At 39.7% G+C, this 113,310-nt stretch overlaps 6 protein-coding genes and 1 pseudogene across 7 annotated transcripts; 4 read left to right on the forward strand and 3 right to left on the reverse strand.

Annotated features, from left to right (window-relative positions):
* Positions 1-2,338: 2,338 nt before the first annotated feature.
* Positions 2,339-19,456, forward strand: LOC139465007 (co-chaperone protein daf-41-like). Of its 2 annotated transcripts, none has more exons than XM_071246675.1 (8): positions 2,339-2,409; positions 10,417-10,536; positions 12,813-12,882; positions 13,783-13,884; positions 14,712-14,798; positions 16,573-16,626; positions 17,357-17,387; positions 18,450-19,456. In XM_071246675.1, exons 1-8 carry the CDS (start codon positions 2,402-2,404, stop codon positions 18,467-18,469), a joined length of 492 nt encoding a protein of 163 aa, XP_071102776.1. In that variant the 5' UTR covers positions 2,339-2,401; the 3' UTR covers positions 18,470-19,456. The 2 variants fall into 2 exon arrangements, with proteins under 2 accessions (XP_071102776.1, XP_071102775.1); XM_071246674.1 differs by lacking the exon at positions 2,339-2,409 and adding an exon at positions 6,161-6,237.
* Positions 4,013-5,155, reverse strand: LOC139465080 (uncharacterized). The gene has a single exon (XM_071246776.1). It carries the CDS (start codon positions 5,153-5,155, stop codon positions 4,013-4,015), a length of 1,143 nt encoding a protein of 380 aa, XP_071102877.1.
* A 3,632-nt stretch (positions 19,457-23,088) lies between the features above and the next one.
* On the forward strand, positions 23,089-23,882 carry LOC139464563 (uncharacterized; annotated as a pseudogene).
* A 1,831-nt stretch (positions 23,883-25,713) lies between these two features.
* Positions 25,714-48,852, reverse strand: LOC139465008 (ATP-binding cassette sub-family F member 2-like). Its single transcript, XM_071246676.1, has 15 exons — positions 48,777-48,852; positions 47,485-47,621; positions 42,453-42,680; positions 40,019-40,207; positions 39,309-39,433; positions 36,874-37,016; positions 36,005-36,107; positions 34,444-34,539; positions 33,206-33,325; positions 32,409-32,498; positions 32,064-32,174; positions 31,127-31,189; positions 30,118-30,246; positions 29,456-29,659; positions 25,714-28,167 (listed from the first exon to the last, which is right to left on the reverse strand). The coding sequence occupies exons 2-15, from the start codon at positions 47,597-47,599 to the stop codon at positions 28,027-28,029; spliced, it is 1,857 nt and encodes a 618-aa protein (XP_071102777.1). The 5' UTR covers positions 47,600-47,621; positions 48,777-48,852; the 3' UTR covers positions 25,714-28,026.
* Positions 48,853-52,559: 3,707 nt separating this feature from the next.
* LOC139464564 (uncharacterized) lies at positions 52,560-59,200 on the forward strand. Its single transcript, XM_071246085.1, has 5 exons — positions 52,560-52,723; positions 54,035-54,143; positions 55,649-55,762; positions 57,677-57,755; positions 59,086-59,200. Exons 1-5 carry the CDS (start codon positions 52,620-52,622, stop codon positions 59,175-59,177), a joined length of 498 nt encoding a protein of 165 aa, XP_071102186.1. The 5' UTR covers positions 52,560-52,619; the 3' UTR covers positions 59,178-59,200.
* A 13,958-nt stretch (positions 59,201-73,158) lies between these two features.
* LOC139465010 (uncharacterized) lies at positions 73,159-81,361 on the forward strand. The gene is made up of 5 exons (XM_071246677.1): positions 73,159-73,325; positions 75,483-75,591; positions 75,883-75,996; positions 77,142-77,220; positions 79,335-81,361. The coding sequence occupies exons 1-5, from the start codon at positions 73,234-73,236 to the stop codon at positions 79,424-79,426; spliced, it is 486 nt and encodes a 161-aa protein (XP_071102778.1). The 5' UTR covers positions 73,159-73,233; the 3' UTR covers positions 79,427-81,361.
* A 9,679-nt stretch (positions 81,362-91,040) lies between these two features.
* LOC139464565 (uncharacterized) lies at positions 91,041-105,719 on the reverse strand. The gene is made up of 5 exons (XM_071246086.1): positions 105,660-105,719; positions 99,622-99,650; positions 97,110-97,187; positions 95,231-95,363; positions 91,041-93,869 (listed from the first exon to the last, which is right to left on the reverse strand). Exons 1-5 carry the CDS (start codon positions 105,711-105,713, stop codon positions 93,720-93,722), a joined length of 444 nt encoding a protein of 147 aa, XP_071102187.1. The 5' UTR covers positions 105,714-105,719; the 3' UTR covers positions 91,041-93,719.
* Positions 105,720-113,310: the final 7,591 nt, after the last annotated feature.

The raw sequence follows: 113,310 nt of genomic DNA on the forward strand, positions 1-113,310 counted from the left end.
AGGAAGTGAAAAGCCTTATTCACTCACAAATCAACATGGCCAATATTTATCGGACACTGAAAAAGCACATTGTACCATTTGTTTACATGCAAGAAAATTATTTTCTCCTGGAATTTAATTAGGTGCTTTTGACTGACAAAGACACCCAGTCGATGTTAAGTTTTGAAAACTTATATTGTGAGAAATAAAGATATATGAAAATTATGGTTTGTTTTTCTTTGTTAAATATGAGAAATCCAGATTGTTCCATCAGCATAATTTGTACCGATACATATATTTTATCTTGGCTTGATTACCAATTGAAGTTGATTCCTTTTTATCTTTTGTTATTCTATCTGTACTCATATCTGATCAAGACATTTTCAAACTATTCAGGATAAATGTATTAGTAGCTTCCTTTTGATATACAATTACCTATCATCATACAGGATTAGGTGAGGGTGTTCAAGAAGTTGGTAGTTGTATCAATTCTTATATTTCTTCAATTTCATACATTATTTATATTTATCAATTTTTAGTTTCCCTTTAACTTATTTTAAACAGTTCACACATTATTACTTTTGTTGTGCACGGTGCAATCTGAATCGGCAATAATCAGTTAAGTAAGTGATGTTTGAAAGTGTCATCTGTCATTGTACACACTGAATAGAGATATCGCCCCTTCTGAATATTTATTTTGACACACGAATTATTTTCATAATTAACATTGTAATATGTTAAAATGAAAATCTTAGCAGAAAAAGTGTCTTTCGTCAACTGGACTCATGGCAAAATGATGGTGCGATGTGCAGCAAACACCACTATGAAACGTGAAATAGATATATCTCAATCTTGATCTAGAGTTCGCCAAGCCACGCATTGACTGTGCAATTTTGCAAAAGGAAACAGACGTGTTTCATGTTATTTACCGTTTCATGCAGTTTATTTACGATACAAAACTTCTGTCATTGAATGTACTGTCACATTGTCTCTATATGCCGACGAAGTTATGATAAAACAATCTATTTCTGAAATACGTATCTCGAAATACACCTTTCGATTCACTTCCGGGATCCTGACAGCAAAATGCTAATTCCAGTGTATTACAGGCATATTTTAGTTGGACCTCAGGATTAAATGTGAAATATCTTCTGTATTAGATACTATTTTTTGTTTGTTTAAAATGTCCATCAGTGAAATGCACAACATGCTGTCCGTTCCCTATGAGCTGATGCGACTCTCACTGCATGGAGCTTTGCTCTCCAAGCCTCGTTTTCGATCCAAGATGGCGAAAGTGTGAAAAAGGTCAATAGCGGCTCCTAATATTCTTCACACAAAAACGTCGAGTAAAAAGTATGAAATGGTTTTGTGTCGAATACTTTGTCTACTGGAAACTGTCCTGGAACATTCACACAAGCCACTTTCACCGGCTACATTTTTTCAGTACTGATTCAAAAGCGATCTCACCGTTGTGTCGTCACTAGTCATGCTTATTCCTCCCTCGTTCCTTATTATTATCCACATCATCCTTACAGTGTTCCCTACCACACTTTTCTGTCACAGAAATCACCATATCATTCATGCATACTCGTGAGTTCGACGTCTGACGTCTGACGCCTGAAGCCGTTTTCAGTTCGCGGCATATCGGCTCATTCCTCACCACTCGGTATCTTGTAGATAACGGAATGGGACGAGTGTGCCAAATGGCATCGGGATCATTCGTAAGTGTCCGTTGACTAAAGTCACCATTCGTGACCAACTCGTGTTATTCCGGGACAAGCCGAATAGCGACTCGTGCCCCTATCATGGCCATTTTTGCGACCGGGTTCCGTCTTTGCGCAAACGGGCATACCTAAAACAATTGTCAACTCGTTGCGTAATGGTTCATATTTATTTCCCCATATATTATATATATTTCACATGCAATATAAATCACATCGGGACATGCGAATTTATACAGTATGATTGAACACATTTAACTGTGTCTTGGGTATATTTTTAGATGCAAAACATATGTAAAATCAAAAATTATTTCTGAGGGATTCTTTGACGAAGAACTTGAAATCATACACACATTCTGATTGGTTTGTCGTATTTTCGCACATAACATTCATCGATAGGGGGACGAGTCTTCTTGCAGGTTACGGAAAGGGGCGAGTGGTGACGAATGTAAAGTCACGAGACACCATGCCTACCCGTAACCTTCGTAAGTGTCCGTCAACTATTCGGCCCTTTTCGTTCAGTTCCGTGACGTCATAGGCATGACTAGGTAAATTTGCACTGTTACAGTGTGGACGTAGCTCAGTCGGTTAGCTGTCAGGCTAACAATCCGAAGGTCGCGGGTTCGCGTCCGACGGATTCTCCCCAAAACTGGTAGCTTGTCTTGCGACGTGTGACCTACGGCAGAGATCGTCCTCACGAGATGATGTGGTACTGTATTCTAAAGGTGCTCCGAACAATGTACTAAAAAGTATGGTAACTTTGTGTCTACTGTAGCACTTTGTGTGGAACTGCGGTCATAACATCTGCTGTCATACTTCTCTACCGGTTGTGATGTGTTCCCAGTTCGATCTTTACACAGGAGTTCGTATCTAAAAATAGACGCCCTCATGCATATTCATGCCAATCTCCACACGAAGGGCTCGCGTGTGGAGATGGTCATGAATATGCATGAGGGCGTCTATTTTTAGATACAGACTCCTGTGATCTTTAAAATCATATGCAACTATTACTTGAAACTAAAAACTCTTGCAATTTTGGCAATTTTAGGATATTTCCGAGTATCCCCTGAAGAGCATATTTTGTTCCCGCTTTTAACCATTATAACAATCTTGCTTCTGGGCCCGAGAATACTCCGTATATTCGAGACAAGCACATTGACAATATCAGACATGGACAAGTTTAGAAGAAAATTATCGTTAGGCAATATTTAATAGAATATTTAAACATGAAATAAAATTAGAAAGTTATTTCTTATCGCTTCCCACAAATCTTCCACTAACCACAGATTACTAATACATAGGGGCGGTCGGGTAGCCTAGTGGTTAAAGCGTTCGCTCGTCACGCCGAAGACCCGAGTTCGATTCCCGACTTGGGTACAATGTGTGAAGCCCATTTCTGGTGTCCCTCGCCGTGATACTGCTGGAATATTGCTAAAAGTGGCGTAAAACCATACTCACTCACTTACTAATACATAAGGGACCATGAGGAAATATAGCGCGTGACATAATTTGTAATCATTGTAATCAATGACTTACGATTTGTTTATCATATATGTCCATTTTTTATACTCTTCTTTAAAAAATGTATCCTCCACATATACTTTACAAGGTCGAATGTAATCGAAGTTGATCAATTATTGTTAAATACTGCTAATCTGTCAGAATTTAGAAGACCGACACAGTTTGATAAAGAAATGTAAAAAGCTTTATTAACACGAATAGCCGTACTACAGGTTTGAATTATCGTAAAATATCTAGTGCTTCGTGTGCCACCACGCCCAATTTTAAATGTTCTCGCTCGATATGTCCTTGATATGTCCTTGAAGCGAAATAAATATTGTTGTTGTTGCTGATATTATCGTCCAAAGTGTCTCGAATGCTCTCGAAAATGGGCTGACTAATATCAAGTATACATAAATCCCGTACGGCTGTCATAAGTTTCTGGCAAACTTAAGGGCCCAACACCCCCATCCCCCAATTATCAGTTAAGGTAACATGAAACAAACACATACATTTTAAAATAAATATATTTTATTCAAATTCGTTTTCGTATTCCGAATGATGTACATATAGTAAACTTGGTCAGGTTCTATGACAAGACGTCATTTTGGTTAAACAGTGACAGTGACAATGATTTGAATAAGGTAAAGCTATTGAAAGCAAATGTAGGATAAACAGATTCATCATAACATCAAACAAATGGTAATGAACACACCGATGTAGCTCTACACTGTTATGCTACTACTGAGTGTTGTGGGGTATAGTGATCTCAGCACTGAACCACAGCCATCCACACGAGCAGTGTGGAGTTCCTACACGCTCTGGAAGGTGAGACCGCCCATGTTCCCAGTACCTGCGTTGTTGAGACCGTTGTTCATACCCTGAGATCCGGCGTTGCCCTGTCCCATGCCCTGGCCGCCAGCCGGAAATCCCTGGTTTCTACCTTGAGGTCCGGCCAAGCCGCCGCCATTAAGACCACCACCCATTCCAAGGTTCATCCCACCACCGAGTCCTCCATTGAAACCACCTCCCATCCCTCCGGGCATCCTCTGGCCGAAACCGCCTCCCAAACCGTTGTTGCTACCTGGGTTCTGCATGCCGAGGAGTCCCTGGCCGAAGAGCTGGTTCTGGGCTGTGAATGGTGTGGTGGCAGGCTGACTGTCGAAGCCGATCTTGCAGCACAGAGGGATGACGTCCATGCAGGTGGAGCCAGAGATCTGGTGAGAGGGACACAGAGCCAGTCCACGGCCGGTCAGCTCCTCGAAGGCCAGGTTCTCCACGGTCTCAGAGGAGGTGGCGGTCTGTCCCTGGTTGATGGTGACGGGGGTGCCCACGATGCCGCGGGGGGTACGGGACTGGCTCCACCAGGTACGGTCGGTCAGGATGTCGCCGAGAGCACGGCTGGAACACACCTCCTCAGTGCGGGAGAATTCAGTGACGACCAACTGGAACTGACCTTGGAGAGTTGCAGCTTGGTTGGAGGAGATGCGAGCAGTGAGACGCAAGGCGTTGCCAAATCGGTTTCCAAACATAGGGTTGTTGTTGCTGCTGCTGAAGGTGACTCTCATCTCGTCCCCATTTGAGTTCTTGGCGATGCAGGTCTGATACTGGTTAGGTTTCTGTTGGAACAAGCCTCCCATTCCTAAACCAGCAGGTGACACTTGTCCCCATCCTCCTCCTTGTCCCATGCCTCCCATTCCTAAACCAGCAGGTGACGCTTGTCCCCATCCTCCTCCTTGTCCCATGCCCAAAGCACCGCCCCATCCTCCAAACTGACTTTGGCCTTGACCCAGACCTTGACCAAATCCTTGACCTTGACCCTGGCCCATGTTCCATCCTCCTAACTGACCTTGTCCTTGACCCTGACCTTGGCCCATACCCGACCACTGAGCACACACCTGGTGAGAGGCGAGCCCCAACACCACACACACAGCGACGACGAGTTGATGAACCATGGTTATTCTGGACTGGCTGACCAAGTGATTGTGACTGGACACTGGTCCGACTGGGGTTATATCCACATTTGACGGGGAGTGGAGGGAGCTATTAATTCTGCAGGTGCCCCAAGTCATTTAACCTCTGGCGAATTCACCGGTGATTCGTAACGACTTCCTCCATGCTTGCAAAGCGTTAACACACATTTCGGATACGGTTAGCTTAATTATTGGTCGTTACCCAATATTAGCCGATAATTGGTCATATTTCACCCGATCACATTACCACATGAAACTGTCAATGTGGAATGTGCTCGTTACTTACGCATTTAGTGATCGAAGAAATCCGTATTGAGGTGTGTCAATACTAATGTATGTTTTGAAAAATTTGTGATTTTCAATAATTCATTTGAAGGATCATAAAGAAAGTTAAAAAAATTAGTTTTAATGACAATTTCGGTTTTAATCATATACTATACAGTATACTCAAATTTGCAGCCTAAATAATATTGAAGGACAAGTACCATTTTCTTCTTGTGTGCCTAACATATACATCATTAAGACAGAAGTATTTATCGGATTACTGTTTTCTCTATTTATTTACACAAGTTCTCTGTATAAGTTAAACGTATGATTGTACAGTGTGATTGGAGTTTTATATTCGTCCATGTATATGTCAAGCTGACAAGCATTGATACGATTGAAATATCGTTCAATAAATATATTTTAACCTGGATCTGTCCTCAATTTAAAATGAAAGCGTAATCGCAAAAAATGTGCCAAGTTACACCTCAGGGTTGATAGCTGCGTGTGTAAAATCCTGGAGGTCGTGGAGATTTTTCGTCATTGAAACAAGCGGTCGTAAACAGCTTCGTCACTGTCCGTGTATCATCGCATTTTTCCGTCACAATGGTGTCGACGAAAACGGTATATTATAATTAATATCATACATTATTGGATATTTGTAATTGTTACATGTATTGGTCTCTGCGTTAGTTGTGTGAAAACATTTCCAAATTAATGATCTTCCGCCGTGCCATGTGATCGAGGAGCATGCTTGAACACAAAATGGCGTCACAGACAACAGGCGAAAAAGCCGGCAGGTATGGAATATAAAAACGCTCGCCTATATTTGAATTGTTGCATGTTTGTAGTATCTGTTTGAGTTCTGTTTGCACTGATGATGATATACATTATTGACTTTCACACGATCCTTTTAAATGCGACTCATACATAAAAGCATAACACGATCCTCCCAGAATTTTCTCGAACCGAAAATTCACGCATTCAAAATTACTTGTGTTTGGTACAGTAATATAGTTACTGGCAAGCTTTGCTTACTCGTATGCTCACGTTTAAAGTTCATCTTGTGTAATCTTCTATCACAAATCTGTCAAAGCACTGAGTGAATTGTTAAATATATGTAGGGCAGACATTACGATGTCCCCTTTCAACGCTTCGAAATTTAGATTACGGATTTTCTTCCTTATCCATCATGTAGTAGACAGTTGGCTTCAACGAATTGATTTCAACTTGGTATCCAGTTCACATGTATATTCAAATGAAGTTAGGCCGAAGTTATTTGACTGCGTGATTATTAACCGAGCATTGTTACTGTCTCAAGATTATCTCCCCTTGATTTTCAGTGCGTTAGCATTTTGATATCCGAAACAATGCACTGAGAACTAAAACTAACGATAACAGTGTTACATTGATTATTTGGTTGAATAAATGTACATAGAAACATTCGTCAGGGATATGTATCATGTGTGATACATGTCAAAACTTGTATGAATATGGTCATAATGTTGAACTGAAATGGCATTGTCTTCATTTTTTTAAAGACTGTTTTTCTTTTCGCACTCACCCAAATATTGGGTATTGATAGTTTTATTTTGGAATTGATTACTATTCTATTTATTTTTACTCTGGTCAAATAACTCAGCTTGTGAGTATCATGTCACATGACCTCATAACAGTAATACATGTCTAAGTTACAGCATGTACAGTAAGCAAGATGTTGCACATCTGTGCAGTATTCACTTCTGTAAAGTTCATGAATATGTGATCCTTGCCTGTTCAGCAAATGTTCAGTCAGTAAGAAAAGATCAGTAAAGACGTATATACGAGTGCACAAGCTGAGACAGTTTTCTTGGGTAATTACACACAATGTTGTTACACTAATTTGGTTATCAAATTATTTCGTACGTATTTGGATGCAAGCCACTCATCAATTAATTGTGGTTATCATGGTTATGGTGATTTAGTTTGCGTATTTTATGCAAATATAAAAGTTATCTCCAGCTCTTTACAAGATATTGGATAGATAAGGAAACTATCAATTCAGATATATATCTTAAAAACTGGTCATAATCATTCTTTCGCTTACCTGTGTCACTTCAAAATGCCATTCATATTCTTGGTCATATGTATTTTGCCATAGTTAATCATATTCATTGGTTTTAACATTAATAAGATATATCCAATCAAATTAAAATCAGATCTTAGTTCTAGCTTCTGCTTTTAAACAAAAGTACCTTTTGATTATCTTTATTATACATACATATATATATATACGTGTACGGACAGTTAGAAAATTGAAAGATGCAGCGCCTGTTAAAACCCATCTTTCCTAGGCAAGAGAATTAACAAACTATTGATAAAAGTCTAGTTTCCACCTTTGCCGAACTGGGCTGGTATTATAGAGTCAAATTTTGCCTGGACTAACGAGTCTGCATAGTCCAATCAAAATCGTGAAATGAAATCGAAATCAGTTTCTTAAACTGTCATGCAGATTTCGGTCGATTGCAGGATTTGCCAAGCATATGCACCACCAACTCGACAGATATTTTTCAAATCTTTTCATGTTTTTTAATCAAGGTGCTCATGCGATTTAATGCACTACGCGATGTAAGAACCATTTTTATCACAATAGAGATCTTGATAATCGATCAGATCGTCTTGTCTTGACACTGCCATTTTGTTTGAAGCAAATGCAAGTGATATGAGGGGTGGAATCTGATTAATCCATAGGAGAGGCATAGAAGGGACATAACTCATAATAGCCACTGGTGGTGCTACGATCGAGCCCAGGAATTCCAGCTTAGTTTGGCATGGGTGAAAACTGTACATTTAAAGTCAGTTAACTCTCTTGCCTCAGGAAGATGGTTAGAACCATACACAACTTTTGAATCGGGAGATTGAGCGGCAGTGAACAAACTTAAGTCAAACGTGGATGAAACTAAAATGTTTTGGATTATACACCTTCTGTGTAGTCTTAGTAAGGGGATGATAGAAAGATCAGTTACAGGTTAGTGTAGAAGTTGGTTGGGAGGTGGGTATTGGAGCAGGGTGTTACTTAATATGGCAAATACAGTATATATGATTAATGAACATGATAAAGCAAGTGGTAAATGTACTTTCTGACAAGAAAACTGGATGAAAATATGGAACATGGGGACTATATGAACACATATTTCACAGTATGATTCACAAAATCAGCCTGGAGATTCAGATTTTGGAAGGGTTTTATGCTAAATGAAAAGAAAAGGTGCAAATTATATGTTGTTATTAATGCCTGAAATAACCAAGAACATTCACTGGCCCAAATTGTGATATTACTGATAAAATATAAGCCACTTCCTACCAGCCTGAAATTCTATCAACTCCAAAGACAACCTTTCTGTTTTGTGGGCTTGTTCCAATTTCTATCCCTGGGTTAACACTATGACTCCACTGTAGTACCTCATTATCACATGCTTGGTCTATAAGCTTCCTAATGGGGATTGTTTTGTTTGTTGTTGAAAGTCAGCATAATCCTGGCTATATCATGTCAACCTGTAATTATTGGAACCCAGACAGACAGACCAGTGTTTAGAAGTGATTCATTTTGAATGCACTTGTTAAGATAGCATGGACCTCGAGGGGTCATTACTGTAACCATGGTAACCATAATATTAAAAATTTAATAATTAGGAATGTATGGACATGCTAGATTTAGATAATATAGCAGCATGCCCCAAGGATGACCTTAATTTCTAACAAAAGTGAGACTTATCACGTCCCGGGCAATTAGAGGTCGAAAAGAGGTGTACATACGTCATTAGAATCAATTTAGTTTGAAAGATTAGTAACCTACTCATGACGTAAAACATGGAAATAAAACCCTCATGTACCCAGTCTGTGCCAGAACCTTTGATGTCTACTAGTCCGACCTGTTCCTTGGCTTTATTTTCAGTAGATCTTTGTGTTAATGGACATGAGGGAAGGACTATTATTAGCAAAGCTTATTAGACCAAAACATTTTTTATTAGACTTAGGCTTCAGACTAGTGGCTAAAGTCGCAGACAGAGTCAGTTTTAAATATTGTCAAGAGAAACAAGTCTAATTCTTTATATCAGGCCTTATGATCAATTTAGAATCAGCACTGCTGTCGGGCAGTGCATAATGAAGGACTGTAGAGAATCACCAATATCTACGATATCATCGATTGTAGGTACACACAATACTTATGATATCGCAATACGCTATCAAAGTATGAATAGAACAGGTACTAATTGTGTTACCTCCTATAATGGCAGAAGCAGCATAACGCCCCCTGTAAGCATGGTTGAACACAAGGACATGGTAGCTGAAGACGCAACGACTATCTGTTACCATGGGTAACATGGTTACATTTCATAACCATCCCTTCAATAAAGACTGTTGTTTTTCTTTTTCTTTTTTTAAATTTTTGGAGATAACAATTTAATTATTGTTATCTCCAAAAATTTAAAAAAAACAATGAAGAAAAGGGTTTTAGAGCTGTATTTCAGTGATTTCATCATTTCTTACTATTTGATGTATATCGTGATACAAGTAGTATCGCCTGTCCGTAACATGATACGAATCATATCGCAAGACATCAAGCGATACTCATCTGTAGCATAATGCATGCTATTAAATATATCATTGGTTATGAATCATTATTATTATTATTATTATTATTATTGGGGGCACGGGTGGCCCAGTCATCTAAGGCACCGCGATTCGCTGTGCAGAGTTGCGTCCCTTGGCCACGCCAGAAACTTATGATTGTGGGTTCGAATCCCGGTTCACCTCGATTATGTTTCTAGGTCTGTCAGCACCACACCTTACCGAAGTGGTAAATGTCTGAGACCTGCATCACTTCGGCCTTTCCTCCCACATTAAGCTGACATGGCGTGATATAACTGGAATACAGTTAAAAGCGGCGTTAAACCCAACTCACTCACTCACTCAACTATTGTTGTCATTTGTTTCAGCATCTTACCCCATCCTGCTGTGGTATGGGCCCAAAGGAAGGACAAGTTATGGGTTACAGTGAGACTAGATAATTGTGGAAAACCAGACATCCAGCTTAAAGAAAATAGTTTGTACTTCAAGTAAGTTTGAAACTGCACTTCCCTGTACAATGTAGTGTTACGTCACCATTGTTTGCTTTGAAATGTTACCTTGAATGACAATGTTCAGTGTTTCTTTTCATTTTTTATATTACCTGTCCAACAGACTGTCAGTTATTTAAAATACAGGTCCTGACTATTTTTTACTGGTCGCATAATCATGATAATAAATGTATTCAATAAGATTAAAAACCTTAATGGTAAACACCATTGAATGTACTTATCATTAGAGCTTTCGCCTTTTAGCATGTTAAGTCTTCCTGGATAACAACAAGGTTAGGTAGCCATTATTTACATTCAATATTAGTACATTTATTTCAGCAAAATCGAGTTTGAGCTAATTGGCAGATCGCACCAACTCAGCGTTATTTGCAGCAACCACGATCAGATTACTGATAATGATGCCTTGAAATAAAACCTTAGTTGGCAGACAAGGGATGCATGTCATAAATGCCATACCTTGACTTGTTAAACGTCATATTTGTTGTAGTTTGACTAGTATATATCAACATATTGTTTTTGCAATCAAAACAGCAAGACCGAAGGTAGTGTCAATCACACATCAAACTGTTACATACATGTTCTGGAAATGTACCCGGACACAGAGCACTACGTTTATGTTATTTTTATTTTAAATATATGTACAGAGCTCCAGAGCATAAAAAATGCAGAAATACACAGTAAAATATAATCCAAGCGTATCAAATAGCAACGAACATTACAGATACGCTACAAAAATAAAACTTGTGCGTATCATCAAAATATTGTGAAGTAACCCTGCATATTCGATAAGCAAATGAGCAACTTATTTTTAAATTATAAACGGGCATTTCGTCAACCTTGCCAAACTCCACGATGACAGTTACATCATGATCATTTGCCATCACACTTTCTTGTGGAAGTATCGTGGTATTTTTGAGTCCTATAAAGCTCTCGAACCCACACGACACCAGTTTGCAGGGACTAGATGAATAGTGTTTTTAAATATTTAACTTAAATACCCACATGTGTAAAAACTAGTGGGTAACAGAAATTTGAATACCCAGATAGAATTACTGATACCCAATGATTTTAAAATGCATGGGTAAAATACCCACAACACCAAAAGCTTATCTGGAGCTCTGTATGTAGTAATACTAATAGCTGTAAATAAATAAGATATTATATTACAATATTTTATTGCAGGTGAAAGTATAGTTTCAGATACAATTTATTCTGAACATTGCATCATAATTCTTTAAGTTACATTATATATATTAGGTAATTTTTGACTGGATCACCAGTAGACTGGTGTTCGTTCAGCATTTTGTTCACCTGAAGCTGTACAATATAGTTGTTTACCCTGGATAATGCATGATTCCCCAAATAGCAATTTCATAAGTTTTTGTTGGCGACTATATTTCTGTTTTTATGTATAACTGCTGTACCCTTTTCACAAGTTTAACTGGTTCTATGGACCAACATAATCTTGAGCGGAAGGTCCAGGGTTCAATCCCCAGTCGCGTCATACCAAAGGGGGGGCACGGGTGGCCAAGTCGTCTAAGGCGCCGCGATACGCTGTGCAGAGTTGCGTCCCTTGGGCACGGCAGAAACCTATGATTGTGGGTTCGAATCCCGGTTCGCCGCAATTATGTTTCTAGGTTTGTCAGCACCATACCCGTGCTCGTGGGTTTCACCGAAGTGGTAAACGTCTTAGACCTGCATCACTTCGGGCTTTCCTCCCACATTAAGCTGACACGCCGTGATATAACTGGAGTACTGTTAAAAGCGGCGTTAAACCCAACTCACTCACTCACTCACTCATACCAAAGGATGTCAGAAAATGGTCAGAAAATGGTTCAATCCCCAGTCGCGTCATACCAAAGGACGTCAGAAAATGGTTCTTGTTGTCACCTTACCTTACGCTTGGCATTAAGGGGCTAAAACAAGAACTGGTCGCTCGGAGTCAGTATATTGTGTCTGAGTGGGGTATTAATGTTCAAACTGTGGCATGGTATCTCAGTGGGCTAGCACTATAAAATTGGCATTAGTCTTGCCTAGTACAAGCAGCCACACACGCACACATGCATGCATTCTGCTATATAAGTGCAATCATGTTTAAACCCCATTTTGCCTCACCTCACTTAGTTGATTATGTTCATACACATATGATCATGATTAATGCATGAAGTACTAATTATAACTATCATTTGCCAGAAATTTTCCCTTCACTAAGTGTGACAAGCCAACAAGATTGTTACTATTTAATTTGTTTTCAGGGGTGCTGGTGGGCCTGAAAAGGTTGTGCATGAAGCCACACTGGAGTTTTATCATGATATCATTCCAGAGGTAAGCATGTCTTGTAACCATGGTTTCACACTGCTGTGTATACTGTAGGCTTTTTAACTTAAAAGATAACATACTATACACGATTCACCATGAAATATTGTAGTATGAGGGTAATCATTGTTGTCATCGGAAGCATGGCTGGCTCAGTTGACTCAATGTGCAGCAATTCCTTGTTGAGAGTTGCTTCCCTTAGTCAGAAAATTGTGATCCAAGATTTGTCCTGACTAGGATTCTCGGTTTCTCAGCCCAATTCATATCAGTGATCTGGAACCCCTTGGGGTACTGAATAAGTCCACACCAAACTATGGTCAGGACTGACTTGGTTGATGCATGTCATCGTATCGCAATTGTGTAGGTCGATGCTCATAGTGTCAATCACTGGATTGTCTGGTCCAGACACTATTATTTACCGACAGCTTGATAGCTGAAATATTGCTGAGTGCGTTGTAAGCAGCAAACAAACACACACTTCAATAGTTGAGAATCCTAGCAAAGTCCCTGTGCAATGGACCCGTGAAGATCCGGGGTAGAATAGGTCTTCAGCAACCCATGCTTGCCGTAAAAGGCGACTGCTTGTTGTAAAAGGCGACAGACGGGATTGGGTGGTCAGGCTCGCTGACTTGGTTGATGCATGTCATCGGTCCCAAATGCCTGGATCGATGCTCATATTAATCACTGGATTGTCTGGTCCAGACTCGATTATTTACAGACCACCGTCATATAGCTGGAATATTGCTGAGTGCGGCCTAAAACAACAAACAAACCAACACCAACCAACCCTGTGCAATGAACATGGTGACATGGCTGTGTGTACAGACAAAATCATGACTATTGTTTGTTTGGTATGGATTGATCATTTTGTGTTCTATGACTGATGTTGTGTTCCATGCTGTTCCTCAGGAATCAAAGTACACAATAGGAGGCAGGGAAATCATCTTTATGTTGAGGAAGAAGGAACTGGAAAAAGGATTTTGGCCAAGGTTACTCAAAGATAACAAAAAGGTGAGATATTTGGATGCCAGTGCAGGCACTGATGAGCTTTGTACATCTTCATCAGACCTTCTTGTCATGGATTTTAAACTTTAAGTGATCATGTGGATAGTATAATGGTAACACTATTTTTCAGGGCATTATCATTTGCAGAAGCCAAAGGTCTTCCATTAACTGCCCGACGAAGGAGGACAGTTAAAAAGACCGAGGGCTTCTGCAAATGATAATGCCCTGAAAAATAGCGTTACCATTATTATAGCTTAAATGGATGGAATTTGTTATCAAATAAAAAGAAACAACAATATCGGTTTTGAATCATTAACTGCAATCAACACGAATGTCTCAGACTGACTTTTACAAATATGGAACGTCATAGAACAAACTAGGTGACGTCACCTATCCCTATCCTATGACGTCACCTAACAACGGGCGTGATATTGACCCGTCATCAAGCAGCATGAGGGCATTATCAAGTAACAGTGGCCCGCTCATTTCTGATAACATTTGGGCGGTTTAATGATAATTCTATCCATTTTAGCTATTTTCCATTACTGTAAGCTTTTAACTATGTCACTTGGTGGCTGATGCTTTGCAAAGGCCAACCCAACTCTCAGGCACAACATTCCCGTCAACATCCAAAGTGCCAAGGATATGAACCAATTTAAGGGACTGTTAAAAACCTATTTGTTCCAATTGCCTACAACCCTCACTGAAGTTTCTCTTTGACCACCAGACTGATGCAATAGCGACTTAGAGCAGATCCAATCTGGAAATTGTTGCTAAATAAATTTATATATGTTATTATTTTTAAACTGAAACGGAAACTACTTATGTTTCAGGTTCATTTCTTGAAGACAGATTTTGACAAATGGCGGGACGAGGATGATTCGGATGCTGATGACAACGAGGATATGAACTTAGAACAGGTATAAACTTGCAGAATATGTTCAGCTGCTGCTGCTAGCTAGGACTCGAGGCTTGTACCAATGTGTAACTGGTCATTTTCTGAACTGTAGTGAATGTATGAATGATATATCAGAAATGAGGAGTTTGTCAATAATAAGTTTGTAATGAATTATTGGTTAGAAGTGAATAAATTGTCAGTTATGAATGTTTTGTCAGTTGTGAAGTATCTTCATGTGAGTAAGGGAGTAGATGCATTGACTTTTTGTGGTATGTTTTTCAACTCTAAAGTGAAATGTTAAATTTGCAGTACAAGGATTGTATTTTCTTCAATGTAATGAAAATAGTGTGATACTCTACATGCTTTGTGATGAGGTGATTTGGGTTCTGGTACAGTTCATATTTCTGACAATTAAAGCTTCATATATTTTTTGTACTGCATCCAGTGTATTAAATCTCCATTCTGTTATGATCAATAAGAGGGGCAGTCGGGTAGCCTAGTGGTTAAAGCGTTAGCTCGTCACGCCGAAGACCCGGGTTCGATTCCTGACATGGGTACAATGTGTGAAGCCCATTTCTGGTGACCCCCGCTGTGATATTGCTGGAATGTTGCTAAAAACGGCGTAATACCATACTCACCACCTATGATTAATAAGCTGGACCCATTCGCTTAGTCCACTTCCAATGAGACGTGACAAATAGACATCCAATCAAGTTACTCTGTTGTTGCAAGTAACAAGCGCACTGTCACCAGTACTTGATTCTACATTTGCATGTCATCTCTAACAGTCTGCAAACTAAGTACTCAGGAAACTTCCCAGCTTAGAAAATATTTGGTAAAATTGTCCAGATTCAATTAAATTTGTCGAAGTTTGGCCCGGATTGGGCCATGATTTTGAGTTAAGATCTACGCGGAACTTGAAGAAGCATTTCATTGGTTGTTTGGTTTCAAACTCAAACGTGCTTTCAAAATGAGAGAAATTCTATGCTAAATATTAAGAGAGATGGAGATGGTCATGTCGCATGAAACAGAATCTTATGCTGGCAAATTATAGAATGGAGATATAATACACTGGATGTCGGTACTGTTGAAATTTCTCATGTAGTCAGGTAACCATCTTGAAGATCCATTTTGTCAGTGGTAGAACATTTAATAATAAGCCCCGATTATGTTTCTAGGTTTGGCACCGAGCTCCAGATAACTTTTTTTTAGCAATTGAGTTTTAATTGGGTTATTACATTTTTCATTGGGTAACCAATATTTTTTCACTCATCTATTCGGCTTTTCCCTAAATTAGTGAACATCTTAAGATTTAAAAAACTGAAATAATGTTTTAGATGTATATAACTGTTCTAAATATATAGGCTTGACTCGGAAAGTAAATTAGCTTGAAATTGTGTTTTGGAAATTAGCTCCCTTGTACGCATGCTGGAAAAGCTTCACTGGGTGTTTACGTGTGCTGTTCTTATACATTTGAGTTTTTCATTTAATGCATGCGTTTCTGTACGCAAGTTAATTGAAAGTAATTGGGTTTTGAATTTATTGGGGGGGGGGGGGTATTTGACGCAAATATGCAGCTTATCTGTGGCTCTGTTTGGCAGCACCATACCCATGCTTGTGGGTTTTACCAAAGTGGTAAACGTCTGAGAACCGCATCACTTTTCCTCCATGATGAAACAGGAATTATGTTAAAGAGGTGTTAAAACCCAACTCACTCACTGATAATGAGCACTCATCATTCTTCTCTATGATGTGATAGATATGTATATCTGTACATGCTGATTTGATGTTTACAGATGATGAATTCCATGGGTGGACTAGGAGGAGGAGCTGGTGGCTTGGAGCAAGAGGTCAGTAGCCGGAGTATTTCCTTTGTGAACTCCTCCTGGTGTCGATACAGTCACTGTGCCTGTCACACCTGTCACTGAGGTTGACAAAACCCTAGTGTCGCTTTCAAAGTAGATACAACTTATGGATAACAACTTCTTTTTTTACTGTAAAAGCGACGTATCAGTACAGATCCCTTAACCGTTCTCTGTTTGACAAAGGATCTCTACCGAAACGACGCCATTAAGTAAATAAGGAAGTTCTCATCCATAAATTGTGTCTATTTTCTCGTCTGTCACGGACCGTCTAAGAAATGCCTATCAAACAATTTAGTGTAGCTTTGTTAGATGCCACAAAAAAGTATATGTGTTTCCTGTTGTAGTCTTTCCAAAAATTGGCGGTGGGTTTTTGTTTGTGTAATTAGCAGTATGTCAGAACCAAAGATGACAGGGTTGTCTAAAAGTTATGTGCAGCAAGTTACTGTGCGAGGCATGAAATATGGACAGTAACAAGATGGAGATACTCAAGAAAACCGAGAATGAGGTTTCCAGATACGGGTCAGTCGGGAAAACCGCAACAGTGTTTTTGTGTTGTTTTTGGCCCTGATTATTGTTGGAAATTTTTACCATACTGACTTAAACATTGTTGAACCAAGGTGTGGTGATTTTTGTGTATAACCAGAGTGTATATCTAGGTTTTAGTCCTACACATTCATCCTGTTTCATGACATTGTTGACATTATTTTGTTTACAGGAGGAACCTGATGAAGATAGTGATGATGAAGGTTAGTATCCTTTTCTTATCATACATTGGGGAGGTCGGGTAGCCTGGTGGTTAAAGCGTTTGCTCATCACGTCGAAGGCCCGGGTTTGATTGTGTGAAGCCCATTTCTGGTGTCCCCCGCCGTGATATTGCTGGAATAATGCTAACAGCAGCCTTAAACCATACTCACTCACTTATCATACATAGGGGCGGTCAGGTAGTCTTGTGGTTACAGCCTTCGCTCGGCACGTCGAAGGGCCGGGTTCGATTCCCCACAATGTGTGAAGCCCATTTCTGGTGTCCCCCGCCGTGATACAGCTGGAATATGGCTAAAAGAGGCGTAAAAACACACTCACTCACTCACTCATACACTGAGTCAGGACTTATAGGATAGATTCTTTATAATAGCATTGAAAACAATATAGTAAACACTATATAATTTGACTTCTCTTTGAACTATCTTTATATTTGTGTCATGGTATCCAACTGTGTAAATCTTGTAGGATTTGAAAATGCTGATACGTGTGGCTGGTTATAATAACTGTTAAAATTTCGTCTTTTTCAAGACTAGTCCAGACGACTAGTGGAAGCGTTATTTCACTAGTCCACAGATTTTTTTGCTAATCCAGCTTTGACGAGACAATAATGTTTTCCTATTTCTGACAGACTGCCTCCGCTCTAGTGGTAGAGCGGAAGGTCCGGGGTTCGATCCCCGGATGCCTCATATCAAAAGACGTTAAAAAATGGCACTTTTTGTTGCCCTGGCGCTCGACATTAAGGGACTTAAACAAGGACTGGTCGGTTCGGAGTCAGTATACTGTGGCTGAGTAGGGTATTCATGTTAAACTGCGGCATGCTATCTCAGTGAGCTAGCACTATAAATCGGCATCAGTCCGGACTAGTACAAGCAGCCACATGCACGCATGTTGCTATGTAAGTGCAATAGTCTTAAACACAACGTTAAACCCCATTTCACCACACCTATTTCTGACAGTTTTATTCCTTCCCAATGCGTAGTAAAACCTTTCCATAGCCTGTGTTTTGTAGTGATAATGGTCTTGATGTGTCCTTGTTTGTGTTTCAGATTTACCTGACTTGCAATGATAATACCACTGGGATGGAGGAAAGACCTGTGAATCATGCCGAGCTATGTCCAAGTGTTGGTTGAAGACCCACGATCGCATATTCCCCCTATTTCAGGCTCTTGTTCTGTCACCACAAACTGTGATGGCATATACTGTGGCACCTTGGATAGCTTTAAACCGGTAGAAATGTTCTGTTATTAATCCATGGCTTTGTAGAGACATGGAACAACAATACGTAGCTCCACGATTTGGCTGCATAAAGGAAACTTACAAAAATACATATTAACTGGACCAGTAACATATTTGAGAATGTACTTCAGACGTTAATTGCTGGCCCAACATGAGATTTATGTCTGTAGAATTTAACTTTTTTTGGCTATGCAAGGTTTCATTGTACTCAACATATCGCTAAAGTTGCGCCTGAGAAAATATCGAGTGCCATGCTTGTTTTGTGAGGATTGATTGATTACATAATGAGGCCTGAAGTTCGAGGAAAGTATTATCATGTTCAATGACATTACAAGTTCACCGTGATTAACCAACATCCTGCGAGTGTGGCATAATGCTCCCAGGGTCCATCGATGAAGAGACACTGTATAAAAGACTGAACTTTCCTTAACCACAGGGATGTATTTGGAGAAGTTCTCTCATCTTCAGCAGCATCCTCTGCAACCAGAGTTTTCTATAACGTTTCTGACTCACTTTGGGTTTTTTCAGTCCTTGCTTTAGCAGTTTGTTATTGCAACTCTTGTGAAAGCATGAGGTGTGAGCTGCTCCTTCTGTTCACATTTGCAGCTCTCAGTGGTGCTTTTTAAGTTTACTGATACATCAAAAGGATCAATTTATCTAATTTCTGTTCCTTGTTTAATCTTTCAGTCTCATTAACAATTGCAGTCTACATTACTTGTATTTTATTGTATTTTTAAGATTCAAATTGTTACTAGAACGCTTTTCCTAACAGTAAAAAAAAATTATGATATAAAAAGTGATTGTGTGAAATTGAAAATGTTGTTGTTTATTTTATCAATGAGTAAGGTGCATGAGGGGTCTACTCATTGAGGATCAATCTGTTTCCTGACACACAACAGATACTTATTAAAATCACCGCAAAAAAAACGTGAACCATATACACATATAGAGAAGTATGTATGTTAAGATATGTTTCATGCTTCTTTTTGTGGTGAGTATATATTCATTGCAGATGGTTTAAAAATTGAAATCATTAGATATAAGAATTTTTGAGAAAATATGTATGAGTTAAATGACTGCCTAACTGGGTTAAAATTGTGTGTGTGTGCATGCGTGCTTGTGCATAATGCCACACAGCAGTATTTGAGCTAAATGACCATGGCCTGTAAAAAATGAAGTTTGGGTCTGAGAACAACGCAATCAACCAACTCACTTAGCCTGACCAACCACCCAATCCATCAGGTCACCTCATCAGGTCATCAGGACAAGCTAAGGTTGCCACTTCAAATCCAGTTCAAGAAGGCAACATGTTTACAAAAAGGTTTATCTTGCCTCCATGTCAGAATGTTGAAATATGTTTAGTTCAAGTGATCATGATTATAAAATACTGTGTATCCCGCTTTTGAGGGAAGTAAATTGCTGAGTGGGAAAAAAATCCCTATACTCACCAGGAAGAAAACTGGCTGCTCATGGATTTCTGAGCTGGAGAATAAATCCCTTATTCCCTGTATGAAGCTAGAATCTGCACGTTGTTTACAGTTGTGTCATAACAAGTTATCCACAGCTCATTTGAACAGCTGTTGTTTCCTCATCTCGTGTCACCACTGCCTAATTTAATCAAATTAACATTGCATTGGCAATATCTCAACCATGGCACTACCTAATTCATCTTACACCTGTTCAGATGCCAAAATATATACACTGGAGTATCTTAACATGTGAAATAAATTTGCACAAATAAGCAAAAGTAAAAATACTTTGCACTGTGTGCAAAATATATTTGCTGGTTTAAGTTTCAGAGTAGTTCACTCACAAAACCAAGCTGAACACGTTACTCATTGTGAAGAGAAGACAAGATATTCCTGTATTTCTCTGCACAGGGTTAGCACTGGGTATCACTCGGGTGAGAAAACTGGGCAAAACAGAGGTCCAGAGCCTGGTGGAATGACATCGTAATAACATTTTACTTCCTTTGTCAGGAACTGCAGGAATCCCTGTCCAATAAGCCTGTGCCAGTAAGGGAACGTTTGGACACTGACCAAAAAGTAGCTGTAGTAGTCTACAGGCTTGCATCCTCTGCAGAGTCCAGGACAGTTGCAAATCTCTTTGGAGTTGGGACATCAACTGTCTAGAAGTGCCCGAGAGATATCTGTATAGCATTTAATGACACAATGATGTTAAATAATGTCCTATTTCCAAAGGAGGAGGATCTGAAAGCAGTGCTGGATGGCTTTGATTCGGTCATTCCCATCATAGGCCCAGTCCATGCCTACAGAGATTTCAACAACTTTCATGATAAAAACAAAATGTAACCTTTATGAAATCAGTTACAAGCTATAGAAGGAATCCCCTGAGTTATATATAATACGTTGCTGTTGGGGCTTGTGGAGGCCTGACAGGGGTAAAACACATCCGTGACGTCATTCTATTGTTTAAGTGTTCCATTACTTTTCATAAATGGAGAGGTTTGTTTTGTCAATTATTCATTATCTTGAACCAACATTTCAATTAATTTACACTTGGAAAAGACGGAACTATTTTTAAACATATTTTGACGAGTGTATAATTTCACATTTTCCGATAAATGTGTGTCTCGGGCGGATTCGAACCCGCATTCTGTGATTTGCGGACGTTACAGTGGGAAATGAACCATTAAATATTTTTAAATATTTGCATAAACCTCAGCTAAAAAAAATTACACATCAGGCTACCTATAACAATGTTCATATTGTAAGCAATTACATAAAATATGACGAGAAACAAATCAGGTAAACACATATACACGTATCCTTTTTCAGGGCTCTTTATTTCCTCTAATCCACATCATCATGTATTTTCAACGTGCAAGCGATTGACAAAATAAACTGTTTTGGACACCTCGAAATTATGAAGAGCCGTGTACCATGCATTGTAAATATACAGAAACGCAAAAGTAGTAAATTCGTAAATATCTGACTGTTGACGACCTCCATATTTATACCGAAATTAATACCAAGATGAATTGGTTATTTTTTCTGCATGGATTGTGGTGGATTTTTGTGGAAAGAGTGAGTTACGGGAGAAATTTTTGTGAAAAGATGTAAAAATCACAAAAACACAGCTACGTTAGAGCCTGGCGCCAAAATACACCAACATGCACGTGTAACATCACTTGGGCTATAAAAACGTTGGGTTTTCATTTGAAAGTCCTCACAATCTTACAGCACTCACAATCTTTCAGCAAGCGAACATCGAAGACATGCCAGGACTGACGGAAGCCAAACGCAACAACGCCATCGGCCGTCTGCAAACAGGAGGATCTTCTTCAGCCGTAGCCACTTTTTTCCACGTAGCATCAAGCACCATTGCAGAAACACGGGACAACACGTGACCTTTCCAGATCAGATCGTTCACTACTGGAGCACGGGACACAGATTCATACGGCTACGTCACTTATGAGAAAGAACAACCACGGCCAGCTCTACAACGACAATACCTGGATTGCGTAGAATATCAGCACAGACAACGAGGAACCGTTTACCCCATAAAGGTATTCGCGCTAGACGACCAGTTCGAGGTGTCATTTTGACGGACCTGCGTCGACGTCAACGTTGTCAAGGTCACAGAGCATGGCCACAACTGCAATGTACACAAGTTTGGCCACAATTCATGATCTGACTGCTTCTATGGGACGATGATGCCAGTCAGTTATGAACTCAAATGAGGGCAATACAAGATATTGAGAACAGATGACCTTCACCTATCTACTGTTCCGTTTGTGCCATTTGGAACATGGGTCAATGACGGTGTGTGCCAATTTTGAAAATCGATTACCATCTGTTGATTATTTATATGATATATAAAATATACCTAAAATCCCATTTTCTAATTCTCCTTTGTGTGTGCAGATTTTTTAAACTCGCGACGGAGCAGGTGCAGCGGCAGAGAACATATTCCAGAGGGAGACTAACACAGCATAAATAGTCTACAAAGAGTTCTGGTTTTTTCCAAATATTTTCCACAAGAGAATGTTTTGTCAAAGTCTAAAAAGTAGGGATGTGTTTTAAGTAGAGGAATATCCTCGTAACTCCCCATTCCTTACAAATAATGGACCTCGGCATCATTATATTTAAGGATGTGGTTGGTTTGTTGTTTAACGCCGCACTCAGCAATATTCAAGCTATATGACTGCGGTCTGTAAATAATCGAGTCTGGACCAGACAATCCAGTGATGGATACCATGAGCATCGATCCACGCAATTGGGATACGATGACATGCATCAACCAAGTCAGCGAGCCTGACCACCCGATCCCGTTAGTCGCCTCTTACGACAAGCATAGTCGCCTTTTACGGCAAGCATGGGTTGCTGAAGATTTATTCTACACCGGCCATCTGAACGCATTATTTACATATGCAACATTGCTCCTGGCGTATATCTACATGACCTTAAGAGTTTCTCTCTCTTTATAATGGAGTCACCACAGCAGGAAAATCTTGACTCCATTGAAGATCTACACATTACTGTCAACCCAACCAAGCACAGGATTCTGTTGAAGGGTACGAGATGTTTCAACGTTTTAAACAATATATGGATTGTAAGTTGAAAGCTTTCAAAAGTGAAATTAAATGAAACTGAGCAGGGGTCGTTTTCTGTTATTAAGAGAGCTAGAAAAGACGTTGACGCTCCACAGTTCAGAATCAAAGGGAATCAGTTACATCACAAGTTCAACATAGGTATTTTGGATCAGGTTGACTCTGCTATTTGATTTCTTAATCGAGAAAACAGATGATTGTACATGTCTTGAAAGAAATTAGCTCTAACATAAGAAAAAGAAACAAGCACATTAGACATGCAGACAGATCTCCAGTCCGTTGGGCAGTAGTCTCGGAGTTGGAAGGGGATGAGTTGGCTTCAAACTCGGATGAAGAGAGACGTTTCGAGAGAGCAGAAAGTAAGGCACAGCGCAGAAAACTCCCTACTTATTTCAAATCTCATGGTAGAGGCTATAGTCCTCATCCTTCTGCAAATTTCCCTAATCCTAACAGCGAATTACCTTAACAGACCCCTCAGGTTCAGCAGAACCAGCCCTTTTCTTTTCAACCTTGGGAAACACTACTTCCAAACCAACAATGCTACTTTTGCGGAGACTTTGGGCACTGGAGAGCCACATGTCCCCTTGCAGCCGCCCAGAGGTCATCACAGTCAAGTAATGTCAACCCACCACAAGGACTTCAGCCTGCAGAGGCATGCAAGGAGCAGTGACTACTCAGGGGATCAGACCTCAAGCAGAAGTTTTCAAAGAAAAACTAGCATGGATTTGCCACAGGTCTCCCGTTCAATCTCAAAACAGCCTAGTAGTAGGTCACAGCTTGATGTTTCACAGCTTGAAGGTTACAGCATCCCCTTTGTGGCATCGCCTCCCTTGTCTTGTAGTACGAACAAGGCTTCTGCTGTAAAACATAGCGACTTTGTCTCCAGGATCTCATGTTAAACAACTGTATTATTGAAGTCATAGACTCACCTCAGGTTGTGAACCCCCTATCAGTTTCAGTTCAAAGCTCTGGTAAGGAAAGGTTGATTTTAGACTTAAGAATTGTAAATAAATATGTTTGGAAAGAAAAGATAGTCTTTGGGGATTACAAGGTTGCTTTGGATTTCGTTAAGACCTTGTGGATATATGTACACGTTTGATCTTAAGTCTGGTTATCACCACATAGATATTCACCCTAGTCAACACACGTTTTAGGCTTTTCTTGGTCAGTTGAAAGTGTACAACGTTTTTATTGTTTCACGGGGCGGTCGGGTAGCCTGATGGTTGAAGCGTTCTTGTCACTCGGAAAACCCGAGTTCGATTCCCGACATGGGTACAATGTGTGAAGCCCATTTCTGGTGTCCCCCGCAGTGATATTGCTGGAATATTGCTAAAAGCGGCGTAAAACCATACCCATGTTGAGACAGAAAGCAAAGTCCAGATGACCCGCTGTGTGTTTTGGAACTTATATTCTGGAGAGATATTGTTTACTCTTTTGATAGCAGAAAGATGTTGTCCCAGTTTTGACCGTTTTCTCAGATGCTAGTTCCAAGGGCTGTGCTGCTCATATACAGAATTCTGACCGGGTATTTCGGTGTTTAAGGGACGAGGATCAAGTGGGCAAGAGTTACTTCTTTTGGTAGTTTCATTTCATCTTTACAGGAGCTTCCTATGTCTCTGTTCACTGTGGTTAGGATTCATAACAGACTCTTCGTTTCGAAAAGAGCAATTTTTGTTACTTGACCAGTGTGTATTCTTTCGCTTCCAACAGCGGTCTTCTAGTTTTCAAGAATATTTTTTGTTAAAGTTGATTTTGTATCTGAAATTTATTATGATTTGTTGTTTAACGCCACACTCAGCAATATTCCAGCTATATGATGGCAGTCTGTAAATAATAGAGTCTGGACCAGACAATCCAGTAATTGACATCAAGAGCATCGATCCACACGATTGGGATCGATGACTTGCATCAGCCAAGTCACCGAGGCTGACCACCCGATCCTTTTAGTCGCCTCTGAGAAGCATAGTAGCCTTTTACGGCAAGCATGGGTTCCTGAAGACCTATTCTATGCCCGATTGGGTCAAATGTATTATGAAGAACTTTGGTGAGCCTAAATATTTTTTTCTACTTTTGTTTATATTTAAGATTTTGCAAAACACAAAACTATTTTAAGTCACAATTAGAAGGGGTGGTGAAAGTTCATATGTGTCAGGTACGGAGAATTTACAACACATAAAGTATGTAAAAAATAGGACATACTGTATTTCTCATGAAATATCATGTTTCTCTCATCTTGTGACGGGGAAAAGTAGATATTTGAAATATCCTCTATATGTCACAGCATGTCAGCTCAATGGGGGGTGGGGGGTGGGGTGAGGGGGAGCCCAAAGTGAAGCATGTCTCAGATGTTTACCTCTTTGGTGAAAACCAACGAGGACGGGTATGAGGCTGACAAACCAAGAATCACAATCAGGAAGAGTGATAGGGCCTTTGCCTTCATGGGTGACCCAATCATACAAGACCTTAACCAGAAAACGTCACAAAAGTAACACAATCAGCAGTAACTTTATAACCAAATTTAATTTAATTTCACCTTACATTTGATAGATTTCACTTTAAACAAGAATTAGTATATCTTTAGTAATATCAGATTTACAGGAATTGGAATAAAACAAAGAAACATGTAAATTGTATATAGGCCTAAAATATCACATTTGTGTTTGGGAACACAAGCACTGAACTGCCCTAAAGAGTATTGACAAACTCCAACATTCAAATAGCCATATTTACAAATACGTGTTCTGAAATCTTACAATTCGATAAAGGTCGTAATAAACCCCAGCCCAAACTTCAATTAAGTGAAAAAAAAAGGATGACACTTGTAAGGTTTGAAAACATGATTAAAACATCATATCCTTATATAAACATTACATTTACCATTTTATTGACCAAATCAGCAAAACAACCTTTAAAAGTATTATACACTTGGAATAATTTCAAATGTGGATTTTGGGGGGAATTCCAAGTAAAATGTGACATTTTCAATCAAAAACTGCCTTAAAAATTTGATATATGATACCTTAACTGAAAACCTATGTCGATATCATTAAGATATCGATGTTACATTAATGCGATAAAAATAAGAATTTTTTAGAAACACATTTTCACATTCAACCTTTGCTGGCACCAAAATGATATGTGTGTGGAGATAGGCAATGATGAAATAAAAACCATAAGCAATGATAAGGTGACTAGGTCTCACAAGTTCACGTCTTGATTCATGACAACATAACTAAAAACTATTGGCAATAGATTATTTCGCAACTGTGTATACTATGTACAATCCAAATTGCACACTGAGATGGACTGAGACACAGGAGCTTGCGAGACCTAAAACAATATATTACACTAGAGGTTTTGTTCTTTTGAGGCAGTCCAGGGTAGTGACAAGGGATGCAAGGTCACAGGTCATCTAGATAGAATACATGCTGTGAAGGATCGGCACCAACTTTAATAAAACCCCACTTGGACAGCATCTGCTAATCCGTGTAACTATGCCAGCTGTGACAACGCTACATTCATGGTCATAGAATATGTCAACACTTGCCTAAGGAAAACGAAGAATCACAGCCCTTTGCAACATCATAACAGCAGAGTCTAGTCGCCATCTCAGTGAACCATGCTCAAAAACAAATACTTACAAGAAACAAAACTGTTACATCAAGTTAGGTTTGAAATTTGTTTCTGGGACTAAAACTTTACAAATGCTATGACTGCAAGAAACAGACAGAAAGACGACAGGATATAAAGGTATTGTTCTAACGTGAGGCAACGCCAAGTTCTTATTTAGGAGGCACTACCCTCATACCCCAAAAATGTAATCACAAATTACTAATGCCAATTTAAGCAGAGCTAATTATGTCTTTTGCATGATAAAAACTTTCAATTTAGTATGTGTTGTACATGCATTTGGAAAGAACACACAATGAGATAAAATGCTTGAAGTTATATTATAGGAGTAATGACCGTCATAGCATTAAGCAGGCTTGAGTTTCCGTTCCACTGTGATCAATGTGAACGTGCAGGCTGGCAGTTGAAGCACTGACATCCTGAACACATCCATGCTGTTGTCAGCACCAAGTATAACCACACTGGCTAGATGTCTGTATCTTCACATCCCATGCAGAGGTGGAGGTGTTGACAGCAATGCAGCAAATGCAGTGATGGCGTAGTTCATAAGTTAATAAATAGAAGCATCATGTGTGATCTGGAACGCCCAAAGAAGGCACCTCCCTTTCGGCTATGTACAAAACCCTTCCCAACTCGACTTGTAAAGCCGGAAAGTTGCAGTGAGAACAGTTTCGGTATCAATAAGTACACTGTAGAAAGTCACTGTATATTTGTGACACAGTACATCACTGATGCGCTTGTAAGTCATCACCATATAGTCATACTAGAAGCCCCAACCATGCACTGAATCTATTCTTGTTTTTTTTTCAAGTCACTGTTGGATCATCCTTCAAACAGGACTAGTTTTTCATTTTTTTTCCCTGTCCATTTTAATTAGTTCCACAATGTGGTAGCTGTAACTGTTGATAAGGTAGAGTTCCCATCCTTCCTCCTGTCTTCAAATAGTGTTCGTTAGGTTCAGACTCAGTGTAACATAACTGTCCAGGAATGAGGTAAATATCGCCTTGGACAAAAATTCCACTGCAAGATCAAGTGTCATGACAGACCTGCATGGCTTGAAATGCGAGCATAAGTTTCACCTCAATGTTTTTTGTCAAAAGTTGGAATATGCAGATGAAGTCTGGAGACTTGAAACCAGAATTATCAAAGATCATTCACACAAATTTCCTAAATTGAAGCCGTCATCATTTTCGTACGTTCAAGTTTTTGGCTGCTTTTGCCATATCCTTGTGAACCTTCTTGGCAAGGTGCTCCTTGTATGAGAAGATATCAGAGTCCCACTTGGTGACCTTCTGGTGCTCACAGATCCAAATTTCCTCGGTCACCTGAGAAATACAAGCAAAATATGGATCTTAAGTTGAGAAGATCGACTGGAAATACCATACATGTTACAGTCAAGAAAAGTGTGGGTTGTCATTCAGCTAAAAAAAATACATCAGTTGAAACACAGGTCAACAGTACACAATAATAGTCAAATGCTATGATACAAGAGCACTTCTTTTCCCATAGAGTGAGTGAGTGAGTGAGTGAGTGAGTGAGTGAGTGAGTGGGTGGGTGGGTGGGTGAGTTGGGTTTAACGCCGCTTTTAACAGTATTCCAGTTATATCATGGCGTGTCAGCTTAATGTGGGAGGAAAGCCCGAAGTGATGCAGGTCGAAGACATTTACCACTTCGATGAAACCCACGAGCACGGGTATGGTGCTGACAAACCTAGAAACATAATCGGGGCGAACCGGGATTCGAACCCACAGTCATAGGTTTCTGGCGTGCCCAAGGGATGCAACTCTGCACAGCGAATCGTGGCGCCTTAGACGACTGGGCCACCCGTGGCCCCCTTTTCCCACAGACCATTCCTAGTTCGACACTGCGGTCACCAATACTCTAGCCATATAATAGAAGCCTGTCTGAGACAGTCATTTATATGACAAGTCATTCTGCCATGGAGTTAAAACTGCAGCTGCCAGACATGGAACTGATATATAACATTTTATATTTTATAAGAGGGTCTATATATTACAGGTGGGAGACATAATAAAAATAAATATTTTTATGTTTGATTTATTTCTTTCCCAACTGAATGGCCTTAGGTATACAAACCTAGCAGATTACAGAATGACACAAGAGATACGAAATGATAAGGCCATGTAACTGGAATACCCGGGTAACTGTCAGTGCTTTTTGAGCATGTGTGAAATCCAAGACCACAAAAGGAAACTTAACATTGTTTTCCATTTTCCAGGCTTCTGTATCTCAAGTCACTAACTTGAAAACAAACAACAATGCAGTCAGTACCTTACAACTATCACCAAATATATTCCAGTTGCTATAAAAAGTTTGAGTGCTTAATCTTCCAAACCAACGAAAGCATTCCCCATCCATCAAACAGAGACCAGCAACCCATGCTTGCTGTAAGAGGCGACTAACGGGATCGGATGGTCAGGCTCGCTGACTTGGTTGATGCATGTCATCGCATCCCAATGCACAGACCGATGCTCATGATGTCAATCACTGGATTGTCTGGTCCGGACTTGATTAGTTACAGACTGTCGTCATATAGCTGGACTATTGCAAACAACAAACAAAGAAACCAGTCATGAAGAGAATCCCTCCTACCTGTGATATAAGCCTGAAGTCGTGACTGACGAGGATCATTCCACCATCAAACTCATTAATGGCGTCGGCAAGTGCGTCAATGGTCTCCAGATCCAAGTGGTTGGTAGGTTCATCAAGCAGCAGCAGATGAGGACACGACCAAGCCAACCAGGCGAAGGTCACACGGCATCTCTGACCATCAGAAAGGTTCTTGATGGGACACACCTGAAAAAGCAACCGATAGTGTTGTAAATAACAAAACAATCACTTTTGATAAAGTGATAAGTTGGATGACTTTAGAGTGATTAAATGCTGCTTTAAGCTGCATCAGCAACATTCCAGCTATTTGCGGCTGTGACACAGATTCCATATAGCTATAATACTCACATTCATTAGGCCCTACACATTTTTCTACATGGTTTACAGATAAAATTCGATAAAAATCCTTAAAAACAGTATTGCAAGTTACATTTTCTATGATGCTAAAAGTAAAAATCGTTGTTCATAACATTATTTTTTTTATATCCAATGGTCAAGTTTCATCAAACCAGCTGTTAGCATACTACACAGTACAGCCAGACAACGGCTGAGCGGCCATCAGCATCCACTGGACCAACCTATCAGCCCTGTAATAACAGTTCATCTGCTTGAAAATGATCATGCAATTGCAATAGTGTCTCTACCTGTTGTAGTCCAGTGAGACCGAAGCGTCCGATGATCTTCCTCATCTCCTCCCTCTCCTTGATGTCAGGGTAGCACTTCATCATGTAGTCCAGGGCGGACATTTCCACGTCCAGTTGGTCATGGAGATGCTGGACAAACAGAAGTGAGAGTGAGAGCGTGTGTGGGTTAAACGCCGCTTTTAGCAATATTCCAGCAATATCACGGTTGTGGACACCAGAAATAGGCTTCACACATTGTATATATGTGGGGAATCGAACCCAGGTCTTGGGCATGACAAGCAAATGCTTTAACCATTAGGCTACCTCAACGCTCTAAGGGAGTTAGTGTGAAAGTAGTTTGGACATCATCAGAACAGTCAGACCACAAGGCGAAATCACAAGTGACATATCATCTTATCCTCTTGATGTTGTGACAGTAACAATTTGTTTGCACAAAGCCTGATCATAAGGACCAGATCTGTAAATATTTACAGCATTGGTTGGTTGGTTGGTTTGTTGTTGTTAAACGCCACACTCAGCAATATTCCAGCTATATGACGGCGGTCTGTAAATAAATTGAGTCTGGACTAGACAATCCAGTGATTGATATCATGAGCATCCATCCACGCAATGTGGGATTGATGACATGCATCAAGTCAGTGTGCCTGACAACCCGATCCCGATAGTCGTATTTTACGACAAGCATAGTCACGTTTTACGGCCAGCATGGGTTGCTGAAGATCTATTCTACCCCGGATCTACACTAACCTATATCACACAAGGTATAAGCATTCTAATAGGTAGTCAAAAGACATTCACTGACAAATCTGATTGCACAACCTAAGACTGGTACAATTTCATGAATTCATAGGAAAAGGTTTCAGCTTCTGTTTGTTTCCAAAGTGATCACCAACAGGATTGCAGGTAGGCAGGCCATGCCATCACCTCACTAAATCTTTAGTCCAGTGGACACGTAATGAAAACATGTGTAAATCACACCAAGTGTAAGCTGGTCCGCCTCATCTATTACCTGGTGGTATCTGCCGATCTTCAAGTGCGAATGTCGACGTATCAAACCCTCTGTTGGGACAAGCTGAAATAATAATAATCATCATCATAATAATCCATTCCATGACACAAGTCATGCTCAAAGTGTATTATTACCCTGATCAATGGATCAGTGGGCACTCAATTTTCATTCTCAGCTCCCTGAGGAGTATACAACCCAAACTGCCTTGGAGGCGCTATAAGGTTAACAGCCACATGTCCATCTCATCCTACCGGGTACCCATTCACTGGTTGGTGCACAGAGGCACATTTCGAACAAAGTCACTTTCCCAATGAGACACCACATATTCTATGTGCTTCAGTGCGGGGCATGACTTAAGAAACTCTCAGGAGCCAAGCTGCCGAACACGGTCACCCATCCAAGGGCTCCCTGTGAACAATATTGCTTGACTTCACCTGATTTGTGACTGTGCACTGTACACAGTACCACATCCCATCACGTGAACAACCAATTCAGTGGCAAGTAAAACTAGAGTGAGTATGGTTTCACACAGCTTTTAGCAATAATCCAGCAATGTCACGGCGGCAGACACCACAAATTGGCTTCACATATTGTACCCATGTTGGGAATTGAACCTGGGTCTTCGGCATGATGAGCGATCGCTTTAACCAGTAGGCTGACCGACCGCCCCACTAGATGACTCTGAGAACATTATACCCAGAGTCATCTAGTGGCTCATTATTGCATGATGTGAAGGGCTCACTTTGGCAGTCAATGGACACAACCAGGTGAGGTTAAATTTTATGACGTAGCCGGGAATCAAACTCCGGACCTTCCACTCTCTGGGCGGATGCTCTGCCACAAGTCCACAGAGGCGGTCCACATTCTATAAGATGATCTAAAATCCTCTTCACAGCCATAAGATTTAATTGATAGTTTATCAAGAGAACAATCTTACATCTCCTGTGATCAGCTTCAGAAGAGTTGTCTTTCCTGCTCCATTAGGTCCAACCAAAGCCACTCTGGTATCCAAGTCAACGCCAAAGTCCAGATCTTTGTAGATGTGGGGCTGCAGACACAAAACATGCATTAATTCTAACACAATGTAAAATTCAACCATAAGCATTAGCAGCCCCCTAAATGATCATGTGCCTTACAAAATCACCTTTAATAAAATTGGTATAGTTTTTTTGTTTAACGCTGCACCCAGCAATATTCAAGCTATATGACGACAGGGGAGGTGGTAAATCAGAGATCCCAGCTGCATCTATCAACACTACAACGATGCAGAATAAAGACTGACCTTCTTGTCATTATATCTGAAGCTGACATGCTGCACCATGATGACAGGGGGTGGCAGTTTCCCACAGCTTGGGAAGTAGAATGACAGCGTCTGGAATACAGCAATGTCCAAGGTTTCAGTTGTATTCATTTCATGGAAATCTCTTTCTATTATAAAGAGTGAAAAATTGGTTGGTTGGTTTGTTGTTTAACGCCGCACATAGCAATATTCCAGCTATATGACGGCGGTCTGTAAATAATCGAGTCTGGACCAGACAATCCAATGATTGATATCATGAGCATCGATCCGGGCAATTGGGATCAATGACATGCATCAACCAAGTTAGCGAGCATGACCACCCGATCCCGTTAGTCGCCATTTACAACAAGCATAGTCGCCTTTTACGGCAAGCATCGGTTGCTGAAGACCTATTCTACCCCCGAATCTTCACGGGTCTGAAAAAAGAAGGGGGATTTCTGCAATAGTACATAAATCTAGAGCCCTAGACTAACAGCTAGTCTCTGAAATGAACTATTTTACAGAAAAAAGTTGTTAAATTATAGTTATAAAATATAATAAAAAGGAAACCAGACACTTTCTTCATTTTCATACTGCAGTATACTAGACTTGCCAAATATTATAGACTTCTGTGGGCTGTATGGGACATATTTGTTTCAGGGTCTGTATGACAGACAATAGGGACCACCAACGTCTTCACTTTTTCACAATTAGCCATATGGCAAAGACCTCATGACTTTTGTTCATAATTTCGATGACTGGTAGATGAGAAGGAAGACTCCTCAAACAGTGCATCCCACCTTGTCAGAGGTGACTCTCTCTGTGAGGCCTCCATCCACCATTTTTTTCAGCGTCTTTTCTTTGCTCTGCGCCTGACGGGCCAACTTTGCACTGCCATGACCAAACCGAGCAATGTAGTTCTGAAAACAAACATTTCATTTCAGTACCCTAATAGAGTCTGTGAAAACACAGCTGTTTATGCCATGTCAAAATACCACTAGCGGCCGAAAGTGCTGAAATATTGACAACGATTGGTCGTTTAACACTGCACTCAATAATATTCCAGCAATATTCAAGCAATATTCAAGCTGTAAATAATTGAGTCATTAACAACAATTAACAAACTATAAACAATAATTCATCTACTGACCATGCCAATTTCTAATGCAAAGTAAAATGATTTACACGAACAAATTCAATAAAACTGGCATCAAATTTGTATTAGCCACAAGTTTGGAATCAGAAAATAATCGCTACGGAAGTTTGACCATTGTACTAAGCGTCAATCTCCAAGGGAGAGAACTCTGTACTGAACCTCGGCCTTTTATGTCATCACGTTCCAAACTTTCACAACTTACTTATAATACTTTGAATAAAGGGTGCTTGCAGTTCTGTATTACACAGTAACAAGCACTTCGGTCAGTAGTGAACAGACATCACTATTGTTTGAGATAAATTAACACACCCTATAACAGGCTGACCTAATCTTGGCCATGATTCCAAAAGTGCCTTTGAGAAGTAGTGTTTAATTATTACCAGGTTACACCTATGGATGTTCATTCCACAAAGGCCAGGCATTTATATTTCTTGGTTTTACAGACATGTGAAAAATCCATGTTCAAATGTGGAAAAATGTTAATAAAAAAATGAAGACATTTCAGATTCTTCTTGTTCTTCAAAATGTTATCTGAATATGATAGTGTTATATATGCAGTGTTAGCTAAGCTTGTCTCGAGGTGTAACCAATGATAACCATGGCAACCTATTCATCTACTGAAGGATAAAAAGTAAGTTTGAATTCAGCAAAATAAAGAAAGTACTTCTTTCAAACAAATATTTCTGGATGCTTATCTCAGTTTGTCAGTAGTTTGGAATCAGAAAATAATCGCTACGGAAGTTTGACCATTGTACTAAGCGTCAATCTCCAAGGGAGAGAACTCTGTACTGAACCTCGGCCTTTTATGTCATCACGTTCCAAACTACTGTCAGACTAAATCCTGAACAGACCAGGTTTGATAACCAAGGGGATGTAACTCACCTTCATGTGGGAGATCTGATCTTGTTCCCATTTGTATCTCTTCATCTGGTTTTCTTCCAGCTCCATACGGGTCTGCATGTAGGTGTCATAGTTACCCTGATCAACAAAAGACAGACAATGAATCCACATGTCAGTCAGTGATTCCTAACACTGCAGCAGTCTTAGTCCAGCTGTATCCCAGCAGTCTTAATAGGTGAGGTGAAATGGGGTTTAACGCCGCGTCCAAGATTATTGCACTTATAAAGCGACGTATGTATGTGTGTGTGGATGCTTGTACTAGTCTGGACTGATGCCGATTTATAGTGCTAGCACACTGAGATACCATGCCGCAGTTTAACATGAATATCCCACTCAGACACAGTATACCGACTCCGAGCCGACCAGTCCTTGTTTTAGCCCCTTAATGCCAAGCGCCAGACAGGGTAACAACAAGTACCATCTTTTAACGTCTTTTGGTATGACACGGCCAGGGATCCTGGACATACCGCTTTCCGGGCGGACGCTCTACCACTAAACCACTGAGGCAGTCCTAGCAGTCTTAACAATTATTCCAGGTTTGTTTGTTTGTTTGTTTGTTGTTTAATGCCGCACTCAGCAATATTCCAGCTAAATGACGACAGTCTGTAAATAAATGAGTCTGGACCAGACATGCCAGTGATTGACATCATGAGCACCAATCTACGCAATTGGGATGGATGACATGCATCAACAAAGTCAGTGAGCCCGTTAGTCGCTTCTTATCTCAAGCATAGTCGCCTTTTACGGCAAGCATGAATGATGAAGACCTATTCCAACCCGAGTCTTCATGGGCTGGCAGAATGAATGATGGACGTCACTGTAACAGTTCCATAGCTCTTACAAGCAACAATGGTATACTGGTTGGAAGCTATTCCAACCTGGGTGCAAGAGAATTCAGGTGCAGATGGCTTTGAGTGGAGGGAATGTCGTCAGCAATACTCCCCCTGTATCCAGTGTAGGAGGGTAACGATATAGCTATCGATGTGTTTTCCATTATTGTTTACCCTACGACTTTATGAAAGCATAACAATCCATAGCTTTAAAAGTTGCAACTATTTAAAAAAATCAAACAGATATCACATAAGTCAGAAAACTCAGTATCACAGTCAAATTTCAAACCTGTTGTGTGTTGATTAGCAGGAATTACAGCAACTTCAGATTACAGTTACTACCCTACAGTTCGAGTAGAGACGGGGAGGAAAATGGTCGACTTTGATATTGTCAGTAATAGTTCATTCATTTGTACTACTTTGATTGATATAATTATCAAGCCTTTGAGTTGGCATAATACTATTGACCAAATAACGCAATCGTGAAAATAGCCCCAAAAGTCACGGTTAATCCTGTCGGGAAAAGGGAAACCCGTGGTTGACAGCATAACAACATGGAGACATGCAGTCGGGTAGCCATGGTAACCATACCACACCACCAACCACACATTGCGACCAACCAATCCTCATCAACTGGCTAACACAACAAGCACTGGGTGTTGAATCCCTATGGGTCAGGACAACATTAAGACTGTGTACATCTCTGCGCTTACACCATAGTACTTGAGTTTATTGAGCTGCATGTGCACGATGTTGGTACAGACGCCGTTGAGGAAGTCCTGAGAGTGGGAGATGATCATCAGGATACGTTTGTAGCTGGAATCAAATAGAGCGCACTTTACACACTTGGAACCAATCAAGTATCACTTAAATCAGTGGGATTCTGTGTTAGTGTTAGTCCTTCCTCAATGTTCCTCGTGTCGGACCAGCAACCTAGAACCCTGAGATCATGTCCGTGCCTCATATACGAGGGGCGTTCGATACGTTTTGCAACTTCAATATAAGACCAAGTCGCAGAATATCTTTTGCACTTTTATTTTTCAATATAATCTCCATTCACCTCAATACACTTATTCCATTTGTCCTTCAAGCTTTTAATACGACTTTCATAGAAATCCGCAGATTGGCCCTCTTACCACGCCTCTGTGGCAGCCTTTATGTCCTCGTCGTCCTGGAAGCGTCTTCCACGTAGGGCAGATTTCATTTGCCGGAACAGGAAATAGTCACTGGGGGCTAAGTCTTGGCTTTAGGATGGGTGATTTAACTGTTCGAATCCACATTCACATATGGTGGCCTGTGCAATTCTCAACTTGTAAACCTGAGCGTTAAAATGAAATCTGCCCCATGTGGAAGACGCTTCCAGGATGACGAGGACATAAAGGCTGCCACAGAGGCGTGGTTAGAAGGCCAATCTGCGTATTTTATTTTACTGCGTATTTCTGCATTTCTGATGCGAATTTTAATCAGTTACGCAGCTTATCTGGAGCTCTGATTGTCACAACCATACTTTAACATAGACTTACAACAGTCCTAGGGTTGCGATTGCTTTTGATCTCCCCTCATGTTCGCATCTCAGTCTTACCTGGCTAGTTCGTGTTCCAGCCACACACATGCATTAAGATCCAGGTGGTTGGTGGGCTCGTCCAACAGCAGCAAGGCTGGTTTGATGTACAGGGCACGAGCGAGAGCTATGCGCATACGCCAACCTCCGGAGAAATCCTTCACCTAAAGCACAAGCAGTCACAATTGTCATGTTTGTTCAAGATCTGGTTATGAGAACACCAGTTGGGTTTAACGCTGCTGACAGTATTTCAGGTATATCACAACGTGTCTACTGCAAGTGATGCACGTTTCCCATTTTGGTGAAGCCAACGAGTTTGGTGCTGACAAACCTATCAACATAACCAGTAGCGGAGGGACGATACACCGGTGCATCGTGACTTTTGATGCTAATCAGTAACCAGGAAGTGCTCACTTCGTAAACAATTTCAATTTCCTCAGAATGTTCCGTCTGCTGTAAATAAGGAGTTATTAATGCATTGATACATATTTCTGGCATCTTTTGTAATATTGCCTTACCCCCATCTATCAGTGGCCAACAATATTACCCGCAGTTCCCCAAGTAAACTTTCTCTATCGACCTGAACTAGATCATCTGCATATTCATGGCGACTAACGAGGTAACGGAAGTTACGTAGTCCGCTGATTTTTCCCCGCTCTGTGCCCAGAATCTATTGGGAGATCATAAGGGCCATTATGCCAAACTTAGAAATACGTTCTTCACTAGTAACCAAAAGATAAATACATACTTTGGGCATACTAGGAGTGTTTTTTATATATTTATTGTTGACTTAACATTTTTCCATTTTGTGACAAATTATTGTCATCCAATTTTTTTTAAACAATCTTAAAATATCATTTCTGATATTTTGATGTTGACTTATAAACATATTTTTCTCTAATTTTGATAAATATGCATTGAATACCTATTGCTGATAACACATTTGGTATTTTACTTGTGCAGTCTTTGCACTTGTCTGGACAAATCACTGATGTCTGGCATGATCATACCAAGTGGTTGGTAGAATTATGTCCTCTTTTTGTCCAATTTGGACCTCCATACACAACTTTTCTCTGTAACGCGATATGATGGAGTTCTCTCCCTTTTCAAACAGAGCGCGAGGCCCGGCTTTTACTCGGAGCTACTAATGTAAATAATGAACTTTTATCAGTAAAATATGCATTGTTTGATAACATGAATGGTATCTGATACAGAGAATAAACAAAGGTTAGCGAGTGCATATTGTTCCGTTCAGCGTACATGACAAGTACCGCGATACCCTGAGGTTGCAGGCTACCCATGTGGGGAATCGAACCCGGGTCATCGGCGTGACGGGCAAATGCTTCAACCACCAGGCTACCCGACTACCCCTCTTACTTAACATAAATGTTTGATTTAGCAACTGTTACAACTGTACTGCGATACATATCGGATTGCAAGTTGGTATAGTATCCCAGGCCTATATAATCAGAGAATCTGGGACTCGGGATCATACGTTTCTGGCACATCGAACATGCTAAAGAACGCACCTCTGTACAATGAATTCTGGCACCTTAGATGACAGTACAAAAGATGTTTGAGTCGCATTCAACATCAGGGATTAAACAATTTGAAACAAGAAAACAGTGTTATCACTATCCCCTGCCATGGTGACCACTAGAATTTTGTTTGTTCAAGCAGTAGTGAATAAACTTTAAAAAAGAGAAGAGTCCTATAAAGCCTTAAGAAGCCGTGAAGATCCGGGGTGGAATAGGTCTTCAGCAACCCATGCTTGCCGTAAAACGCAACTATGCTTGTCGTAAAAGGCGATTAACGGGATTCAGGGGGTCAGGCTCGCTGACTTGGTTGATGCATGTCATAGATCCCAATTGCGTGGATCGATGCTCATGATATTAATCACTGGATTGTCTGGTCCAGACTCGATTATTTACAGACCGCCGTCATATAGCTGGAATATTGCTGAGTGCGGCGTTAAACAACCAACCAACCTTATGAAGAGATAGGCACTAGGGTCGTTTTTAATACACACAAAAGGCCACTTATCTGGGAAAAAATAATTAATGGCACTAATTCTCAAACTCATGTCTATACGGACAAGAAAAGTGATTCAGGAGTCATATTCAACAAAGAATCCATGTTTCATATTGAATGTACAAGCAATGTCACTTCATCATCAGAATCGTCCCTAGAAATTAAAATACTGTTACATTTTATGTCTCAGTGACAGCAATATTATCTCTTTGTTGTTGATTCTTTTCACACTACATAATTACATGTTTGTTTATATCATATTCAAATGTGCCACCAAAATAGTTTGACCCCACTTTTTAACATTATTCCAGTTATATCACTGCGTGTCAGCTTAATGTGGGAGGAAAGCCTCGGCGTGACGAGCGAATGTTTTAATCACTAGACTACTCGACCACCCCTATAGAGTTTTGAACAAGTATGGCTACCTTTGTGTGCTGCATGTCCTTTGTGAAACCAAGACCACTGAGGATGTAGCCAGCCTTTGTCTCAGCGTTGTCAGCGTCCATCTCGTCCAGGCGCTCATACACATCCAGTAGACGCTCATGGGACTCTGGACAGTGAAAGAGAAGGTATTGAGGTACACATAGTATGAATGAACAGGACACACATTCCTCACCAAAGTCTACTGCATCCTCCATTATCAAGCATATTTTATCTCCATGACAATTACACTCTAAACACTGGTCACCATCAGGACCATATCTTCATTTCAAACTGATGTCACAATATCCACCTAACTACCATACAGAATTTCTCTGAGTGTAATTTAATTTGACAAAATGAAAGATACTGAAGCGAAAGGATCCAGGGTATTTATATTAAAAAAAAGAACAAAGATATCATATACTGCACAACAAATTGTCTACAGTTTTTCCTACTCCATGAAATAGATCTAACCAGAAATCCTTTTGATTTATACTGAACTTCTGACTCCAAAGATTCCGACTAATTTACCTAACCTATTTGACATGTCTTCAATAATTCAAATAATTCCTTTTTAACAGGCACCAAGAGGTTGTTATCTTAATGGGAAATGCTATGGCCAAGGTTATTGTTCCAATAAAGACCCTATGTAAGTATAATTCCTGTGATAGCTGCTGTCAGGCTGCACAACTGCTCCCAGTAAATAGTATACCTGGGTCGTCTCTTGCTCCAAGTATTTCAGCTTCCTTCTCCAGTCTCAATCTCTCCTCGTCAACTTCAATGACACTCTCAAGAGCTGTTTTTTCGCTTGGGGCCATCTCACGACGCAACAGGAAGATGTCCACATGCTGAGGGACAGGTATCTCTCGTAGATCTAAAGCGGCGAGCAGCGTCGACTTGCCTGTGAAAATAAGTTGTCAGCACAGTGAGGGATAGAAATGTATTTCTGTTCAAGCAAGGAACGGGGCACTGACAAGGTTGCTTAGATGCACGCTTGTTAGTGTTTGTTAGGGCCAAACTAAAAAATGATCCACCTGATTAACACCAGCCTGTAAACAATCGAGTCTGGACTAGACAAACCAGTGATTGATATTGTGAACAATGTTTCATGTGGCAGGGGCACAACGACTAAATCACAACAAAGTCACACAGACTGACCACCCTATCAATTTGGGCACCACTTACAACCAGCATAGGTGGCTGGGCCCATTTCCCAACCTGGAATCACCAGATTCACCACAAGGGGTGTACACTTTGGAACTCAAATGTACCAAAAAGAACATGAAGCAGATTTTTTTATCCATCTTCTACCCTGTTTACAAAGTTTGACTTCTTCCTTTTCATTGAGGCTCAAGTTTATCTGATGGCTGAATCATACTGTCTATTAGCATGCTTGTATATTCATACGTCAGACAGATTTGTTTTGCTAGACATCATTATACTGGCTTTGTAGTTCACAAATAACACAGTCATATTTGAAAAGAGGGTGTAATTTTCTAACTTATTCCAACTATGCATAGCCATCAACTCCCCCAAATTAGAATTAGTATTCTGTTATGACCTTCAGGAGTGGACACAAAACCCGGACAAATTTATGAATCGTCTACAGTTCCAAAACTTGATAATTATTATTGCTTAGTTGCTATTTTGACTACAGCAACTTTGGATAGTATGAGCCGAGTGTCTCAATTGAACAGCTGCAACACTTTAAGTAGACATACCAGTGGATAGACAAGACGAGTATGTACCACATGGTGTAAGGCTGAATAATTACCTTGTCTGAAAATGTAGTCCCTGTGATTTCTATAGAAATCAGCACATTTGGACCTAATTACATACTAAGCCCACCCATGTTGCTCAATACCAATTACGCAATCAACAGTAGTAGAACTGTTAATATCCGATTACAGATACACCCTGATGAGCTCTGCTCTCATGACACAATGTAGTTGATACATTCAGTAACATATGGATGTTATACATTACATAAGCCTGGTAATTAGACAATCTTCACATGTACAGCTGACTCTCAAACAGCATGAACAGTGGTATATATTACATGTCAATGACAAAATACATACATCATAACCAGGGATTTATCTACAGGGATGAGAATGTATATTTTTCTTTTCAGCTGAAACATCTTTGCAATGGTGCATCAGCGTTCCCGTTTACCGGTAATTACCAGTTTGTTACCGGTAAAATAAGGCTTGGACCGGTAATTCATGTGACTACCAGTCCCTGTCGACCGGCAAATAAAGTACCTTATAAATCTTTGTTGTTGAACAAAACATCGGCGATATTCAAGTCGGCTTGTCTGTTACCATCAGGGTTTCCCAGTGTCTATTTCTAGGCTAAATATCCACTAGTAGTGACATCTCGAAATATATATATATATATATATATATATATATAAAAAAGAGAAAATTGTGACTGAAGTTGTGTGATTGGCGTATAAACCTTATTAAGTTACTTCAGATATGACATCTTTGCACTGAACATGATTTTGAAAGAATTAAAACCAAATAATTTTCATACGTTTTTTCATTTGTTGAAAGTTGGACTGGCAGTTTCAAAAGCCAGCGGGAACACTGATGCATGGTCCATAATTTGGGTGTGTTTAGGGGGGGGGGGGGAAGCCATGTGATGTTAACAAATTTATTGATCGCTAAAATTCGCACAAGATTTTCACCCCTCTTGAAATGATTCGAAATATATTGGCAAGCAATATTTGGGAAAATTGGTGTGTTTTCAAAAAAGGGATTGTATTTGCTCAACATTCTTAAATTTGGTGGCATCTTAACACGAGCATTTGACGCAATAGTGTGAAACTAAGCATTAAACCTGTTGAAAACTCTTTGATCCTATTTTCTAGCCCTGTTGTCAGTGAAATACAAGTCACCTCTTACCACATCTACTGAGGCCAATGAGGCCATACCGTCCCTATAGCTTACATCCACTGAGGCCAATGAGGCCATACCGTCCCTATAGCTTACATCCACTGAGGCCATACCGTCCCTAAAACTTACATCCACTGAGGCCATACCGTCCCTATAGCTTACCACATCCATTGAGGCCAATGGTCTCGTCCCTATAGCTTACCACATCCACTGAGCCAATGAGGCCATATTATCCCTAAAGCTTACCACATCCATTGAGGCCAATGAGGCCATATCGCCGTCCCACGTTGAGCTCAAACTTGGTGTCCTGCAGCAGCTCCACACCATGGAAAGTGATGGACAGGTTGTGGATGTGGACATCTCGACTGTCAGGATGCGAGGCCAACACACCTGTGCAGGAGCGGTACTTGGAGGCAAGGTCAAGGCCATCCAGACCGTCAGTCACTTCACTCACACCATTAGATGCACCATTAGCTGAAAGAACAACATGAAACAGTGTCAGTCATTTCACTACTGGATATTATACCATTTCTATATACTCCATGTTGTTTAATTGTGAGCTGTAAATAAATCCCTCACCAGATTGATACAGTGTTGAAAGCTGGGTCAAAATGTGTCATGAAATCAATCCAACTAGCCCTCCCTTTGAACTTTAAAGACCCATCAGCACGATCAGCTAACAATAACACCAAGACTGTTGGCTTAGAATCCCATGGTATAGTATGGGTTGACAGCCGTTGACTGAATATCAACAAGTGAAGATCTAGGTTAGACTAGGTCCTCAGCAACCGATGCTTGTCATAAGCATGATAAGAGGCAACTAATGGGATTGGGTGGTCAGGCTTGCTGACTTAGCAGATGCATGTCTTTGTATCTCTATTGTTTGGTTTGATACTCATGTATCAATCACTGGATTGTCTGTTCCAGAATTGATTATTTACAGACTATCGTCATACAGCTGGAATATTGCTGACTGCTGTATTAATCAACAAACAAATGAAATGAAAATGATTGTATCTGATCATTACAAAGTAACTTCAACTGCTTGACTTGGGGAACCTCCATGAAATCAAAAGCTAGAAATACTAGACAGGTTCCTTAAATGGGTGAGCAGTATTCTGCCTGCATAAAAGGCTACTTGACAAGATTGCAAAGACCAAACATGCCATCATAGACGGTTGGTGACTGTCTTAACTACTTGATGACCTTGTGTTTTTTTGTTGGTTTGTTGTTTTACGCCGCACTCATCAATTCAATAGTCCAGCTATATACATGACAGCAGTCTGTATATAATTGAGTCTTGACCAGACAATCCAGTGGTTGATATCATGAGCATCGATCCACGCAATTGGGATCGATGACATGCTGCAACCAAGTCAGTGAGCCTGACCACCCGATTCTGACCACAGAACTTGGTTAGAAGCACTTAATTTAGCACTCAATTACATTCTTTATTGTGAGCATTGTTGTGTATTTCATTGTTTCCGCCCATGCACAGTGAACCCGACATGTCAATAAACTCCAATAGAGGGGGTAAATATGTCACTTTATTAATGTGAGCAGGGGACACTCATTTTTCACATAAACTTCATGCCTGCCTTAACCTACTGAATTACAGTATACCAGCCATAGCGTCATGATATCTATGAAATATGCACAGTAATCACGTCTAATGACGTAACCATAGTCCTGCACCATGACTGTGGAATATATTTATTTTATGAAAAAAATATCAATCTAGAAATACATACAAAAGCAAGTCTAGCCAGCTTAAGCTAGCTCTATTCTGAAATCAGCATAGGGAATTTTTTTAATTTTTAGAGTCAAGAAGGATATTGTGTAATATAAGATTTCAGAGACTAAATGTTAGTCTATGTGACCAGTACAGGCTTCACTAAGCCTATGTACAACAATGATGCTGTCAGTGAGCCATCACACCTCACTGTATATTCACAAGCAAACAGGCTGCATCCATTTGCAATCACCATGTCGCTTTCAGCATGATCAGCCTTTTACAGAACTTTAGACTTATGGTTATTCTCTGAAAAAATACAATTTTGATAGAAACAAACAACTATCTCAATTGAAAAGGAACTCCAGTGAGATGGGAAATTCAGAGACTGAACCTGTAGAACTTCCAGACTTGCTTCATTTGGGGTTTTAAGTTACAGCATTACAGTAAGCATTTAAAGGGCAGGGCGGAAGGGAAAAATGTATGACCCAGGGACTAAGACTAAAATGACATTCTGAACAAGTTCAAAATTCACTAAAATGCACACAACAATAGATTAGTCCCCACCTTCCATTACAGGTATTTAAACTAGTTTTATATATAATTCACAATACATTAATCCAATTTCAATTTGATGAATGGTAACAGTGCAGCCATGCAGTACGTCCATGTATGCCTTCGGCTCAGCCAGTTATGCTTCCTACCAGGAGAGTGGCAGTTCAAGCATACATCTATCAGTAAGTACCATTACTAGTCCACAGCTGTTGCAGAACATCAATAACTTCGCCACTGGTTAATAATTACAAACTATCATGACTATAGCTTGAAAAACAGCTTTAATCAATCTCAATTTGAGATGGGGAGTTGCAGGTACCTGGTCAGTCATTTGCTTCCAATTTATGTTCCTTGGGAAAATATATCAATAAACAGCATAATTATTTCTGTTGCCATTCAGCCAACCGCTGGGCAGCACATTATCTTGCCTACTCAGCACTGTTCAATGTAATTTTCCTATTTTCAGCTTATCATTAAAAACTGACTTCAAAGATATATTGAAATCAATTCTCATAACAAATAACTTCACAGACTGCTTATATTAACAGAAAGATATTGTATTTGTAGACAATGATACGAAACCAGTGACAAAGTTCAGTGAAATTATGCAACACAAGCCCCGCCCACTGTTATCAGCCAGTCAGTCAGCTACTGAGTACGGCCTTGTTTCTTAGGTTAATGGAAACACACAAAGAAAATGCTAAATAAACCCAACACCATGGAATCACTTGTAATTTACTGACCATCTTTATGCAAGAGAATTTTACTTGTTTTATTTTAGTGAGTGAATATGGTTTTACGCCGCTTTTAGCAATATTCCAGCAATATCACGACGGGGACACCAGAAATGGGCTTCGCACATTGTACCCATGTTGGGAATCGAACCCGGGTCTTCGGCGTGACGAGCGAACGCTTTAACCACTAGGCTACCCGACGGCCCCTGTTTTATTTGAGCTCATTAACAATGTTTAATGCATATGGCATTAAGCCTTCCAAAAAGCGCCACTTTTTCAGCATAGTCATGTAACCCTTAACCTCAGTTATATTGGCCAAATAGGAAAATGAACCATTTATGCAACCTTTTGGAGGGATTATTGATATGTATACTAGTATATACAGTGCTTTACTTGATGCAGAAATGTTTGTCCCTTACACACAAATATACCGAATGGAAGCAGAAAAATTATATATTGCATCCCAGAGGAGGCACAAACATTCATTGTACACAATTCTTGACAAGAAATATAAAGGTCCTGTAAAATAATTATGATTTATCAAAATCTTATCATGCTTATAGTACAGTATCAGAGCTCCAGATAAGCTTTTGGTGTTGTGGATATTTTATCCATGCATTTTAAAATCATTGGGTAACAGTAATTCTATCTGGTTATTCAAATTTCTGTTACCCTCTAGTTTTTAAACTGTGGGTATTTAAGTTAAATTTTTAAAAACACTATTCATCAAGCGCCTGCAAACTGGTGTCGTGTGGGTTCGAGAGCTTTATAGGACTAAAAAATATCACGATACTTCCACAAGAAAGTGTGATGGCAAATGATCATGATGTAACTGTCATCGTAGAGTTTCGCAAGGTTGACGGAATGCCTGTTTATAATTTCTAAATAAGTTGCTGATTTGCTAATCGAATACGCAGGGTTACTTCACAATATTTTGATGATACGCACAAGTTTTATTTTTGTAGCGTATCTGTAATGTTCCTTGCGTATTTGATACGCTTGGATTTTATTTTACTGCGTATTTCTGCATTTCTGATGTGTATTTTACGCAGATACACAGCTTATGTGGAGCTCTGCAGTATACTACATCATTTTATTACCTCAGAGGATACAGAGGATTTCCTTGAAATTAATTAATGGGAAGTCACCTGGACCCCTGAATTTGTGTGAAAGTAAAACTCTGATGTATCTATAGGCATTAGTTTTGGCACAATTTGGAATCATAGGTGCATCTAATTTTCAAAGTATTACCTTCTGAGGAAGAGTTATAAATAATATCATTTTAGTAACATTTATATGTTCAAATCATTCAGAATCCAACACTGTCCAATATGAACAATGATGAAGCCAGTTTGGATGATGATTAGACATCTGACCATGCTAATCAGCAACGGCCAATATAGACAGAGGGCCATATACACATATCAAGTCTAGAATGAACACTACACTCATCATTGCTTAACGTGCTTACTGAGATAGAGATATATTTCTTTGAATTCAACATGCTCAAATAAATTATCAATTTTAATGAATTTCTGGGGGATAATTTTTTTTAGAAGTTTGGTTTGGACATCGCTTTGAATAGTATGTCAACTACATCACAGTGTGTCAGCTCAGAGTGAAATCATGAATCACTTTGGTGAAACACACAAGGCCAGGTGTGGTGTTGGCACTAGAAACTTAACCAGGGTGAATATGGGATTCAAACTCATGATCATGGGTTTCTCGCAAATTGATTGATTGTTGTTTAACGCAGCCCTAGGGAATATTCCAGCTATATGACAGCAGTCAGTAAATAAACGTGTCTGGACCATACAATCCAGTGATTGACTCCATGAAGATCGATCTAAAAAAATTGGGATGTGATGACATGCATCAACCAGGTCAGCAAGCCTGAACACCCGATCCTGTTAGTCGCCTCTTACGACAAGCATGGGTTGCTGAAAAACTATACTCTACTCGGTCCTCAGTTGTGTCTCGCATATTGAAGGGATGCAACTCTGCTCAGCACAAAATATCCTCAGATGGGCCATGTAATATTGATAAAATGTATAACAGACAAGGTTTCAACATGTTAAACTTGAAGGCATTTTGTTAGTGCAGTGTTTCTTGGTAAAGGTGTGTGTTGACATGATGCCGAGTAAGTAAAATATGATATGTGTTGAAGAAACATAATGCTTTTAAAACAAATAAGATCCATACAAGGTGTAATTATCTAAATGCCTTTGCTGCCAAAACTGAAAAGTATCATGCTTACCAGTAGCTCCATTTTTTACACCATTTTCTTCCCCATTCTCCTGGGGTTTCTTTCCACGGCTACGTTGAGCTTCCTTCTTCTTAGCATCACGCTTTTTCTTGGCGTCAGATGGCATTGTGATTGGGGTTTGTAAATCTCTGAAATCATATTCGACTTATAAATCAACTGCATGCTGTGAACAATGGTATCTCTCCTTTAGCATGTTAAGTATTAGAGTATCTGTTCAAAAATGTAAACTACTCTGAATGTTAGTTCCTCATTAAGTTTGAACATTATCACATTATTGATCATAATGTTATTAGCTTAACATTACTATCTTTGGGATATTTTTAAACATTGAGAGCACTTTATTTACCATGTTTACTGTGTTACTGAAATCTGAATAGATCATGTGAAATATTTACAAATGTAATATAGGCAGGTTAAGTAGGTTTTACTTCAATTCTTCCCGGTGAATCTTGTCCATCACCATACTCACAAAAAAGGACAAGTAGCATGAATTGAGGCATTACTGACTCGACAATTTTCAAAGTGTCTTTCAGGCATTACCTTACTTATGGTGTACTGAATATTTACAGGGACCTTACATTAAAACAGTCCCCAAAATGAAAAATATTCGTCCAAATAACACTCAACATGCTCAAACATATCACTTCAGTAATCATAATCAATCGTTCCTAATTTAGTAATAACTCCTAAATAACAAAATATGCTGATAGGATCTCAAAGCAAAAATTACAACTGACTAAAGAGGCATTTGGTGTTTACTTTATTTTTCACTTATTTTGGCGACACGAATCTTGTGATAAAATAACGTGAAAGTTCACAGTCCTAATTCAAATATAATAACAAACAAGCTGAATACAAATTTACTCTGAAAAGAAGCCAGAGAGGCGATAATATTCCACGTATTGTTATTCGCGACAAAGGACGTAGGTTTGTCACTAAGCATACAGGATAGAAACTATGACGTCATAACGGCATTTCACTACCACAGAAGATTGGTTTCCACAATATGGGAAGATATTTCTCGGTAACTGGGTTTCATAGTTACCAACAAAATTAGAACACCAATCAAGTTCGGTTGTAAAAACTAAACAGAACAAAAACTTGGTATTTCATAACGCCGGCATGGTATTCTGAATAAGCATTGAAATACGTCGTTTCTTCACAGGAAAAGAAAATGAAATTTTGCCTCACATATACAAAAATGGCTTATTTCACTCGGCAGAACTATACAAAACCATTATTTCTTTGACATTACTGATTAGTTTGAGAAACAAGCGTCTTACCTGTGAAATAAACGAACTAAAAGTGTGACAATCCCTGATCGACACCTGTGTAAGAGCGGGATGTCAACTCCACATGCTTCAGTACCGGAAGTGCATTCATACCGAAACTGTAAATAGGTTTTCTATATAACCCCCATGACAGTTTAATTGTATGTACGCTACAAATATAGATGGATATTTATGGCATGTATCTAATAAATGTTTTGGGTTTTTATTTTTGTAATTTAAACCAATACAACGCAAGTATATTTTTACGCCTCGGGTTGATACAAAAGATATACAGTTAATCCGGAATAAGAGCCAAGAAGCATTAAAGAACGACAGATTGTGAAATACAAGTCGTGTAGGTTTGAATGCTCATGGTTTATCAGGCATTGAGACACAAAATAAACATAATAGTATTGCCAGTCTATTTAAGTTGTATTTATAGCACACATTAGTGGTATATGTAATTTTATCATATAAACGTCCTGAAGGAGAAAGTTTAAGTTTGGAACAAAAACGAAATGTTTTCCCTCACGTCGAAATTAGAATGAATTAATGTTTGCATAGCATCCGAAAATATATTTATGGAGATAAATGAACAAAAATCATGAATGTGATGTTTATGAAATCTTCTTACCATACAATTATGATATAATAATATAATAATAACACGTTTATCTTTTCGAATGTCCTGAAAGAATTATATAGTCCAGGTCTGTGATGTGTATTGTTTAAGCGAGCTGGATGATTCAGCAGCCAATGTGGCAGTGTCGACATTTGACAACCTTAGAGAAATATTGATTATTATTCGTGCATGTGTGTCAACAGTGTCATACTGATTTTACGAAACGAGTGTTAGAATTCTTGTACACGAGTTTCGTAAAATCAGTATAACATTGACGTGAGTGTACTTTTTTTAGCCACTATTTCTTAATTCGTTTAGATCCGTGAAGATCCGGGGTAGAATAGGTCTTCAGCAAACCATGCTTGCCATAAAAGGTGACTATGCTTGTCGTAAAAGGCGACTAACGGGATCGGGTGGTCAGGCTCGCTGACTTGGTTGATACATGTCATCGATCCCAATCGCGTGGATCGATGCTCATGATATTAATCACTGGATTGTCTGGTCCAGACTCGATTATTTACAGACCGCCGTCATATAGCTGGAATATTGCTGTGTGCGGCGTTAAACAACAAACCAACTAACCAACCAACTTCATTCGTTTGATCTCCCTTTCAGAAAAATGCACGACCGAAATCCAGCTATGACGTCGTTTCTAGTGTGGCGTCATTTAGACCTTACGTCACAATACGATTCGAATGATAGTCAACAATGCCGTCAGGAAGACGTGAACAATATACTGCTGCGCCAAACGCACCAGTGCACAAACGATTATTATGAGTGAGTGAGTATTGTTTTACGCCACAATATTCCAGTAATATCACGACCGGCGACACCAGAAATGGGCGATTTTTATGGACTCGGTTACTTTTAACCCTATGGGTAATACAGTAATTCAATAATTCAATTATTACCCATTCTTTCTTAATTTCTTTGATCTACCTTTCAGAAAAAATGCACTGACCACGACTGCCGACTCAGAAAACCACAATTGTCGAATGACGTCCATCTATGACCTAATTTCTAGTGTGGCATCATTTCGACCTTACGTCACAATACGATTCGAATGACAACAATGCCGCCCGTATGACGTAAACTATACACTGTGCGTTAAGCGGTATTTGCACTATACCAGTGCACATACGATTTGTATGAACTCGGTTGTTTCCAACCCTATGGGAAATAAATAAGATTATTAGCCGAGCATATTTCCGTGTCGTAAATACCGCCGTTGGCGAGCATTATATAAATTTTCTATTCCTAATATATGGTATTTACGGTAATGAACCAGGCGACGATAATAATCGTTTTATCACGTATCATTATTACATTATAATCGATGTTTAAGACGTAATTTCATTCAATTAAGTTACCCATGAAGATCCGGGACAGAATAGGTCTTCAGCAACCCATGCTTGCGTAAGAGGCGAGTGACTGGATCGGGTGGTCAGGCTCGCTGACGAGTTTGATGCATGTCATCGTATTCCATATGCGTAGATCGATGCTCATGATATCAATCACTGGATTGTCACGTCCAGACACGATTATTTACGGACCGCTGTCATATAGCTGGAATATTGCTGAGTGTGACATTAAACAACAACAAACAAACACACACATATTCAATTAAGTAGCTCTCAAAACTGCGTATAAATACATTGTTTGAGTGAACCGCTCTATGTATATATAGTGCCAAATGAATTGGAGTGATGTTTTTTTCTACAGAAACCTTTCAGGGAACTTTAGTCAATAGTTTATTGAGTGAGAAGACATAGCATGTGTAGCGGCCATAAAATCTCCGAGTCCCGTGGTGGGATTCGAACCACGGACCTTCTTGATCAGAGGTCGGACGCCTTGTCCATATGACCAAAGAGGTTAACCCCGTCAGTAAGCTGACAAGGTAAGGGTGTCATCTGTGGGATGACCAAAGAGGTTAAACCCCAGACACTGGAGACAAAGGAATTTCCACATCCAGGTCGGTTGTAGAAATCTCCAAAGTGGTGTTAGAGGTATCACCAGGTACAGCGGAGTTCCTGGAGAAGTCCGCAAAGAAGGCACCAGGGAGCATCGTGTACTTCACCGCAATTTAATTCTTCCCATTGGTTCGGATGGCCGTCCCGTTCCTACACCTCGGAACCCTCCGCCTTCTCTAGGAGCTTCCGCTGTACCTGGTGATACCTCTAACACCACTTTGGAGATATCTACAACCGACCTGGATGTGGAAATTCCTTCATCTCCAGTGCCTGGGGGTTAGTTAACCTCTTTGGTCATATGGACAAGGCGTCCGACCTGCGATCAGAAGGTCCGTGGTTCGAATCCCATCACGAGACTCGGAAATTCTGTGGCCGCTGCACATGCATATACATGTATGTATGGAGCTTCAAAGTAGTTCCTGCTTGGTTGCCATATTTGACACCAAGTTTTTCAGATTGGCTTATAGCATCGATATCACTAGCCATTATAAGATAATAAAACATTAATGAGGCATTATACTATTTTTATATTTAGTTGGTTTACGAGACCGACCGAAAAAAACAAACAAACTGAAATTAGAATGAAATGACTTTTGACCCAAAACAATGGGGAGTACCGTCGTACTAATCCACCAGGGGCGTGCGTGTACTAGAGGTTATACTCTGTGACGGTTCCGCGATTAGAATGCGCTGCGAATCATTTAGCGGTCGAATGGATCTTCGATACGAGCCACATTAAAAGCTGACTTCCGGTTGCGGCTTGTGCCCATAAGTACAATTGCGCCACCTAGCGAGCAAATTTGGGACCATATAATCTCTGCTCCTATTAAGCCGACTCTATTTTACAATTATAGGCGTAATGTAAAACTACACGAGATTTTATCACCGCTGCTCAAGCTATGTAAATAATCGCGTATGTGTCAGTATGTGTAACGGTCCGCGCCACTGTGGCATACGGGAAATAGTCTGATTATGACCATCAAATCCACAAGCTCTTACGACAAGCATGGCGTACCTTTTGATATTTAGATTAAAAATATAACCAACATCATTTTTAGTTAAAAGCAAACTAATATCGTGAAGTACCCATGAACTATAAATTCTTAGTCATTCCCGTGATAAGACAGAGAGGGGCCCCACCTGTAGGAGTCACGTGACCTAGGCTACAGGTGGCGAGTCGCAGCACTTGTAATCACATGACCCGTCCTGTCTGCTAAATTGGCGATTTTGCGGTGGTAGCGTTCTTGTTACCTTAGAGAAGCAATGATGAAGTCGTACGCAGTCGTAACGTTGGCGTGCCTCGCAGTGGCAGCCGAGAGCTTCATTCTAACTTCAGGACCCTCTCACGCTTCCTGCAATGTCGACTGGTCAGTTCGTATAACTTTCATGATCTGTTGTAATGAGTGAGTTTAGTTTTACGCGGCTTTAGCAATGCGTTGCGTAAGCAATATCACATCTTCCCGAGGCAAGTGAGTTAACTGACTATAAAAGTCCCGTTTCCGCCCTTGCCGAACTAGGCTGGTATTATGGAGTTACAATTTGGCTGGACTAACGAGTCTATGCATAGTCCAATCAAAATCGCGTAACGAAATCGAAATCCGGTTCGTAAACTGTCATGCAGATTTCGGTCGATTGCAGGATTTGCAAAGCATGTGCACCGCCAACTCGTTGTCAACAGATATTTTCAAAACCTATTCATGTTTTTAATCAAGGTGCTCACGTGATTTGATGTATTTCGCGATGTAAGACCCGTTTTATCACAATGTAGATCTTGATTGTCGAGCAGATCGTCCTGACTTGGCGCCGCCATTTTGTTTGAAGCAAATGCAAGTGATACGAGAGGTGGAATCTGATTGGTCAATAGGAGAGGCTTAGAAGGGATATAATTGGTAATAACCACTGGTGGCGCTACGATCGAGCCCAGTAATTCCAGGCTAGTTCGACAAGGGTGGAAACTGGACTTTTAAAGTCCTGTTACCCTTGCCACAGGAAGATGCCAATATCACGGCGTGGGACACCAGCAATGGGATTCACACATTTTACTGTTGTACTGTATATCAAAACAGTGCTATCGGCGGAACGGGTCCTCCAGTGAATGTTGATTAACTGGTTAATCATCCACCCTATGGATATTGGATATATAGAAGTAAAACAAGTTGAGAACACCCGAAAACAAATATACAATGTTAATTTGCCACGGAATCCTCGACACCAGTGTATTAGACTAGCTTGATCGTGAAGAGTCCGCTGCAAATAACTAAATTCAGGGACTGTTTTCAGGTTTGTTTTCGAATAGGATAGTCTTACCATATTGTATATCCCTTTAAAGCACAAAATGGATGTGCGCGTGAGATAGAGACTGAGGGAGAGAGTCGGGTTTGAAGCCGCTTTGTCTTTGTCCATATATAGAGAGAAGAGTGAGTGAGTATGGTTTTACGCCGCTTTAGCAATATTGCGGCGGGGGACACCAGAAATGGGCTTCACACATTGTACCCATGTCGGGAATCGAACCCGGGACTTCGGCGGGACGAGCGAACGCTTTAACCACTAGGCTACCCGACCGTTCCTACAGAGAGAAGATGTGGACTGTTCTATATTGTCACCACAAGACAAGACAAAGGCGCGTGTCATCTGTATAATTTCTTAAAACACGCTGTGTTAACTTATACACATTTCAGGACCTTTTCGATGAAGTGCAGTGACATAGAGGCTGCCATTGTGAAACAGATCGGGATTTGGAAGGACACCTCTGGCTGCCCTACCTCCGGAGAGAAGTGTCTCTACAAGGTGAATGACAACTCTGTTAACAATGTTAGTGTTGCGTCCCTTGGGCGTGCCAGGATAATATGATCCTATTTTCGCCCCGATTACAATCCTTCGTCATCAGAAAATCTGATCGTTTTACCATGTAATATCACACAAGTCTAAGATCGTCATCACTTTCGGCTTCCCACGCATATTCAGATGACGGGCGCGCCATGAAATAATGGACTTGTTCAAAGCTGAAGCAAAATCCTATTGACCGTTCGCTCAGTGCTGTCTTTGTATAAGATCAAGTTAGCACAACGACTACAGGATAGTTGCGATCTAATATACATTAAGTAAAAAAAACATAAATCCCTGTCTCTGGATGTATTTCCCAGCTGCCGCCAGGATTGACGTTCTGCAACAAACGAAATGTTCACAATAGTTGCAAAGAGATCCAATTCTAGTTTTTGTTTACAAATCTTGTTTTCCGAGGTCAAACTTGAATATTTTACTCCGATTCGCAGTTTCAATAAGATCGTATCATGCAATAAGCATTTGATGTTGATTAATTGTGCAAAGTTTATATACAGCTCTCTATTTGTTAGACAAAACGCACATCTGTCTCCAAATTGATTTTTGTAATTTATTGTACGTGGCCTTACTTCTGAAATAAACTTTGAAACTTGAAACTTGGTATTCTACGCCTATTCACGCTCTGACACGATTTCCAAAGTCGAATGGTGAGGTGAGGTGAAATAGGGGTTTAACGTCGCTATATAAGTGCAGTAATCTTGGACGCGTCCAAGATTATTGCACTTATATAGCTACGTGCATGTACGAGTGTGGGTTTGTGTGGCTGCTTGTACGAGTCCGGACTGATGCCGATTTATAGTGCTAGCTCACTGAGATACCATGCCGCAGTTTAACATGAATACCCCACTCAGACACAGTATACTGACTCCGAGCCGACCAGTCCTTGTTTTAGCCCCTTAAATGCCGAGCGCCAGACAGGGTAACAACAAGTACCATCTTTTAACGTCTTTTAGTTTGACGCAGCCAGGGACCGAACCCCGGACCTTCCGCTTTCCGGGCGGACGCTCTACCACTAGACCACGGAGGCGGTCCCAAATCGAATGGAGTCGAGCTTGATTTTTTATATGTTTTGTCCGCGTTCGAAACACTGCATGATGAGAGAGGAATTTTTAAACAAAATTTGAATGACGAGTCTGGTTAAATGTTATTAGAGATGTGTACGGCTTGAGATACACTACCCCGTGATTCTGTGTTACAATTGGTCCCCTACCTCTGATGGTCGTGAGAAGCTACCGAATAGTTCGAATGGTCAGATTCCGTACCTTGGTTGACAGCGCGAATCGTTGTTCATGATATCAACTGTAGGATTGTGTCGCCCACGATTATTTCAAGAATAATTCTGCGGGCGGCGTAAAACAACAAACGTGTCATCCAAGGCACCAGAAGACATATGTAAGCTACACAAAAGAAAATCGTCGGTGAAAAATAAGAAATCAAATATATAATTTCAGCTCCTGTCCAGCAGTGCCACACAGATTAAAGCTACTCGAACAACCCGAGAGAAACACTATGTGGACGATTTGACCTTCACCCTCACACAGGAAGCCAGCATGTGCAAAGTTCACGTAAGTACAGAGGTGAAGGTCGAATTATGACGATGGCGAGGGCTTAATCGAGTAAACACATGAAAATCCACCTTCCCAAATGTACGTATATTGTGACTGATAACAAGTAAGTGTGTCAGTGAATCGGACATACGTGAAATTGTTTGCTGTTGCCATGCCAAAGATATAGTGATTATATAGTGGTTAAAGGGCAAGGTATGATAAAGGACCTTCACATGATGTGGATATTTTACGAAATTACCACATCTTTTATAAACTGTTATGAAAGAAACAAGTGAATATAGTTAAGGTCATTGTACAGTAAACTACGCTTATAACGAACTCGTGGGGACTACTAATTTTAGTTCGTTATAACCGTAGTTCGTTATAAGCATATATATATACAGCATAACTACAGCAAATAGTCGGGACCAAATAAGTGTGTTCGTTATATCCGTCAGTTCGTTATAACCGTAGTTTACTGTATGTCAGAAGGTTTTTAGGAAACGTTTTCTATAATTCTTAAGTATAGAGGTGAACTTGATTGTTAGATTGTAAAGTAAATATTTCCCACTCATTTTAGCAACACTTGTGTTTATGCTTATGTGGGTGTTCAAAAATGTCCATGTAAGAAAGTAAGGCTAGTTTCAGTTATTAAAAACATTAGTTCCATACCAATATTTCAAAATGTTCAATAACTTCAAAATTTCACACCCTTATCCTATCTCATATGTACACCCTTTACTACGTTTGACGAACCATTTGCAATACTGACCCAATCAGGTGAGGCGAAGTGGGGTTTAACGTCGCGACCAAGATTATTGTGCTCATCATTGCGCGCAAGTACGCGTGTGTGGCTGCTTGTACTAGTCCGGACTGATGCCGATTTATAGTGCTAGCTCACTGAGATACCATGCCGCAGTTTAACATGAATACCCCACTCAGACACAGTATACTGACTCCGCGCCAGTGGGGATTCCGGGTAAGAATATGTTTGTCGCAAGAAGCGACTAAATGGATCGGGTGGTAAGGCTCGGTGACTTGGCTGATAACATGACATCGTAGCCAAATTACGTGGCTCCTTGTTCGTGATTGTCTGGTCCAGACTCGATTACTTACATGTCCTCTAGTTCAAATATAGCGGCGTTAACAACAGAAAAACAGAAATAGAACAATTGCCCTGCCTTTGCCTGTATTTGCGATGGGTGCCGTCCGCAGGGTACGTTCACCATTTCGCGAACACCATCTTCCCGAGGCAAGGGAGTTAACTGACTTTAAAAGTCCAGTTTCCACCCTTGTCGAACTAGCCTGGAATTCCTTGGCTAGATCGTAGCGCCACCAGTGGGTATTACCAGTTATGTCCCTTCTGAGCCTCTCCTATGGACCAATCAGATTCCACCTCTCGTATCACTTGCATTTGCTTCAAACAAAATGGCGGCGCCAAGTCAGAACGATCTGCTCGACAATCAAGATCTATATTGTGATAAAACGGGTCTTACATCGCGAAATACATCAAATCACGTGAGCACCTTCATTATAAACATGAAAGATTTTGAAAATATCTGTTGACAACAAGTTGGCGGTGCACATGCTTTGCAAATCCTGCAATCGACCGAAATCTGCATGACAGTTTACGAACCGGATTTCGATTTCGTTGCGCGAATTTGATTGGACTATGCATAGACTCGTAAGTCCAGCCAAATTGTAACTCCATAATACCAGCCTAGTTCGGCAAGGGTGGAAACGGGACTTTTATAGTCAGTTAACGCCCTTGCCTCGGGAAGATGGCGAACACCTGGTATCATCACTATTTGATAGTAATATATAAACACATATGATATTGTCGGAATCGTTACAATGGACACTTTCCTTAGTAGAGGTTCTTATAGCCATGGAATAATCATTGTATAGTACTACCTGTTTGTGTGTTATTAGGGATTCAGTACGTCAGAGACATGGTACGCTGTCCTTGACTTCGGCACCAACTACTGCAACTTGTTCAATCTCCTTGATGGTAAGTCCTTCATACAGTATCTTGGTAAGCCACTTGAAGAAAACGCTGCATTGTACAATATGTTCACAGCGTGACAGTTAATGTGGGAAGAAAGCCAAGTGGTGCCGATCTGAAAGGTTTGCCCTTTGTGAAACTCACGTTCACTTTGTCGACAAACCAAGCGTCATAATCAATACGTATCCTGGATTCAACCTACGATCACAGGATCTTGGTCCAAGGGACGCAACTCCGCACGGCGAATTGTGGCGCCTCAGATCACTCAACCAACCCGGGTCTTCGGCGTGACGAGCGAAGGCTTTAACCACTCAATCTCATTAAAATCAGATCTTAGTTCACGCTACCGCTGAACTAAGATCTGAGGACATCCCATTACGGGTCACGTCAGACCGACCTTGCGCGAACTTTGACCGACCAAAGGAATGACCAATCAGAAGGCAGCTTTCTCGTGCTTTACGGCACTAATTTCAAATTGGCGACTTCGCTTCGAAACATATTTTGACAAATTCCGATTAAAAATTTGAAACCTGAACAAAAGACATTCTGGAATGGCTAATAGATGGTCTAGATTATAAGGAATCAGTCGTTTAACCCGTAACTATCGTTCGGTATACCCCATGTTAAAGTTTTCGAGGTTGTATGATTAGAAATCACATTCCGACTGTCACTTTCATAATCTGGTAAGCGACGCACTGATTGGTCGGATGAAAGGTCGGTCTGACTTGCCCCCAAATGGGATGTCTACAGATCTCAGGTCTGATTTAAATGAGATTGTTAACCACTGGGCAACCCCACCATCCCGAAATGTATTTGGAGCATGGGCTTTCATTATAACGAGATTTGTAGTGCATGTAGTCTAAGATAGTTGCAATTCAGGTGCAGAGATGCGCGTCTTAGGCGTGACAGTATCCAGTGATTGTTGGTTCGAATCCAACATTTGTTATGTTTTTAGCTGGTAGCACCAGTCGTGTACTCCCGGGTTTCATGAAAGTGGTAAACGCCTAGGACCGGCATGGCTTTGGGTTTTCGCCCACATCAAGCTGACATGCGGTGATATAACTGTAATACTGTTCAATACTCACTGATTCCATACAGTGAGTAACTGTTCTAAAAGTAACAGACCCAGCGATACAAACCGGAACTCATATTATAAACTGGTTACTGGTTTATCAATCTCATGCTGGTTTATCGCCTTTGGGTGAAACTTGAATAAAGATAATGTTTCTCAACACTGTTTCATGTTTAGAGAATACCATCCTATACTATGCTTCCTGTATTGTTTTACGTATATCGTACACCTATATGCTAACTGTGAGTCTTTATTTCCTCGTAGGCGCTGGACTGGTGAAGACAGCAGGATACTCCGAGACGACAAGTGACAAAATATGTACACAGTACAGCAAGCGGGACTGCGCTGTTCATTAAAGAAACCCATCCCCTGAGAGAAACTTTTTTGTTTGTTAATATGTTAAAGGTAGTCATCGATGGCCCATTTCGAGCGCTGCTTAATCCCAAACTTACATCATAGGCTTACATGGTTGCTGTACTATTTTGGGCGCACGTTTTTTTATACACATACATACCACGTGGTCGTTATAACACTGATGTCATATGACGTCCGATGTGACGAATTTATGTCAAATGGTACTTTCATCTTTGGGTATCGTTCGACATCTTCGCGAGGCAAGTGGGTTAACTGACGTTAAAAGTCCAATGGAAACTGGACTATCATAGTCAGTTAACTCCCTTGCCTCGGGAAGAAGTTTGTTTGTTTGTTTGTTGTTTAACGCCGCACTCCGCAATATTCCAGCTATATGACGGCGGTCTGTAAATAATCGAGTCTGGACCAGACAATCCAGCGATTGACATTATGAGCATCGATCCACGCAATTGGGATACGATGACATGCATCAACCAAGTCAACGAGCCTGACAACCCGATCCCGTTAGTCGCCTCTTACGACGAGCATACTCGCCTTTTACGGCAAGCATGGGTTGCTGAAGACCTATTCTACCCCAGATCTTCACGGGTCCACTATATCCTGGCGAACATGTAGCATATGTATGCTTGGATAACACCATCGTTTGCCAATCCACAAAATGGGTGGGGGGCACGGGTGGCCCAGTCGTCTAAGGCGCCGCGATTCGCTGTGCACAGTTGCGTCCCTTGGGCACGCCAGAAACCTATGATTGTGAGTTCGAATCCAGGTTCGCCCCGATTATGTTTCTAGGTTTGTCAGCACCATACCCGTGCTCGTGGGTTTCACCGAAGTGGTAAACGTCTGAGACCTACTTCACATCGGGCTTTCCTCCCACATTAAGCTGACACGCCGCGATATAACTGGAATACTGTTAAAAGCGGCGTTAAACCAAACTCACTGACTCACTCACTCACTCACTCACAAAATGGGTGCGTATTCAGTCGTGTTTGAAGATAGTTCGCAATGGTGAAGTGAGGTGAAATGGTGTTTAACGTCGAGTTCAAGATAATTGAACTTAAAGCGTCGTGCATGCACGTGTGTTTGGCTGCTTGTACTTGTCCATCTTCCCGAGGCGAGTGTGTCCACTAGCCTTTATCAAAGCCTAGTTTCTACAAGACTTTGTTAAAAAGGCTATAGTGGACGCTCTTGCCTCGGTAAGATGGTACTTGTCCGGACTAATGCCGAGTCGGACTAAATAATCGAGTCTGGAGCAGACAATCCAGTGATTGAGATTGAGCATCGATCCACGCAAATGAGATACAGTGACAAGTCAGCGAGCCTGACCACCCGATCCCGTTAGTCGCCTCTTACGACAAGCAAGCGTTACTGAAGACCAATTGTAATCCAGTATATATATAGTGTTCAAAAATTCTGACCCAGTTTGAAATATGGCCGCCATATAAAACATATTGATAAATAATTCCATTTATTCATATATCAATGTGCTTTTGTTTAACGCCGCGCCCCATATATTCCAGCTATGTGACATAGGTATGTAAATTATCGAATCTGAGTCACACAACCCTGTGATTGACATCATTAGCGTCGATCCACGCGAATCAACAAAAAATGGCAAAATATATACCAAAACTCAAATAGCTAAATCAGGGAAGTACTCAAAATATCCATAACTAAACCAAAAATACTACACCCATCCAAAAAAATCGACAGAATAATTACTAAACTACAAACAGGCCACACCAAACTAAATAATCACCTAAAAATAGCTACACACAACAGGAACATGTCGATCTACAACGCAAACAACAAGAAACACCAGAACACGTCCTCCTTCACTGCACACGCTACCAAGCACACCGGACAACACTACAGACCACCCTCAATCTTAAAACCGCACTTACACTAGTAGATATTTATTAATAACTAGAGCACCACCTAGGTGGTGCTCTGACGTCATCAAGGTCACATGACTGTCAGTGTCTCATTAATATGCAGAATAACTCATTAATATTCAAATGTATGCATGACGTCACAGGTCAATTAGGTTAATAAAGGGTTAACTGACCAGATGCAATCATGCAATTAATGACTTGACCATTCATTAATCGCAGAACACGGGATAGTAATGAATGTCCCTATATGGACATGTTACTACGACCGGGGTTGGGTTGGGTCTTGACTCACGCGGAATGGAATGTTATTGTGAGACCATTTTGGCGCGAGAACATGTGGTGAACATTTGAACCTTTTGTGTTGAAGACATTTCTCTGTGCACATTCGGTGGTGGGCTATGTGTGGTAATATTAAAAAGCCCAGGAACAAGTTTACATAGAAAGATCTCCCGATATTCAGTTACGTTAATTAAGGGTCAACTGATTGGATGCAATCATGCACTTGACCATTCGTTAAACGTAGAACAACATGTGTCTAAAAACAAGATGGCCGACGTTGCCATGAACGCTCACGGGTGTCACGTGTCCTCGGTTTGAATCTCGCGCCTGACCTACAAGTTAGTTCTATGGGGCCCCCGTTCCACAAAGCGATATGAGACTAAGTTGATCCGCAAGTGCATTAACTCATTTATAGTCAAATATAATCATGACGTCACAGGTCAGAAAGGGTAATGAGAGGTCTGTTGTTCCAATGCACGAATGCAGTGTGTTAATGAGTCCTTCATTAAGTGAGAACAAAGCATAGTAATGAGTGTCCCTATATGGAAGTGGCTACTACGAGGTTTCAAATGTGATTCACGGGGAAAGGAATGTCATTGTTAGACATATTCCATTGATGCATGGATTTCGGTAGTAATGACTGTCACATGTGGCAAAGAGGGGTGTGAGTTAAATTTCCATAGAAACCACATGTCCAGTTCTTAACTCTTCTCGTGTTACCCATTATAAGTTCCTTTTAACAAACAGTTGCCATGACAACTATAAAAAAAAATAAGGGTTAACAGTCTTGACTCCTAGCTAGAGGTTAGCTCGGAGAAATATAGAGTCGGTATCGCGAAACCCGTGTGTTGAAGACTGTAATGTATGCCAGTCTGGTATATGACGTTTTAATACTGTAAAATTCTATTCTTTTTTCTCAAAGATGTTTGAGTTCAAAATGTCGGTTCAGTTTCCTATTTCAATGGAAAAAATACTCGTTTAACCCATACCCAGAATCATTTTCATGAGAAAAAATAGAGTGAAATAACGTAGTTTAGTAGATAACTTCTAAGAGATAAGATTACTTGAGCATTCATTAACAAAGAACAATGGATAATAATGAATATCCTTATATGGAAACTTAGGTCACCAATCCCTCATTGATATGCAAGATAACTCATTAATATGTAAATGTATAAGTGATGTATCAGGTGAATTAGATGAATACAGGGTCAACTGACCAGATGCAATTTACTTACATTAACAAAGAACAATGGATAGTAATGAATATCCTCATATGGAAACTTGACATCGCACGCGAAATGGAATGTTATTGCGACTGAATTTTGCCGCCTTTTTGCCCCCTCTCTACATGCTCATTCGGGGGGCTGCGTCTGCTGAGATTATCAGCCCAGGAATAAGAGTGTGATTTATGTCAATATGTGCTATAAAACTCAACGGTAGTGTTGAGTGACTGACATTTACACTCTAACCTTGCTGACAGTATTGAAGACGGAATGAATGAGGAGAATGGAGGTCACGTGCTGCTGTGTCAGAGTCGTCTTAGGTGAGTAATAATTTTAATCAAAATATTTTTACAAATTATTTACCGATATGTAATTAGTTACATTGAAATCTGTTTTCTTTCTTTCTCATCTGTCTACCTCTAATGCATATTTGTGTAAAGCATTTTTGTAATGTTATGTATGCATTTGTGCACCATGCTTTTTGGCAAAATAATTCAGATTATTTAACAGTTAAACTTAAAACAGATTCTTATTTAACTAATCCATTTGTAGAGTTTAATACCCAACAGAAATCAGATATAATTCTTCTTCTTTTTGTTGTTGTTTTTGTTGTTGTTGTTGTTGATAAAACATCACTCGTTAAACATTTTACAAAGCAAGAAATAGAATACTCATAGTGATTTTATGAAAATTCACTTTTTGTGAAATGTAACAAAGTGATTTCTGATACAGACTATACTTTGTTGTGCGAGCGGCGCACAACTTTTGGGTACATGCTATGGCATTGCGATTCCTGGTTGTAGATGTTATAGTCTGTTTCTGCATGATGTATGATGTGTATGAAAAAAACCCTTGATTGAGTTTATTATGTTATCATGAGTCCAACGAATTCTCATTTAGGAAAAAAAAAAGAGTACAAGTACAAATTCAATGTTCCCTTTGTTCCAGGATGTGTGCACCACAAATGACGTCCCATTGAAGAACCATCATAATGAAGAGACATAGTGATGTAGTTACCTTTACCTATGTGCTCTTTAATAAAGTCAGACATCGATCAATGTATTCTTATATTGTCTTTTTTTATCTCTTTTTACAAAACAGTTACGATTAATCTTAAGGTTTTAAAAGGTTGATCTGAGCATCGTGTTAGTTAACCCTTGTCATGATACATTTCTATGACTCGAGATAAAGTTAGAATATTCTGAATTTAGCATGATTAGCTTTTTAAAACCTTAAGATTAATCGTTTGGTGTATTGTGTCCTCTGTCTGGTCAGGAAGATAACCCGATGATCAATTCAACGCAAGCTTCACCAAGTATATATTCGCTGGGGAGTCACGTGATCACCTTCTTTACAACGCTCAATGGGCATAGTACTATTTCCATATTTAGTAAGTGTACTATGTACACAGTTGACGACGCATCTAACAGTAGATCATATTGCTTATATGGTAACAAGTGAGGTTTATTTTACAACACTCAGAATGAGTTGGTATATGTTATACACATAACACCTTGTTTTGTCCGTGTCGCTGTTTTGTGATATACTGACTAGAGAGCCTCCTGAAATTGAGGTCACCACATGCCATTTATCGTGAGCCTGCTTATGAATGGAGGGGGTTGGTTAACCACAGCTCCACTCCGTTGTAGAAAGTTCACATATGGTATGAGTTACTATACACATGCTATTCAATAAAGGCATGATGAATACTAAGAATATCAGAATATAATTTTGTAAAAGAACAACACTAATTATATGAAAAAACACCAATTCGCCTGTGTGAAATTTACAACCATATCCTTTAACTCTGCAAAGCATGAATTTGCAAAATCATTGTGTAATATTTCATGATAGTTTTAACTTCAAACTGACCATGTAACCATTGTTTGCTAATTACATATTATAATACCGCGATAGCTAGCCAACGGAATGGTCGTTGCCTGATAACTTGGAAGTCAATTTGATAATTATTGGAAATTAATTCAGAGCATGGGGTGTTAGCTGGAAACTTCACCTCTGTGTGTTATAACAAAATCAAGTGGGAAACATGATATTCGGTGGGAGAATACAGTGTTTTGCACGAGAAATTAAAGTCGGAGAGAGGATGTCTTCCAAAGTATGTGTCTATTATGCCTGATTCAGAGTAGTTGTAATTAAAGGAGAAACCAAGGAACGACTATTTCACGAGTTGAAATTCGAGCATTTTACTTCAAACACTGCCCGAATGCATCTGACCCTTGACCTACTTACAGTATGATTGTATATTCGTGTTAATTTGCAGTGATAAGAATAATTTTCGTTAATTGTGTTTATGTCTAATATCGTCCAAAGAGTATGTAGAAGTCAGGAGATCATCTCAGCAACATGTGCATGATTTTCATATGCATCTTTCCCTAGTTTAGTTATCGAATAGCACTTGTACATCCGTACATATTTTTGGATTTAATAAATATATCCATTTCGATTTTGAACGAAAAGACTAATGCGAGTTCGTCTGCGAGTCGGCAAATTTTAAAAATCCATGCTAAGTGTTATACATTGTGTTTTACCAAATCAAAATTTCTTAAGTTTATTGGTACCAATTATTGTATATTTTTTTCTATTATTTCACCATGTCACATAACAGCGTTCATTACCTTTAACTCAAAACCTCTTGCAGCGAATATCACAAGGTTAATTGACTGTTTTGTATCAGGTTGGGTATATGTTAAAAAAGAAACAAAATGACAATACACTCACATCAATAATATTTATTCGTTGCGTGTATACACACGTGATTAAACAATAATATTTAACACTAAACCGTTTTACAAAGATTCCAATTTTCTAACGTCTCCGGGCACGCAAGATTCTCATTTAAATATAGTTCCAAAAGTTTAACCCCTTGAGTGCCAAGCTGGACATTTGTTCGTTTTAACAATCAAATTTCAGCCTAAATAGGCTATTGAAAACCTATCCTGTGACAATTTGTTGAAAAGAGCTCCTTTTTTTGTAAGTGCTGACGTCAGAGCACCTCGAATGAAGTTGGATAGATCTATGATGTGAATCTGTACGGAGGGGCGGTCATATAGCTGATTGGTTAAAGCGTTCGCTCGTCACGCCGAAGACCCGGGTTCGATTTCCGACATGGGTACAATGTGTGAAGCCCATTTCTGGTGTCCCCCGCCATGATATTGATGGAATATTGCTAAAAAGCGGCTTAAAACCATACTCACTCACTCACTGTAGGTTCACAGTTCTCGTTGAATTGAAGTGTTAGTAGTGTGGTTTTACTATAGACAAGTTCGTGTTAGTAACTGTATGATACTAAAAAAAAAATAACCAAAAAAAACCACAAGCGAACTGTCGTGTGATCGGCTTGTAGAGATAATTGCTTTCCAGAGGCATATTGACCATATGTATGACATCATAGAAATATGAATTAAAACAACAACGAAATGTAAACTGTAATGAAGCTTTTATTAACAGCACATTGTGTTGACTTTACAAGTGTAGAGTTCGAGTGATTTCAACGATTTACAAAATGATTAAAAACCTTGACGGTTCAATTATTTTAGAAATGTGTTAAGTGTTTAATCTCGACATGAAATACACCACTCAGATGCACCTGATGGAGACGACCATCTTTGTGACATTTATAGATGTTTGCGTCCCGGAGGTCCCAACTTGACCGGTCTCCTGATGTATACGACCAGGCGTTTCTTCGACGCCAGGGAGCTGTCATTTAGAGAAATCTGTTTTGACTTAATGACAGGTCCTGTTTTCAATACATGGATAAGTCCAAATCTTCTTCCTTTACCTCGACTCGGTGACCGATTCTTCCGTGTCATTGCTTTGGGTAACACAAAATCTCAACTGAAGGGTTGTAACACGAGAGCAAGGTTTTTATTCTTGCTCGCTCTGCTCGTCATCGCCATCATCGGCGGCTGAGATAGATTCAGTGTCACTATCTGCTTCAGGTATGTCTACACGAGTCAGAATGTCTTTCATCACAGTTTTCGTGAAACGAGCGATCTTGTTTTTGATAATAGATTGATCAGTGCCAGGATCCATATCGCTCAGGCTGTCTAGGATGGGTTGAAATAGAGGCGCCTGTCTAAAATATTGGGAGAACTCTATGACACTTTTGAGACTGTCGGTCAATTCGCTTTCCCACATCTGTTTCATTTTTCTGTCAATCCATTCTTCTGTTCGACCCTGTTGTCTGTACTTTTTCCTCTTGAGTTTCATTGCGTCGTGCTTGATGTTGTACACACGATTCCAGATGCGTTGTAAACCAACATTTTGCCACTCCTCCGCATCCACGTCGGTGTTTGGCGGCTTCCAGCGACGACGTTTGACAGCGAGACCTCCACCTTTCTGTTCAGGAAGTCGTTCCTCATCGTCGTCACCGTTGTCGTCACTCTCGTATCTGAGACATTTTCTTTTGCATTTCAAGTTGTTGTTTGCTGGACACCATGATCTAATATGTCGCTGTAGATCGTGCATATTGTCTATCAATACGCCGCAGTCAGTACACGCAGTGGCCATGGTAAAAGGTCCTGTGTCGTCACTCGAGATGGATGCTGTTTCAACGTCGTCGTCTTCAGAGCTTAGAGACCTTTCTTTCGAAGTGTGATCAGCATGAATGTCAGGAGCTGTCTGCACGTCTAATGCTAGAGAGACATCTTTTACCCGTTGTTGTTGTTGTTGTTGTTGTTGTTGTTGTTGTTGTGAAGCACTGTGATTAGGTTGATTGTCGCTGGTTGTCAAGAAGTTGACATGTAATCTATTCTTCTCACTTGTACCGGGTTTGAGATCCACTGTAAGGTGTCCATAAGGGGTTTCAACAGCCCTTTCATAAAGAGTCATAAATTTACCAATGTCTTCAGGAAATATTCTTCTGGCGAATAACTTCACCTGCTGTCTGTCCACTGGCGAATTGAAAAGTGTGACATAATGAGAATTTAGAGCAATGTCCCTAGATTCCTTACCTCTCGGGAAGAGGTTTTGCAATAGCAAAAATATAATGACATTTTTGTGGTGGGAGGTTTGGGTAAACAGACGGGAAATCCGATTGTCATTCTTTGCTTCAGACAAAAAGTCATCCAACACCATCATGTTCTGATTACGGGCTTTGAAGAAGTTTTCATCTTCGAGATTGTAAGGTATTCCTTTCACAAACCGTACTTGAGGTAAAGTTTGAAGAATGCTATCGTAAAGCGGTTGCCACACAGTATAACACCAGACAATACAGTCGGGCAGGGGTTGAACGAATCCACGACGTAATAGGTTGAAGACAAACACCGACTTTCCGCATCCACTGGGTCCAACAACGATACTATTGGAGGGTATAAGGAACTTGAATCGTCCGTGTCGCTGGTGTTCCCGAGATGAAAGCAAACGTGGAGATATTTCCTGAGGAGGAGGAGGAGGGTGTTTATCAGGAAGAGGAGGAATAGGAGGAGTAAGGTGTTTATCCAGAGGAGGAAGAAGAGAAGACGAGTCTTGAGTTGATCTATGCACCTGCTTCTGATGTCTCTGTAGATTATCTTTTCGCGCAAAACTCTTGCCACAGTCTGGACAGTTGGTAACCTCCATAGTGAACAAATACAAGTGCGCGATAAAAGGGTCTGAACCATTCTTTAATACCCTTCACCCATGCAATGCTTAAAGACAGCTTGGGTTCATTTCACAGCAGCTTTTTATTTTCGACACAGGTTTCCTGAGGAGTAGAAGGAGGAGGAGGAGGAGGAGGAAGAGGAGGTGTTGGTTGTGGTGGAGGGTGTTTATCCAGAGGAGGAGGAGGAGGAGGGTGTTTATCCAGAGGAAGAGGAGGAGGAGGAGGAGGGTGTTTATCCAGAGGAGGAGGAGGAGGAGGAGGGTGTTTATCCAGAGGAGGAGGAGGAGGGTGTTTATCCAGAGGAGGAGGAGGAGGAGGAGGGTGTTTATCCAGAGGAGGAGGAGGAGGGTGTTTATCCAGAGGAAGAGGAGGAGGAGGAGGAGGGTGTTTATCCAGAGGAGGAGGAGGAGGAGGAGGGTGTTTATCCAGAGGAGGAGGAGGAGGAGGGTGTTTATCCAGAGGAGGAGGAGGAGGAGGAGGAGGAGGGTGTTTATCCAGAGGAGGAGGAGGAGGGTGTTTATCCAGAGGAGGAGGAGGAGGAGGAGGAGGGTGTTTATCCAGAGGAGGAGGAGGAGGAAGAGGAGGAGGAGGGTGTTTATCCAGAGGAAGAGGAGGAGGAGGAGGGGGTTTATCCAGAGGAGGAGGAGGAGGAGGAGGAGGGGGTTTATCCATAGGAGGAGGAGGAGGATGAGGAGGGTGTTTATCCAGAGGAGGAGGAGGAGGAGGAGGGTGTTTATCCAGAGGAGGAGGAGGGTGTTTATCCAGAGGAGGAGGAGGAGGGTGTTTATCCAGAGGAGGAGGAGGAGGAGGGTGTTTATCCAGAGGAGGAGGAGGAGGAGGAGGAGGGTGTTTATCCAGAGGAGGAGGAGGAGGAGGAGGAGGAGGAGGAGGGTGTTTATCCAGAGGAGGAGGAGGAGGAGGAGGAGGAGGAGGGTGTTTATCCAGAGGAGGAGGAGGAGGAGGAGGAGGGTGTTTATCCAGAGGAGGAGGAGGAGGAGGAGGGTGTTTATCCAGAGGAGGAGGAGGAGGAGGAGGAGGGTGTTTATCCATAGGAGGAGGAGGAGGAGGAGGAGGGTGTTTATCCAGAGGAGGAGGAGGGTGTTTATCCAGAGGAGGAGGAGGAGGAGGAGAAGGGTGTTTATCCAGAGGAGGAGGAGGAGGAGGAGGAGGGTGTTTATCCAGAGGAGGAGGAGGAGGAGGGTGTTTATCCAGAGGAGGAGGAGGGGGAGGAGGGTGTTTATCCAGAGGAGGAGGAGGAGGAGGGTGTTTATCCAGAGGAGGAGGAGGAGGGTGTTTATCCAGAGGAGGAAGAAGAGAAGGCGAGTCTTGAGTTGACCTGTGCACCTGCTTCTGATGTCTCTGTAGATTATCTTTTCGCGTAAAACTCTTGTCTCAGTCTGGACAGGTGGTAAACTCCATAGTGATCAAATACAAGTGCCCGATGAGAGGGTCTGAAGCATTCTTTTATTTCCTTCAGCAATGCGACGCTTCAAGGCAGGTCGGATTCGTTTCACAACAGCCTTTACTTTCGACACGGGTTGCATTTTCAGTATAGTCATTTTCGCTTTCTTGGTTGTCATCTTTTTCTTCTTAGATGCAACCAGTCTCTTCGGTGACCCCTTTGATGCCATTGATTTTCTCCGACATGTTTTTCTCGACTTGGTCATGCTATGCTTTGTGAAAATGACTGTAGGTCCAAATATATCCTCTGAAACTCTCTTCATTTTGAAAACGGACGTCTTATCTGTCACCAAGGTTAGAGTGAAAATGTCAGTCACTCAACACGACCGTTGAGTTTTATAACACATATGGACATAGATCACACTCTTATTCCTGGGCTGATAATCTCAGCAGACGCAGCCCCCCCGAATGAGCATGGAGAAAAGGTACAAAAAGGCGGCAAAATTCAGTCGCAATAACATTCCATTTCGCGTGCGATGTCAAGTTTCCATATGAGGATATTCATTACTATCCATTGTTCTTTGTTAATGTAAGTAAATTGCATCTGGTCAGTTGACCCTGTATTCATCTAATTCACCTGATACATCACTTATACATTTACACATTAATGAGTTATCTTGCATATTAATGAGGGATTGGTGACCTAAGTTTCCATATAAGGATATTCATTACTATCCATTGTTCTTTGTTAATGAATGCTCAAGTAATCTTATCTCTTAGAAGTAATCCACTAAACTACGTTATTTCACTCTATTTTTTCTCATGAAAATGATTCTGGGTATGGGTTAAACGAGTATTTTTCCATTGAAAAAAGGAAACTGAATCGACATTTTGAACTCCAAACATCTTTTAGAAAAAGAATGTAATTTTACAGTATTAAAACGTCTCAGACCAGACTGGCATACTTTGCAGTCTTCAACACACGGGTTTCGCGATACCGACTCTATATTTCTCAGAGCTGACCTCTTGGAGTCAAGACTGTTAACCCTTATTTTTTTATTTAGTTGTCATGACAACTGAATGTTAAAAGGAACTTATAAGAGGTAACACTAGAAGAGTTAAGAACTGGGCATGTGGTTTCTATGGAAATTCAACTCACACCTCTCTTTGCCACATGTGACAGTCATAACAACACGAAATCAATGGAATATGTCTAACAATGACATTCCTTTCCCCGTGAATCACATTTTAACCTCGTAGTAGCCACTTCCATATAGGGACACTCATTACTATGCTTTGTTCTCACTTAATGAAGGACTCATTAACACATTTCCTTCTTGCATTGGAACAACAGACCTCTCATTACTCTTTCTGACATGTGACGTCATGATTATATTTCACAATGAATGAGTTATTGCACTTATGGATCAACGTAGCCTGAGATGTGGAATGGTGCCTCATAGAACTGACTTGTAGGTCAGGCGCGAGATTCAAACCGAGGACACGTGACAGCCCGTGAGCGTTCATGGCAACGTCCGCCATCTTGTTTTTAGACACGTGTTGTTCTACGTTTAACGAATGGTCAAGTAATTAATTGCATGATTACATCCGGTCAGTTGACCCTTAATGAATGTAATTGAATATCGGGAGATCTTTCTACATGCACCTGTTCCTGGGCATTTTTTTTTAATCCTACCACACATAGCCGGCCACCGAATGTGCACAGAGAAATGTCTTCAAAGCAAAAGGTTCAAATGTTCACCACATGTTCTCGCGCCAAAATGGTCTCACAATGACATTCCATTCTGCGTGAGTCAAGACCCAACCCAACCCCGGTCGTAGTATCATGTCCATATAGGGACATTCATTACTATCCCGTGTTCTACGGTTAACGAATGGTCAAGTCATTTATTGCATGATTGCATTTGGTCAGTTGACCCTTTATTAACCTAACTGACCTGTGACGTCATGCATACATTTGAATATTAATGAGTTATTCTGCATTTTAATGAGACACTGACAGTCATGTGACCTTGATGACGTCAGAGCACCACCTAGGTGGTGCTCTAGTTATTAATAAATATCTACTTACACTAGAATCAATCCTAAATCCACAAAATAAATTAGAAAAATTCAAAGCCTTAGGCATATACCTAATTAAAACAGGCCTAATTAGTCGCATTTAAACCCCAAATGAAATATTAAAACCAAAACTACCTAATCTAACAACCACCCAACAAACACAGCTCCCTTAGTTCGTCCTCCACCCACTCTTGGCATTCATTCCAAATCTCAAAATTTCAAAATTACTATATAAGCAACTCCTAAAGCCCCCCTCCTGGCTTACACAAACTCACTTTTCCCCTTTTAGGAAACATTAAATGGCCTGGCCGGGCCCGTGTGCGACTTACACTTGCAGTCGGAAAACGCACGTTAAATCTCCAATATAAATAAGTAAGTAAGAATGGGTTACGATCACATGCATTCGACCAAGATAGCGAGCCTGACCACAAGATCCATATTGTCGCCCTTTACAAAAAGCACAGCGTACTGTGGGCCAATATTCTTACTCGGGGTCCCCACTGGTGTATTTCAAAGTGTAACTCAGTATGGCGTGTCTATATAAAGTCTATACAGATATACACAACGTGTTTGCGTGTTCAGCCTTACATGAACTAATTTTACAAACTGACTGAAAAATCTCTCCATTTTTCAACAGATTGACTAAAAAATATCAAGACGGTCAAATCATCACAATAGATTAATCATGCTTGGATTAGAAGCCAAACAATATACAAATGTACTTTCAAATCCTAACATTTCCAGTCACAACTAGATGATGAGTAAAAGTGTTTGGAATTTGTTACTATAATAATACAGATGGACATATGTTTCAATCAATTTGTAAAATAACGGAATATTTTGGCGTTTAATAAATATTCTAAGTGAAAATTTTGCACATGTTGACAGTAAAAATATAAACACGATGAAATAAGCAATGCTCGGGTGAAATATTAAATTTGTGTTGCAAGTCAAAATAGTGTAAAGGAAAATCGCACAATTACCAAGCAAGTGACTTATCAAAACTTCTTCACCGTTACTGATGCTACCCACAAAGATACCTACATTTCCTTATTATTTCCAAAACTGTATTTCATTTTGTTGATCAATGTGACGATACGCCCTGAAGTGACAAATGCGCTTACGAATTGCGCAGCACAGGTCGCGAACTAGTCAAGAATTCTGTTATATCATCCGGGTACTCATGGGGAAAAAAGAATATAACAAAGGCAACAATCAGTCCTGGGTAATTACTCTCAAAATTCTCGGGGAATTGCTCTCTGGGGCCTGATGTTGCCTTTGAATTTTATCCCAGGAGAATACATCAATCAACCTGTCGTCGTTTCATACGTCATATATAATAACTGATATAACCCGCGTTCTTATAAATACCATCACTATCGTCTCACCAAAATAAAACATGTAATTCTATGACATCTTGATATATGATATATAACAATCGGGTGTAAAGTTTAGAGTCACGTGATCACAACGGTCACATGCAAAATCACATGACACACAGGCTTGCATAACGAGAGAATAGGCTGTATTCAAAACTTTCTGCCTTCGGAACGAGAAAATGAAGTCGTGCATAGTGCTGGCGGTGATTTGCCTTGTCGTTGCTACTGAGGGCTTTCTCGGACCCATTCATGCTTCGTGCAAAGTTAACTGGTGAGTCCGTCTTTCTGAACCCGAATTTCCAAGACGGAGTTTTGTGAATTCATGTATCATTCTTGTTTACGCCATAACAGTACGTATATTTTGTTGCCAGGCGCAATGGCAGTAATACGGTTATGGTACCGAGTAATATACAACAAATTTCAGTGACGGTTTCAGGAGTCTTTCTTTGGTGTTGATTACGAAAGACAATCAAGGAGAACATGTGATCGAAAATGGGACAAGTTTAAAGGGAAGTAACTCTTTACTGTACATATTGAACGAAGCGTCTGTAAAAGACAACTGCAGAACATTTCATATTTGGCATTAGTTTTATCCTATCATTTTAGAACTCATATTATATCTATATTAAAACTTGAAAATCTAACATTACATCTTGAAATTTCGATGAATCTTCTAATAAGTTTCAGAGAAGTACATTCTCATATATGTGACCAACCATGAGATAATTTAAGTGACCTTATGGGTGAAAAAATCACATTTTGACTTTCAATTATATTTTAGAACTACATTATCTTCGGAACACAAAAATTATAACTCATTTTTTGTGACTTATACCTGTTTATGTAATAATTGCAGTTTTTAGATGTAATGTCTGATGAAATGAAAGTAGACATGTATGCTGAAAGGTTTTAAAATAATGTTTACCTTATGAACTAACGAGAGAGAAATAAGTTACTTTTGCAGAGCTCCAGATAAGCTGCGTATGTGCGTAAAATACGCATCAGAAATGCAGAAATATGCAGTAAAATAAAATCCAAGCATATCAAATACGCAACGAACATTACAGATACGCTACAAAAATAAAACTTACCTGGAGCTCTGCTTTTGTACAGGCCACACACATGGCCATTTTCACTGAAGTAAGTCGACTCAAACGTCTTATGACGTCACAGCACAACTGTTTCCTAGCACCCATAAGGTCCCTTTTCTCCTGGCGGGTCACATTTATATGTCATAGAAGACGGATTGAGTATGGTTTTAAGCTGCTTTTAGCAGTATTCCAGCAATATATCAGGGCTGAGGACATCAGAAATGGCCTTCACACATTGTATCCATATGGGGAATTGAACCCGGGCCTTTGTCGAGATAATTGTCCCCAAAAATTCTTGAAGAAAATATAATTATGCTTTACGTTATTGAAAAAAAATAAATTGTCTGCCACAAAAATGACATTGTTGCAAGGTGTTTTTCTTAAAAATAATTCAGGCTCAGTTATTCATTAAGCAATATCTGGTTTTATAGCTGTAGCTGAAAACATATCTCATCTCGATACACAAAAAGACAGAATATCAATTGCTCGGTTCCTTATGAACTTATCTGACGTCCATATTTTTGTGCCTCTTTTTCAAACATGCGGTTTGTGTAGCGATGCAACACTCTGAAAATGTGCTATGGGTACTAGGGCTGGGACAAGTCCAAATTTACTACCCAGGTACCCAGACCCCTATTACCTGACCCTACCTGCTGTAGGTCTCAAGTGATAGGTAAAACATGTCCGATTCGGAATAGTTTAACCATACTCCTGTCAAAATAAATTTAGATACTTGTGTAAACCGATCTGGTTATGCATACACTGAAGTTGACTGATGTTTTATCATTATGCAAACATATAAAGTCAGATGGAATGTGCGCAAAGCCAGAAAGAAAGATGAACATTTATCATTTATCGTGTATAGAGTTCTGGATAATTTTTTCCATTAAACAATATTATCACGTGACTAACCACGGGTGCGGGTAGTCCTGTGGGTACCCGGGTTCTACTCAGTACCCCGCCGACCCAGAACCTGTGAAGATCCGGGGTAGAATAGGTCTTCAGCAACCCATGCTTGCCGTAAAAGGCGACTATGCTTGTCGTAATAGGCGACTAACAGGGTCAGATGGTCAGGCTCACTGACTTGGTTGATGCATGTCATCGATCCCCATTGCGTGGATCGATGGTCATGATATTAATCACTGGGTTGTCTGATCCAGACTCGATTATTTACAGACCGCCATCATATAGCTGGAATATTGCTGAGTGCGGCGTAAAACAACCAACCAACTAACCAATCACCCGACCCGGTTACCCGAGTTACCCGTCCCAGCCCTACATGAAACCATTGCCCTAGTATTGTTTGACCATTATTTATGTCTGCGTAACTCTTTCAGGACGTTTTCACTGCCGTGCATGAATGTGAGCAGAGCCATTGTGAAACAGATAGGAACATGGGAGGGCGATGCAGGCTGTGCTAATGGAGGAGAGAAATGTTTCTACAAGGTAAATGCAGAACGTCATGTTTAGGCTAAAGTATCATTTATATCTTCAGTTTTTTAGGTCTCCACATCACTGATAGAAACTGGCACTCGTCTTATAGTCATTGCTAGGGCTGGGGCAGGTAACTCAGATAATCGGATCAAGTTGGTACTGAGAAGGACCCGGGTGCCCCCAGAACATTTTTTAAGAATATTTGATAAAATCCTGTCTCTCCTTACCATGCTTACAGTTCAGAAAATACATGTTTTTAAGAAAATCCCAGCCTCTGTTGTATTCATGCTTGTCAACTTTCAGCTGGTGTCCAGTACGGCCACACAGGTGAAGGCGACCCACGAAACCCCTGAGAAACACTACGTTGATGACTTGACCTTCACCTTTTCACAGGCCACCAACGTCTGCAATGTCAATGTAAGTACTGATTTGAAGGTTGCTTAACGGAGATTTACAGTAAACTAAATCATTTATGAAGCATATTAAAACAGGTATCTTGAAGAAAAAATTCTAAAGGCTATATTTGTGAAAAAAACGTTAAATGTTGTCATCATGTGACATGACGTCATAGTGGAGACTTGACTTGCAGACGATCACTGTTTCTTTTTAGTGTTTGGTAGATTAGCTAGCGTTAGTTATGGCATCGCCTGACAATGTTGTCGATGAAAACATTGAGTTTTCACTCTATGTCCTTACACATATTCGCCCATATCGATATGAGCCAGTGGTTAATCAAAGTAGTCTTGACAGCAGCAAGGAAAGCGAGGAAGATCTACCAATTGAAGAAAATCAGTCTGATGTTAACACAGAAAGACTTGGTAACACATTTTCATGGTTAACGCTATCCTGAAATTTCTAAATAAAATGGATGTTTGTCAATACAAAATAATTCGTGAGACAGTTCTTCTTGAGTAAAATGTCCCAGGTGTAGATTGACACCTAGCATTGTCAACACATTGTTAATAATCTGTCTTTATGGCAAACAATTAGCATAGGGCTATTTAAGCTAAATATGTTTTCTATACAAATGAATGTTAGGTGTTAAAAAATTGTATGGTCTAGTGATGGTTGGTTCACTTAATACTGCTGTGTAAACCGTTATAATAATATGTACATCATCTACCGTTGTGACTGCTACCACAAGATCTGGAAGTCGTGTAGTGCCTCCAAATAGACTTGCAATGGTTGTATGAGGGTAGCCAGTCATGGATTATATGTAACAATGAATGCTCAATATATTTTCGTAACCAAGTTTGTTTTGCTCGCTAAATCAGCCTCTTCGGTTGGAAATTTCAAGAAATGGCATTCAAAAAATGTTTTTGTTTGATGAACTAGTACACCCCCACGCCAACACAATACCCAATTTTGCGTCTTCAATATGCCGAGAATAACAGAAATTCACTTCATTGTCATGTAGATTAATGCTGTGTAAACAAAACAAAATGGCAGACGTCTCTCCACTATGACATCACAGCTAGTGTTTCAGTATATAATAAATACAAATGATAAGCATTGTATACCTATACCAGAATTATATATATCACCTGTCCATTTATTCCCAGGGATACAGCACGTCAGAGACCTGGTATGCTGTCCTTGACTACGGCACTAACTACTGCAACCTCCACAACCTCATTGTTGGTACGCCGTAACATAGCAACCTACCGTATTCGCTGTAATAAGTACCTGAGCATTCAGAAAATTGACAAAAGGGAAGATTATTTAAACAATACACAAGTTTAACTAATGTTATATTTGGGATAACACTTTCTTAGTAAAGTACAGATTCTAGTACTTTTGGGGTTGAGTCCCGTCTGGGATTCGAACCCACACCTGCCAGGGTGAGGCACCTAATCGCCAGCACACAAAGTCAGCGATCTAACCCACTCAGCCCCAAAAGTACTAGAATCTGTACTTTACTAAGAAAGTGTTATCCCAAATATAACATTAGTTACATTTGACCACTTTCTAAATGGCATTGTGTATTCAATACACAAGTTAGGTTTGTTTTCATAGATTGAACATTGATGAAACAAAAAAGGTTTTGATAATAGTGAATAGACAATCATATACCCCTCACGCTACTATTTTATGTTAAACAAAAAAAATATGTAATATACACAAGAAAATATGGACTGTCATGTAAAGTTTCAGTCTTTGTAGGGGAAGTTTACAAAGATTACTTACAGGTGGTTATTCAGGAAGTGCTTATTAGAGCAGGGCTCTTAATATGGCGAATATGGTATTTCACTTTTGAAGGAAACGATTCCTGCTTAGATATTTCAATGAAAACAGTTTGCAATGCCTGTTAACAATGTCTTCAAGTATCCCTTCAGCAGCCCATGCTTGTTGTAAGAGGCCACTAACGGGATCAGGTGGTCAGCCTCACTTACTTTGTTAATGCATGTCGTTGTATCCCAATTGTGTAGAATTATGGTCATGATGTCAGTCACTGGATTGTCTAGTCCAGACTCAGTTATTTACAGACTGCCGTCATATAGCTGGAATTATTGCTGAGTGCGGCGTTAAACAACAAACAAACATATAAGTACATAGCAATTAATGAGATCTGGGGTCACCCAAACTTGCAGGCCGCACAGATAAGGATTGAATCTTGCAACTCAATCACTCATTCATAGGAATAAATAATAACATAAAATACATGGTAGTTACCAACCACATCTTCATGGTGTAGAAGTCTGTTACTACCCTGCCAGGAGCTCGGCATAAGGGCATAATACAAGGACTGGTTGGCTTTGGATCAGTATTAGGGTTGGGACAGGTAACTCGGGTACTCGGGTGGGGTGGTTCCTGAGTAGGACCCGGATACCCACAGGACTAATCGGACCCATGGTTAGTCATGTGATATATTGTTTAATGGCAAGCATTATCTAGAACTTCCACGGTTACACTATAAGTGACTAATGTTTGCATTTCTTTCTGGCTCTGCACGCATTCCTTCTGACTTTATATGTTTGAATAAAGATTTAACTTCAGTCAACTTCAGTATGCAGGACCAGATCGTTTTATACGAGTATCTAAATACATTTTGCCAGGGCTATGATGAAACTATTCCAAACGGACATTTGTACCTATTTCTTGAGACCTACAGTGGGTACCCGGGTAGGGTCGGGTAATAGCGGGATGGGTACCCAGGTAGTAAATTTGGACTCGTCCCAGGCCTAGTTAGTATACTGTGTCTGTTGGGGTATCCCAGTTAAAATAGCTCTATAAAGTCCAGACTTGTACAAGCAGCCACTCACATACGTGCATGCATGTCGCTATGTGAGTACAGGAATATTGAATGTGACATTAACTTTTTCACCTCACCCTACCTGATTTAACCATCATCATCTTATACAACTTTACCTATTATCATTTGGTCTAATGGTAGAGCGTCCGCCCGGAGAGCGGAAGGTCCAGGGTTCGATCCCCAGCCGCGTCATACCAAAAAATGTTCAAAGATGGTACTTGTTGTTACCCTGTCTGGCGCTCGGCATTAAGGGACTAAAACAAGGACTGGTCGGCTTGGAGTCAGTATACTGTGTCTGAGTGGGGTATTCATGTTAAACTGCGGCATGGTATCTCAGTGTGCTAGCATGATACATCGGTATCAGTACGGACTAGTACAAGCAGACACACACACATACATACACGTGGCTATATAAGTGCAATAATCTTGGACGCGACGTTAAACCCCATTTCACCTCACCACCTATTATCATTGTTCTAACTTTTTGTTTTGTTTCTTGAAGGGGCTGGACTTGACAAATCTCAAGGCTACAAGGAGACGGCCAGTGACAGCACCTGTACACAGTTCTCCTCAGCAAACTGTGAAAAATATTAAACAAACGTATACCATGTGGGATGTGTAAAACATGTGGGCCCATGCCTTCTGCTTGTTGTTATCTAAAATCTATATGCAGGGTTTGCCCTGACACAGAAAACCTGCGTATTTGACACAATCTAAAGAGAAAATACGCAGTATTATCTCCATTGTGTCAGTCATGATGCAGATCATTCTGACTGTCAAATCAATTAATTGCACTATACTGTCGGAACATTAATATTTGAAACAGACATATCCCTTGACAATAAAATATGACTGATGTCAGCTTCACCTAATGTTGGCAAACCTAATACCTAAAAACTGGAACAGCCCTACTGGCAAGCTCTCGGTTGCAGCCAATCAGAATGAAGTTTCAATAGTTGCCTAGAGGGGTGGTTGTATTTCCTGTCAGTCACTGTCACCTTTATCAGTCTATATCAATCCGTTATCTGCGAATATAATAACAAACATTGGACATTACAAATTACATGTAATTAGATTAAGAACTGTGTAGAGAGTAGATAAGTACTTAAAACATAATTTAAACAGCTTGATTAGAGAAACAAGATAATACCGAATTCGACATAATAAGAGCCCAGGGTGCTCTGAACATTAGAAATAGGGGGCTCTTATTTGAATATTATTTTGGTGAAAAAAAAAAAGAGTTGAAAGATCATACATTTCATGGTTTATGCTGACAGGCTGAAATTGTTTATATATGACAGATATTTTTCCAGAATTTAATTGCCAATAAATAGGATGCATATAACTAACGTATTATACACGAATAAATAAGTCTTGTGTACATTGATCAATCGGAAGGGGTTTGTTCACTAGCCAATATATCAGTAAATATCGCCGTATTACAAATTTAATTCATTACGGAATCTAACATCAATTAGTATTTTGTTAAAATGACCCCCTTCGAAAAACATATGACTCCCTATAGTTCAGCTAAGGAGTCATAATGGCCCCCAGTTTTAAGAGCCTAGGGTAAACCCTGGATATATGTTACCTCTTTCTCACACCAATGTTGCTGCCATGTGTTTCTCTGCAATTTTTACTTATTTCAAGCACAGGTATTTATACCTGTACACAACTAAAAATGTATTTTTTGGTTACCACTATATGCTTCGGCCTTGTATGATACAGGGGTATTGAAAACTTATGTGTCTATTTGTGTGCAGCTGTGGATTTCTGTGTGTGAGAATATGAGAAAAACTTGATAAACATTTATGACAAAGGCAGTGATCTCTTGTTAGCACTGTATGCGATTCTTTTGACATGATTGTTAGTTGTTTAGTTTCTCCACATAGAGGGTGACATGTTCTGGCAATACTGTTACTACCCTCACTAAAAGTCCAAAATATTATTGAATTTCAGTGCTTGCTTTATCCACAACCCCACAACATGTCTCCACTGGTATTCTTACTAACATTATTGCTGTTAGACATCTTTAATACATTTTACTGTTATTGCAAGCGCTTTTTGAGTAATGTCCCTTTGTTGTACCAGGATCCGCATGTCAGAATCTTAGATTTGCCTTAATATTCATGGTCTGTGTTTTACAAAAGTGGTAAACATCTATGAATGGCATCACCTTCTCTCATCCCACATTGTGGCGACGCCCAGGGATATAACTGGAATATTATCCAAAGGGGCTTACTATGTAAAAGTTGCTTTTGGTTGGTCAGATTTACCATGATGACTCACCATGTTAACATTTGACAAATAACAAACCTTGTGAGGAATCCATTCAATATCTCAACAAATAATTATTGTACATACACAATCTGAAAATTTTGTTTCTTCTAGACTTCAAATACATGAAGAGTATTTACAGCAGAGCTTTTTGATAGATTATTTTGTATATGTTGGCCAGATCTAGTACGGATGTGTGTATGAATATCTTTGGATGTACTTTTGATACTGTAAATTAAATGTTTTGAAGAATTTGTATCTTGTCATTGATTTCAGTGGTTGTGCATTTAAAGGTTCTTTTCAGTTCAATAATCCTTCATATTTTAACTTGGGTAGGTGAAAAGGAGAATGAACTAGAAAAGTGTTTGCTAATACTTGCAAGAACCAAAGTAGCCCATTACATTCCATTGCATGCCTCCTACAGCAACCTCCTACAAGATTAAGGAAGCTTGACCTTAAGTAAATCTTTCTCCAGAGGTGGTAAACAAAGTTTTATCAGGTTATGACCTTTAGTATTGACATACCATTGTATCTCTCCCCCCAAAAACAACAACAACAAAACAAACAAACAACAACAACAACAAACAACACAAATCAATTGCCAGGGATATTTAAGAATTGTACATATGATATCATCGAGATGTCCAAGCACAGATGGAAGCGGTCGGGTAGCCTAGGGGTTAAAGCGTTTGCTCGTCTCGCTGAAGAACCGGGTTCGATTCCAGACATTGGTACAATATGTGAAGCCCATTTCTGGTGTCCCCTGCCGTGATATTGCTGGAGTATTTCTAAAAGCAAAGTAAAAACCATACTGACTCACTTACCCAAGCACTGATGGTTTCAACTACAAAGTGCATCAAGAGCAGTCAAACAAAGGAAAACAAACCTGTCACACCACCAACGTACTGACCCTGAGCTGACCAGTCCTTGCTTTATCTCCAAGCACCAGGCAGGGAAACAACAAGTACCATCTTTGACATCTTTAGGTATCGCATGGCCACCCACCTTCGGTTCTCCGGGCAGACACACGTAGTCGGTAAATTCAACTGTTCATGCTGGTAGGACATAAGACAGACAGGCGTTTTGAAGTAGATGAATACTTTATTCCCTTTATACAATATGTACATTGTGTCAATCAATTGATGTATATATATATATATATATAAACTGTGAAAAAACATACAACAAATTGAACAGCTCTCAAAACATCGACATTCTTACCAACCAGTCCATATACATGCAAGTATAAATGTACAGCCATATGGTATCTACACTTTATAAACCATGCTAATTCATCTGCAATGTCAGACAAACCAGATTATGCTACACAATCGAATCACTAGGCCGTGCCTAGAAAATATATTCATAATGCATCCTTGATTATCTAGCATATCATATCACCATTTTATTGTGATGAGTACCCTGGACCTAATCTCAACCTTAACTTCGTTTTGTGGCAGTTTGAATGACATGACATAAAAATAGACGTCCAGTCAAATGAAACTGTTCTTACAGCTTCTTGTTTCGCTCATGAATCACCAGAACTTGTTTCAACTTTTGTGTGACTTAGCAAATATAACTGGACCGTCCCCTGGACCTACGTCAATATACATCAAGTGCTCGCTTGGATGAAGCTGCTATTTTGAAGGTAGATGTGTTAAGAATCAACATTTTGATTGGTTGATTTCAAGCTCATGAGCGAGATTAATTCTGTGCTAAGTTGCTGATAAGAGAGATGGACCTGGTTATGTCACTTCCAACATGAAGCGACGGTGGCAAAAGGGTCGAGGGTATTAATCATAATAAAATGGGGATAAAACAACCTAGATAATCGAGGATGATAACAAGGAAGCAGTTCAAAAGTTCCATGTAGGATATAGAGATAACTACACAAGTGTCTGTCAGATACCATTGACCTTACATCGAGTTGTTTCAAAACGTATCTAAAGAGCGAAAGTTCAAAAGTTCCAATGACCTACCCCTACAAAACTACACAGTATACATGTTACGATCCTCAAAGCTGGGATGTATAACCCGTTACTCCTATGCATTAGCTAGTGCACCTACTACACAATGATCTAATCTGGTGGTGCAGCAGAACTTTCCAGTTCAAATGTCTGTCAAGATGACTGAAGAGTGAGTGAGTGAGTTGGGTTTAACACCGCTTTTAACAATATTCCAGTTATAATGCGGCGTGTCAGCTTGATGTGGGAGGCAAGCCCGAAGAGATGCAGGTCTCAGACTTTTATCACTTCGGGGAAACCCATGAGCCCAGGTATGGAAACATAATCAGGGCGAACCGGGATTCAAACCGACAATCATAGGTTTCTGGCGTGCTCAAGGGACGCAACTCTACACAGCAAATTGTGGCGCCTTAGACGACTGGGCCATCCGTGCCCCATTTGACTGAGGAGATGGAAGTAAAAATATGAAAGGCATGAGCAGTTGAGTGTAGTATTCAATCTAGAAAGCTCAGCTTAATTAAGATGCTTATCCGAGATGGAACTTTTGAACAGCACACTAACCTCCAAATTTAAGACCATGAAAAATGAACAATTGCAACAACATGTCCACCTATAAAACTATTAAAGGAAGAAATGGACATAGCACCTTTAACTTCTGACAGACGACCATCTTTGTCTAACACTTTTCTATAATATGTATGTTTCTCAAAAATTCGATACTGGTTTAATAAGCAGCAGCCCCAAGGCCTCATTGTAGTGATATTCTTTACGTCAAGTTAAAACCTAGCTTATAACACTCTACTCATAATATTAAACTGAACTGTAAATAATGCCAAAAGTCATGTTTAGGATATTAGATTCAAAACAGTTTCACTATAATCATGACTTGGACTGGATTTGATCAATTTGCATTCATATTTCTGCTTTCAATTTCACAATGAATAAAATGTAATTTAATCACTTCTAAAACCATTTCAACGAACTAACAATTTCCTTCAAATCTGATTCATTATGGTTACTCTAATGAAGTCTAATCCACAAAATCTCAAATCATCTCTTAAGAAAAAAGAAATTCCAGTGTTACAAAAGCATGCATTAAGCTGCAGTCAGTAAGGCCTTGACTACGTCCCAGGCACCAGATGCAAGTACAAGACGCAGCAGATCACATACTTGACACAACTATTTCAAGATTATTCTGAAGAAAACATTTCAATTTGGACTTGCAGTCCTTAAATTACTTAAATAAGCTCCTTTTAGAAGAAACAGAGCAGTCTATGCTATGACTGCCATATCAGTATAGGGCCTGTGTCACAAGTCAATGGTAAAGTTCAGGAATTATGACAGTCTTAGCAAAAACAAGGGGGATAACTCAGTCAAAGCAAGTTGAGGACCACTAACAAACTCATACATGGAAAGCACAGCCAATGGAAACAAATGTGCAAAAAATATATTTACATGGAAAGAACTTTTAAGGTATGTACAACATCCATACAACAATGAAAAAGTTCAATTACCAAAACCACAAATAATCTTTGGGAATAATTGAAATAAATGTACAGGAAGATGTTTCGGGGCGATTCTATTCAGGCTTGGACAAATGCCATAAATGCAAATTCTGAACACATTATTACTATTTCAAATTAACATATTTGCTTTCATCTAAAATGAAAACACAATTAACAAAATATTCCAATCATTTACGGCTGAAAGAAATCAGAATTAAGTAAACCCTCTTGACTCAAAGTCCTAGTGATTGTCGAAATATACTGAGACAAAAGCAATCTTATTATAATCAGTTCTTTTACTCTGATACGATTCCTCTGAGTGAAGATATGAAACCACCTCCAAAGGAGGCTGTGTCAGGTGGACTTTCTCATCAGCCAAGAGTGAGTGAGTGAGTTAGGTTTAATGCCGCTTTTCACAGTATTCCAGTTTTATCACGGCATGTCAGCTTAATGTGGAAGGAAAGCCCGAAGTGATGCAGGTCCCAGACATTTACCACTTTGGTGAAATCAAAAGCATGGGTATGGTGCTGACAGACCTAGAAACATCATTGAGGTGAACTGGCTCTCGAACCCACAATCATAGATTTCTGGTGTGCCCAAGGGATGGAACTCTGCACAGTGAATTGCTGCGCCTTAGACAGCTTGGCCACTCCCATGGCAGTGTCCTCAGATCTAGATCCAGAGAGGCATGGTATTGGAGAGGTATCTGATCTGATTGTTTGAGACTGAGACTAGTGGAGAGTCAATATTAAGCCGGATTATTGACCAAATTTCTGTCCACATCAATTTCATAAAATAATAATTTTGATAATCATATTTCCTGTTTCAGCCACCAATACTAAAATATATCTTTAACTTAACATATCATAAATAATGTGAAACTTTTATCATCAAGGGTTAACCAATATGTACTAATGAAACATAATTGCAAACCAACTAAAATCTATACAAATGGTCACATATGAGGGACTGATTTAGCGGGGATAAACCAAAAAGATGAGCTGGTGTTTATTTTGCGATTTACTTATGAATCTTAGCAAATCGTGCAACCATGTTCTGGTGGTTAAGAGAGTGTCATAAAAATCAAAATGTTTTCTGTATCAGCTCCAGCAAGAGCCTAAAGTCAATTTTAGCAATATTCCAGCAATATCACGACAGGGGACACCAGAAACGGGTTTCACATACTGTACCCATGTCGAGAATCAAACCCGGGACTTAAGGGTGCTGACGAACCAAGAAACATAACTGTGATGAACTGGGATTTGAACCCACAATCACTGGTTTCTGGCAGTAATCCCTGTTTTCTGGTTACAGGCCTATGGGAGGCAACTTTGCACAACGAATTCCTGCACTCTTGCCCCCCACCATTAACTTCAGCTGATAAATGTCCAATACTCTCTAAGCCACCAGCCAGACTTAAGAAATAAAAGTTTCCTTAGATCAAGGTCATTTCATTTCCGACACAATCCCTCGTTATGGCAGCACATTTTCTCATACATGATAGGGTAAACCTTGACAATCACACACAAACTAGACAACGGTTCTCTACTATGTACAGTAATGATCACAGACAGGGAATGGATGGGTGTCATGATTTCTCTGCGTGTTGATGCACTGCGATACTTGTGCCACAATATCACAAGCGGTACAACCTTTCTGTATTACCTAAATAAACTATTTGTATGAATCAATGTATGTCAAAGTAGCAATCAGTTTGGCCTAAGAGTGAGTGAGTGAGTGAGTTGGGTTTAACGCCGCTTTTAACAGTATTCCAGTTAAATCACGGCGTGTCAGCTTAATGTGGGAGGAAAGTCCAAAGTGATGCAGGTCTCAGACTTTTACCACTTCGGTGAAACCCACAAGCACGGGTATGGTGCTGACAAACCTAGAAACATAATCGGGGCGAAACAGGATTCGAACCCACAATCATAGATTTCTGGCGTGCCAAAGGGACGCAACTCTGCACAGCGAATCGCTGTGCCTTAGACGACTGGGCCACCCGTGCCCCATTGGCCTAAGAACAAACCAAACTTTGTTTCAAGCCAGGTAATCAAGTAAAAAAATTCATAATAGCCCTCAATGTTGAATCGGCTATCAGGCATGATCTCACACTTTTACACAAAACACAGCCATATCCAGAACAACAGAACTCCCTTTAACAACTAACATATAAGCCTGGCAGTGAATTTCCAAATAAAATAACATGGGTTATACTTTTATGCTTTTAAGAAGTTTCGGCATTACATCATGAGTTTTGTCATGGCTTTCATGTCGGCAACGGTTGGGTTATTGATGAAAGTATTGGTGTATCTTACTTATACTTAAGTATAAATAAACACTTATTTACTTTTCAAATGGTTACATGTTTACGAAGGTGCCAAAAGTAACTCATACAGATATAAAAGTTTCAAAAATATTCCTAAAAGTATAAATAGTATCCAAATACTTCTTCCTGCACTTAGCGCCGGTGGTAAAACGGTAATGTCAAAAGATTGACTATCAGAAGGTTCAAAGTTTGTACCTCAGTCAGTAAAGTTTTTCACCTTTGGAGCCCTAACTTTTGATTTTAATTCAAGAAAGGAAACGTAAGAAATCATTTACTCAACAGTTACACTTATGGGTGAAAGAAAGGTGTTTCCACCAATGCAGCTACATTTAAACAAAAACACCATGGCAACAAGACGTTGGATACAACATACAATGGAGTACAACGAAACTTGCAAAGCCATCATATTGACCCCCCACTTTCTACAATTTAGACCCCCTACTTTCTTAAATTCTTGGATTCCTCCTAGATATTAGATGTGTATCATATCGGTAAGTATCGTCATATCAGTATACATGTACAGATCTTGATGACATTGTATCATGACACACTTTAAAATGTTATATTTGCATCAATACGATCAAATTTTCAGCTCACACAGCAGACGTCACATATGAGGTTGTTCAGAATAGATCTTGTTGATTACCGTGATGTCTGATTATAATATCAACTATGACGAGGTGATAGTTACACAAAGCAAATTGTTACAAATTATACTTCACAAAGTTATGTGTATGTAAAAACTCAAGGAATTCCAAAGGAATAATTTGACAGTTCATATAGTTTGGTTTGGTTTGTTGTTTTACGCCGCACTCAGCAATATTCTAGCTATATGACGGTGGTTTGTAAATAATCATAAATCCAGTGATTAATATCATGAGCATCCATCCACAGTTGGGATCAATGACATGCATCAACCAAGTCAGAGAGCCTGACCACCCAATCCCGTTGGTCACCTCTTACGACAAGCATGGTCGCCTCTTACGACAAGCATAGTCGCCTTTTACGGCAAGCATGGGTTGCTGAAGACCTATTATATCCCGGATAATTTTTTCCCCCCAAAAAACTTTTTTAACCTGACAGGTTTTTTTTAAATCCAAGACATAACAATTATTTGGTAGCTTTTTAAATAATTTTGCTCCCACAAATGAATTGGAGGATGGGTGGGTGGGAGGATGGGTGGGTGGGTGGGTGGGGGAGAAGCAAACAGAACCCCATCCTAACCCAAACTAACACAGTCAGTAACAGGGGCTATCAGAAACCATGACAATAGTGATGGCAATTTCAGCAAACGCTGTGACATTTCGTAAAGATACACTTGATGGATAAGCATCCATGACACTTGTATCTGTCATAAGAAACAAGTGGGAGGAAAATTATAAGATGGTAATATACAAGTTGTTGGTGACGAAGCTCTTACAGCTCACTTTGGTCAGGACCAAACAAGTCATCTTGCGTGGTCCTTAGCAAATGTTGAGCTGTATACATTCTTTTCATTGAAAGACAATCATAAACATCTTAAAAAACAGAGACAAAACATAAATACACCTGAAAATGATATCAGTATATACAAAGATTACAACTCTTTTTTCACGATTTCTCAAAAATATTATACTTTTTCCCTTTTTTGTAAGAAAATGATCAAACAATCCTAATCCATTTTCTAGTTTATACACTATAACATGTAATATTATAACATGAATACGAACTAAACTAGATTGAAAAGAACAAATTGGTAAGTTAAACATTTTGAATTGTCATATATTGATTGTTTTAAATAACAATGGGACTTTTCTACTTCATAATACTCTCTCAATAACTGAAGAAACATACACACTATCTCATACAGAATACAGAGTAATCAACCTAATGGTCCCTCTTGGATTTGTTCACTAAAACCTGAACAGAAAAATACATATCACATCCTTCTTGAGGAATATCAAACCAATTCAAGCATGAAGGTTTAGTTGGACATTTTGATTTTGTATTTTCTCAAATCTGAATTCTTCTGTTATGACAAAATTTCTTTTTTCTCTGTTAGTCAACATTCCATCTTATCCGTCCCTGATACATATTGCATTAACCGTCTGTGCATGTGAAAAATTGGTATTATACTCATCAACAAAAGTTAAGCAATTTCAAATTGGCGACTACGCTTCGAAACATATTTTGACAAATTCTCGATTAAAAATTTGAAACCTGAACAAAAGAACATTCTGGAATCGCTAATAGATGGTCCAGATTGTATGGATTCAGTCATTAAACCTGTAACTATCGTTCGGAATACCCCGTGTTAAAGTTTTCGAGGATGCACGATTAGAAATCACATTCCGACTGTCACTTTCATGATCTGATAAGCGAAGCTCTGATTGGTCGGATGATTGGTCGGATGAAAGGTCGCTCTGACGTGAACCCTACTGGGATGTCCTAAGATCTTTGTTTAGGGATAGCGAGAACTAAGATTTGATTTTAATGAGATTGGACCAAGGTGAGCAGGTTGACTAGCTAACACCTGTACCAGTTCCTCCAAAGTCTGCACAGCTGGTTCGCTGTCATTAATCTTGCATATTATCTCGCACAATACTTCAGGCCTATGCTTAACTTTTGTTTTTGGGTATAGAATATCGGGGGTTGAATTAAGTAGGTAAATATTTGAAACAGTTTATTACATCATTACTGTGCGATAATGTAACAATTTTGTAAAAGTAATAACATATGTAAGATAAACAATAAATACATTGTAACAGAGAATGTGTATTACTGAAACTGAAGTAGCTATATAGATATAAGAGAACCAACGGGGACATTTATAGAGATTTTGTCTAAAACTAAGCATCTTAATGGTCATACAACACTATTAGATTACTGGTAAGTGATTTCTAAATTATAACCACTATTACTAAAGTCCAATAACGATCACAACCTTGATTGATCTTTAGTGATCTGTCTAGGCATCAGGGCAGCACTGGCTTATTTGTATCATATTAATGAAGGGGGGGTAGTATTATTAAGATGATTCTGGTACTAGAAGAATCAAATAGAAAACAGTGAGAATTCTACTTGTCAGCATTGCATAATGCAGGAAATGAACTAAGTATTCTCCAATGGAAGTTTTTGATAGTATTTATATACTACTCAAAAGAAGTTAAGGATCACCTGCTTCTTTCATATTACTATAGTTAATCCGTCACTCCATGTCAGACTATAGTAATATGAAAGAATCGGATGATCCTTAACTTTTTTGAGTAGTATATTTACAACAATCATGATTCAGTATATGAAAAAAGTTAATTAAAAAAACCCTTCAACATACTAAACAATAAAGCGAAGTAAGATATATGAAAGCAAAAAATCTTCAAAATTCCTATGATACAAAACCACATCCAATTGTGACCTCATTCAGTCTTGTCCTTGAGCCCAGGCTTTTTTCATTTCAAGGTTTCAAGATGTATTTTGTGAAATATCCTGTTTGCAAACTAAAAGAAAGAAAATAATATGTAAATTCTGAATGTGTGTTGCCATACATGGGCAGTGTTAGTAGAGGTTAACATGCTTGGCTCCATTCCTCGAAACGATCTTAGCACTAAGATGATTGTGACTCACAGTTTAACATAGGCTTATGTTAATCACAGTGCTAAGATTGCCTTGTGGAATGGGACCCTAGTCTTTCAGTTTGCACAATTGTTTATGTTGTTTATTAGTCCGTATAAAAATATCTTGCTTTTCAGATTACCATTTTTTTCATTTCAGCAGCAGAAACTGTTAACCAGTTGTTTTTTTAAAAGTCTTGCAGGGGTCAAATGATTATTACAACATATAATATATATGAAGTGCTGCGAGCTTCACAAAACACAAAACAGAGATTAGAACAGATGCTGGATGCAAATTAAGTTTGAGACAAGGATTTCAAAAGCAATGAGGACTAATTCCGACCATATTGACACAGAACAGGTTTGTCACAGTAAATAGTGGTCACATGACTATGGCAAATTCCAGCTGTATCTATTCACATAGCACTGTGTATACTTGAGAGTTTGATGCCCAAGAAGCTATTCCATTTCAAATACCTAAAACACACTACCCCTGCAGGTCCAACAACAGTTTTAGACATCACCAAATGAAAAATGTTTCTCATCATAACCTTATTTTGAAAGTGACTAGGTAGTTTTATTCTTTCTATCTTGCTAGGCAAAACCCAAGGTGGCATTATGTAGCCAAGGAAAGATAACTCTTCTGTCATAATTCAGGGAACCGTTCCATGGTGAATACAACTTTTGTAAGGCAGTAACAGTATCTGAGATATAACTACGTTGTGCTGAGATCTTCTTGTGAGAAGGGGCAAGACAATCATGAAATTCATCTAAGCATAATTAATACAATTTTATTAAAACCATATCTTTACTCGAAAAAACCAAACATCTTGATCACTCTCTAAAGTGAGTGAGTGATTGAGTTGGGTTTATCGCCGCTTTTAACAGTATTCCAGTTATATCACGGCATGTAAGCTTAATGTGGGAAGAAAGCCCGAAGTGATGCAGGTCTCAGACGTTTACCACTTTGGTGAAACCCTCGAGTATGGGTATGGCGCTGACAAACCTAGAAACAACCAGGATTCGAACCCACAATCATAGGTTTCTGGCATGCCCAAGGGACGCAACTCTGCAAAATGAATCGCAAGGCCTTAGACTGGGCCAACTGTGCCCCCCACTCTCTAAAGAAATTTGTTCCCCCAGCATATTATCTGCAGCGACCCCCACAATTGTAAGAAAACATTATGCTCACTTTTCATGATGTAAACTACTTTGCTACATATGCCCTATTGACGCCTAGCTTGACTAGGACTTGGTCAGATTCAAATATTCACCATCGGGTACCCATACAACTACTATCTGACACTCCTGGAAACCCCTTTTCTAATCATTAATGATTTTGCTAAATCACATGCTAAAGTTAACTTAATTGGAATTATCCTGAATTTCATGATTCTATCTTCAAACATGAAGCTAGGATACTTACAGTCTACTGTGGGTATGGATCAGGCTAGTAAATTGCTATTTGCGTAGTAAAGTTTGCTTACCCAAGAGGATAACCCTCCCCGACCCATCTTGCGATCCTTAAGGAGAATTATGCCCAGGAAAATCAAGAGTCCCAGCATGCTGTTAAAACTTAACTCTATAAGCTTGAATTATATTTCAATCAAGCAGCTAATAATTAAGGCCAGGCTTTTTTTATTTTTCGGATTACAGATTTTCAGCCCAAAGTCCAGGGTTGGAGGAGGGATTTTTTTTTGAAAGACCGCCATTTCTGACGATAGATCCCCTTGTAACAATAAAAATTCTACCACTTACAACACAGACAATTGTCAAGGGAGGCTATTCATGTTCGGCTTCAAGATCAACAAAGATCAATTATGTATCTCTTTACTAGTTTACAACGGTAAATTCAGTTGTTTTTTACTAAAAGGTGATGCCAACAAATATAATAACTGACTACGCGGCTATCGGCTGGAAAAACAAAATGGAAATCTGTTTGTTTGTTTTTTAACATTTTCTAAAAAATTAGAGTCAGCAGGTCCGTAATCCGAAAAATATAAAACACCTGGCCTAATACTTGAATTACACAGAGACGATGACTTAGTTTCACATGGCACTAATTACAACTTCCTGACCAATATTTGAAATAAGTGAGTGAGTTGGGTTTAACGCCGCTTTTAACAGTATTCCAGTTATATCACGGCGTGTCAGCTTAATGTGGGAGGAAAGCCCGAAGTGATGCAGGTCTCAGTCATTTATCACTTCGGTGAAACCGACGAGTATGGGTATGCAATATTCGAAATGAGCACTGTGGTATAGTCAGGGTACCCTTTTGAAAAAGAAGACATCAAAAACGTTTTTTTGCGTACTTGGTCAAAGTCAATGAAGTGTATATGAAATAACTTTGCATGCCCTATGTAAAAGTGTCACCGGTCTGAGAGCGCATTACTGATTCTCGGCTATTTTGAAATTTTTTAGCAAAATGAAATAAATACACTAAACATATTTTGGCCTAATACAAGCAATATCTACTGCATGGGGAGTTAGCAGAAACTGATATACTTTGTTTCTGAATAATAACTAACAAAATTCAGGGGAGCTTTATGTCCCATTTGAGCCCACTTGCACAAAGCGATCTTAGCGCTAAGACCATTGTAAGCCTATGTTAAAGTATGGCGTTACGATCATCTTAGCGCTAAGATCGCTTTGTGCAAGTGGGCCCAGTTTTTGTACACAGATGGTGAGCAATGAAACAGTAATCCTAAAGTAGGGCATTTTTTCATCAGGCAAAAATTCTGAAGTATGAAACAAACTAAAGCCAGTAGTTTCATCTCCCACACATGAAACATTTTTCATAATTATCAGTGACACATATCTTCATTCTCTCTCCGCTCATATACACTGAAAAAAGTTCAGTGATGAACAAAAACTTCTGAGCTTTTATGCCATTTGTCATCAATCTATGCAACATTATATAGCTACTGTGGACATTTAAATATCTCGATGTAAGGAATATTCATTTTGCGTAGATTCCGATTTGTAAAAAACATTAGATAACGTTTAACAGATCGTCATGCACATTAGCATCAGTGCATTATGTTTAAGTATGTTCTTGTTATGTTCAGTAGCGAGGAGACACTTCATGAATGTTCGTCTTGACATTAACAGATCATACATAGAGTATCCAATGGTTGTAACATAACCATGACAACATCCCAAGGTGCACTGTGGTCCCATCTTCAGTTGTTGCGGTATGTCTTGTGTCCAGGTACGCCAGGTCCGCTAACCACCTCTACATACGACGGGGGGGTCGAGGGAAGAGGGCGGGGCAGATTTGACGGGGGAGTAGTTGGAGTATGGGGGAGGTGGGTGTGTTGCTGATGCGAAGAACGTACCACCCGGACCTATATACTCTTGGTCAGAATTGTTGCGCTGAAAAATTAAAGCATCAATGAATGTTTGATTAAATGAAAATTTCTTGTGGTGTTGCTGTAAAAGCAGAATCGTCTGTGCTGTTATTTCCAAATATTTAGCACATATAAACCCAATGATTTATTCATTTTTCCACATTCTGCTAACCATGTTAACAAAGTGGGTTCGGTAGCCATGAAGTGAGTGAGTTAAGTTTAACTCCGCTTTTAACAGTATTACAGTCATATCAGGGCGTGTAAGCTTAATGTGGGAGGAAAGCCTGAAGTGATGCAGGTCTCAGACGTTTACCACTTCGGTGAAACCAACGAGCACAGGTATGGTGTTGACAAACCTAGAAACATAATCGGGGCGAACTGGGATTCAAACCCACAATCATAGGTTTCTGGCATGCTCAAGGGAGGTGCCAAAGTGACACGGGACATATACGTTTGCCACACTTATCACCCTCGATTACCCAGCTTATTATTACATTCAGGCTATATACATTTATTCTTGATAAATACATAGCAGTATGTGGGAAACTTCCCACAGAATTTCTCTCATGCATTGATTTGACAATTTTTGGTGTCAAATTGACTCAAACCGAAACTATGTTGGCGAATGTGTCAAAACATTTATTAAGTACAATATAAGATAGCTGCATGACAAATCGCAAAGAACAAAGAGTGGTTTATTTCACGATAAAACATTGTACTTTCATGACTTCATTTTTGGAGATTCAAACATGCGATCGCAACGATCGGACGACGTTATATTTTAGAGGGGAGTGTCTCTTGAGTTGTTCCCAAAAGAGAGAGAGATATGACAATTAGTACTGGGAGAAAAGGTACAGGTATTCGACGCAAAGTTTGTAAGAATACGTGGCAAATACCCACCTGTGCAAAAAAAAGGGACCTGTCGACATTGCAGAGGTCGGATTCTATTGAGGGAGTCATCATTATTTAATATGGATACATTTTTTTTAAAGCTTGTACATTTCATCATCATCATCATCATCATCATCATCATCATCATCCGTAAAGAGCCTGTACATAATACTGATATCTCATATAAGAAGTCGTTTATTTCCTTTAATAGAATGGATCTTAAATACACTGGATAATCGTGGATGCACGCTGGTCATGTTAGTGTAAACCAAAAGCAATGTTACTTGGTGGATCAAGCATTCAAACACATGATCAGGAGATCCCAGCATCACAAAGGGATGCAACTCTGCAAAGTAATTCTGGACAATTAGGCCCTTTGCCCTCAACTGTACTACAATTGGAGTGCAATCACAAACAGCCACTCTAAACACATTGTGTAATTGTCAATAAATTCAATTTTTTTAACAGAGAGGACAGTCAAACATGAAAACTCACGCAGTGAAGGGTGTTGCCATCTTGCCTGAGAGGGCTGTAGTTGTATTTGTTGATGATGACGGTGCCGGGATGCCGGAAGCGCCATAGACATGTGCACATGGAGAGGAGGATCAAGAAGAACACCAGACCAAACCTGTAAACACAAACACCATGTACATCGATCTGACAATGGCGCCAATCATTTGTGGTATCGGTGGACAAAGACAAAAGAGAACGGATCACAATATTTTTTGTATCATTTTCACTGATTTGGGGCAACTAACACCAGTATACCCTGTTTTTCTTTTTCCGTGTTTCTGGTATATCCATGGTAAAATATGACATGATTGGAAAATTCAAGGGCTGTCAGTCCCTCAGTCTGGTAGGTTGGCTGGTTGGTTGGTTTGTTGTTTAACGCCGCACTCAGCAATATTCCAGCTATATGACGGCGGTCTGTAAATAATCGAGTCTGGACCAGACAATCCAGTGATTAATATCATGAGCATCGATCCACGCAATTGGGATCGATGACATGTATCAACCAAGTCAGCGAATCTGACCAATGTCTTCACTTGTGCTTGTTCTGTTTACTTGTGCCAAAGTGCATTGATCAGAGGCTTCAATAAAATTTGCTTGTTTGTTTGTTTAACACCGCACTCAGCAATATTGCAGCTATATGACAGCGGTCTGTAAATAATTGAGTCTGGACCAGACAAACCAGTGATTGACATCATGAGCATCGATCCTCGCAATTGGGATACGATGACATGGATCAACCAAACAGTGAGCCTGACCGTCTGATGCTATTAGTCGCCTTTTACGACTAGCATAGTCGCCTCTTACGGTAAGCAAGGGTGCTATTCTCTAGCAAGATCTTCACGGTTGGTTTCAATAATAAACATCATCACAAGGTATATAACATGTGTGCGTGCATGTGTGTTAATAGGGTTAGAAGGATACATTAACGAACAGCCTTCAAGTACTATTTTCATCTATTGTCACTTTTGTGTAAATGTCACCAGGATGTTTAAAAATATTAACATTTACATAAGTACAAAGCCACACACTGCTTGAGTGAGTGAGTGAGTTGGGTTTAACACCGCTTTTAACAGTAATTCAGTTATATCACGGCGTGTCAGCTTAATGTGGGAGGAAAGCCCGAAGTGATGCAGGTCTCAGACGTTTACCACTTGTAGGTGAAACCCACGAGCACGGGTATCGTGCTGACAAATCTAGAAACATAATCAGGGCGAACCGGGATTCGAACCCACAATCATAGGTTTCGGGCGCGCCCCAGGGACGCAACTCTTCACAGCGAATCGCAGCGCCTTAGACGACTGGGCCACCCGTGCCCCCTTCACACTGCTTGAAGTATCAGTGGAATTATTAATCGCATTCTTCGTGGCTTTGTACGTCGGACGAGAATTAATCATAAACTTCTTTCTTTCCCTCTACATGGCTGATTCTAAGGTTTGTGGATCAATGACAACATAAATATATTTGTGAATGTTGAGGTGAGGTGAGGTGAAATTGGGTTTAACGTCGCGTCCAAGATTATTGCACTTATATAGCGATGTGCATGCACGTGTATGTGTGTGTGTGGCTGCTTGTACTAGTCCGGACTGATGCCGATTTATAGTGCTAGCACACTGAGATACCATGCCGCAGTTTAACACGAATACCCCACTCAGACACAGTATACTGACTCCGAGCCGACCAGTCCTTGTTTTAGCCCCTTAATGCCGAGCGCCAGACAGGGTAACAACAAGTACCATCTTTTAACGTCTTTTTGTATGACGCGGCCCGGGATCGAACCCTGGACCTTCCGCTCTCCGGGCGGACGCTCTACCACAAGACCACGGAGGCGGTCTTGTGAATGTTGAAGGAGATCGTGACGTACCAGAAATACCAGAGTCCCCACACCTTGTACGATGTGCAACACAGGTTGTCTCCGCAGCAGTACTCATCCTCACTGCATCTGTAGTATACATGGAAACCAGTGTTTCAAATAATTGTAAATCCCAACGAGACAGGTGACAGGTGACATAAGGGTTGCCTGCCCATCTTAAAAGTTACCTGCCCGCATTCAACATTATTAACATTATTAATAATGAAAAATCACAACAACAAAAATTGCATCTTAATTCAGTTAAAATTATGCAATCACTTGAGAATCTACAAGGAGTTATGATTAAACTGAATTATAAGTAGTCTTAAAATTATCTGCCAGAGTTGGGCAGGAGGAGGAAAATGTCATGCAACCTGACAGAAAAGTTACCAGCCATGGGCGGGCAGGCTGGCAGTTCTTTCGGACACTGATATTAACAGTATCCAATTAACATAATGAACAATCGCTTAAAAATAGGATCTCTTATTCTGATACAAATGATCGAGGATCTGAGGACACCTCCATAGAAGGTCATGTCAGGTGAACTTTATAATCGGCCAATCAACATCGAGGCTTCAAAAAGTCTCAGTACGATGAGCCAATCATTCAGGCCAGCATATCTGATTTGATGAAATTCAACATCCTTTCCTGAATGTACAAATTGGGGGCCGTGCCATCATATTGGTGCCTATATTATACACCTGCTTGTTCCTGAGCTCAGTGGCATCTACACCCAAAAGGGAGAAGGAATATTTGTATCCTGGTTGGTTTTCTCATCTTAAAATGAAGCCAAATCTTTTTTTCAAGCTAGCATCTGCAGTGTTCCTGTTTACCAGTAATTACCAGTTTTTAACCGGTAAAATAAGGCTTAGACCGGTAATTCATGTGACTGCTAGTCCGTGTAGACCGGCAAATAAAGTACTTGAAATCCTTTGTTGTTGTCAAAACATCGGTGATATTCATAAAAGTACATTTTTCGAACAAAGTATGTTTGTCTGTTACCATCAGGGTTTGAACTTGTCTATTTCTAGTATAAATATCCACTTGTAGCAACTTCGTCTCAAAATATTAAAATATTAAGAGAAAATTGTGACTGAAGTTTGTGTGAATGATGTATAGATCTAACTAAGTTACTTCAGAGATGACATCTTTGCATTGAACATGAAGTTGAAAGAATTAAAACCAAATAATTTACCTACGTTTTTTTTATTTGTTGAAAGCTGGGACTGGCAAAAATTAGGGGGGGACTGGTAATTTTTAGAGTTGCCAGTCCACAAGGACTGGCAGTTTCAAAAGCCAGCGGGAACACTGATCTGATTAACTAAGGACCCCTGCATCCTTCATAAACACATGATAAAGATTGGGATGTGAATGTTGACCCAGGGTTCACCAGAGAGCCTTCTTTAGACATGATCCTGGTGTGCTCAGACCTTCACACAAACAGGTATCAATTGGAGTAAAACATTTGATGTTAATGATCAAAGTCCCACCCCATCTGGGTACGATGACACATTATCAACAAAGCCACCGAGCCAGACTCATTAGGTCGTCTCTAACAGGCTGATGGGGACCTATTCTAACCTGGAATCCACTCAAACAGTCCAAAATATGGTGGTGAGGTGAGGTCAATGGGGTTTTATGTTGCTTTCAAGATTATTAGTATTACACTTATATAGCAATGCGCATTTGGACTAATGCCAGTTTGAAAGTGCAAGCCCACTGAGATACCAATCTCATAAAAATCAGGTTACGTCAGAGCGACCTTTCATCCGACCAATCAAAGTGTCGCTTACCAGATCATGAAAGTGACAGTTGGAATGTGTTTTCTAATAAATGCAACCTCGAAAACGTTAACACTGGGTATTCCGAACGACAGTTACGGCCCATCCGACTGATTCCGTCACAGTTATCGTCTATCTCTCGCTTCCGTGGGATAAACATTTGAACCGAGGCGGCGTTGCACAATACATGAGAAGCACTGCCATACAATCTCAACCAAATATTAGACATTCCGGAATGTTCATTTGTTCAGTTTTCAAAATATTAATGGAGAACTGTGTCAACATATTTGTCAAGCATAGTCTCAAATGGAAGTTGCCAAGAAAGCTGCTTTTCTAATTGGCTGATGTCGACTTCTTGTTAGCCATTTCAGTGGTCGGCCAAAGTTCGCGAAAGGTCGTTCTGAAATGACCCGTAATGGGATGTCCTCAGATCTTTGTTTAGCGGCAGCGAGTACTTTGATCTGATTTTAATGAGATTGACTGAGATACCATAATGCAGTTTAACATGGATACCCCACTCAGACACAGTACAATAACTCCGAACAGACCCGTCCTTGTTTCATCTTTTAATGCTGAGAGCCAAATAGGGTAACAACAACATGAACTAGTACCATCTTGTAATGTCTTTTGGTATGACGACACTGGGGATCAAACTTCCGCTCTCTAGGCAGACACTCTAACCACTAGACCAAGGACGCGGTCGACTCCCCACAAATAATCCAACATAAATTTCGTGGTCTTACCTGTCACTGTCGCAGTAGTAGGCTGCAATCTGTAATGAAACAAACAAAGATGAAACCAATAGTCTGTTGTTTAACGTCGCACTAAGCAATATTCCAGCTATATGACTGCGGTCTGTAAATAATCGAGTCTGGACCACACAATCCAGTGATTATTATCATGAGCATCCATCCACGCAATTGGGATCGATGACATGCATCAACCAAGTCAGCGAGCCTGACCACTTGATCACGAAAGTCGCCTGATACGACAAGCATAGTCGCCTTTAACGGCAAGCATGGGTTGCTGAAGACCGATTCTACCCCAGATCTTCACAGGTTCAGGTATCCAGGTAACTTTTAGACCATTAAGTATCAACACACAAGTTTCATTCACATTGTGTACTGATAGTTTTCTTTGGGTATTCAAAATTTTTACTCCCTCGAGTCCAGTCTGTTGGGAATTTTTACACCAAGGAGTAGACATTTCATTTGATAATTCTTAAATGCTGTTTCAGCTGACATTTAATTTGATTCTGTTCATGTGCTGCCCCAATTGTGTAACATGTCGCTTAGACTCACAACAGCGATACACATATCTAATTAACAATAATAACAATGTGTGGCCCATTCGTCCAAGGTGATGCAATTTGCTGTGCAGATCACCAAATTAGAAATGTCTGAGACCTGCATCACACTAAGCTGACACACCAAGACATAACTGGAATACAGCCGTGTTCAACCCTAGTCACTCATTCATTAAATTAACTGTGTTTGTCTTGGATGGAAAACTATTAAAACATGACCAAATGACCTGGGGGCTGTCAGGTAATCTAGTGGTTAAAGCGTTCGCTTGTCACGCCAAAGACGTGTGTTCGAATCCTGACATGAGTACAATATGTGAAGCCCATTTCTGCTGTCCCCCGCTGTGATTTTGCTGGAATATTGCTAAAAGTGGCGTAAAACCATACTCACTCACCTAATGGCCTGGCTATGATTTTATTGTCAATTTAACCAAAAAAAGAAAAGATAATCATATCTTGATTTGCACATAGATAATGACTCAATACTAATATATCGCCAAAACATGGCAATAATTATTTCACAGAGATCAACGATGCATGATCAGCTGATGATATTTGAATGTTATCAACTTTAAACTCATCCCTGATTGGCTCAATTTTTATTCTGTATTTCAATCAAAAAATAAATTATTATTATCTCTGGTTATTTCAATTTGTCTTTGTTGCCCGTGTAAAAGCAATCAGGACAATTCATTAGACTTGCCAGCCTGGCTGGAATATCTCCACCACCAGTCTATAATTTACAGCCTACCATACACCTTTGATATTACTGACATCGGCAAACAATGTTCAACTCAAGGTCAAGAGGGGCAAAATAGATCCTGGGTACTCACACAAGGCAAATAAACATGGCTTCTGTATGTAAAGAGTACTGGAATGACCCTCATGGAAAATCTCTCAGCCTTATCTGAGAGCAGAAACTATGTCATTGTCCCCTATCAACACCAACCCGATAGATAAGCCTCATACTATTTTTGGTTTAAAGCTTTTTTCATGTAAAATCCTGGTTGGACATGTTGGAGGTGCAAAATATTTTTTTTTATTTGGGTTCTTGTCAGCATGGTCAGACTTGTAATTTAAGATTGTACAAATAAATGTTTTTTGTGATTATCATAGGTAGGAAAAAGAAAATAGAGGTTTCAAATTAAATTGTTTCCCTGACACATGACCTGGAAACCAATCTCTTCACAAACATGACAAAGGTATCAAATTATTTATGTTACCGGTATTTGATGCTCATTTTGATCGCAAATGAAACCAAATTCTATGTTCGCCTCATGACTAGTGGCAATCTCATTCAAATCAGATGTTCTGCTCTGATAATATACCGCTCTGCATGGCAGGTCTGATAACACCTCCATATGAGCACACATCAAGTAAACCTGAGCAAACACTGGCCACCAAATCTACATGAATGGTGCATGGGCCCATCAGATGTCAGGTTTCTATTCTGATTTAGCTTCATCTGTTTACCACATTGAAAATCGTGTATTTTGTCTATTTTTGATTGTTACAAATGAAAATACACACATAACAATATTCCTTTGATGGTACTCCCTTTAGGACGTCAATACCATGGCACTCAGAAACAACAGGATTTATAAAAAACAGTATTACAGCTCAGTTTTATCATTATGCTTTTTGAACTCCTTGATGATGTTCCTTATTAAGATACAAAAATCAGATACCGTATTCAACGTAATAAGTGCCCAGGGCGCTCTCAAAATTAGAAATAGGGGGATCTTATTAGAATATAATTTTGGTGAGAAAAAAACAACAGAGTGCAATGATCGTAAATTTTGTGGTTTATGCTGACAGCCTGAAATGATACAAAAAAAATATCTGTGCATATTATACAGATATATTTTCCAGAATTTAATTGCCCATAATTAAGGGTGCATAAAACACACGAGTGTGTATTATACACGAAAAATAAGTGTACATTGATCAATCAGAAGGGGTGCTAATTGGGATTGTTCACAAGCCAATATATACATGATATAAGCAAATATCGCCGTGGGCGCTTATTAGAGCGGATTGCTTATTGCATCGAATACGGTATGCTTATTTGAATGCATTGCACACTCATACTGAAAATTTAGAAGCCTGATTCGCTGACTGGTTGGTCGGTTCATTAGAAAGTTCACCCCATAGAAATACATAAAGATTAATAGCTGAGTGTGTTAACATCTTGTAATATCATACAACGAGAGTTCAGTCATGGCACCTGTGATGAAATATTTCTCTACTAGAATACAAAAATATTGGCACAGAGAAAACAAAGCTGATCTTGCATATTTAATACACACTGAAAGTTTACCACTGCTGTTTATGACGACTGCAAATAATTACACAGAGATTATGCAATTGTACCTTGTAAAGTTCAAACAACCTAAAGTACTTCAAGCTGTTAATCTGTCACACGCAGAGAAATTATGTCCCTCATATATCAACTTAACATTGGTTGATGCAAGGTGTGAACATTTGTGATAGACAAAACAAAGTAAACATAGTCATGCTAGTAGGCATGGTAGGGCTATTGATTGCTAAGTGTAGCCTGAGGCCCTTATAACCATGATAAACATTACAAAGAAACCTGCACCCATTTTGATTATAATGCAATCAGGAAGTGGAGATCCCTATTCAACGGTATAACCATATTATCATGTATATCTTATTGAAATTTGCAAGGATCAATGCAATGGGGATACAATCACATGCATCAAACCAAGTCAGCAAGTCTGACAACCTGACCATGTTAGTCATCTCTTATCATACTTATGACAACCCTGTTTCCACCCTTGCAGAACTAGGCTGGAATTCCTGGGCTCGATTGTAGCGCCACCAGTGGTTATAACGAGTTATGTCCCATCTAAGCCTCTCGTATCAACTGTTTTAAACAAATGTCGCGTCCAGTCAAGATGATCTGATCCATAATTAAGAACTACATTGTGATAAAACTGGTCTTACATCGCGAAAAGCATTAAATCATGTGAGCACCTTGATTAAAAACATGAAAAGACTGAAAAATATCTGCTGACAAACTGGACTTTCATAGTCAGTTATCTTTCTTGACTCAGGAAGATGACAACCATGGGTTGCAGAAGACCAAATCTTCACAGACATTTTCATAAGATGTTAGTCTTAGAATATGACAAGTATATGAAGCAGCAGACTGCATTAAGACATTTAAAAATCCTCACAACAGGTGAAGGTCAAAATGACTCCCAGAGCTTGGTGAAAACAGCCCAAACATATTGCCCAAAACAGGCCTCTTCCAAATGTACATATTCAAGTAAATGGAACGTCATGGAAGAACATACTCATTGATTGATTTTCAGGGAAATAAACATGTTGTACTCAGAAGTATTATTCTTTACTATAAACATGATTAATTTGATTGTATTCCACAAACCAAGCGTTTACACCTCACACACTCAAGTACATATGAAAATAAAGTTTGTATTGTCTAATATATCACGCTATATATCCCCTTGATAGTTTGAAACAAATCCATGTGCATTTTATAATATGCTTTAGTTATGGACAACGTTTGGTCTGAAATTTGAATTACCAATGTATTTGATAAGAATTTTCACAGCATGTTAAAGCAGTGGTAGAAATTAACATTTTTAATCCACTAGTTCTTAACATATAGCAAAACCCTTAGAAATGACAAATTTCAACTAGTCCTTGTGATACATTAACTATTGGGCACTTTCGCAAGGACTACAGGCGGAGTGCCAATTTCTAATGCTGGTTAAGGATAACAGAACTTCATAAGGTGGTTTTCAAATAAAACACAGGAACTCATAGAGAAGGCAAGCGTAAATTTATAAAATAAACCTTTCAAACAAAAGTTCAACAACCAATGCTTGCTGTAAACATGGTAAAAGGCAACTATGCTTGTCGTAAGAGGCGAGTAACGGGTTTGGTGGTCAGGCTCACTGACTTGGTTGATGCATGTCATCGATCCCAATTGCGTGGATCGATACTCATGATATCAATCACTGGATTGTCTGGTCCAGACTCGATTATTTATAGACCACCGTTATATATAGCTGGAATATTGCCGAGTGCGGTGTTAAACAACAAACAAACCAAACTTTAGTTACTGCTTTTGCAGGAAGTAATAAGAACAGCAATCAAATAGTGGTATAGTACTGTCATCCAATAACTAAAGATCGTACACACTCACAAACCCTTCATATTTCTTTGCAGTTTATAAATATAAGTTTTTCCAGTGATCACAGATTAAAGATAATATGGCATAAAATAAACATCTTGAATGAAAATGTTGTTGAAACCTGTTCCAAATTATATTCAGGGTAGGTGTTAATCTGATTATTAACACTGAATCTGTGAACTAATTAATATCTTTACTCAAAGACAGACAAAACAATATGACTCAAGATCCACAGTCAAGTGACTGCATAATCAAGACTTGTAATCTGCCATGTGAGTTCCTTGACCTTAGATGACTTGACACTCTGTCTATGTCTGTGTCCTGTCTTCTGTCTCCTGATCAATGTTTTGCTATGCATGTAAAGCATATATTAGCTACCAGATGTTTGAAGCAGCACCCTTCATGGCTCTATCAATTTTGTATCAAACATCCTTGATGTTCTTATATGACAAAATCTTCAGGACACTTCAGTTAATTTTATGGTAACAAACTGTTCCGAGTCCCTGAAATAGTGACCTTTGATTTTCCCAGCACACATATTGACAAATCAGTAGACAAAGCTGTAGAAAAGTTCCATCATTTTTAGTCCACTAGTCCTTATAATGATAACAAATAGCATAACCCTTAAAACTGGCAAATTTCTACTGGCCCTTATGATACCTTAACTATTGGGCATTTTCCCAAGGACTACAGAACAATTGCCAATTTCTAAGGCTGCAAATATCACTGGACACTAGTCTGAGAGCTACAAATCTGAATTTTTGTGCTTCAAATCAGTTAACCATACATCCACCACCCACTCACCAGATTTTTTAAAAATTCAGTCATACTATGATGAACCTGGTGCCTGAGTCCAATATATCAAAACAAGTAATACAAACCCTGGGCAAATGTTAAACGTCACCATAATCAGGACAGAATGTCTGAAACGTTGATGAAAGATTTCACAACCGAAAGACATGGTCACCATTTGTTCACGTGGTAAAATAATAGTGTGTCTGTACAGCATACGTTCATTTCATTTAATATCGTGCTGGTTGTAATGTTTAGGTTACGAACAATAGTGTTAAAATTTATATACATTTAGAACAGGAAACAAAGCCTTTGTCCAGCCTTTCGGGTGTTTATTTTGAGAAAATTAAAGAAGAAATGGTAGCAACTGACTAACACATTCGCCCTTTTCAATGGAAAACCGATCCCGTTTCGACAACTCATTGTCATCATTAAGAAGATCCTAACCAAACGCTAACCACAAACTAATACAATGCCCTGCCACATCGTTAAAAACGTACCTTTGACACGCAAACTGTAGCAGATATCGTCAATCCCAATGTTTTGGCCGCCATTTTGGTTTGACCTTTGACCTGAAATCATCTGATCAATACGTAATTTCCTCGTTACCTTAACTGTGAAAGACAAATTTGGTGGACAGAGAAGCTGATACGTACTAAACTATTGCGAAAGTGTGAACCCGGGGATCGTACAGTTGATCCAACAGCTAAATGACATATTCGCAAGAATCTGACATCCTTTTCTCTTTATTTTCATTTCTATGTACACGGGGGGACAGCATTAAAAGTAAAAGCAAGTTGGTCACACTGCTGTATTTTGATTGGTCCAAATTTTCGGGCACCTGAGGTCATGCCTCGGGATTTGTGTTTTGTTTATATATTGTGTAACAACTGTTTTTGCTCCACAACCCGATTCCCCCGAATTACCACCGAAGCGAAACGAACAACAGAGAAGTCAGCGATCTGTTAAATTGTAGGATGTGTTCATGAAAATGAAAATTAAATACAAACCAATTCTACAGAAAAACAAGACCCCATTATTTCGTGTAAACCTAAGCCAAGCGAAGACACAGCTTTTCTGAAATTTGATGTCCATGTAGTTTGTAATTTGGCAACTTTTGTCAGTGATTATATGTAATTGAATTCATAATATTTCATCGAATTAGGTATTCTAGTATTGTAGTACGTTTCCTTTTAAATATTAAGGCCCGTACTTCTAGCTTATACTCCATCACCCGAGGCTCCCGAATATATACTGATGGAAATTGATAAAGGAACATTTAGTTTTAGAGACAGTAAATTGATATGCTATCATGGGCTCACAGCCTTGTCTACCAAATACACATTGGAAACAATGCACACAAACACATCTCAACATTTGATTCTGACATGTTGAATTTGTAGGCGCGCTATTTCAAATGTACTGACGGTAAAGCTTATTTCCCTGTATGTGTCATTGTCCCCTTATTTGTTTCCATTAGTATATATATATATATATATATATATATATATATATATATATATATATATATATATATATATATATATAGCATTTTTCAGGGGGAGACAATATGAAATTTGAAATTTATAAAAAAAAAAATGTTTGGAGAAGTACATGATAAAATGTTCGATAACACAGCAAAGACATAAGAACTGAAGCCTGCCTGTGTCTCCAAAGCTCCAAAGTGTCTGCTTTCGGAAAAAAACCCATCTCACACCAAAGTTTGAAGAGAAGTACAAGAGGAGAGTTACTGGTACGATGCCAGTGACATCCTCTTGACTGACAAATCAGTCTGGTGATGTGATTTATTACAGCTAATAAACATCCTCGAGTTTTCGGTGTATATCAACTAGACAGGAGATATGATACTGAATAATCGAGGCGTTTAAATATGGGACATACCAAAATATTGTTTTGTAATACGTCATGACATATACCCATGGTTTGTTTGTTAGTTTGTTTGCGTGCGTGTCACACTCAGCAAATATTACAGCTATATGACGGCGGTCTGGATATAATCGAGTCTGGACCAGACAATTCAGTGATTAATATCATTAGCATCAATCCACGCAATTGGGATCGATCACATGCATCAACCAAATCTGCCAACCTGACGTTACGGCAAGCATGGGTTGCTGAAGACCTATTCTATCCGGATCTTCACGGGCCTAAAATAAGGGGGCACGGGAGGCCCAGTCGTCTAAGGCGCCGCGATTCGTTGTGCAGAGTTAAGTCCCTTGGGCACGCCAGAAACCTATGATTGTGGGTTCGAATCCCGGTTCGCCCAAATTATGTTTCTAGGTTTGTCAGCACCATAGGCTCGTGGGTTTCACCGAAGTGGTAGGTATCGTCCGAGACCTGTATGACTTCGGGCTTTTCTCCCACATAAAGCTGACCCGCCGTGGTATCACTTGAATACTGTTAAAAGCGGCGTTAAACCCAACTCACTGACTCACTCACCCACGGGCCTAAAACACCCAGTGGAGCACAAGAGGCATACGCTACATTCAGCACTATATTCCAGCTATATTATATAACGGTGGTCTGTATATTCTGGACCAGGAAAACCAGTGAATGAGAGTATTAGCAACTAATCTCGCCATCGGGATAACGAGCCAACCCCGTCCCAATCCTCATGAGTCGACTCTTAGAGTGAGTGAGTTTAAATTTAACGTCGCATCGGCATTATTTTAGCCATATAGCGACGAGACACAATTGAGTCATGAATACAAAGTTATATTTAATTCAAATTTGTCAAACCTATTTCGGCATAATAATATCTGCAACTGTTTATAACACGGTCTATAAGCTACCAGTAACCAAAGCAAGGCCACCTCGCTGAGCATCATGGGGACTTATAGTGGACCCTCAGCAATGAGTTCGTTTAAAAAACAGTGGTTAATGATAATTACATCGATTAAGATAGAAATTACGTGTCACACTGGGGACTTTTAACCTGGACAGAGCCTTCATTAACCTTTGTTGAACAAATCATCACACCAAATTTGCAAACAAGCAATTAGTTATTCACATACATATTTACAATTTATGATACAGGACAATTTATTTCAAACAGCTTAAGATTAGATGCTCGCTTACACCGGATCTTTCAAATTTACTGTGCGATAACGTGAAACGTTTACGATTGTTAAGTCCACAGAGTCAAACAATATCTGTTTGACGGTGTACCTTTCATCACAAGGAATACACTTAAATTAGGTTCATTTGTCTAACGCAGATATTCGTGGGTAAGCCGACTGTGGCGAATACGACATCGTCGTAAAACGACCTCATCATGTCTTGACTGACGACCCAAGTAGGTATGACCGAGTTTTGGTTTAAATTCGTGAAGTTTAGTGATTCTTAGCTGGGTGTCCCCCTTTTTCAAAATTAGATCCCGTGTATAACTTTTGATGGTTGGTTTGAAATCTCTGTACGGGATAAGGAGTGGAGATATCAGTTTGTCAAGAGCTGCTTTAGCTGCAGCAGCGGCTTTTGAGTTCCCTGCTGTGCCAACATGACTTGGCAACCAGCAAAAGACGATGTCAAATTAGCCAGTAGAAAGATCATTGCAAAGTTCTAAATATCTAGGATTACAGGGCGATTCGGGGAGACACTTTTAAGTGTCTGAAGGCAAGACAATGAATCTGAAAAGATGATGAAGTGCTTACATTGATTTTGTTGTTTAATATAGGTCAAAGCTGTTAAGATAGACTAACATTTAGTCACTGAAATCTTATATTACACAATATCCTTCTTGACTCTAAAAATATAAAAGAATTCCCTATGCTGATTTCAGAGCTAGCTTGAGCTGGCTAGACTTGCTTTTGTATGCATTTCTAGGTTATTTTTTTTCATAAAATATATTCCACGGTCATGGTGCAGGACTACTGTTAAGATAGCTTTGGCCTTAGCAGAAAAGATTGAACTATTATCTGGAATTCTTGCGGAGACAGGTTTGGATAAATGATGGCGGCACTTGCAATTTTGCCACCATCCTTGGACCCGTCTGTAAAAATGGATCTATGAGAATTATTTTTTGTTCGTAATTGGTTATATTCTTGTTGATATACCAAAGGATATGTTTTGGACTTTTTGAGCTGGGTGAGAGTGAGGTCTACTTCTGACTTCACCATCTGTCAGGGAGAAATCGGAAAAATGGTATAGTATTTAGATCTATTTCAGCTGTAGTGATTTGTGGTTGAATTCTGATTCAAAATAATGGAACCTGGTTTGACTAATTTCGAAACAGGTTTTCATACAGAGGGTTGAAAACACAATTGTATGCTGGGTTTTGTTGATTGGAAATTAGGAATGCAATTTAGTGATGTATTGCAGTGATAGTTAAATTCGGCGTTGTTCGAGAGAAGGTTCATTAGCTTAGGCCTTGGTGGTGTATAGTGTCTACGTTTTCCAAGTTGCTTTTGCAGGCTCCACCATAGGTAATGGAACTGTAGTCTATAGTTTAGAGCGTATTAATGACTTGTACAGGTGAAGGCGAGTTGTCTGATCCGCTTCCCACTTGGCATTTAAAACGATTTTTAAAACGTCGAGAGCCTTCAGACACTTTGCCTTTAGATATTTGATGTGTGATAAGAATTTGAGATGAGGGTAAAAGGCGAGGCCCAGGAATTTGGCCTCCTCTATACTACCTTGACAGGAGTACCATCTAGAATATATCTGGATCCTTGTGCGGTTTGTATTTACAACAAAAGACAATGCAGTTTGTTTTGGATTTCGAAAATTTGAAGCTATTTTCGTTGGTCCATTTTTGAATTTTGTTTAGACAGACCGGTAGCTGTCTGTCTATTGTATGCATATTCTTACCACGACAAGAAACATTGAAATCGTCCACAAGTGACCCATCAACACCCGTGTTCAATACTTTAGTGAGACTATCAGTTCTGATGTTAAAAAGTGTGACAGATAGGATGCTATTGAGGGACGCCCTGATTATGATCGAAATGATCAGACAGGGTAGAGCTCACTAGTACTTGAGATTGTCTATTGTTTAGCTATTGAGATATGAACTGAGGTAATCTGCCCCTCAATCTAAATTCATGCAAATCTTTTAAATACCATGTTTCTGCGTTATATATCTGCACTCCAGATTTTGATCCTTTGCCCCAAATCTTTTGAATCATGTTCCACACCTTGGACATGGGTGAGCGAGAATTGATTTTTGATACATAGTTCCTCAAGGATTGGCGTTTATCTTGTTTCAAAGTACGTCTCGCCTTTGCGCTTGTGATTTTAACGTCATTCGGCTGTGCAGGCTGTACATAATGTTTGGAATAAGAATTATTTGGCCTTTTTAAAGTTCCACCTTTTTGAAGGTGTATCGTCAGCGGGATTGACAGAACCATAAGTTCAAAATATATGAATCTGTCAGGGAAAGACCAAGGGCAAAAGGTACCGGACACTACACTATCATGTCAGTACACTCCAGAATCAAGAATAGTGTTGAAAGCTGGCAGGAATTCCGTGTTTTCGGACAGGCATTCCTTCCACACTTGGCAACTAGATAAGACGCATGTCAGGCCGTAAAATCCCTCGAATCGCCCTTTTAGAAACTGAGCCCATCCCGAAACTTATAAAACGATGAAGCCCAGTCTGACTGGACTGAGTCTACCATTATTAACAACAAGAGGAGGTAACTCTATATTCCACTCCCTGCCGCCGATATTTTACCAGTGCTTCAATCATTCGCTGCCCGACAATCACTACAAATAAACTTACATGTTTTTTTTTTACCGTGATTTGTTGTTGTTTAACACCGCACTCAGCAATATTCCAGCTATATGACAGCGTTCTGTAAATAATTCAATCTGGATCAGACAACAGGTGATTGACATCATGAGCATCGATCCACACAATTGGGATACGATGACTGACATCAACCATGTCAGCGAGCCTGACCACCTGATCCTGTTAGTTGCCTCTTACGAGAAGAATAGTCACCTTTTACGGCAAGCATGGGTTGCTGAAGAACTATTCTACCCCGGATCTTCATGGGTCAAAAAACAAATATCTTTACTGCCACAACGGTTTTATTCATGTTTCATACATGACAGTTCTTGATATTTACACATCATTCATTGTATTTATTGCGTCTGATTGGATCATGCTGCTAACATTAGAGTGAGTGAGTTGGGCTTAACCCCGTTTTTAACATTATATTGCTGCGTGTCAGCTTAATGTTGGACGAAAGCCTGAAGTGATGCAGGCCTCAGACAGTTACCACTTCGGTGAAACCCACGAGCACGGGTATGGTGCTGACAAACCTAGAAACATAATTGGGGCGAACCTGGATTCGAACCCGCAATCATAGGTTTCTGGCGTGCCCAAGGGACGCACAGCGAATCGCGGCGCCTTAGACAATTGGGCCACCCGTGCCCCCGCCAACATTAGAAAAATTCTTGGTCTTAAATAATGCTTAAAACAGCATCAGTTAATAGATGATATTTTGTTAAATCTTTACAAGTAAATCAAGAAAATTATATTGAGATCAAGACAAAAAGAATCAGGGTCAGGCAAACTATTGGTTGACGGTTATCTTCCCGAGGCAAGAGAGTTAACTGACTTTAAAAAAGAAGATGGTTGACGGTATGAGCAACGATCCATGCCACAGGTCAGCCAGGTCAAACACGGTATCTACTTAATTGATCCTCTAATTTCTAATCACAAACATAGCTACTGGGGACCTATTCAAATCCAGGGATTCAAACCTGGATCTGGAGATCTTGACATGCACAGTGAATTGCTTTGCATCAGATCACGAGGCCCCCAAACCATCTATATAACGATAAACAATATAGGAAGTAGGGTCCATGAACCTACTTTTTATTAGGGCTTTCGCAATACACCTACTCATGTATGGATACTAATAGCAATACTTGAGTTGCAATATGAGACATAACATGATACTTGAGTTGCAATATATCACGATACTTGAGCTGTAATATATCACTATACTTGAGTTGCAATATATCATGATACTGAGTTGCAATATTTCATGATACTTGAGTTGCAATATGATACACATCGCGATACTTGAGTTGCAATATGATACACATCGCGATACTTGAGTTGCAATATGATACACATCACGATACTTGAAATGTCATTTGAGACATATTGAGATACATATTAAGTTGCAATAAGATCCTATTCAGGTTTAAATGTGTCTCTAAATTGCTGAGAGACAATGGGAACTGGATGATACAAGAAATAAGTAGACTGACAAAAACATACAATACATGACTTGTAGGGTTCATGACAAAAACATACAATACATGACTTCTTGGGTTCATGACAAAAACATACAATACATGACTTATAGGGTTCATGACAAAAACATACAATACATGACTTCTAGGGGTCATGACAAAAACATACAATACATGACTTGTAGGGTTCATGACAAAAACATACAATACATGACATATAGGGTTCATGACAAAAACATACAATACATGACTTATAGGGTACATGACAAAAACATACAATACATGACTTTAGGGTTCATGACAAAAACAAACAATACATGACTTATAGGGGTCATGACAAAAACATACAATACATGACTTTAGGGTTCATGACAAAAACATACAATACATGACTTGTAGGGTTCATGACAAAAACATACAATACATGACTTCTAGGGTTCATGACAAAAACATACAATACATGACTTGTAGGGTTCATGACAAAAACATACAATACGTGACTTGTAGGGTTCATGACAAAAACATACAATACATGACTTGTAGGGTTCATGACAAAAACATACAATACGTGACTTGTAGGGTTCATGACAAAAACATACCATACGTGACTTGTAGGGTTCATGACAAAAACATACAATACATGACTTGTAGGGTTCATGACAAAAACATACAATACATGACTTGTAGGGGTCATGACAAAAACATACAATACATGACATATAGGGTTCATGACAAAAACATACAATACATGACTTATAGGGGTCATGACAAAAACATACAATACATGACTTGTAGGGTTCATGACAAAAACATACAATACATGACTTGTAGGGTTCATGACAAAAACATACAATACATGACATATAGGGTTCATGACAAAAACATACAATACATGACTTATAGGGTACATGACAAAAACATA

This window comes from Haliotis cracherodii, unplaced genomic scaffold, assembly GCF_022045235.1.
Source record: "Haliotis cracherodii isolate W230 unplaced genomic scaffold, xgHalCrac1.p SCAF_17, whole genome shotgun sequence".
Taxonomy (NCBI): Eukaryota; Metazoa; Mollusca; class Gastropoda; order Lepetellida; family Haliotidae; genus Haliotis; species Haliotis cracherodii.

Excerpts from the sequence above, each read along its gene's own strand:
- LOC139465080 (XM_071246776.1), bottom strand. The coding sequence starts at position 5,155 with ATGGTTCATCAACTCGTCGTCGCTGTGTGTGTGGTGTTGGGGCTCGCC.
- LOC139464564 (XM_071246085.1), top strand. The coding sequence starts at position 52,620 with ATGATGAAGTCGTACGCAGTCGTAACGTTGGCGTGCCTCGCAGTGGCA. Across the intron at positions 52,724-54,034 it reads GCTTCCTGCAATGTCGACTG|GACCTTTTCGATGAAGTGCA; the intron begins GTCAGTTCGTAT and ends TACACATTTCAG. Across the intron at positions 57,756-59,085 it reads CTTGTTCAATCTCCTTGATG|GCGCTGGACTGGTGAAGACA; the intron begins GTAAGTCCTTCA and ends ATTTCCTCGTAG.
- LOC139465007 (XM_071246674.1), top strand. The coding sequence starts at position 6,188 with ATGCTTGAACACAAAATGGCGTCACAGACAACAGGCGAAAAAGCCGGC. Across the intron at positions 10,537-12,812 it reads GAAAATAGTTTGTACTTCAA|GGGTGCTGGTGGGCCTGAAA; the intron begins GTAAGTTTGAAA and ends ATTTGTTTTCAG. Across the intron at positions 13,885-14,711 it reads TACTCAAAGATAACAAAAAG|GTTCATTTCTTGAAGACAGA; the intron begins GTGAGATATTTG and ends CTTATGTTTCAG.
- LOC139464565 (XM_071246086.1), bottom strand. The coding sequence starts at position 105,713 with ATGGCGGCCAAAACATTGGGATTGACGATATCTGCTACAGTTTGCGTG. Across the intron at positions 95,364-97,109 it reads TGGGGACTCTGGTATTTCTG|GTTTGGTCTGGTGTTCTTCT; the intron begins GTACGTCACGAT and ends TTGTGTTTACAG. Across the intron at positions 93,870-95,230 it reads ATGGCAACACCCTTCACTGC|CGCAACAATTCTGACCAAGA; the intron begins GTGAGTTTTCAT and ends TTAATTTTTCAG.
- LOC139465008 (XM_071246676.1), bottom strand. The coding sequence starts at position 47,599 with ATGCCATCTGACGCCAAGAAAAAGCGTGATGCTAAGAAGAAGGAAGCT. Across the intron at positions 37,017-39,308 it reads AGGACATGCAGCACACAAAG|GTGAAGGATTTCTCCGGAGG; the intron begins GTAGCCATACTT and ends CTTGTGCTTTAG. Across the intron at positions 32,499-33,205 it reads AGAGAGTCACCTCTGACAAG|ACGCTGTCATTCTACTTCCC; the intron begins GTGGGATGCACT and ends GCTGTATTCCAG.
- LOC139465010 (XM_071246677.1), top strand. The coding sequence starts at position 73,234 with ATGAAGTCGTGCATAGTGCTGGCGGTGATTTGCCTTGTCGTTGCTACT. Across the intron at positions 73,326-75,482 it reads GCTTCGTGCAAAGTTAACTG|GACGTTTTCACTGCCGTGCA; the intron begins GTGAGTCCGTCT and ends TAACTCTTTCAG. Across the intron at positions 77,221-79,334 it reads CCTCCACAACCTCATTGTTG|GGGCTGGACTTGACAAATCT; the intron begins GTACGCCGTAAC and ends TGTTTCTTGAAG.